Below are 114,000 nucleotides of genomic sequence, written 5' to 3'. Positions count from 1 at the left end.
AGCTTGAAATCATAGGGAGATATAGGTACAGATAATGAAAAATACGTATCGAGTTACTGTAAGATCAGCGCCACTTTTTATAAACAAAAGCCGAAGTCCTAAGTAGTTTTTATTTAATTTTGTAAAGATTGCTTATGATAAACCAAAAACTAATAAAAATAAATCTTTTCAATGTTTAATATAACCTGCATGATACTGTGTGTATCAGTATATAAAGACATATTAATAAGGAACTAAGTAAAATGAAAAGTGAACTTGCAGTAGTAGGAGTAAACTATCACTGCATTCATCTATAACTTCTCACTATGTAACTTCTTACATATGGAGCAGCAAACTCCAGGTGGTAGTGTTTAAAAATCATCTCTTCAATTTTCTATCCGTCACACAAAGTTCGGTCTTAGAACCTCTATTGTTTATTATTTATGTCAACGATTTACCTAAATTCATATCTCCGTACAAATCCGTACAATTCGCAGATGATACGACATATGTTATATCAGGAAAAAATAATGATAATTTAAAAATGTCTTACCAGGAAGTTTCTACTAAATGTAGCACATTTGTAGCACTGTGATCCAGATAACAAAGAGATTGTTAAACTATTGGGAATAACCATGGATAATCGACTGAACTGGTCGGCTCATATCTCACAACTAAAGAAAAAGCTATTAAGTTTATTATTTGTTGCGCTTCAAATTTTCAGAATGCAAAAGAAAGCTATCATGATTTTAGTAGGGGTTAGTTGTAGTTGTCTAAAACACTGCAGATCTTTCTTTATCAAATTCAAAATTATGACGTTACCTAGTCTGTTAATATTTCAAGCTCTGACTAAAATTCACAGAAAACGGTCCCATTTAATCAAGCAGTTTGATTTCCACATTCACAATATGCGAAACTGTCACTACTTACAAAACAAATCGCTGTAGATTGCGTATTTCAGATAAAAATTGCCTTGACTATAACTATTACAATATTTTACCAAACAATATTAAACAGCTAAGCTGTAGTATTTTCGAAAAAATTACAAACAATTTCTGCTGAAACCAAGGGCGGATCCAGGACCGATTTTCGGGAGGGGCCATGAACTTTTTTTAGGGGGATACCGGAGGGTCTGAGGAAAATTTAAAAAAATTAGGGTTAAAATGGTGAGTTTTAAGGCATTTTTCACAAACTTTTAAGTGCCATAAAGACATTTAAAACTTATCGTTATTAAAGTATTTTTATTTGTTTAGCAACGAAAAATCAGCAAATTTTGACCTAAAACTCCATGAAGTGCATTAAGTGCAAAGAAAGAAATATAGTTTAAGAATAAATAAAAGGCGACTAATATTGGTCAAGTTACTTTATTTGTCTAGTACAAAAATTATTCTTGTACACTAAACCTTATAAGTAAAAATTCGAGTCGTGTGGCTCGCTGATGTTCAAATCGCTTTATTACTTTTTCAGTGTCTACTTCAATGTCTCGGTGAACACGAAGGAGGCAAAGTGAGTCGAGTTTCTCCATCCTTGTCCTCAGCCAAGTCTTCACTCTTCTTAACGTAGAGAAGCTGCTGTAGCCACACTGACTAAAAAATAATAAAATGTAAATTGAACGTCTGTAATATTCTTCTCGGCCACCTGGATGATTGGCTTTCTCAGTCAGTCTACCCACAAACTAGGTAACTTCACTTTAAAGTCCAATTTGTCATAAGCGTCAATGAACTCGACAAAGTCTTCACGAATGTTGTTATTGTGTATCTTCTTCTTTTTATATAGACATGACTGTCTGTTTTTCAATGTGCCTCCAGTAAGTTGTCGTTCCATCGTAAAATTGCTGTTGTAACCATGCATTTTGTCTTTTTTGTTATTGTGTATGTATTTTAAATTTAGAGAAAGCTGTTCTACGTGGGATACGTCGGTCTTTTTGTTAAATATGACAGAGTAATAATTTGCACTTTAAACCTGATTCATTACTTGTTCAATTTTTTATTTATCACATGTTATCAATTGATTTTGACTGGTGCTACTAATGTATGTTGCTCGGAAAGATGCTCTGGATAGGTGTTATTTAACACCTCATCTCCTGATGCGATGTTAAACTTTAACAATTTCCCTCATTTCTAGGTCCAGTATCTTCGTCCGGAAGCAGAACGCTATCATCACCGTTAGAAGGATGGAAGGGGGATGGCAGACGCAGACGCTCAGTCTGTTGATTTCTCCAACAGAGCACGATTGTCTTATATAAGCATAGCTTAGATTAACTTACATTTTACGTCGTTCAGCACAACCTCTACTACACTCAAAACTAAAAACATTTTCTCGTGGCAAGCGGGATATAAGAATTTGGGGGGGGGGGGGGCAAGGCATGGCCCCCTCTCTACCGTGGTGGCTTTGCCCTAAATCATTTTCTGTTAATCTGTGTTCTTATTTGTGATGTTTTGTATTCCTTTTTATATAGTCTGTATTTCTGACTTGCTACACAAACAATATTATTTGTATTTCTAAGCAGTTAAATAAAAAAAGTCAAAATATTTTTAAAACGTAGTAAAATAGAAAATAAATATTTTGTGTTCTACGTATTTATGAATTAAAACAGGTATTGTATGAAAATCGACCTTTACCACAGTAGATTAAAATTGGTACCATCAGCGTTCGTAATATAGCAGACTTTATTTTGTTTGCGGCAAGTTTCCGTAAAAATTTATATTTTTAATTTTTACATAGTAGTGACTAAATCTTGACGTATGTCAAAATATTTTTACTAATAATTATAGTCCAAATAATGAATCCTATTTCATTTACAAAACAACTACAAAAGGTGTTTAAAGACACAAGTTACGAACTCCATAAACTGTTAGAAGATAATGAACTAATTGCCATTAAAAATGAATTTGATCAAGAAGACGATAGAAGGATGAATAAAGAACAACTAAGAGATATTCTTTTAAAAGCAGCTAATATCCTGTATGAGGAAGACAAACAATTCGATTTAATTTTCCAAAAAATGGATACTTCTTGGTAAGTATGTTAATAATAATATTGTAAACATACTCCATCCTCTTTTTTATTCGTCGAATGTTAAATTTTTAATATTAGAGAATTTTTTTTTTTTCGTAGAACATACTTTTAATACGAATAAATACGTTGACCATTATGTGTTTTGTACTATAATTCACTCCTGAGGGAAATCGTTATTTAAAAAAAAATTAGAACGCTCTCGAGTTACAACTGGTGAGCTGGTGAAGTGATAGCACAGATTACTAAGGTCTACTAAACAATCTACAGTCTACAAACTAGTTATCTCTTTAAGGTGGTAATTCTAGGAGCAATTCTAGGCGTTAATATGTCTATATGTCCTTGAATGTCTCCCAGATATGAGTCGTATCGGGAAAATAAAATACTCGGGATGAATTAGCAAATTAGCACTCAGCAGTTGGTTGTCTCTCTCTACAATGAGGCTACAACCCAAATCGAGACTTGGCCTCTTTTAAACTATGCCTCCAACCTTGCCGGTCCCGCGCCGATCATCTCCAGGTTCTCACGTCTAGCAAATTTTTCGCGTCCGCTGCCAATTCATCCTCCCACCTTTTCCGTGGCCTGTCTTTTGGTCTTGCACCCTGCATTTTACTATCTAGCGTCTTCAATCATGCTCTTTTTAGCAATCTTTTAGTCTCCATTCTCACTACATGACCAGCCCATCGAAGTCTCCGAAGTTTAACGAATTCCGACATCGGTGCCTCTTTGAATAGTTAATAAAGTTCATGGTTGTTCCTGCATCTCCATAGTCCGTTTTCATTAATAGGTCCAAATATCTTACTTAGGACTTTTCTTTTAAATATTTCCAGCTTTCGTTTTGTGTCTTCTGTCATCACCTATGTCTCGTATCCATAACATACTATTGGTCTGATAATAGTTTTGTAGACCCTCATTTTCGATCTCCAGCGTGTGTTTTTGGAGCGGAACACAGGGGCGAGTGAAAAGTAAGTTTTGTTTCCCTTTACTATTCTTCTTTGAATTTCTGGTTCTTCTGTTCCATTCGTGTTTAATATAACCTCCAGATATGTTTCAATGTCGTCCTCTAATTCAACTGTGCGTCTATTTCCCCTAGGTCTTGCCTGTGTTAGTTTTTTTATCTTTTGAATATTTATTTCTAGTCCGGTCTTTTCTGCCCCTGTTTTTAATTGTGAATATATTTTTGCCGCCTCTTCTGTTCTGCGAGACATGATGCTAATGTCATCGACATAGGCGGCAATCTGTATTTATTTATTTGTTAGGAAATTACTTCTTCCTATATTTAGCTCTCTTATTACATATTCAGCAGTCAGGTTGAATAGTGTCAGTGCCAGACTGTCTTCTGGTCTTAATCCTTTGACAATTGAAAAGTTTTCAGTGAACTCATTTTGTACTCTGACAGTTGCTGTTGACGAGTTCATTGTTGCTTTTACTAGTCGGATGTATTTCTGGGGTATGTTGAAGCTATGCAATATTTGATAAAATTTTTGTCTATTAATTGAGTCGTAGGTCTGTTTGAAATCTATGAATATGTTGTGGAAGTCAATGTCGTATTCCCACGATTTGTTTAGAATTTGTTTCACTGTGAATAGCTGGTGAGTTGTAGATCTTCCTTGTCGGGAACCGGTTTGATATTCCCCGACAATATTTTCAGTTAGCTGTTGGAGTCGTTTATTTAGTATATAAGTAAACACTTTGTATGCTGTGCACAAGAGGGTTATGCTGCGATAATTTTCGCAATTCATTTTATCCTCTTTTTATAGATTGGGCATATAATACCGGTTTTCCAGTCTATAGGGATATTTTTCTCACTCCAAATCTTATTCATAAGCATAAGCATTATTTGTCTTACTAGGTGTTCGTCACCTAGTTTATATAGTTCAGAGAGGAGGTTGTCGATACCTGGAGCTTTGTTATTCTTCTGTGCTCGTATTGCTTGTTTTACTTGTCTTTCTTCGTCGGGGGTTCTATATTTTCTGTGTCTCCCTCAATGTGATGCATGTCAATATGCTCTTCATTTTCTTGCGTCCCTAGGAGAGTTTGGAAATAAGTTTTCCAGACCGATTTTATTTCTTTTGGATCACTGGTTATTTGTCCTTCTTGATTTCTACATAGATTTGTTCAGGGTTTGTACCCTTCTCTTAAATTGCGTAGATATCTACACGCTTTCCTTATATCGTTGCTTTAGAGATTTTCTTCCATTTTCTGTATATTACCGTTCTCGTATTTTCTTTTCTGTATGGCATTTTTACACTCCTCATTGAGCCATTCTCTTTTTGTTTGTTTCTTTTTTTGCCTATATACTTTTTATAAAATGCAGGAATTTAAAATAATATCGAAATTTAGACCTTAATTTATGAATTAACATAGGTAATCAATTGTTTGTTGTTTGTTTGCTTATTTTATTATTTGTCTATCATAATAAATATATGATGTCAGGCCAATCAAATACACTGCTCAAAATGATCAAATCTTACTAAGATCATATCAGTTTTTTATCAATATCAGTTTTTTTAGGAACCAGCTGTACATTAAATTTATTAGCTTCCATATTTCTTTCAATAAATATGTTTTAGTTAGCCGAAATGGGTGTTTCGTTTGCATATTAATCTGGGTAGCATTTTAGTCATAATATTTAAGAATATTGTAGGCTACTAATAACAAAACAATGCCAAATATCTAATCACTTTCGGTAATCCGAACAATTTTGGTAATCCGACACCCCTTTGGTCCCATACCTGGTCGGATTATCAAGGGGCAACTGTCAGGGCAACACTGACCTGACCTGACAATACCTGATACACACATTTGTATTTTGTATATTTGTATTGATTTTCATAATGTCTCGTCTTTAATTGTTACATTAAATTTTTAAATTTAATTTTTTTTTATTTTCTAGAAGCCAGTTTATTAATGTTATTATTGATTATTCTAAAATATTAACATTTTAGTAATGGTTATGTTACCTGGGATGATTTTATATCCTATTTAATATTAGGATATGAACAACAAGAAGTAAGCGTTGAATACAAAACATTGGATCCCCCAATTCCAGATTCTCCAACGATGCTAAAAAGTAATCACCGCCATAATGTAAATCGTATAGCATTTTATCCCACTGTTAGACCCGACAGGTATATATATTTTTTATTATTTTCTTCATTTATATGAAATAATTAATATTAATTGTTTGTCTTCATTCGTCTAAACATCTCAAAAAAGTATAAATGTTAATTTCATCTTCTACTTAGCCCTTCAATTTATATTGTCAATATTGCAGTGTTTGATTAATTAAACAACAAGTTGGCAATAGTTCTTAGTAACTGTAGTGCCAAAATCATATACTCTATCGAAAATTCCAGCACTTATCGTTTTCTTGTATGTAATGCCCTTTATCATATTCATCATCTTTTCAAGTTTGTCTTCATCTTCTTGCTCTTTTACAGTCATAACCTTATTATAGGTACCCGGCAGAGGCCTACGTAGCTGATTCGTATTCGATGGAGGCGGACAAGATATCACGAAGATGATCACGAAGACCAACAATACATATTTGAATAGTTAACTTTTTTATCATGTCTTCGGGAGCTGTTGGACAAGCATATTGGACTAAACTAACAATATCTACCTCATATTCTTGAAGAGCCTCATCTCTCTTTTATCTTTGATTTTTAAGCTGTGACTAGTAGAGATGCTCCCAGTGTTCGTGGCCGTATCACATGTTTAGCCTCTTCTTAACTTGTTCGAAATAATCTGTCTCCTCTACGGCTATGGTCTGAAGCCCAAGGCATTTCCTTGAAGAGCAATAGTCAGGTTTACAGACTTTTCTTTTTTGGATCATCCATTCGCTCTTGAAGCTGATTCAAACTGTATCATGTAGTTGTTCCAAGATGATTTTCCGTCGAAAGTTGGGGAAAAAGTTACGAACCTCATCAGTTTGCTGTTCCTGTTCCATCCATCTTCTTTTTAATTTTTTTTTATCTTCGAAAGCAAAAATATTTACAGCAACTTGTTATTTTTTAACAAAGATATTCTATCGTCGGGGGAAGTCATGACTTTGGATATTTCAAAGATGTTAGCAGGAACTTTGCTTTCCAGAGAAGAAATCTCGTTAGAAACTTTTGATTGAGAAAGGTGATTGGCGAAATCAAGGCAGCATGCTTATCCTCAAACACGTAAGTTTCTTGATCGAAACTCTCTTCTCCTTTAGTCGTTGGAGTAAATCAACTTTTTTACCAACAGAACTCAGTGCTTTATTCTCTAGTTAACGACGTAAGTCTGTAACTTTTAATTCGTTAATCTTAGTCATCTACCGCTTCGACACCAATGTGATGTACAGATTTAAAATCTCTCACATAATTTTTTTTTTTCATTATTACTTACTATTTTCATTCGATGATGGACGGAGTGGGTGTTACCAATTCCTGTGTATTTTTTGTTGGAAATGTCCTAGCTTCTTTCTTGTTGTGTAACATTATTATTTTTATTCAAATAAATCAACTAATACAACATCTCCATTTATCTGCTATTTAAATATATTATTAATCGGTTAATTTAAAATCACGCAATTTATAAAATTTCAATCATATAAATCCAACTTGTATGAAAGTATACACTACCAATTTTAAATTTTCGCGGCACCTCTCATCTCTCCCCACCTATTGAGTTTTGATTTCCTTTCTGCGCCGGTTGTTCTACAAACAGCTTATTGAATTGCCACAATGCCGACTGGCAATTAATATCGAAGACATGCCTTAAATCATCAATTTACCGGTATGCACTTTTAAGTGCTTTCTAACAAGTAATTAATATGTGTAAATTAAACACAAATAATGACACGTGTCGGTGTCATTATTTGTGTTTAAATCTTCAAATAATTGCCAGGCAGCTTATTTCAAAGTTCCATTTAGCAATTAAGGACTATTATTATAATTCAACTATACTTATTTAAATCTGTTATACATGGATTAAGTAAGTGATTGTAATCCTACTAATACGATTACATTATGTGAATTTTTGATTTTTTGACCAATTCTTTGGACATATGGACAATAATGGACAATACATTCTAAAAATTTTTTTGGTCAGGATAGTAAAACTCAGTTTATTTCATGACATCTTTTGATAGTATGTTTTAACTCTGATACATAAAGAACAGAAAGAAAAAATAATGTGATTAAAATGTAATTAGTTGTTCTTAATATTGTATTTATTTTCAAGAAACAAGAGGCCCATCTTGGGTAGTTTTGATTTTTCGTTATTAAACCTGTCTTAATGGTATACAACGAGTTATGCATACAAGAATATGTAGAAGTTAATATTTAAAAAAAAATTTTAGAATGTACTGTCCATTATTATATCGAGGCCTTTCAGGAAAAACATCGTAACCAGCAAAAGTGCAATTTTACAGGAGGAGGTTTTTTTAGATTAATATCCGTTCCAATCAGTTTTGAAAGTTAAATATTTTATATTATATTAGTTGGTAGTGTGCTTTACAAATGACAAGAGTAATTATGTTGTATGTTTTATTTTTGTAATAGTAGTGCTACTTACGATGTTTCGTTTTTCAAATCGATTTATTTTAATTGTGTTTTATTTGGTGAGAATCAATGAAAAAAATTACAATTATGAAAATTATACGTTTATTAAACAAAAGTTATAATCAAAAATCAACGTCACTTGTATCCTCGTTATCTGTTTCCATGTTTTTTCTGGAAGGGCTCGATATTTTATATTTGTGTTATTAATGTTGAGTGTCAAAGTTTATTTTAAATAATCTCAACGACTAGTAAGTTGCACTGACGAATTGTGATATTTTGTAAATATTTACACATTTTTTTATATATTATATTACAGTGTCTTGAAAAAGGAATAAAACCATTCCGAAAGTTTAAAAATAGACAAAAAGTCAAAAGAGTGTTTTTCTAACATCTCGACCAACGTTCTGACTGCAGCCCTAATAAACTGGTGGTTTTGTTTATATATATATATATATATATATATATATATATATATATATATATATATATATAATGTTTTTACCATCCCTGTGTATACGACTGAATGGAAATTATTAAAAAAAAAATTTAAAGTTACCAGTGCATTTGGTAACATGGCGAAATATAATTCCACGTGAAGTTGCTGGTCCTGAAACGATGTGTCTACGAGGACTTGAAGCAATGCTTTCATCAAGTACTTTCACCAATCCACTGGTAACTTTAACATCATAATATTTACCACCATCTAATGTAAACTAAATTTAAAAAAACAATTTTTAACGGGGTTTTACCCACATATTTAGTGGCTAAATACATGTAAAGCCATCTAGTGCACTGATGATGGAATATGGATTCCGAAAACGTTTTGTGATATAGCCCGATTGGGTTTTTTTAAATTATATACCTTTTATAAAGGATTTTTAATAAAATTTTTTGTTATATATGGTCTACAGCCAACTTTTTTTTTTCGTCTTTAAAGAGGGGGGTCTGGAATCTTCAAAAGACATCTCAGTCCAGGACGCCGCCTGACTAACTTTATTGCAGGATTTGTTCTTCGTACTCCCGGAGATAGTTTCCGAGGTACTTTAAAATGCCCTCTCGTCGCCGAGTCTACGCCGAACGCCTACCTGCTAAACCAGACCCTCCTCTGTCATCCAGCGATTCGGAAGCGGAATGGCCGCTGTAAGGCCGGCATCACTTCCGAAGCACTACCTTTATTCATTCATTCTCCATTCATACACATCCACACTCTATTCATCAGCAAGGAGGCTCCCTGTCTCGTTCCAGGTCGCGCGTAGAAGACACAGATGGGCATTTCCTCCTTCCCAGTCATTCCCAGGCATTCATAGTCTGACTCACGCATTCTAACTCATACGTGTGACCCACTTTTCTTGCTTCACCTTTCAGCATCATTCAATCTTACCTTTAGCGTTGGTCCAGCTGTCTTTCTTCCTCTTCCTTTTTCTTGATCACTGCAAGGATATAGCTGTGTATGTTAGTCCAACCTATTTTATTTTCAATCATTCTCTCAATAATTTCTCTCACTGTAACAAAATTCACAACTGTCTCTCTCTCCATTCTGTTCCTTTCCACTATCCATCTGCTGCAATCTAACATCGTATGTGTCACGGTGTCTGAGTATCCACAGTATAGGCATTCATCTGTATCAGCCTTTCCGATCTTATAGAGGTAGGCCCTAAAACACTCGTGTCCTGTGAGCACCTGCGTCAGGAAATAATCCAGTAGCCTGTGGCCACAGTCCACCCAATCTCTTATGTTCGGGATCAGCATTTTCGTCCACTGTGCCACATTTTCCGTGTTATTCCATTCTTCTTGCCATCTTTCAACTGACCTTTCCCTTTCCTGTCTTCTCTCGGCCACAGTAAGGTTTGGGCCTCTTCTGTCATAAAGCTCTTTTCTTTCCACCGCCAAAACATGCAACGGAACACATCCAGTGATGGTCCATAAGGCTACCGCAGACATAGTCCTGTAGGCGCATGGCACTCGCAACAGACTTGTTCTGTCCACTCGTGTCATGAGATTTCTATAGGCCGTTATCTCTACCGCCTCGCTCCAGACTGGTGCCAACTTCAAGAACTTAGATTCCTTGTGGAAATTATTTCTCATCAAAACTATTTTTCATATTTATAAAATAGTTGAATTTTCTGTTATAATTAGTAAATAATTTTCTCTTAGATCTAGCACATGGAATGACGGAAGCATTGTAACATGCAGTCCAGACGGTGTTATAAACTACTGGTCACTGGATATGCAAGTGGAACGAACTGCACAATCGACTTGTCCATACCTAAAAGTTCAGGGTACTATGGTTACCGATATGGCTGTTCTGCCAGATGTGAGTGTCATCTGCACTTCTAGCAGCGAAAGGGATTTAAGGTTTTATGACACATCAGCAAGAAAATTTGAGTTAAGAGTAATGATCGTATCATTTCCTCATGCTATCACTTCTATGTACTATACGTTTGATAAAGATATATCAGTACCGTCAAAGCTCATTTGTGGAGATACCGCTGGAAGTATTCGAGTGATTTTAATCGGTAATGTCTATTTAAACTATTGTCTTTTAAAACATAATGACGGTATTAGATTTTTGTTTCGATACAGGGCAGCGGCAAGCCGCTTAAACGTATTTCGACCTCTTTAGGTCGCTTCAGAGTAACTATTTACGGATGTAACTACGCCTTCTAAAAACAAAAAGAGAAATCAAACGATTTCTACCTGGAAACCGAATTCAAATTTTTACCACTGTGCCTTCTAAAACTTGCAAAGCAAACAGTTTGATAAATTACTCGACAAGGGAATCTAAAAATTGCATTCCACCTGCCGTTCATCATGGTCAACCTCTTTAGGTCAAAAAATCAATAACTTGAGATATGCTGATGACACTTTAATAATCGCGGCAAATCAAAAAGAAATGAAAGACGTAATGAGACGTCTGGAGGAAAAAAGCAAAACATATGGACTAAAAAAGCAAAACATATGGACTACAGTTAAATAGAAGTAAGACAAAGATCATGATAGTAGACAGAACTTGGGGGCTTTGAAGTAGTAAATAGTTTCATATACCTGGGGTCCCTAATAACAAATGACGGAGGGTGTGACAGGGAGATACGTAGAAGGTTGACTATTGCTAGAACAGCAATGATGAAACTGGTAGCCATTTGGAAAAATTCTAGCATAACAATACACACAAAACTAAGGCTAGTAAGTGCGCTCATTTTCCCCATAGCAACATATGCATCCGAAACGTGGACCTTAAAGAAAGCGGATAAAAATAAACTGGACGCTTTTGAAATGTGGGTATACCGCCGCATGTTGAGAATATCCTGGATTGATCATAGCACTAACATATCGATATTAGAACAACTTAAAGTAAAGGATAGATTGCTTCACATTGCTAGAAGAACATGTACGATGGAAAAACTGATAGCCGAGGGTAGAGTTGAAGGAAAGAGACCTAGGGGAAGATCTCCAAGCCGTTGGGTAGACCAAACAAAAATATTGATTAATCAAGGGTTACATGAAGCCGAGTAACTAGCGCAGGACAGAGAAGGATGGAGAGAAATCGTGAAAAAATTGTAAAGGCCTGATGGTGTCACCACATCCCAAAAGGGATTAGGACTGAGGAGGAGGAGGTCCCTCAGAGCGGTATAGCCACTGCTCTGAATCAAAACAAAATATATTTCCCATCCTAAACCGATAATTATCAAAATAACAATTTACGGACGTAACTACGCCATCTAAAAAATCTTCTTCCATCTAGAAAACTTCCGGACGGGAAATATTTTTGTTTTGGTTCAGAGCAGTGGCTATATTGCTCTGAGGAGACCTAAAGAGGTCGAAATACGTATAAGCAGATATATATATATATATATATATATATATATATATATATATATATATATATATAAATTAAACCTAGAGCTAAGATTAAAAGCTGTTATAAAAATTAATATTAAACCACAGACACTACTGCACTGATCACTATTCACTTCACTACTACTGTGTAGTAAGTGAATAGTGATCAGTGCAGTAGGGTCTGGGGGTTCGGGAGACTGAGACCTCGGAAGCTTTGAAGAAGACATCAGAGAGGATGTCGAACGCTCGGCCCAATGGAATTAAACGCGGTTCAACCCGTAAGACTGGTGAGTTTAATATTAATTTTTATAATAGTATTAATCTTCGCTCTAGGTTTAATTGTACTAACCGCGGAAATCTTTCCGAACATACATACATATATATATATATATATATATATATATATATATATATATATATATATATATATATATATATATATATATACAGGGTGGTCCTTAAGTAATTGTACAAACAGAAACCATAGATCCTGCACTTGAAAATATTACGATTTAAGCCAACTTGCTTTAATAAAATGTTGATATTATGAAAGATATGAATAGGGTGTTAAAGTGGAAATTTAAAATTTTATTTTTTGCTATAACTTTTACGTTTGTAAATATTTATGAACAAAAATTTACAATTGGATGCTTTTGACGAGGATAAATTATAATTTTATACATAGTTTGATGTAACTTTACTTACTTTTTTGCTTTTACAAAAGAAAGATATACTACTTACAAAATTAAACCGTTTTCGAGATATTCGCATTTTATAAGTCAGCTGCATATTAATTCTTAGTTGTGCGGTAAAGCACTAAATACCTGTGAATAAGCATAATTATAGTCTATTCTTATTAAGACAACTCAAAGATGATAATGTAATCTCACAAAATGCTTTGTTATGTTTGCTAAATGCTTTATTGGAGAAAAGCTTTTATCTTCTTTTGTAGGTGTCCGTATTCAGACGTTGGCCATCATCATATTTACAATTTCCTTTTTCTATCGCTTCTTAAGTTTCTATACTGGCATTGTATTACTTTTTCTCTATTGTCAAATGTTGGGAACCCAAAATATGTGGTTTATGCAAGATGGTACATCACCACATTCTAGAGAGAGGGCAGTGAGAACATACTTAAATACAACTTTTCTGAACGTTGCATTGGCGTGGTTGTCATATTCCTTGGCAATGTGGGGAAATATTGATATAATTATTTAATTCATAGAAAATCCCAATTAGAATACTTATTATTAATTACGTAAATTGTTTACACATTTTTATTAGGACAATTAGGAAACTAGAGCACAGGTATTGAATAATACGTATGTGTCTTGTTTCTTTATACTTTTGCTACAAATATAACCTTAAAGCATTTTTACAATAACATTATCATTAGCCTAATTACCGATATTAATATAAATAAAGTAAACACACATGCAATTCAGTTCAGCATACTATTAGTTCGTTAGAAAATCATAATAGTCCATTTATTCGAGATAGTTACTTGTAAGCTGTAACGCAATCATAAAAATAAGTAATGTCATCGATAGGTTATTCGGTGTGTATATAAGTAACCAATAAGCGAGATAGATTACAGTTTAATACATTAATCAACCTCTGCGATAAATAAGATGTAGTTCCATAATATACCATAAGATTTGGATATGTATCCAAAAAAATATATTCATCTATTATATATTATAGCCACCACATAGAACAGAATTTAATCCGCTTAATTTTTGTGTATGGGGCGCATTAAAACAATGTGCCTATAATAATCCCATCACCATTCGCAACCAACTATGGGAAGAAATAAACACTACAGCAGGTTCTTTAAAACCAATAATGCTATTTAATATGATCTTTTATGGAATATATTGACAAATGAATTGAAGAAAATGGTGGACATATCGAACACTTACTTTGACAAAAAGTTATGTTATTTAGTTTAACTATTTCTTAATTTAATTAGTTAATAAAATGTGAAATCCTGTTATTTTGTCAAATCCTATTATTAATTATCCTGCTGATAGATTTATTTTTTTAATATTTCGTTAACTATTAACTTTAGTTAAAGGTATTTTATACAAAAATTCAGAAGTATTAATGTTTTATCTATTTTTCCTTCATTGCCTGGAGTAATTGCGTTAAATCAGAATTATGCAGCTGATTTGTAAAGTGTGATTATCTCGAAAACTGTTAATTTTTGATGTTATTAACAGGTATACATTTTTTTCCTTAAAACAATGTCTTTAATATTTTTTGTCACAAATGCAGGTAACTTAAGAAGCAAAAAAGTTAAGTACAAATTTATGCCACATATGTGGCATATGTGACGTTCTCTATCAGCTACATTAAAGTATGCATCAAATTATAATTTGTCATATTTAAAAGTACCCAGTTGTAAATTTTTATACATACATAATTATAAACATGAAAGTAATAGCGGAAAATAAAATTTTAAATTTGCACTTTAACACCCTGTATCATTCTTAATATCAACATTTTATTTAAGCAATTTCGCTTAAATCGTAATATTTTAAAGTGTAGATTCTAATGTTTCTTTTTGTACAATTACTTAAGAACCAACCTGTACGTATACAGGTAAAGTATTCAAAAATGAAGTTTTTTAGATACCGAAGCTAGAGGTCCTTTCAAAAGTCAACCAGGTATTCTTTTACGAGAAGCACGATACGAAAGATTTTTGAAAGGAGCTATACCTCATATGAGAATTACGGAATTTAACAACATCCATACTGATTTCATAAGGCAAGTTTGTTATTATTCCAGTTTGCATAGTGTTGTATCATGTGCGCAATGCTATAAAGGTCTTCAAATAACAGACATAACCGATGCAAGTAAATTTTACTGTTTTAAAATATTCGGTGAGTAAAGATGTTACTATAATAATGTATAATAAATACTATTTGTTTTACTTGTTTTATATGTAAACTACGCATTCACTTTCCTTTACTAAAGGGTTGATACTTTACAATTAAACCATTAATACCGAAGATACTTCTTCATATATTTGTACTAATCTACATTCAGATCTAGCTGTGCAGAGTGATTCCTTATTTTTCATCAGATCATGATCCCATTCTATTTGAATTTCCCCTTAAGAATCCATCTTATACAGCCAGATGGGGTAGGATTTTCAGCAAAAGTAATTTTGACAGGTTTATCAAATTATGTAATCAAGAAGATCTTAAATAACGAATATGTTGCTGCCGCAGTTTTCTGTGATCTATCTAAATCCTTTGACTGTGTCAATCAGCAAATACTTTTTAATAAACTGGAAATATATGGTTTTAGAGGCACTGCTCTAAAGTGGTTCAGTTCATACTTGAAGACCAGATGCCAGTCTGTATCAATCAATAAACGCTACTCTAGTAATATCTTTATTAATTGTGGAGTACCTTAAGGCTCTGTCTTGGGTCTTATCTTTTACTTGATATATTTTAACGACATAACTAACCTCGGCATTAATGGCCGGTTTACTATATTTGCAGATGACACCACAATTTTATGGCAAAACAAGGACTCTAAGGTACTGAAAAATATTATTAGTAGTGATATGCTAAAAATCTTAGAGTGATGCAAAAAACCAAATTAATTTCTTTTAAGAATGATTTAAACAACATTACTCTGGGCAATGAAGGCATTTGTTTTGACACCGTAAATAAATAAATTTTTAGGTTTCTATACTGATAAGAAACCTAAATTTGAGCAACACACTGTATGTTTAAGCAAAAAGATATCATCGGGTTGCTTTCCGGTCAAATCGGTTGCTCACCATTTAGATATCAAGATTGCAAAAAGTGTTTATGTCGCCCTGATTGAATCTAATTTGAGATACGGTATTGCCTTTTGGAGTAACTGTTCTCTTCATCATTTTAGTAGAAATTTTATGCTACAAAAGAGAACACTCAGATATTTATGCAAGGTCAAGTTTGGTACATCATGCAGTTCCGGAAACATGGTATCTTGACACTTCCTTGCATGAATATCGTTGAATTAGCGTGCTTAATTTTTAAAAAACATACAAAGGATATTCGGACAGATTCCCCTTATAACATTCGTCTAAATTATGTTATTCCACTTCCAATTCCCTCTTCTATATTAATTAAAAAATCTTCCATTGATTTGTGTCCAATGCTTTTTCCATCGCAATTCTTAATATTACTGTTTCGTAAATCTTCATAAATGCTCTCCTTTCATCTCTTTCCTGGTCTACCTTTTTGTATTTTTTGTAATGGCTTTCGTGATAATACCATTTTCGGCATTCTTCCCTTTTCCCTTCTTTCACTGTGTCCTAAATATCGTATTCTCTGTGCTTTTAATAACCGTCGATATTTTTGGTTCGTTATATAGTTCTTTAATTTCTTTATTATTCCTTCTTCTCCATTGACCACCTATTTTCACACCTCCATATATTGATCTTTGTATGTTCCTCTCCCATCTTTCTAAAAGGTCTATTTTCGATTTTTTTAAGCACCCATGTTTGGCATGCATATTATGTAGCTGTAGGCCTTATAATTGTTTTTTGGATTCCATTAATGATCGCAGTGCTTCATACTTTTTATTTCATTTTGCTATTCTTGCCTTTATATCCTCTTTCCCATGTTCCTTGTTATTTAATTTTACACCCAGGTAAGTAAATTCTAAAATTATTTTGAACATGTATGCATTTTTTCCTTCTCTCTCCAATGTCAAATTGTATTGTTTTTTTTGTCTTCTGTGTGAAATTGCCTTGTCTCATTTACTGATTATTGCTTTCAGTATCAGATTAAAAAGAGTCGTTGATAGTGGGACTTCATGTCGTAATCCTTTCCTCGCTTCAAAATTGTTGATTTAAGACCCTCTCCTGCTATTTTGTTTGTTCATACTCATTTTTACCAACCTAACAATTTTACTTGTTATATAAAATATTGTAGTCTTTTATTAGTTCGTACATCTGTTGTCTCTTTACCCCATCGTAGGCCTGCTTAAAGTCGACAAACATGACATATACTGCTGTTTAAGCATTCGAGACATTTGATTGTACCATATCTAAGGAAGTACGGGATGCTTGTTGCCATACAATTGCATAATTGAAGTCTTCCTGATTTTCAGCGGCTATAAAAGGACTCGCATCTGGTTCTAGTGCTGCTAAAGATATGGGTCTACTGGCTTCTGATTGTGCTGGGGCTGAGGAAGGGATAGTTACTGAGTGTTGGACAGCCAAAGACGCAGTGTACTGTGGCGATTGGGAAGATTATTTTTATACTCAAGCAAATCATCAGTTTTGAACATTGATGTAGGAATTGCATCTCTGTTAGGACCTTGTTTATTGGCGTCATAAATTCCTGTGACTTTATCACAGATTTCCTATTTTCAAAAGCTGTAATAAATAAATTAATAGTTTTTTTGTACAGATTTGGCGTCCAAAGTACCATTTTATTAGTTGTACTCCTTCTGTAGTTGTGTAAACAGTCGGCATATTGAATTTTTATTGTAACACCTAACTATTTCTGAAATAAATAAAAGATCTTACTTTAAAGTGTATAATTGGATCGGAAATAGTCCGGTTTATCGTTTTTTGTAACACTTTGATAAGCGTGCATCCACAATGTAAAGGGGAGACTAGGGGGAAATGTGATTATGATCTCTGTCTATTAAGTGAACACATAATGTTAGTATTTTTGTAATTTTGTAATACTAAGCATAAATTTTTTCCGTATATGTATATTATATTAGAAATCATTATTTAGGAGGAGTTTGGAGTTTTGCTGTGAGCGAGTCTAACCATCTAGTAGGAACGGGAGGGCCGGATTGCTTAGTGAGAGTGTGGAATCCGTTTGTACAAGGAAGACCTATATGTACATTTTACGGCCATCACACAGGTATAATCCAATTACAGTTTCAAGACGCTGGTTCGATACTCTACAGTCTTTCCAAAGATAAATGCATAAAAGTGTGGGATGTAGGCGCTCAAGAATTGCTGCAAACGTATTTGGAGCTACCTTCTGCTTTAGGGGATAGAACTCACTTAACTACATTATATAACCCAGAAAGTAGGCAGTGGATTATAGCTAGTATTATGATAGCAACATTACCGTTAAGTCCTAAACAGAGCTCCGAACATACAGATGGTAATACACACACAAGTGGTGTATCAGTGGTACTGTTTAATCAACTGTATAGGGTAAAATTTTTTATATGCTGTAATTAAGTGTAAAGTGCATTTACAATAATATATTTTTAATTTTTATTTATTTATATAATATGTAATCAGCTGTTGTTATGCTTGTATATCAATATCATCAGCTATTGTCCTGCTTTATTATTATCCTGCTACCACGATCTGAGGTACTCTGGTCTCCACCCAACACTCATTTATCAGATGTACCATTCTTAAGTGCAGTAAGAAGTAATTAAAGATTAAATATTTAAACTGGTACTATGTATAAGATCAAAATATTAATCGAGAAAATAAAACGAAATAACAACCAAACCATAATTAAAAGTATTATCACGTGTAGCTCAGGGATATGGCCATTAAAAGACAGAACAGTAAAACTATAAAAATCCATAGATATTAGAATAAAAAATTATAAAAGTCAAACACAAAATGGTAGAAAATAGAATAATAAAACAACTTAGATGATTTAGCTAGGATAGGTAGACGGTTTCTCTGACTCTTTCCGTACTCTCCACTTCTTCATAATACATTTTAGTAACTTTGTGGTTTAATTTCTCATGGTGTATGTATATTTACATGTTTTTTTACTGTAAATATTTTTGTGACAATAAAACACTGAAAACTTTTGTTTTCAAAACTTCCACAAAATTTATTTTAAACTCTTATCACTACAGCTGTTTCGGCTGATTTCCTTTCTCAAGTGATCTATTTTTGGCATGCGTTTACACTTTATAGTCTCTAATAAAATAGGTTGAGGAGGGAAGAACTGTTTGTCTCAAGTAAGTCATTCAGAATTATATCTGTGTTTTTAATTGGTTGATTTCCATAGATTCTAACAAATATAGCTTAAGGCCTATATTTTGAATGTGAAGAATTTTAAATTCGTCATTAAAAGAATGATTATGATCTAGAAGGTGAAGTGCGTATGTAGAATCTGTTTTTCTATTATTGAAAGCCCTTTATGATCTGCTATTAAAATTTCTACCAGTTTGACCGATGTAAGTTTTTGGGCAGTCGCACACCACTGTATAAGTGTTTTTTATTTTGGCTCTTGTTGTTTTTAATATATTTGCCTAGGTTGTTATTTGTTCTGAAAGCTGGTGTTATTCCTTTCTTTTTTATGTGTTTGGCTATTTTTGTTGATATTTTGCCTGTATATGTAATCGAGCAGAAGGTACTGGGTTTTTTCTTTGGTGGTGGAAATATTAATTTCAGGGTTTTCTTGTGTAGTTTTTGATATAACATTTTATTAATTGTCTGTTCGTTGTATCCATTGTTTACTGCTATTTGCTTAATGATATTTAATTCTGTCTCAAAATTGTATTTTGACATCGGAATTTCTGTTAATCTATGTAACATACTATGATAGGCTGCGAGTTTATGTTGTGTGGGATGGAATGATGAATTATGTATAGTCGTGTCAGTATGGGTAGGTTAGAAAACTAAAGTTTTCAGTGTTTTATTGTCACATAAAATGAATTTCCATCAAGTAACGGTCGAATTTATCAAGTACATATTTTTATATTTTCTTTTATTAAGTTTGATAGTTAAAGTTGTTCGAGTAGGAAATTATACTTATATTCGTACATTTTAAAAGCATAAACTAATTTGGTGTATACTCTATCCAAAGTCAATTGAAAACAGAAGTCTCGAGCTTATCGGTGATATCTTAGAAACTCATAGGCGTACGAAATTTAGTTTTTCTAGAATACTTAATTTGATAAATATAAGTTAACTTGTTTTTACATGTGGTTTGTAACATTAAATGATTTCGAGTAAATGAAATAAAACAAAAATAACAAATTCGTTTCCACACCACCCTAAAGTAGAGTTTCCGACGAGTTTTTTATGTGGTATCCCCTGTAGGTCTAATCCAGCAATCCACCATATACATTAAATTAACATAGTTGCTATTACAGAACAGTAAAGAAGTAAAAAATTTAAGACTTAAAGTAAAAAAGGATGTAAGTGCCAAAAATACGAAAATTTGTTAAGACCGAAAAATTGATGTACAGTTGGTTCCTAAAAAAACTGATACGACTCTTAGTAAGATTTGATCATTTTAAGCAGCGTATTTGATTGGTCTGACATTGTAGCGTTTTTAAATTTGTGTCTATATATAATATTTAATATCTATATAATAATATAAATTCTGTATAAAGTTTTGTAGCCCGCCCCTATTTGGTTTATCTCGTTAGTACGCATAAAAAATTACCAGAAAATCTGCGTTTGTCTTTTAAAAGGGAATGTAAAAACGATCGATAATATAACAAGTTTTGTATCCAGCTTTCAAGTGTTTTTTTTATTTACATTCAAAATTCCCCATTTCGTACGTGTTATTTCTAACTATAATATTTCAAATTTTTTTTGTCGCTGAACAACGATTTGTTTACATTCGAGTCCCCTAATATAATATTGCAAGTCAATTGCTACGTTTTTTCTAAGACGTAGTAAAACTGGGATATTTCAAGGTTGTCGACGAACGATTGTCGAGGGTATTATGTTTGTTTTAAGTTTGTAGGCAAAAACTAGCTGTGAGACGTAAAGGGAAATTTATTTTGGTTGAATTTGTAAAATCTAATGAAGGAGAGTCAAGCAAGATATGTTAGAGTAGAAAGATGTTTGGGTAATTAGGAATCGCGAGTCGATTCAAATTTTTTTGTGTTATGTCTTAAGACCGGTTAAAGTGGTAATACTCTTTGCATAATGGCAGTTTAAAACAGAGTAATCACCATAAGATTTGTGCACCGGCACTGAAGAAATTTTGTAAAATGAGTATATAGGATGTCCCCGTCGTCAGCTTGATTCCTCCACCAAGTTCCTGTTTCAATCGTCCCTGCGTATGGAAATGGTTTCCTTTTGTCCAAGTTGAGAGTTTTGTCCTTTGCAGCTCCAATCCCAGAGATAGTAGCAAGTTTTTTCTTTGAAGTTAAGTGAAACAAGTGAAATTAAGGTAACAATTAACATTTTAAATTTTAAAGTAAAGACAGACTTTTTTTTGATAATTATTAATAATTGCTTTCATTAAAATTTAAAGGAATTGTAATATTTAATAAATTGTAAATTTTATGGTTTAACTTAGCTGTCATTTTAATTGTTTTTTTTTTAATTTAATGTTAACATATGACAGCTAGCTTTATTTGTTTCGATATTAATTTGTTTTGTTTGTTTTAAAAAAAGGTTAATCTCTGTGCGGTAATATTTGTAAGTTTTTGTAGTATCTCCAACCCCTTTGTAAACGGAGTTTGTAAACGGACACATGTAAGTTTTTTTATTCTGTATTTGGCAACTATTTATATAGTATATTTTTTGTGCCATTTATATGTTTGATAACTGTTTGTATGAGACAAAAATAAACGTTTGATTTGTTTCTCTGATCCTTTGTTTATTTTATTTTAGAAAATCTCCTAACCCTTGTATGTATTTTTGATTTTAGGGAAGAAGAAATTTTCTTTCTTTTTCCAGCAGGAAGTTTTCTTCGAAGCGGCGTCCAAATTAAAATAGCTAGAGGTAACCTTGTCTGCCATATCTTGTTTCATTTTGTCCAGGAGATTTATGTAAGTAACCCCTTTATTTCATTTATTGTGTATATACTCCAATCCGACCCATTTGTTTCAACTTATCCACGAGCCCAGCTCTCCAGCAACCCCCTGAGTGCCGTTCGTATAGTAGCGTTGATTTTGCTTGCGCTATCTTCGCCCCCATAGTTTCTGTCCCCAATTTTCTACCCCATATTCTTACCCTGAGGTAGGCAAAATATATTCGTTACAACATTACATTATATTTATTATGACAGACAAATAATAAAATAAACAAACAACAAACAATTGATTACCTATGTTAATCCATAAATTGTAATAATTATTATTAAGGTCTAACTTTTGATATTATTTTGAATTCCTGCATTTTATAAATGATAGTTTTTACATAAAATAGGGATGTTGTTATTATTTTTATTATTATTAAGGAATAAAACAAACGACTTAACAATATAATAAAGCAAGAATTATAACCAAATTAAAAGATAACTGGAAACTATCAGAGGCAGCAAAACATTTTAACACAAGCAGAACCACATTTTGTCTATTAATAAAAAATGGAGGGAACAAGAAACTCTCGAAAGAATGCGAGGGTCTGTAAAACCAAAACAATATTAAATTTAGGTATTTAAAAATAAAATTAATATTTTGTAATATCCATCAGAATTGATAACAACTTGTAGTCTTCGGTCTATCTGCGTGAAAGGAACTATGACATTGTCTTCTTCAGAGAGCTCTTCCCAAACCTATTGTATACCGTGCCACAGCTCTTCAGCATTTTGAGGTATAAAATTACGCCGATACAACCGTTTTATAATATCCCACCACACATCTTGTTGGAGGATAAAATTATTTTCTAGATACAAGTATTCTACACTGGGAAACATGATGTTTTCTAGAGTATTCAGATAAGTCTACCCAACAAACCTGCCATCAATACACCATACCATTCCCATTCCTCTAGATGAAACCCATTCCCATACATTGGCGCTAAAATGACCAGCTACTTGTTATTTATAAACATATAGAGCATTAAATCTATTATTATCTGGTCTATACACCCCAATTTTGTCCTTTTTAGAAGACTGGAAAATTTTCTCATCTCTAAATATTACCCTGTCCCAAAAATCTTGATTTTTTAGCTGATGGTTTAAAGCCAAATATAAGTCTTGATTGCCTTTGTTGTGGTGTAAGAGCTTGTTTTTTTTTTGCTGCAGTTCGGTACCTAACATGCGATGCTTTAATTCTGTGCCAAGTTGTTGTCTTTTTTTCCGGAAACTGTGGCATAATTTGTACAGTTTTCGTCTCTTCAAAAGGATTCTCTTTTAATCTCTCCAAAAGCGTATGATCGTCATCAGCGGTAGATATTTTTGGTCTTGCAGAACCTTGCTTTATAAATAATGTGTTCTGGGAAAGGCCAGAGGAAAGAAGGTCTGTAGGGCGGCCTAGAAAAAGGTGAAAAGATGCAGTCAAAGAAGATCTAGAGAAAATGGGAGTGCGACAATGGAAATTACTGGCACAGGACCGACAAACATGGAAGGCAATAGTAAACGCGGCAAAGACTCACGAAGAATTATAGCGCCATTGATGATGATGATGAACCTTGCTTTCTTTCGAGAGTTTCTTGTTCTCTCTATCTTTTATTAATATTAAAAACTGTTGTTCTGCTTACGTTAAAATGGTTCGCTACGGCAAATAGTGACCATCCATCTTCTAATTTCGTTACAATTCTTGATTTTAGTTCTTTGCGCTAGCATGTGGAGCCATTTTTTGAGGTTGAACAGAATAAGTTATGTGACAAGTTTTAAGATTTGGCAGTGGCAGTGACAGTATGTAAATAATAAGTATTTATCTTTTAAAATACACTGCTCAATTTTCTACAAAATAAGCTTTGAGAGTCATATGCGTTTTTTTAGGAACCAGCTGTAGGGTAAACTGGTCCATAGTGGGACACGGTCCGTAGTGAGAATTTCACTCTCCTGGCTATTTTATCGTCGCGGTAGAGCTATATTTTAGTATGTGTGCTATCATAAAAGTGCCGCCTACGAATCTCTTGTTAGTTTTTCAATTAGTGCTATGCGTTTCGATATTTTGGAAATTCAGGTGAGTGATCAGCTGAAAATTTTTATTTCCATGTTTAGGTTTTTTCGAATAATTCGCCGAAATGTATCCTAATTTGGTATGTATATGTAAAACAAACATAACCTCAATATCATCTTATTCTGTTTAAACCTAGCTCTACCACTTTGATAAAATGTTTGGTCATTTGTATTTTGATGCTTCATGGTCCATAGTGGGAATAAAAAAGCGGTCCATACTGGGATATGATAACATAATGCGGTCTATGCTGAAATATACTAAAACATGTTAAAAATTTTCATTCTTTTGCAGAATTGAATATGCCGAGACATCCAAGATCCCAACTGTCAGCAGTTTTCGAAAAAAGTATAGAGAATCATGAAGTATATGCAAGGTCTGTGCATTCTGCAGTAGAAGATGTTGTAAAAAATCAAATGTCATTGATGAGTGCGTCCAAAAAGCATGGTGTAAGCAAGTCGGCTCTACAGCGCAAAGTAAAGAAGTTCAAATTAGCTAATGAAGACAACACAAATGATTTTGAATATGGACGAACCCATGGTTTCAAAATAAAATTAACAAGTAGAGAGGAACAGCTATTGTGCGGGTACATAATTCAGGCTTGTGAAATGTGCTACGGCTTAACATTAGTACAAACGAGCTGGAGTCGAATGGTTAAATAATTTTAGGAAACGACACCCTATGTTATCGCTTCGAAAACCAGAAGCAACTAGCTTTGGCAGGGCCACTAGCTTCAACAAGCATAATGTGGCTACATTTTTCACAAACCTGAAAGTGTGATAACGAAACATAATATCCAGTCGAATCAGATATACAATTCCCACCAACGTGCATAAACCCGAGAAGGTACTTGCTAGCATATAGCTGGCACAAAAAGAAATTGGAAAAGTGGCAAGCGCTGAAAGAGGCACATTAATAACAATGTGCACTGCAATATGCACTAATGGGACTTTTGTGCCTCCATTCTTTGTATTCCCGAGGAAAATATTTAAGCCTTTCATGCTTACTGGGGCTCCTCTAGGATCAGCCGGTGCAGCGTTTCCCTCTGGTTGGATAACGGGAGATAATTTTTTGAAGTACATAGAGCACTTTATCAAACACGTGCGATGCAGTAAAGAATTCCCAGTTCTATTAATTCTTGACAACAACCATGAGAGCCGTTACGATTTTTATGTGTTGAATCTGTGTAAAGATAATGGGATTATTTTATTGATAATTGATATTGCCGCCCCATTGCAGTCATAAATTAAAACCGCTCGACGTGAGCTGTTTCTTTCCATTTAAAAGATATTATAACCAATGAGTTGATGACTGGATGCTAAATCATCCTGCCATACCTATGGGCATTTATGATGTTTGTAATGTTGTTCGTACCGCCTACCCTAAATCATTCACTCCTGTCAACATTCTCAACGGATTTAAAAAAAACAGGCATAAAACCCCTGAATTCCTAAATTTTTTCAGATAGTGATTTTATGTCCTTTTATGTCACAGAGAGTCCCGAAAAAAATGAAAATGGTAACGAACATAAGGCTAACGAAAGTGTTCAGGATGTGGAAGATGTTCAGGATGTAGATGTTCAGGATGTAAAAGAACCACGACATGTCAGACCAATTAATGACCCATCCAATATAATAACCCGGTCCATAGACGTCCCTGGGACGAGTGGTCCATAGTGGGACTTGTTGAATAACATTTATTATAAATAAAGAATTACTTGAAATTATTATTAGTTTGCTTCCTTAAAGCGATACCCATGCATAGGTACCCTTACTATAATTTACAAACGCTTAATCACGGTGCTATACACTTTTGAAGAAAAAAAAACGTCCCACAATGGACCAGTTTACCCTACCTATGTGTCAATGTCTTTAACGTAAATAAAGATCAAAGTGTCTGGACTTTTATTTATAGTTCAAATATTCACTAACAGATACAGCTAGATGGAAGTGCCATGTAAATCCTTATAAATTTAATTTTCTAATTTTACAGGTCAGTCAAAGGGAACCTATTTTAATTTTATATAAAATATGCCAATATAGAAAGATACTAGTAAAAAAACATGTATTATTGTAAACAAACTCGATTTACTATAAAGTTTAAAAATAACACAAATATTTTTACTTGAAGTCTTTTTAATCGTTTAATTCTAAATTTTTTTAGATCCTTGTGGGTTTTTTTGCTTTTTTTAATTTCTTTTGGATCCTTTATAGACTAGGATATTTGTATTAGAAAAGTATTAAACATTAAAACGGTTTTTATCGGAGAAAACGTCGTGATACGTCCCGTTATCCATTACAATGACACTTTTTGGAGGCAAATTTGGCAACACTTTCTTTTCAAACCATTCCTTAAACAAGTTACTCGTCATATTTTCATGGTAATCCAGCTTTAAATCTTTAATGTTTTTTGCCGATAGTAAAAAACTTTCTCCTCCAAGCCAGCCATTTTTGGATCCAATGTTCAGAATAATTATTCGCTGACCTCTATTAATTGGATAATGGGGTGCACACTTATTGGAGTCGTCTGTCCAACCTTTTTGTGCAGTATCGTGGGTATGGAACCATGTTTTATCCAGATAAAATATCGGTCTTCCTTCATCTCTAAATTTAGATATAGTATCCAAGTATTCGTTTCTCCAGTAAATAAGTCGAGAGGAATCCATTATTGATAATCGCTTATTAATTTTCTTGTATCGAAAACCAATGTGATTCAAAAACCTTGCGATAGGTAATAGAATTGTCTTTAACAAGTTGATCGTAGATCATACTAAGCGTTGGAACTAGGTTCTTTGTATAGAAATTATAAACTGCTCTTCTAATTACCTCAGCGTCTTTTTCATTTACTGCTTTATATGTAGAAAAGTCACTCCGCTTTTTACGCGGTTGAATTCTATCTATAACAATTTTCCACATTGTTTTATGTGGCATCCTTGTCAATCCAGATAATGCCTTGATGAGAAATTTACCGTCTTCTGGATTTGGATTATCTTCTTTTACTGTTTGATAAACATTCCTAATAATTTCTTTGGCATCATCAGATAATAAGAAAATAAGAAAATAACTGCCTGAATTTGCATATGTCAAACTTAAATATGTTTGTCCCCTTTCATAATGTTTCATAAATTATGTTTTCTAGATAAATAAATGATACCTAATTATACCTAAATACCTATTAGCACGAGAATTATAATGTATAAAGCTATAGAATAATAATAAGAGGTATACTTTATATTTAACTAATATACTCGCTAATGATTTTTAAATTTTCTTTTATTTAAAGATAAAAAGCTTCATTATCGAAAGTCCATTTTATTTAAAGTGAAAACGACATAATAATATTCTAACTCCATAAAATTCAAGTAATGAGCCCGTTGAACATGAAAATTGTTTGTGATCTTTAATAATAATTGATTCCAAGAAACTTAATCAGATGAGTAAGTAAAAATGACGTTTAATACGAAGCATTGTGTAGAAATTTTAATTTTAACAATTTATTTGCACTGATAGGTAACGAGTCAGTTCTGTAAATAATATAAAGTCCGGTCCTAGTAAGCTGTTCCAAAACTATTGCTACCCGTCGCAAAGACAATTGAGGGATTAGTAACATCAATAGGTGTTGTTCATTATTATAATACTGCGGTCGACTGGGTCATCCCACCAGCCTCAGATCAAATTTCTTATATCTTGAACCAAACTATACGTAGGCGACGTTGTCGAACAGAAAAAAATTTTAACTAAAAACTAAAACTGAACTAATAATAAGCTTTCAAGTACAACTGCGGTTATATATTTTTTTATTACAACATAGTCGGGAAACAATCAGTATAAAATTAATTCTACAATCATTTTTAGGATTGTTACTTAAAGTGTTTTGTCTCAGATCTCGAAGTGAAATGAAGAAATTTAATATTTATTTAACATCTGTTCACGCTGTGCTTTGGTTTCACTTGAACAAGAGAGATGAAACATCTCAATCCGTGCAGAGATAATACGAGCATATCTTGCATAGCTTGGTTACGTTGCGTACAGCTCCAGGCACTTTGTGTAGTAAAACAGATCTTTAAAATAATATGTTTGAACATTCTCGTAAAACTTTAATTTTCAATTGACTTTGGATATACTTTAAGCTTTTTCTGTTTAAAGTTTATACTTTTTAGACTGTTATAACATGTGGTTTAGACAGCTATATAATTGTTTGGGATCCTTGGGATGGAAGACGTCTTTTAGTGATAAAAGATGCACACACTGTTATGTTACATGGAGAAATAAAGCCAGTTGAAATAACTGCGGCTACTTTCGATCCAGGCTGGCAGCGATTGTTAACAGGAGCACATGACGGCACACTGAAAATTTGGAATTTTAACACTGGTACTTGTTTGAGAAATATGAAGATCGAACAATGGTGTGAAGTCCAATCCGTCATTTGGGTGAAAGGGCGAATATTGGCTATTGGCTGGAACCGAAGAGTTACTGAGTTCGCTGATACTAATGAAGCTGACTCACCTGGTGGTGCATTTTGGTAATACATTTTATTATTCAATATATACACAACTAACATATATATACAGTGGAGCGTCGATAATCCGAACTAATTGGTACAGGGGTAGTTCGGATTATCAAATTGTTCGGATTATCGAACATATGTTCAAAATACAAAGCTCATAAACATATTACATATGTACATACGTTTTAGTTTCAAGGAATAAACATCTGCATAATAAACAAATATATTGTATGTATTTCTGCATAAACAAAACAAAATATTAAACTCTAAAAAGAATATGTACATAGATACTCGTATAGTACATAATATGTACTGTGAGAAATCAATAGATACATATGTAATAAGTTTAATTTATTATATGAATATAATCTCACGCCGAAACCAGTGGAGGGGAGGCGAGTAGAAAATATAAATATGGCCTCCGCAGTACAACGCGCCGTCAGTTTTAGCTTACAAGCGAAGCAGTTACATCTCCAGAAGATGCCGAAGTTGGCAAAAGTCGAGAACTAATCTTAGAAGACAACGGCCTAATAGCCCGAACAAACAATTTGACAAGTTAGACGATGGCCGTGACAGCCTAACGCATTTTATCACTTCATGGAGTGGTTTTCTAAGATATTTATACCTGAAGTAAAGAAACACAGGGAGACAGAATAGAAGAAAAGAAAAGCTTATTGACAATGCGCTGATTCATCCTTAATTGGACCGTTTAAATGCAGTTGACGAAGATTTTGAGGTGATGTTTTTTCCCCCCAATATAACGGCTCTTTTGCAACCAATGGATCAGGGAATCACTGTTAAATGTAAGAAATTGTACCGAAAGCAAGTGTTACAACGTTTGCTTATCGCTGAATGAGACGAAGATAGCGTGATCACTTTTTCGAAACAGTTAAATTTAAAAGACTGCTGTCATATGCTAGCTGACTCATGGGACAATTTGACTAATGAATATTTAAAAATGGATGGAATAAATTATAGAAAACACAAGATGACAAACAAATCGAAAGCCTTCAGGGCGAAAATATGACAGATATCGCTGCAATGTGTCCAAATATACCTGGGTTCGAAGAATGTGACGAACAGGATGTTAATGAATGGCCCGAATTCGATCATAATCTACAAGCAGTTACATCACCAGAAGATGCCAATCCCTAGTGTTGACGAAACGTCGAGAACTAATCTCAGAAGACAACGGCCTAACAGCCCGAACAAACAGTTTAACAAGTCACTACATGAAGATTTCCGAATCCATCCAAGCACTTTTTTGTCCTCTACATGTGACAGGAAGACATACGATGTTTTTGAAGCAACACGTATTCTTGCTTTTGCCTATTATCAGCAAATGAAGAGCATGCGTGCCACTTGCGTTTGAACATACCATGGCTGTAATTCTGTCCTTGCTCACTTTATAACCAGGAGCTTTTTTTTCTCGACGAGATGCGAAAGATTTGCTTGGGAGATCACGCCAATTTATACCTGTTTCGTCAATTATATTTTATTTTAAATACTTCTGCTGCAGTACTGTGACCCGACAGAATTTCTCCTTCAATTTGAAGTTCTTTAATGCTGTGTCGCATTTAAAAAATTTTTAACCATCCGGTACTTGCTTTGAAGTCGGTGGGCCCGTTTAGCTTTTTATTTACTTGTAGGGCTTTTTCACAGAGGAGTGGGCCAGATATTGGTTGGCCCAAACTACGCGTCTGAGTAAACCATAAATAAACGCAATCTTCCAACTGTTTTGTGAAGTTTTTAGCGTTTTCCTACATTTTAGACCATCATCCGAATCGAGTTTTGTCGTATAATGTAGTATATATTCCCGTTTGTTTTTAATATCGGAAATTGTAGCCTTCCCTACTCCATAAAACCTGACTAGGTGTGCTCCAGAATCTCCCTTTTCCAGTCGATTTAAATTCTCAATTTTTTTTTCGATCGTTAGGGTTGTATGTTTTCTTTTTCTGCTCACTGAATCAGCCATTATGTATGTAGTAGTTTTTTTTGCAATAACAAATCACATACACACACTCACACACAACAAATGAAGTTTTCACAAATTTAACACGTGAACTTGTCTAAGCAGGAATCAACAATGCACACACATTACAGCGAACAACGAGCGACTAGTAACACTGTAACACATCACATTAATACATAACACATGTTTATTGCGATATTGCGGACTCCGACGGAGTGAGAGGCATTACGCGCGGTTGCCAACTTTAAATATCGCAACGAGGTGCGTTTGCAGTCGAGAATTTTTATTTAATTTCATTTCACGATCAAATTTTTTAATGTTATAATTTTTTTGCGTTTGGATTACCAGTGTTCGGACTATCGACGCTCTAGTCTACTTTAAAACTTGTATATCCGAAAATATTATAATTCAAAATGAACTGTTCTTATCTGTTATCACATATCTAAAATTAAATTATTTTATATAGGTCTTACAGCCTTGTAACATATCGCCAAAACATATTTCGCGCTTAATGCGGCCCTAGTATATTTCGTTATTAAATAAAACAGAATACGTATCTGCATCATGCTTCTTTGTAATCCACATTTTTAAATTTACTATAAAAAAGAGTCGAAAAATAGTTCTTTAAAAGTCTCTTAATAAATCTCACAAATTGTTTTCAATATACACCTGCATCTGAGACTTATTTCTTTTCTACAGCGGGGCCTTCACGTTCCAATATTTAGTCCGACCAACCTTTGAAGTTGGATCCGATATCGTATCTGACAATTTTCGATAAGAAAATGCTTGCCCTGGCCTTCCTCATCGCTAAACATACACCTTTTTGTTAATACCTCTTCTCTGTTTGCTATTTAACATACAAACAAAAAGTACTATGTCTATAATGTAGCCCATGCATCTCCATACGATTTCTGGACTAATCGTGGTATTTTATTTAAGTTTTAAAATAATTTTTGCTTTCCGTTTAGCAAAAATTGGGATCTTAGGCATACTGAAGATATAAGCTCGGGAGTGGTGAGAATTCCAGAAACATTAGCTACAAGCTCTTATGTTGGAGAATTAATTTTTTGGAGACTTGAAACTGGCCAACCTTACAAGAAATTTAACGTTTCCAAGCCAACTATAAGAATAAAATTATATTACCAATTATCAAAATCCAAAGAAAAAGCTCAAGAAGAAATGCCTTCGAGAAGGGTATCTTCAATCCCCCAAAAAAGAAGAACATCAATAGTTTCGTCACATTTATCTATAGATTCGGCACTTGCAGGTAACAAATTTTGAGATTAAATTTATTTACTAAATTCAGTATTTTGTTTTGAATTTAACATAATAAGTACATATTTTGAATATACTACAATATATTTTAGTTTAATAGTATTAATGCATGACTTTTTAGCCAACCTTATATTATTTCATACTTACATTATTATTATTTATCATTAACCTGTAAGCGTTACTGCTGGACATAGGTCTCCCACAGCTCTTTCCATCTGTCTCTGTCTTGCGCGGCTTGCATCTACATATTGCTGACATGGTTCAGGTCATCAGTCCATCTAGTTGGTGGACATCCTCTGCTTCGTATTGTTTCTTGTCTTGGTCTCCACTCTAAAATACGTTTTGACCATCGGTTGTCTGATAATCTGGCGACGTGTCCTGCCCAATTCCATTTTAACGACGCGATTTTTTCGATAGCGTCTGTTGTTTTTGTGCTATGACGTATTTCTTCGTTTGGGATTCGGTATGTCAGAGGGACACTCAACATCTGGCGTTCCATAGCCATCACAGTCACGCGAATCTTATTCACTACCTTTTTTGTGAGTGTTAATGTTCCTTCCGCTTCATAAGTGAGTACAGGTAACACACATTGGTCAAAGATTTTCCTTTTGAGGCATATGGGTAGATCCGATTTAAATACATAGTTTAATTTACCAAACGCTACCTAGGCGTTTGCCTTAATCCTATGCGAGATGGGAGCTCACATGTCTGGTTATCTCTGCCCAACCGAATTTCATGTCCTAGGTAATATACGATGTAGTCCACACAATATCCCTTCCATCAACAGCAATATTTTGATTTAGCACCAGATTAGTCATTATTAGCGTCTTGTTCATATTAATCTTTAGTCCGACCTCCAAGGAAGCGTGATATAATTGTTCAAACATTATTATTGTATCATCCATACGATCGGCTATAAGGGTGATGTCATCTGCAATTCTCAAATGACTGAGCTTCTCTTCATTTATATTGATACCATGCTCGTTCAGATGTGCCTTCTTACAAGTATGTTCTAAAAGCCTCGTGAATAGCTTTGGAGAGACTGTGTCTCCTTGCCGTACTCCTCGCTGTATACAGAATTTATTTGTTTCTTATTCACATAGTCTTACACTAGCTGTGGCATTTTGATAGATACATTTGATTATGTTAGTGTAGCGATGGTCTATTCAGCATTTTGTCAATGCTTTTTTAACATTTTCTGATAACTTATGGTATCGAATGCTTTCTCGTAGTCGACAAATATCAGTGTCAATGGTTTGTTGTATTCTGCAGACTTTTCTATCAGGTTCTTTATTACTAGTAAGTTGTCGTTAGTATTGTATCCCGATCTAAATCCAGCTTGTTCTCTAGGCTAATAGAAGTATAATTTAGCGTCCAGTCTTCTTTTGATAATTTTCGTGAAAAGTTTATATACGTGTGAAAGCAAATTGATAGGACGGTAGTTTTTTAAATCTGTTATGTCTCCTTGCTTGTGTAATAAAGTAAGGATTATGCATTATGCATTATTCCATTGAGAATGAGTTTTTCCTTGGTAGATGCATTTGGTGAAAAGCTTGGTCAAAGCCTGGATAATTTTATTTCCACCTAGTTTGATCGCTTCGATTACTACTCCGTCATCGCCAGGGAATTTGTTATTTTTTGCTTTCCGTAGGTGCTCTCATACATTTTGCGATAAAAAGATTCGACAACCTAAAGGATCATGGTTCTATTGTCGTCTCGATGGGGTAACATGACGGTAAAACCGTCTCCCACCGTACACTCTGCTCTAGGATATCTCGTGAATTAGGTGTGCGAAACACCTTAGGCATTTATCCCTTTTTCAAGTCGGGACGTTGAATTGTTTTTCGAAGGATAAAATAAAACTAATTCGTAGAAGGCGAAGACAAAGCCTCAGAGTTTAAGGTAGGTGGAGCAGAGCCCCGCTAGTCGGCTCCCTAGAGTTTAGGGTTCTAGGAGAGACCGAGGTAGACTGTCCCTTGGTTTGGAAATCAACTAATATTTATACATAATATTTTACAAGATTCCAAACCAAAAGACCAATGAGAAAATAGGAAAAGGAAGGAATGCGGGGCGATTCGCGCCAAAAGTGCTGATTAATATACAGTTATATTTTATTTTTGAATTTTATTTATCCATGAGTGTTGCAGTTTTGCAACGATATATAAACATTTATATAACATTAACAGACTTTGTGGTAGTTTTGATTCTCCCCGTATTTCAAGATTCCATGTACAAAGATGAAGCTGTGTTAAAGGCTAATTTCCAAGACGAGCCATCTGTGAAATAACACCAGACGTGTGTGTGAGATAAGGGACGAATTCTGTCTACAAAATCATGCTCGAATTTTATCTCTCAAACCACACAGATGTGTGTGTGGGTTAAGTTTACTTGAGACACTTTGCTTCGGTCTTGTGACCGACACGTCGTTTTATGCAGTTGTGGTGGAGGCTGGTCCATTATCAACTTTTTGTGGTTCCTGTACGTCGCTGAAGACGTTTTTTTCTCGATAGCGGTTGGTGTTATCATTTCATTGAGTAAAGCTGACTTTACATTTAGGAGTACTCGGATCCGAGTAGCTCGGATTTGAGTTGCGAGTAGAACTGCGATCGTTTACATTAAATCCGAGCGATCATGAGTTGCTATCATCAAGTCCTCGTAGACACTTCGTCTCAGGACCAGTAACTTCATGTGGAGTCATACGTCGCCATGTTATCATATCCACTGGTAACTCTAACATCTTAAAATATAATACCAAATAATGTAAACCAAATTGTAACAGATAAATTCTAACGGGTTTTTACCCTGATATTTAGTGGCTCAAAACATGTACACCTAGACACTGATGATGGAACATGGTTTCCGAAAACGTTTTGTCTTCATGACATAGCCCGTTTGGGTTTTTTAATTTATATACCTTTTATAAAGGATTTTTTACTTAAATTCTTTTGATAATGTCCCGATACTCCTTCAGTTTCACATTCCATAGACATTCAAAAGAACGGTAAAGATCGATAAATTGATCCATTTGATCTGCAGAAAATCTTAGTTCCGCCATTTTTAATTTGGAATTTCTACCACTTTGACGCTCACTCGTATAGAACTCGTACTGCTACTCGGTTTGCGTGCAACTTCAATTCGAGCTCGGATCCGAGTGACAAGAGGCTCCAAGTAAACGTTTATACTTCCGAGTTGCACTCCGAGTAGAGTAACTCGGATCCGAGTACTCGTAAATGTAAAGCGGACTTAAGGTACAATACACCATTTATCTTGTTGCTGCATATATCAAGTACGTTTACTTGGTATATAGATTTCATATTTGTTTAGAACTTTATCTCAGTTATGCCGCCATCGCGATTGAACATTTTGCATTTGTTTTGTTTTATTTACTGTATCCTATATTTGTATTTTGTTAACACCGATTATATTTCACGTGTGATTTGTATTAATAATTGTATTAATTATTTGTATCCGCATTATTAATTTGTTTGCATAACGTTGACATATGTATCCGTAATTAGGTTGTTTTTTTTTGTAATATTATTAATTTGTCTTTTATTTTTTTATGTATAGTATGTTTGCGGCTATGGTAGATTTGTCTTTTAGCTGTTAAATACGTCGTAGTTGTCGTTTTGTTGTGTGTGTCGTTTCATATTAACTAATATTTAAGTTTGTATAAACTCTTGTTTAGTTATAAATGTATGTTTGGTTATGTATATTTATGTGTGATTTCACTTATTTTTAAAATAGAGTTTTATATGGTCCTCTGGCTGTCATTTTTTTTATTTTAATATATATACCCAATGCGAAAGAGAGAAACCAGCGAGTTCTAGATTAAACAAAGATCTTCTCTTCCCTTTCTGATGACCCAAATTGTTATACTGAGGACATCGTATGTGCAGAACGCAACAATGAGCTTCCTCTGAGTATTGGTTTTTGCATTTCTGTGATTGAATGACGTATATTACTTTTCCTATTTCTGATAGTAATATGGTTGTATAGCAGATTCATTTTTCCATTAAAAAAAACTTTGGTGGATTTCTTTTAGAAAACAAGCTAGTTCTGAATATTGTATATTCTTATTATAGGTCCTGCAACTCTCATTAAAGATAGCCGAACTCCAAAAGATCGAAGAGTTTCAAGCGTCAATGTACCAGAAGAAATATTTCATCTAAAGAAATTGGCAATCCATACTATGTTGTTCTTAAATGCCAGAAAAACTGATCCACGTATAGGAACGTTACTTGTAGCTTTAGAAAACGGCTTTATACAAGTTTGGAGTCACCATATCGTGGGAGGATTTATTACAAGTTTTTCAGCAATTCACAAAGCTGGGGATTACGTTATATCTATGACAACCGACGAGAAAAATGAATTTTTATTTACAGGTGAACTTTTCTTCTTTCATTACCATATCTTACCATACCATATCTACCAAAGTAGTCGTTACGTCATGTTAGGGGCGCTTGTGCGACCTGAAAACCCTAACACTAGACCTTAACCAAAATGTTACACGAATTTTACTTTTTTAATGAGTTTGAATCATTTCAACTCTTGACTTCCTGCTTATAGGGTTGATGTAGGGTATACACAAGATTTTTCAGATCGCAGTGTCGAAAGGTTTACGAGTCCAAAAGAATCCTTTGAAATCTACAACCTACTGTAATAATAAATGGGTTAATAATATGACAATGTGCCTTTTGGATTTACTTCGCAACTGACGTTATATTAAAACATTTTTTTTTTCATTATACGGTTATACCAACTAACAATTATCTTTGAAATCACGTATATTAAGCGAAACATATTTGTAAACACAATACTGACCCACGTTAACGGTTGTGAAGCAATATTGTAATTATGATTTTTACTCCTAAATTTGTACTTTGTATTTGGATTTATATATCGAATTGTCGTAAATAGCCGTGCTTTACCAATGTCAGTATTTGGTTGAATATCAACTCAGGTTATTGAGTTCGAGAGTTTATATGATAAATTATTCATATTTTTGTAAGATTTTTCTGTTTAGTAATTAGGGGTGAATTCCCTTAACACACAAGCATAATAAACTGCCTTAAGCGCCTCTTGAAGAAGCTACTGACAAGGGTAACTAAACGTTGAGATGGATCCATACAAGAATTTTCCAAATATGACCTAGTTCAAATCAGGAAGTTGTTTAGTTACGTGTTTTAATTCATTTAATTACATTTTTTTAATTCAAATGAAAGAAATATTTCTTCTAGGAAATAAAATATTTCAATTCGTTTCAGGCACTACTGTTGGATACATAAAAATCTGGTTACTAAAGAACTACTGCGTGTTAGATGAAGACAAAGAACATATTTGTATGCCTATGTACAGGCTCAAGTTTCCTTTTATGTGGGGCGATAGATTTGTTGGCAGAGCTCGAAGAATGCAAAAAAGCCAACCATTTCCTATTCTTTTAAATAGTTTTAAAGGTCACTTTATGCCAGTGTCAGGAATTTTGTACATTGAGGAGTGCAAATTAATTATAAGGTAGACCAAGTTTAAAGAAATTTTATTTAATTATAATTTAAGTGTTGCTTTTAAAACTTATAGGTATATTTATTATCACCCATCCATTAGATGGTTATATATTAGCTTGATCAAATAAAAGAGAATATAGGTTGAAACAAATTTTATACAGTGCTAATTAAAAGTCTGTTCTCCCCTTCGTATCTTTTGAACAGTTATACTTATAATAGTGAAATTTGGAAGGAGGTAATAAACAGGCATAGGCTTCTTAACTAGTCATAACAAGTGACGTATAAGTGACAGATGACGTTACAGTGCTACTGTGACAGATAATTTTAAATAGGACCTTATAGCAAGTGATACTGCGTTTGAATAATGTTAAAACCACATACCTATTCAACCATACTATTTGAGGTTTAAGCTTATTTTGACGAATCAATTAAATAAACACTAAAATGGTAGTTTCGCATTTAATTAATAAATATTAAAACCTCCGTATCTGGTTACTTGTCAAAAAGTTGACATTTTTCAATTCTCTAATTTTTTAAGTAAATCTCAACTTTTTTGACAGTTAACCAGAGGCGAATGTTAGAATATTTATTAATTAAATGCGAAACTACAATTATTTTAATATACCTATTCAATCATACTAATTTTGTTTGGATTTAAGATGGTTTTGACGAATAATTTAAATAAATACTAAAATTCTAATTTCGCATTTAATTAATAAAAATTCTAACGTCCGCCTTTGGTTATTTGTCAAAAAAGTTGACGTTTCTCAATTCTCTAGTTGTTTTTAGTTTGAAAAAGCGTTTATAGCTCAATACTAGTTTCTGTTTCTGCTTAGTTTAGTCAATTCAAGTTTAGTCAAGTTGTTTTTAGTTAGTTCTTCTTAGTTAATATTTAGTTTAATTATTGTTTAATGAGACGTTTCAATTTTTACATAGGCAGAATGGTACGTACTGTAGCCGACAAAGAAGCAATTGTGTTGATAATAATTTGTGAATGTGGAAATAATTTCCATGCAGAGGAACGTTTTTTTAATGAGAGGTACCCCCTTCGCCCTACATCGAGAGCTTATTTGAGGAAGCTTCTTCGGAAGTTTAAACAAACAGGTAGTGTTCAAGATGTCAAACAATCTATTCGACCAACAATTAGTGGTGACAAAAAAATTGACATGATTTTAGAAATGGTAGTGAACCCTGCTTCTTATACAGCCCAAGTTGCATCCATCTATGGAATCAGTCAATAGACAGTATACCGAGTGTTGGCTGAAAACAAATTTCATCCATACAAATTAAAAATTGTGCACCAACTTTTAGATGATGACCCCGACCGAAGAGTAGAATTCTCTGAAAATATGTCAATTTGTTTTAGTGACAAAAAGTACTTTTTTTCTCAATGGAAATATAACACACACAATGTGAGGTATTGGAGTGATACAAATCCTCACGTCTCACCTCAAAAACTTCAATGTCCATCGGAAGGAGAAGGAAAAAGCTGGAAAGTGCCGAAACGCAACAGCGGAAAAATAACAGATGATGAAGGCAATCTTGCCATAACCAAAGAAGATAAATAGAAAGAATACTTGGAGAAACTTTTCCACGACCTTAAAACAGTACAAGAACCCACCATTGAAGAAAATTCAGGACCTGAAATCCTACCAGACGAAATAACAGCAGCCGTGAGACAAATGAAGGATGGAAAGGCACCGAGACTTGATGAAATTCCTGCAGAACTGTTAAAGCAATTATATGCAGAACAAATAAAAATAATAACAAATATTTAATGAAATATACAAGGCAGGAAAATACCAGTCTTCTTCTTCAAGTGCCATCTCCGCGGCGGAGGTCGGCAATCATCATAGCTATTCGAACTTTTGAGACGGCTGCTCTGAAAAGTTCATTTGATGTACATCCGTACCACTCTCTCAGGTTGCGCAGCCATGACATTCTACGCCTCCCTATGCTTCTCTTTCCTTGGATCTTTCCCTGCATGATCAGTTGGAGCAAGGTGTATTTCTCTCCACGTGTAATATGTCCGAGATATTCCAATTTTTTTGTTTTTATTGAATTTAAAATTTCCATTTCTTTGTTCATCCTTCTCAGAACCTCTTTGTTTGTGACGTGTTCTGTCCATGATATTTTCAGAATTCTTCTGTACACCCACAGCTCAAATGATTCCAGTTTTTTCATTGATGTAGCATTCAAGGTCCAAGATTCCATTCCATAAAATAAGGTCGAAAAAACATAGCACCTCGCCAACCTAACTCTTAGTTCCAGTTTTAAATCCCTGGTACATAGAACTCTTCTCATTTTGTTGAAATTTGCTCTAGCCTTTTCTATTCTTATTTTTATCTCCTGATTGTAATCATTTGTGGAGTTAATCATTGTTCCCAGGTATGCATATTTGTCCACTTGTTCGACGTTGGTTTCGTTTATTAGAAGATTCTCGTTATTTCTTTGAGTTTTCGATATTCTCATAAATTTCGTCTTCTTGACATTCATTGTTAGACCATATTTTTTTCCATACTCTGCTATTGTGGTCACCAGTCTCTGAAGATCTTCAATGTTTTCGGCTAAAATCACAGTGTCGTCCGCATATCTAATGTTGTTAATGGGAACTCCATTTACCTTTATTCCAGCTGTTTCACCCTCAAGAGCTTTTTTCAGGACCTCTTCGGAGTAGGCGTTGAAAAGAATTGGCAACAATACGCATCCCTGTCTTACTCCACATCTAATTTCAATTTCTTCTGACAGCTGTTCGTTAACACGTACTTTTGCTCGCTGTTTATAGTATAAATTTGATATGATCCTGAGGTCGTTGTAATCAATCTTCTTTGATTTCAGGACATTCATTAAATGTTTATGTCGTACTTTATCGAATGCTTTATTATAGTCAATAAAACATGCGTATATATCTTGATTGACGTCCAGGCATCTTTGTATTAGTATATTAAGTGAAAAAAGAGCTTCACGTGTTCCTAGGCCTTTGCGGAAACCAAATTGTGTATTATTAACGTCTATGTCCAGTTAGAGTCCAAAATACCAGTAGAGTGGCTCAAATCGGAGTTCGTACCATTGAGCCATAATGAGCCATCTGCTAAAGCTGTTTTTAAAAGTCATCCACAAAAGAATTTACCGGAAATGAGAGCAACAAATTGCACCCAATCAGTTTGGATTTGTGAACGCCGTTGGTACGAAGGAAGCTTTGTTTAGAGTGCAGATATTGTTTCAGAAATCTAAAGATGTCAGCTGTGATGTTTTTTCATGCCTGATTGACTACAAGAAGGCTTTCGATAGAGTCAGGTACAACAAATGATGGAAGTGCTGAAGAAGACAGGGATTGACGGAAGAGACCTAAAAATAATAGCTAACCTATATTGTAATCAATCAGCGGTGCTCCGAATAGATTCAATATTTTAAAGAAGAGGAAGATGAACCTCAGGATAAATCATTTATATAGCTATCGAAAATTGCAAATGTTGTACCATGTAATACACTGATGATGGACTTTTTAGTCCCAAAACGTTCTGTGATGTAACCCGAAAGGGTCTTTTTAATTATATAACTTTTATAAAGGATTTTATAACTTTAATAAAACTTTTATTATACTTTTATTTTGCATAAGCGATTTTATTACATTGATTATAAATTAATTTTTTGTTCTAACAATAATTTATTGATCACCGTTTTCCAATCCGTGCGTATGATTACCCTCATGGATGGGGAATCGTGTGCAAATGAACTTCTTTTTTTTTAATATTATACTTTTGTACATTGTACTTATCTAAAGCGTATTTTAAATATTCAAAGTATAATAATTGGAGCTTACTCTAATGTAGGTACTGGCCGTTATAGTAGACTTCAAGAATTTACAACAGAAGACATTTTTGCTTAAGTGCGCACCATTCCCCACTTTCTCTTACTATTTACTTGCAAGAAGTTCCATTATTTATTTTATGGCAGAGAAATTTGTTTTTAATGATTTTTGAAGTTATACTTCTATACGCGCGTTCGACGTTAGAAATTTGTACGGGAGTGAATCGGCAAAACCATTACATATGTAAGATATAGGTAAGAGAGACAGAAGATATATTTTCTTTCTCTTTCTCTCTCGAGAATAAAAATGTTCCTTTTGTAAATATATTTAATATTTATTAATATTATTATTATTTTTTTATTCATATTATTATCATGGTAAATTAAATATATACGTAAGTAAGTTATGTATATTGTCATTTTTAAATACTTATGAATATTGCACTTTAATTTGTATTGTATTATTATATTGATTTATGTTGCAGTGTATTGTATTATATTTTTATATTAATAACAAAATAAACAATACATTTTAAAACAGAGTATGCGTAAAAAAAATTTTTTTTACATTCAACTCCTTTCATACATATATGAAAATAAAAATATACATTTTCATCAAAATATTGATTCAATCCTTCATTTACTATATTCCTATTACAGGTCAAATATTGTTTATATACAGCAAACGATGCACCATATACCTAATTCTGTTTCTCTTTCTGATCTCTCTTCCCTATAGCATTACATATGTAATGATTGTGCAGATTGACTACCATATAAATTTGTAACGGCGAACGCGTGTATAGAAGTATAACTTCTACTAGCAGTCCCACTGGACTGCCACACCCGTTTTTTACTTTAATGTACAAGGAGATATAAAATAAGTATAATTTTCTGTGAAAATTCCGATTAAGTGCTCAAATTAGTCATTTGCAATGCGCAATGGGTCATTAAACGCGCTTTTTACTAAAAGAGATATAGTTTCAATGGGTGAAATATACTTACAATGGTTTATAATATACCAACCAATGAAAAATGTTTTAGCTGTAGTGCAGATTTTAGCTGTCGAATGTGGACTCTTGGTGGTAGATATATACAAACAATCGGCACATTCAAACAATGGAAAATGGTCCCACCATATGAACCTGTTGATTCTGATTTTGAATTTGACATCCCACCTGATATAAAAAGAGTAGCCAGCTCTACTACATTGCGAGTAAAGTCTATCATTTACTATTTTATTATTACTTTTGTATTCAAATGGATAGATAATTTATATTAGTTATATAAACTTTTAAGGTACTAAGTGGTGGATCATTCCCAAAAAGATTGACTATAAAGCAATTAAAAAAAATGCAAGAGAAAGATCACATTCACATTGATAATGAGAAGATTTATGGACAATCCTTACAAGATCCTATTCTTGGACGCTATTTTAATATTCCAGAGAGAACAGTTAGACAAAGGGATATCGAGTTCGATACTTCATTTCCATATGTAATTATTCATTTTTATTTTTTTTTTATTATACTTTTTGCATCGTATCTTATATAGCACTGGGAATATTGACTGTGAAATAATCGTAGAAATATAATAAGCCAGGTGCAACAAAATTACCATTTGCGCCCATTTAAGTTGTTCGCCCAGCATAAAAGAAGAATGTGCTAACAATCACCACAATCTAGTATTATTGTTAATAGAAATATATCATCACAGCATTATTTCTAGTTCCAACGCTTAGTGCTCCAGGGATTAATACATTTATATCCTCTCTTGGATCGACCCACATGTGGCCACATAAAATTAGCTCCTATTATGACTCTCCTTCACTGTATTACCTCTAAGTATGTTTCCTAATTGATCGTAGAAAGCTTTTAACTTCAACTACATTATCTTTCATTCTTCTATAAGCAATTATACCAAATTCATTCCTAGTGTAACTTTTCCTCACAAACCAATACCATACCAATTTGTATCCTTCATCTAGTTCTTTCCCCCCCTTAGTTAGAACCCAGGAATGCAAATTCGAGTCTCTTTTTGCTTCAGGAACATTTTACCTAGGAGCATGTCAGCATAATTTCTGTTATGTTAAAGAGAGTATTTTTTACAAAAAACTGACGTGAAATTTAAAACATTTCAGATTCCTGTGTATCAGCACCTTATCACTCCTCCACCAGTAACTATCGAAAGAAAGAAAACTCAACATAAATATCTACCGCAAGAATAAAAAATAGATCCATTACAGATATTTATATAAATGTTTTATACATATAACATATACAATAAAATAATATTTCCTTACAGTGTATTTGTATATTATTTTTTATTTATTACTAAAACAAACATGAACACTAAAAAGAAAATAACTTAAAAATATAAGATATTATTTGAAAATCTAAGAAGTCTTGATGACAAATTAAAACAAAGAAAAAGTTTGGAGGACTAAAAATTGAATACGCATGAACAGTATCATGCTTGTTGATACAGTCTTTAGAGGGCCCCGATCTTCTGTTTCCTACGCCGTACTGTTAGGTTCTTTTTTTTGTATAACACCTGTGCGATGTTTGTATACTGCTATCTGGTCACAAATGATCAATTATCAGGTATTTTCTGACCTAACTTAATAAACAGCAAATACTTAAATCTATGCAAATATGTAATAACTAACTCAAATGGTTTTGTCCTTACGAGTCTTCTCTTTAGTTCAGTGTTGTCAAGAAGCTGGATTGCCTCGACATTCACATGACTATGCAGCCTGTATTGAACTTATATTGACGGTATGTGTTTTCATCTTCACACAGACTGTTGTAGCTTGTATGTGCTCAGTTGCATATTTTAATTCCTCATGATGCAAGATGTTATCTTTAATTATAATAGCGCTTCCTCCTTTAGCTGCATTATCTGGGTGTTCAGTAGAATATACTCTATACCCCTAAATTTTACATATGACTGTTTAGTGAAGTGTGTTTCAGAAACGAGATAGAGAACAATTTTCTCAATATTTAGTACTGCTTGCAACTCGATCTGATGTTGTAACAGTCCATTTGCGTTCCATGCCATTATTTGGAGGTCCTTAGCCATTTCTGATTTTTAGAATAGCTCCTTTAGCGCTATGCTCTAGTCGGGTAACTCTAATATCGATTTGAGTTATTTTGTCATCAATCTTGGTGATCTTTTCCAATATCATTTTTAATGTAATATCAGTTTCTTTTCCTTGTTGCGATGATGCATGTCTCCTTGCATTTTTTATTAAATAGCTGTAACTTCTATTTTCACTGACCTCTGCCGTTTTTAGTTTTTTGCTTTCAATAACTCTATGGGGCGCTTTTATAACATTGTCTTTGTTTGTTCTCTCGTTTCTCATTGTTTGTAATTTTTTATCTACATAACATCTGCTGTAGTTTACAGGATGGTTTTCTCCACAATGAACACATTTTGGTTTATCTTTCGGTGGTTTTTGGCAATCTTTAGTAAGGTGTTTACCATCATTTACACATCTTGGCTCCTGTTTACAGTATTTCTCCACGTGTGTCCTAAAGCCTGATATCTTTTATATTGTGACACTAATCTGGAACTCCTTAATGGCACGATTTCAACTCTCGTACTAAGTATGTCTGTTATGCCGTAAATTCTATTTATATCTTCATCGTGTCTAAATGTTAGGATGGACATAATGTAGTTGTTTTTTAGTTTTCCATTTGAATTTCTTGTCAGCTTGAATGGCTTTATATTGTCGTTTTTGTAGGTCTTTTACTATTTCCTCTGGTGGCCATGTGTGATGTAATTTCTTAACCACTCTAATTGGCCTCTCTTGCTTATTTTCATAAGTATGTTACGAAAGGTTAGTCGTATTTAATTTCTCTATTAAAGCTGTGTAATGATCGCTATTGGCTGTATTAATTTTTATAACTTCACTGTTTATGATTTTTATAGTAAAGGTAATACCAGCCCCAGTCAGGAGCTTGCTCAGGTCAACAGCACTTTGAAAACCTTCTACTACAACCGGAGGTGGTGGTTTTGGTTTTTTTGGTAGAGGGAGGAGATAATGAGGTAGCCATTTTACGTTCATCACTTGCAGATAACCCTGTATGTTGTTCGGCTTTTTCCAGCTGTGCTAATCTCTTTTCCATATCGGCGATTATTTCTCAACCGTAGATTATCCATATTAAGCCTCTTAACATTTTCTTCTGACTGATACCATGCATTAGAAAGCGACTGCTCATTTTGTGAACGTTGTGTATTCTCTGCGAACATCGCATTATTTTGTTGGACTAGTATTGCGTCCGTTTCGGTATGAATAGGAAACATTATAAATATTTAAATATTTCGCTTACCTAAGTCTACTTGAATTTAGCGTGATAGCTTACAGCCATGGCCATTGATATCACTTACGACTAATGATAATTACCACTGATTAGATAGCGTAGCTCTGAATACGTCTGTATACTTAGACGGTCAAATGAATAATGTGTTAGGTTCTGTGCTTGGATTTTCCAATTTTAACTACAGGTGTAACTTTAAATATTTACTCAGTGAAATTTTTACTCTAAACTACATACACAATAAAGATACAGTAGAAATAAACAAACCAATATATTATAAATGTTACGAGGAGCACTCACAAATCATGAATTTAACAGTGTATAAACTAACATACCTACCTCATAAACTATACGAACAAACACCGTAACATAAGATATCGGCGACTTTAATTCCCATTATAAACAGATATATTACAATGACCTCCACTCTCATTGTGACGTCAAGAGTAGGAGATCTGCTGACAGTGGCCTGCGCAATATCATACCTGTTATTATTTGTATCATGGTAACGGTCAATGAATAAGCAAAGGAATAAATAACTAACTGAGCAAGGAGAATTTATCTCTTACCGTAATATTTATTCACTAACGCCAGTTCGCTTAGCTTAAATTCAAAGACGCAGAACAAATTTGAGTTTGCAAGTATGATATTTGAAAAATGTTTAATTTAATTGGAGTGTGGCTCAAACTAAGACTTCGCTACACCACTTACAATATACTAATCATCTACCTCTTATCGACTTCACATAAAAAGGTAATCTTTATTTTAAACTCATCGTAGATTAAAATAAAAAATGTAAACAGAGAATATCAAAATAAAAATTGGCATATTGTATGATATAGTATTGCGATATATCGAAGAAAGTACGAATTAACTGATTCACTCTACATTTATTTTATTTTATACTCTATTACAATAAACTTAAAGAATATATAGATTGGATCCAAATTCATTTTGCACTGGGTTATACAGGTTCCAAATTCAACCAGAACCCACCCTTAACGGATGATACAAAACCCATGTCATATTTGATAGGTAGCTTGGTTTTTTTTAAGGTGATTTTGTAATTTTTCAGCACAAAACATAGGCCCACTTTTGACTGAAGCATTCCAAAGCGGAGACCTGAAAAATAAGTATTAATAAAAAAGTATATAAAGAATGTAAGCATAAAATGTCCAAGTAACCAACCGAGTGAGTTCGACATCTATAGGACGGGAGTCGACCTAGAAGCTGGAAGCTTTATCGGTAACGGTTCTGCACAGAGAGCATATCACACAGAATTCTCCACCTAGATAAACAGCCCCACTCCTAATAAAGGAAAGATTTCCAGAAAGCAATGCAGATATGACATAAAATTTTACCAACAAAAGACTTAAAGTACGTTTTTACAAAAATACACTAAAAGGAAAGGATTGTAGATGTGGAAATACGGATAAATGCACAGAAAGGGCTCTGAAAATTCCTGACCTTTTTATGCAACAGAATGATTAGGCAATTGCTGTGGATTTCTCCGTTAGTAGGGAGGAGAGGACCAGATTACTTGAATATATCCGCTAGAAATAAAAAGGCCATGTACACCGAGTCTCGATTCCTACAGACCATGCCAATCCGCTATCCAGGGAAATAAGTGTTAACAGAATTCAGAAATCCAAATAATTCCCAATTTTTAAAGATTCGACATCCGTAATTTTATCAATCAAGATAATACACTACATATTCATAGTTACTTTTTGAGATCTTCATAAGTAACTTTTTTTATTCCAAACTAATAATTGTTTTGTGATAAAGTAAATTGAATTGAATTAGATACAGTAGTACTATTCGAAATAAATAAAGTTAATATATAGTAATCGAACAGTCACGGCAGAAATGGAGTAGGTATTATTTTGTACAAGGAATGGATAGAACATCTTGTAACGGTGACCAAAAGAAGTGATAGAATAATGAGTGTCTAACTTAATACAGGCAATACCAACGTGAATATCATACAGGTAGGGTGTGAAGAACAGGAAAAAGAAGAATTTTGGTGGGCCCTTGATTGCGAGATACTCGAGATTTCTGTAGACGAAAAGTATTTTATTGGAGGTGATTTGGATGGTAGAGAAGGAGCGGGAATAGAAATAGTTTATGGCGGTTTAGGGATGAGAATAGGAAATGTAAAAAAGTCAACTAAAAGAAGCTATCAACTGTAAAGTGATAAAGGGTAAGTATGTAGGTAGTCAACACCGATCAGTGATAGTGGAGATGGAGATAAAGGTCAGGCGGAATGGCGGAAACAAAAGCAAGTAGGACAACTGAAGTTAAGTGGTGGAAGTTAAGTGATAAGGATTTGGCAATAGTTTTTAAGAGAAAAGTACTGGAAGAGCTTGAGAAAAAAGATACGGTATGTGGCTGGTGGGAAGCCAACAGTAAAATTGTGCTGCATGTGAGAGAGGAAGTGCTAGAAACATGATCTGGTAAAGGGCCCCCTAGAGACAAAGAAACTTGGTGGTGGAACGATAAAGTGCAACAGAAGGTAAGAGAGAAGAAAGAAGCTAGAAAGAGGTTTGACAGGTCTAAAAGAGAGGAAGATAAAGGAAGATAATGAGATATACAAAGTAGCAAAGAGAAAGCCAAAGTGCGCTGTAGCTACTGCTAAGGAAAGATCTTAGCAGTATTAAGATCAGGTATTAAGAGTTGGAAATACCTGAGGGGATGAAAAGGTTATACAGCATTGCTAAAGAAAGGAACATGAATGGTAAGACAATAGAACCAATGCATGGAGAGAGAATGCGATGGTATCATTGTATAAAGATAAAGGAGATATTCGTGACTGTAAAAACTATAAAGGGATAAAGTTAAGAATGAAAACTTGGGGAGAATTGTAGAGCGAAGGTTAAGAAGAGAGACATCGATAGGAGAAGAACAGTTTGGGTTTATGCCAGGAAGGAAGACAACAGATGCCTTGTTTGCTTTGAAACAGTTGAACAGAGAAATGGATTTCTAAGAAGTATGTAAGGCTCGTGAATAATGGAGCGTACACCAAAGTTAGGACTGCTGTCAGATTGACCGAAAGTTTTTCAGTGAGGTTTGATTTGCATTAAGGCTCTTCACTGAGTTCTTATCTATTTAATCTCGTGATGGATTTACTGACAGAAAAAGAGGGGCTTCTTGGTCAATGCTCTTTGCTGATGATACCGTGTTAATAGAGGAGAGCAAAGAAATGTTAGAGGAGAAGTTGGAGGGTTGAAGAAGGGCTATTGAAGATCAGGTCGGGAAAACAGGAAAAAGCAGAAAAATGCAGTATATGTTGGGAACGTGGGATATGTGATGGTAGGGGAGTGGTTCGGGGCATAGGATTGCTTGGGGAAAAACTAGGACGAGTAGGAGAATTTAAATACCGTTAGTTCTAATTAACGAAAAATGATTTAGTAGGTCTAGAAATTGCCTACAAGATACAGGCTGGTTGGTTTAACTGAAAGTAAATTAGCGGGGTAATTTGTGATCGAAAAATCGGGGAAAGGCTAAAAGGAGAGATATATGAGTGTGATGAGACCTGCGTTGGTGTACGGCGGTAAAGTGTGGTTTGTAAAAAAGATTCAGGAAAAGAAGATAAAGTATATTTAAAAACCATCGTTTTAATAGTTACTTTGTTTATCAGTGTAACATTAACTTTACTACTGATTTGAACGACTTCCTCATTACTTTTCTTAGTGTATTAAGTAGTTTAACTGTCATTCTCCCTCCGAAATTTCTGTACTATGAACATCAAAGGTACCGACAAAGCTTTCGCTTCTTGTTGTCTGGTGTATTCTGTGATATTACTTTTCTCATTAGCTTAATAATAAATACTTACCGGAAGTAATCAAATTAAGAGAGCAAAAGTTAGTCGTTCTAACAATAATTATGCTTGAAATGTATAATTCAAATAGCATACCCAAAGACTACAAGTTAAATAATTTGAAAAATAAAAAAAAAATAAATTTAATCACTAAACAGGACAAATGAGCTAATGTCACTGTCAATGAAAGTTATAAACATCAAAATTTACAGTAAACAAGGTATCAAAGACATATCATATTCTTGATCCTTGTTTAACTTATTGTGATTTCTATGGACAAGCGGCTTAATTTTGCAATACTAGTTTCTGTGAGTAAAAAAGAGACCTAGTATAAAAAGTAACTCATGAATAATTTCATGCATGGGAAAAGATAGAGTGGACATACTATAAACAACTGTTTGTATGGGGAAACAAAACTGCTTATACTATTTTCCTTACGATTTCATCATCTCGAGTTTAAGTGAAATGAAAAAAGTAAATAGACGTGAAGTTTGTTAAACGTCACTTTATGTTTAAATGAACTACTCTAGAGATACAGTCGTATAACATTTTTTGTATAAGAGTATAACGCAACTGTTTTTATGGGAAAATAAAACTGTTGCTCCTACTATTTTCCTTAAAATTTCATATTTTTTCACCTATTAGACCTTTCAAGGACTTCAACTAAATATTCCAAAACCAAAATTAGCCAAATCGCTGTAGTCGTTCTCGATTTATTATAAAAAAAAGTTATAAAAACATAAAATGACATCCACAAGGAAACTAAATTAATGTAGCTGGCTGTATACCATGTATTACAAAAAATTTATTTAAAAATTCCTTTATAAAAGGAATAGTATTAAAAGCCCTATCGGGCTACATCACAGAATGTTTTCGGAATTAATATTCCATTATCAGTGCTATAACCTGATGTACATGTTTGAAGCCATTAAATATATGGGTAAAAACCCTTTAAATGTTATTTATAATAACATGTGTTATATTTAAACGTCATTATATGATATTTTATAACTACATGGATAATATGAACTAAAACTGGAGAAGTGAAGTCATATCAAACATTTTAAATTTACAATTAAAAAAAAGAAGAGTCATTCATCGAGATAAAAAATATCCTATCTCCTAAGTCGGACCAACAAATACACTTTCAAAAAATTGTATTGGTTCAGAGGTTTTTGAATATTAGCTTGGACAAATACCGTGTGATGCGAAGCCTACTCTGTATAAATAGGCCAAAAAACTTCACTTCAATATTATATTATTCTCTATCAGGGCCATCTAATCCGAAGTGCAAATTCGCGTTAGCCTTGCGCAGCTACGTCACTCGCAGCGTAGTATTCACATTGTATACATAAGCACTCTTAACTTAGCCACCCTAAATAAGGATATTTTGCATATTATTTTACTTTCTTCATACATTTCAAATAAAAACAAATGTTTATATTGTTTTCTTAGTCAAATATATTTAATTTTTATGCGACTTAGAACTAATAAGGTATTAGTACAAACAAATAGCTACTGAGTTAGGTACCTACATACTTGCACTTTTCATAAACTTTTGAGAAGGAAAAAATTTTTTATATTATACATAATTGGTAAATATATACTTAAATTTAAATAAAACAACAGTCACTTACAGACGTACGATGCCAATTTTCAAAATAAATATTACGATCGCGTTAATTCTTGCTAAATAACTATAATATATAAAACAGTTTTTAAACAATTTACGTTTAAAAATATAAAATTATATACATTATGCGATAGTTTTTTGTATTTACTTGTATTAGTACGTGGCTAAAACAATTTTTTTATTAAAATCTTTTTAACGGAAGTACACACGCGACCGAAAAAATGTTTTCTTAGCATCTTGACGGCAATCAATATTAACACAGACTTGACATATTGCGGACTACAGACTTGAAATATATTGCTTGCCAATAAATATGGTATCTCCACTTTTTCCAAATGAGCCATAAATTCGTTAGAAGATTTATATAGTCCACCTTCTGTCAAATGACTACGTCGATCTTTGGTTAGTTAAATTTGGTAACTTGCGTTTAAGCTTGCTACAAATAAATTCTCCTTAATGTCCTAGTCCATCATATCCTAAATCAACGAGTTCTTTACAGAGGACTATGTCATCTCCATCCGTAGGATTGGTGTCAATGATTGTTTTTTTAAGCAAGCTTTTCTACCATACTACCGCTAATAGTTAATGTAGGAGTACCATCGTCTTCTACATTACATTAATTTAAAAAGGCACCTTCGTTTTTTTTTCCATTAAATAAAAACGCAGTCGGTATTTAAAATTTAAAGAAGTTGGATGATCGTTTAAACCACCTTTCGCTCTTATGACCCTAAAAAAAATTCTCCAAGGGATCTTGGTTTAAGCGCCTCGTCAAAAGGTAGTTTATATTGTATCGTTTGCCTACATCTTCGAGCAGCAACTGCAAAGCCTTATTTGATATAAGAATACCTACAACGTTTTGGAAAATGTTATAAATGTGTTTTTACTTTGATATATTGTGTTACCTTTTTGGAACGAAAGCAATGATTTCTTGCCTTTAACTCGCATTGTTGAAATCATATCAGACACTCTCTGCAAAATTTATTTTGCGCTTCTACTCCACCAGACCTCAGGTTTCATCATAGGCGATTTCTTGTTGGTAACAATATCTTTTTTCAAACCCCGATAATTTTTCGGCCGATAATTCAGCAGTTGATGTTTAAGATTTACAGAAAGTCAGTCTCTGTAAAATGTTTTGAACAAATATAAGCCGTCTTTGGGTTAAATTTATCTTTCCTACCGGTGGCATGCACACATTGTTTAATTAGATTTTCCTCTTTAGGGAAACGAAAAAGCCTCGTGTCAGGGCAACAGCCAAAAACCGCACAATGCATATCGTAAAAATTAAAAATATATCTGTGAGATATGTGAGAAAACTTCGAAACTGATAACTCCACTCTACGGATGCTAGTTTCTAACTGATTACGCTGCGGGTGACGTCACTCCCTGGCCGACGGTCATGCTGTATGCGCAATATGTTACCTTTGTCGTTTAATATACCATGATTCTCTATCTGCTTTTTCAATACTGGCAAAGGCGCAACCAATTGTGACAGCAACTGCAGTTTGTGACTTTTGTGAGTGACAGATAAAACGCAAGTGTAAATAAAGAAAGTATCTAGGTTGGAAATTATTTTTAAATGATAATTATATCTACAATAATTAGTGTCATTAGTGCAAACTAAAGAATTTTAAACATTGATTTTAAAATTATTTCGTGCATCGTCTTCCTACAAATCGGTTTTTTTAAAACAAACTTTCCAGTAAAGAGTGAAGAAGGTAAAAATGGCCGAGGATTCAAATCTACCTACATCAGAAAATTTAAATACAAAAAATGGAAATTTCATATGTGGGGTAGTGGAAGGTATGATTCCAATAATATTTTAAAAAAATAAACTAATAGTTTTCTACGTATATTTAATGAAATTTTCGGCTTACATCTGTTTCACAAACTTTTGCTGATATTATATAGGGTCATTGCTCTAGTTACTTGATATAAGGAATGATTATTTACAAATTTAGACCCCAAGCCCTTAAATTTGACATGAGGCTTCAAACAGTTATCAATGTAAAATGTTGTTAGACACACTTTGTCTAAAATAGTGTGTAAATATTATGCTGATGTATTTAGAATTTTTCATATTTGTGTTACATTATTTTTTGTTTCTTAGGATTCTATGGTAGACCATGGACAACTGAACAAAGAAAGGACCTTTTTCAAAAGTAAGTATGTTTAAATGAAATCTCAGATTTATTTCTTGGGATTGATTATTATTTATAGCCTTGGAAACAAATCAAGAGACCATGAAAACAAAATACTGCACAAACTTTTTTTTGAAAAATGAGATATTAATGTTATCTAATACTAGAGTGAATTTGTTGTATCTACTTTACAAATATTATATTTTAGGCTATAGACTTAAAGTATAATATATCTAAAGCATGCACTATATACTAAGCATTTTGGTGGTAAGTACTGAGCATCTATATTCTTTGGTACTGATAATAGGCAATAATGGTTGTATCTACATGATTTTAGACTTAAGACTGATCTTAGAGTTACAAACACAGACCACTGTGGTTACAAACACTGGAGCTGCTAAGTAAATGTCACTTATTGTCAAAATTGCTTAGTAAACATCACTTTTTGTGCTTACTAAACATCACTAAAATTGCTTAGTAATTACACTTAATGAACTGTGAGCACATTCATTTATCATATCAATCATATAAACTGGTAGCCTACTCAAAAAATAGTATTTTTTAGTTTATTGTTTATTTTTATACATTATAATATTAAATTGCATATCGTCGTTGCGCGAGCAAAATCTGCTATGTGTAGAAAACTAAATTTTACAGGGGAGACATAAAACTGTTTTGTTTGAAAATGGTACGTTGTGTAAGATAGTTGTTTATGGAAGATATATGTAGAATAATCATATGGTTAATGTAAAAGCGTATTTTACTAAGTCTGAAATAGGCACTGAGATTTATTTTTGTTTTTGTGAAAAAAAAATTACATAGCAGATTTTACTTGGGAGATTTTAGTAAATATCAGATTTTGCCTAACATGTTCAAACAAATTGTTTCTTTTATTATTGATTTAAAAATAAAACAAATGAACATCCAACTATATTTATTGAGAATTAAACAAAAACAGAAACAAAAATTAGAAATTTCTAAACGAAACATTAAATTTACTGAAACATTTTGTAGTTTAGTTTGAACTTATTTGTGTGTCAAACTGTCATAGAATGCATGACTTTCCCGGTCTATAAATCTTTTGAGATCTTGCAAATTATCATATTTTTGCTTGTCAATAGGTCGAGGACTATCATAAAGCTTAGGTATAGGGTTGAAGAGTGTGTTAGGGCGTCTTCGTGGCAGCAAAGCATAGTCCTCAGGATGTCGAAGTTTGAAGTATACACACCCATCAGGAGTGTATTTGAGTGCTCGTATGTCGACAACTCGTGCATCTCCTACAGACTTCCCCGGTCTTATGCTTTTGAAATTTGATGGGACACTTTCATAGTTTAAAAAAAACTCGTAATGTACTTGATTCACAAAATAAGGCTGGCGCGGTCGTGCTGATTTCATTAGTGTTACATAGTGAGATGGCGTCCATATTGGAGCTATGAACACAGATTCCAGTGTCGAGTGAACCGAGTCTACTTCCATCATAGTATGACCAGATTCAAGTATGATCTGCTGAATTGTGATATTCAATTCTTTAGCCAGATCACTTAGAGCACTGCACAAAACTTTGTTTCGGTTCTGATAATTGCAACCATCGGATACCAAAACGAACTCTGTATAACTACGCGGACAGTTACGAATGAAGTCCACAATACATGACGTAAATTCGTTTGATGATACCTGGCCATCGGCTACGTGACATACGTACATGAATACATCTCTTGATTTTAGGTTATATAATGTAAAATTATACAACTGAAGTTTATGCCTATAGTAAGCAAGAGATGCGAGCAGTTTTGGACTCAATAGAACACACTGCAAATCCATCGTTACTACAAGTCTTGTTTCTGAAGCAGACTCTTTTGCAGCTGCCTTGGCTTCACGTGCTTCATTCTTCATTACAATGTCAAGATCATACTCGGACTTGCTTACATTTCTAGTTTCAAACTCAACACACTTGTCGCATTGGTCTTTGCGAGGATGATGTATGGAGATTTTCTTTTTATTTAATATTTGGCACATAATCTTACGTGACACTGAATCAATATTATTTTCTACACACCAGTGTTTGTAGATTTTGTGCATATTATTGTATGATTTAAAATTACTTTCAACATACTGATATTCTGTCTGACTCCTGCAATAATGATTTGGAACTTTCAGTAAGAGTTCAATCCAACTTTCAACATTTTTACGATTAATTTCTGATTTTGATACAGAGTTGCTTTCTTCTTCTACAGCTGGCTCTGTTACATCGTTTGTGCCTGTAGTATTTGCTGGTGCCGTCCATCGTAAAAATGTATAACTACCAAGATTAAGTGTGTTTAGAAAAAACATTCGACACACAAAGATTCGATTGCCTGACGAAGGTGATTTTAAATGGCAATCACGTGAACAGGTTTTCTTCGGTTCGACGTTGTTTTGATTACCTCTTTTTCTTTGTTTCGGAGAGTGTATGTCAACATTACTTTGTACGAAAACTCTTTTTGCCTCCCAACTTGTTAAATTCCAAAACATAATGTTAATCTCTTTTCTTTCGTCGTGTGTTATTTGGGCACATAAATGAGTTCTTTTTGTTTTCTGTTGGACATCGTCATGTTTACATCTTGGCAGTACACCTCTCTCCTGTCTTTCTACTGCCTGAGTTATCTTTCCTTTTTCATTTTTCTCGAAGCCAATGTATGTTTTTCCCATCAATCGATTCTTTTTAGCTGTCCGTCTCTTATAAGCTCTTTTCCTGGATAACCTAGTAATGGATTCCTCAGTTTGGTAGACCGCAGCTATGTCCTGGGGTTGGTCGACCGTAGGTGTGTCCTGGGGTTGGTCGACCGTAGGTGTGTCCTGGGGCTGTTCGACCACAGCTGTGTCGAGAGGTTGGTTTACCGTAAGCGTGTGTTTAGGTTGATTGACAGCAGTCGTGTCCTGGGTCTGATAGACCGCAGTTGTATTCTCAGGCTTGTCGACAGCTGGTTTGTCTGAAGAAACAAGTTATTACAATATGCACACACTGCACCATAGAACAGATAAGTTGTGTTGCGTGGTAGCGACGCACGGCCGCTAGAGTTTATAAATAATGGACTGATAGACTGCAGTTGTATTCTCAGGCTTGTCGACAGCTGGTTTGTCTGAAGAAACAAGTTATTACAATATGCACACACTGCACCATAGAACAGATAAGTTGTGTTGCGTGGTAGCGACGCACGGCCGCTAGAGTTTATAAATAATAAACTATTCCAATCCAACGCCAACTGCGAACGCGGACGGCAGCGAAAAGTTTATAAATCGCCCGTATAATACTGCATTGTGTGTAAAAAGTACATACTCAGTCAAATTCATAATGAAATTAACACAAAAGAATGTATTTTTAATATAAAAGTGCCTAAAATATAGTTACAGCGGAGAATTTAATAAAGTTAAAATCTGTTAAGTGCACGTAGTCTCTCAACTTTTACAAAGAGCAATTTCGGTTATATGCAATTTTAGTACTTAGCAGATTTTACCTCACCTGAACACATAGCAGATTTTAACCAAAAGTTTATAACTTGGTTAATTCTATTCATAGCCTAGAGCAGATTATACCAATGTGTTAAGAATTAAATTTTGGGAATTTCTGTGCTCATAACTCAATTTCACCAAAAAGTGTACATAGCAGATTTTGCTCGCGCAACGACGATATGTAAACATTGAATTATGAACATAGTAAGTGATGTACTAAAAATTTAGAGCAAAGTTGTTTATTTTGCTACCATAATCTCAAATTGACCAAATTGTGTTTATAAAGAGAGAGAAACCTTCTTTATTGATCACAAGTACCAAAAGGCCATCTACTAAAGTCTTTCAGCCAATTTACATAATTATACTAAATATAATACAGTAATTAATAAAAAAAGTGGTATTTACAATACTGTCAGACTATTAAGTTATAACCATGAAAGGAAAGACACTAAAAGAAAGTTGTTTATTGTTTTGTATCTACAGTAAGTGTTTTCAGGTATCTTCAAAACGTGAAGCTCAATCAATTGCATGTTTTTTTTCTTATTAGAGAAAAATTTAAACAAATTATTGAGTCTCATTTATAGGTTCTATTCCAGTTTTATTGTAAAGTGCTCTCTTTGATGGATTATCTAGTGGGTTATCAGGATGATGTGTTTCACAAAAATAAAAACATTTACAAACATTTTGTCAATCTTCAAACTCGATGCTCTCCACAAAACCACATAAATACCATGAAACTCTACCTCATAATAAATTGGACCACATAGTAATAGAACAATATATGGAATCTTTTAACACATCAATATGTCATTATCATAGGTGATAAGCACCCAGGCAACGCTACTTACCAAGATGTGTGAACATTAAAGATATGTTTGGCAATTTTCAAAAGAGGAATCATAAAATATCTTATTCTTATGATTTTGTACTGTTCAAAAGTACAAAAGTTAAATATATCTTTTTTAACATTGGGTCACGAAGAATGTGGAATAAATGTGTATTTTAAAATCCATGCATACTCTAAAGAAAATTTACAAAAAGATTGTACCAAGTGCTGGAGTATGTCCAATTATATAAAAAGAATATGCCAACAAGAACCAGAAGAATTTTTGATGTGTCTAACAATAATATTTTGTTCCATATAAGGATTTCTAAAATTTGTTACTTCTGTTATGAACAAGATGTTGTAGTTAAGAAACTTTTTTGCTTTGTCATTTAACCAAGGATGTTTTACTCATGCCATAAGTATCACTTTTAGGTCTGCCAAATTGATAATTTAAATGCACATTAAACATCTTCTAATAAAAAGTTTATTTCGCACCAGAATCTGAGTGCTTTTTTAAAGACAGGTAGTAGATCTGGATACTACACATATCTATTTTAGCATTCAGATAGGAAATCTCTTTTTAAATCGAGCCATAAGTAAAAGCTGACTACCTTACTAGTTATTTGAAATCCTTCTGTGTCTATCTTTCGATGCGAGCATCTGAAACAAAAAGTATTATCTCTGCAAAGCAGCCTTTAACATTTTTAAGTACAAAGTTAAAAAGCACAAGCTTTTCTTACATGTATTCTATTTTTTTTTTGTTTGGCAAATTATATCTGTAATCTAGAAATTATTCTTAATCATTATATTTTACAGAATGAAGAAATGGGGAATGAATTCATATGTATATGCGCCAAAAGATGATTATAAACATCGAGCATATTGGAGAGAGCTCTATACAGTAGAAGAAGCAGAGCATTTAACAGGGCTTATACAGGCAGCCAAAGACCAAAACATAATTTTTTATTATGCTTTATCACCTGGTCTTGATATAACATACAGCAGTTCAAAGGATGTTACAGCTTTAAAACGGAAGTTAGAGCAAGTATCTCAATTTGGATGTAATGCCTTTTCATTGCTATTTGATGACATTGAACCTGAAATGTCTGAAGCTGACAAGGAAATTTTCCAATCATTTGCACAAGCACAAGTGTCAGTTACTAATGAATGTTATCAGCATTTAGGCCAACCTAAGTTTTTACTTTGCCCTACGCAGTATTGTTCAACTAGAGCTGTGCCCAACGTTACAAATTCCGAATATTTAAATACTTTAGGATCCAAATTAGCACAAGAAATTGATATTATGTGGACAGGTAGGTATTCTTTTAATATTTTTTTAACATCTGCCATTTGCCAGGTATGCATGTGTTTACTTACTCAAAATTTTTATCACCAACTGTTTGACATTACGTTGCGTTTTCAACAGTTGACTTACTGTCTTAGTGAGTATTACCTTACAGTCCTTGACATATATTTTCTTTTCTTGTCATGAAATATTCCATTTGAGAACTATTTTGTCCATGATAAGTCAACTTTCTCTCTTTAGAAAGAATGTGTTAACAATAACCATATTTAATGCTGTTGCTAATTTCAACATTACTTCAGCATCAAAGATTTACAAAGATAAAATGTAGATGCGATCATTTCAGTACAATTTTTTATTGTTATGTTGGAGAAGGCCTTTTCTTTATTATATCCTGAAAATATTTTCAAATATTTGATGCCTGACTGCCTTTTCTATCAGTATCTTGTTCAGTACTATTCGGTAACACCCTACCAATACAACCAAAGTACAGTATTACTCCACACCCGCTTACATTTTTCTGTATAGGCCAGCAGCTCTGCTGCAAGAATTGTAGAAGCAAATAAAAGTTTTGAATAAACAGTGAATATAAATTGATTGGTGTATTTTAAATCTCATTACAATATTTTTTCTATTCTGTTGACAGAATTACCCACTCTGACATATGACTGTTTTATGCTTCCAAACTTTCACAATTTATTTAAATTATATATAACCAATTATAAATCTTTGGTTAAATTTTAGGACAAAAAGTGATATCTAGGATACTAACTAAAGAAAATATCCAAGAAGTGACAGAAGTTTTACGCAGACCTCCTGTAATTTGGGACAATTTACATGCTAACGACTATGACCAAAAGAGAGTCTTTCTTGGTCCTTATTCTGGCAGGTCACCGGATCTTATTCCAAAGTTACGAGGTGTCCTTACTAATCCTAATTGTGAATATGGGGCCAATTTTGTAGCGATTCATACCTTAGCACAATGGTCTAGATGTAATGTAGATGCTCAAAGAGATCCCTCCATAAGTAAGTATATTGTATAAATCAATGTATGATGTGTACTTTATAAGATTTAATTAAGACATGGATTTATTTAGCGTATGGCATTTCAACACATTTATGAGATTACAATACAAACAAGTTAAATTAAAATTGATGCTATATAAAAATGTAGAGTTTGTTCCTTTTGACTAAGTCGTATGCCTGTTTGAAATCTACAAACAAGTCAATGTCATGTTCTCATGATTTACTCAAGATCTGTTTGACTGTAAATATTTGATCCAGTGTAGATCTTCCCCATCGGAAGCCCGTCTGATACTCTCCAATAATATTTTCTGCTAGTGGTTGGAGCCGCTGGTTTATAATATACGTGAGGACTTTTTTCTAGATCGGGCATACTATACTTTTCTTCCAGTGGTCGGGTATTTTCTCTTCTTGCCATATGTCTTTAATGATCGCGTGAATGTGACTTGCTAGGTGGTCGCCACCTACCTTATACAATTCTGCTGGTATTTCGTCAACTCCCGGGGATTTATTGTTTTTCTGGGCCTTAATAGCTTCGAGAACTTCCTCTATGGTTAGAGCTTCTACTCCATTCTCTCCTATGTAGTTCGTACCCATTTAATCTACCATGGTCATTAAAGCCACAATAGATGAAATTCAGGCATGTGTACGAATACAAAACCACCGAACAGACTTTTTCAAAATTTCGCAGGGATTAAAGCAGGGAGATGGGCTGGCCCCAACTTTGTGTAACCTGGCACTGGAGTATGCGGTTAGGCAAATGCAAACTGGACGATGAAACCTACTGATCAACCGAACGATTCAACTGGCCGCTTATGCCGATGATAATATTATGAGTAGAACATCAACAGGAGCACAGGAAACATACGCAGAGTTCAAAACGCAAACAAAAATTTTAGTTCTGGAAATTAACACAGAAAAAACAAAAATAATGATACCGACGAGAAGAAATATAGTCCCACAAAACATTATACATAAAGCATAAACGCAGACAAACTGAGCTTATTTTGCCGTCTCCCATATATTTCGGTCTAAAAATGTCCGCCAAAATACAAAGATGAGAATCTATAAAACCTTAATTCGACCAATAGCATGCTATGGCAGTGAAGCATGGGTCCTGAAAGAAATATCCAAAAGCAAACTCGACACATGCGAAAGGAAAGCACTGAGGAGAATACTAGGACCTGTGAGGGAAAACGGAATCTTCAGAAGTCGATACAACTACGAGCTTTATCAACTTTATAAGGAAGCACCACTGTCAGACTTCATTAGAATACAAAGATTGCAATGGGCCGGACATGTGATAAGAATGAGAGAGGATAGGCTACCAAAAAGAGCACTGAATGCTAGAATGCAGGGAAAGAGACCGGTTGGAAAGCCAAGAAAGTGCTGGGAAGACACAGTAAACAGCGACGCACAAGTCCTTTTATGAGCACGTGTATGGAGAAGAGCAGCCACAGACAAGCAAGGGTAAAGGCAACAAATAACGGAGTCCAAGTCTCAATTTGGCTGTAGTGCCGTAGAAGAAGAACTTTATGTAGTTAATGGGCTCGGGCGTTGCAAACAGTAAATGGGACTGCTCTCGTATGCCCGCCGTTTGCCAGCTGGTGGCACTCTTCTGTCATGCGCTTGATGGATTGGACCTACAGCTTACCCCACCTGTGCAACATATACGAATATCAACCATGTTGAGTTCTGATGCGGTTAAATGTGCACCAGGTCTTACGTGGTAGATCAAATCCAAGAGATCTCCCTGTGATGCAAGGTATAATTGTATTTGCTTGAACTTCCGACCAGTCGTGGGTCCATTTGATGATCATGTTGAACCCGATGGCTGTGGCCTTTCTGCGGTTTCTTGGGAAAAACAGGGTTTCTTAGACAAGTTTAAATAGTTGTAAATGTAAATCGATCTATGATTGTACTGTACTGTAGGCCTGTATACTTGTGTTTTAAACAGGAAATGGAAATAAATAATTGTACCAGTATAATATCCCTACACAGTGGTTGATTATAATGCATCATTGTCTAGATTATTTTTCTTCGTTATGTGCCTTGCTTAGTCTCTCTGACGTTGGTAATCATTCTGGCAAAATTTTATGGATCCTAGACAAGTTTAAAGAGTTGAGAATGTTGTTCAGACAGACTTGGCTTCTAGTAACTCTCTTTCCTAATGTCTTGTTGGCACAGGAGTATGAGCATTAACTTACTAAGCATAGACACTCAAACTTGTGTGACTTCAAATGTATTTAATAAAAGTAAAGTAAGTTAGTAAAAGTACACTACAACACACACAATGTCTTCTTCTTACTGACCCTCATCCTTTAAGGACATTGGTGATCATCACAGTCTATTTTACTCTATCTGTAGCAGTTCTGAAGAGTTCTATTATGATTTTTCAACTCCACTGCTTTAAATGTTTCAACCAGGACTATCGTCGTTTTTAGTATGTGACCAAAGTAGCTGATTCTTTTCCTTCATAGTGTTGAGTATTTCTTTTTTCATATTTCTTAAGGTTTCGTTGTTTGTTCTAAGGCTACTTACTGTCCCATTGTTCATTTAACTCATATCCCAGGTATCTGGGTACTTTCTTTAAAGCCCTTCCGTTAAAATAGATTCGTCTTCAATCATGTTCTTACTGACAATCATGATTTTTATTCTTTTTTGTGTTCAGAGCCAGAGATTAACTAGAAGTTAAAGTCACTATAATACTGTCTTGTGCGTAGTCTATCTATTTATTTGTATCTATTAATTATTTTGCTTTGGTTGATATGTGAACCCAATGCTGACTCATGAACACAAAATGTGTTCTCTAAAGTGGATTGAAATCTGCTACTCAGTTTTAATAGGGTATTTAGATGGAATTAAAATCACAATTGATTGTAATGAAAATTACATTCTACATTTACACTACTGTTGTCATCTTTAAATTCCTTCTTGTGACCATTTATTGATTACTTCTGCTGTTATGTTGTTTCAGTTTATTTACATATATTAATTAGTCATATATTTGGTAATTTTAAAGAACATTCAATTTTATCGATGATTTTAACATTTTCCTTACTATAGCAAAATTTTTTTTTAGATGACACAGTATCTGCCGATATAAAATTAGAAACTGAGACTGAAGATGGTTTATCTGGTGAAGACGTACCTTCGACACTATCTCCAAATATGTATCATCCGAGGCAAGCATTACGAAACGCAATAAAGGAATGGTTGCCAGAATTCATAAAGCACAAATCGGCCTGGGGCCCAATAGCAAAACCGCAGCCTGCAGTTGCCGGTAATATATTTACTATAATAATAAACACGGTTCCTTTAAGGTTCTATTTCCCATTCACGCTATAAATACTGATAAAATCCATAAAATTCGCATTCGAAAATAAATTGTCTAAATATTTACCATTTCATTTAACGAAATTGTTAACTTTTCTCAATGCCACCAAACTTTATACCAAACTGTGAACTTTATGTTTTTTGGACAACAAACTTTACTTACTGTTTTTTATGTCCCCTGGTAATAACTCTTTGCATTTGATGCAGATTTACTTGATTAATTAAAATGATTAAAATAATTTTTCTGATGCTTTTATACAGAGTAGAATCATAGATTCTCACCGATGCCCTCTTAAAACCACTTATCTCGCGACTGTCGATTCTTCTCTTCTAAAGGGTTTTTATTAATATCAACTAAGACTTGAACTCAACGCCATGGTACTTTTGGCGAAACTCACGTAGAGTTTTCTTGAAATATTTCAAAATAAAATAAATTTCGATTCCATAAACTTGTGGATCGGTGGCCCTAACTGGATAAATTCTCATCTGACTGGTTGTCAGACTTTCGTGGCCAATAGATTCGCCTTGATTCAAGGTTGCTCATTTTATGCGTCGTTGCGCTTAAAAAATCCCGCAGTTCTCCTACTCAGAGTAGCCTTGGCACCTCAGCTTATACACTCTAATATACGGTGGCATGGTCCAAATTTTCTTAGATAAACTTGAATTTATCTGGTTTTAATTTTGAACCCACTCTTCCTAAAACTGTCCCAGAATAAAAGTCTCCGGCTTTAAATGTACTGATTTCCGAGCTAATAACTTCACATGAATTTTGGGCACAATTGTTTAGCAAATTTTACCAAATTAATAGGTCATTTCACACTTTAGCTTACGTACTAAGATTTATTTTTAATTGGGATGACTAATTAACAAATCTACATGTCCATTGACTATCTAATAAACGTTTTCTGCCTAACCGTTAGTTAGACAAATTCAATTACAAGACTTTTCAAATGAGGTAACGAGTTCCCCAAATCCTTTCATAAATGAAGGTTTTCTTTGCCTTGGTGACGTTTACACCACACAAACGTCAGATCTAGCCAAAAGCGTCCTATATTGTTTTCTAAACACCCGATAGTTTCTTTTCTATTGAAGCAAGAACACATCCGACTAGGTCACGCGATTGTTCAATGTCTCCTTTTTCATTTCAATGGCTTCAGATGCATTAAAAGAATAACCGATGATTTCAAAATTTGCTTCCTGTTCCGAGCACAATCATGTCCAATTTTCCTAAGGACAGAGTGTCTCTGTCCTGAAAAATGAAGTTATTCTTCTGTAATGATAACTTGCAACTTCAACTTCGAAAGCGCATGGTTAAATGCTACATTTGGTCAGTCCTCTTATACGGTGTCGAAGCATGGACATTAAAAATATCCACCATTAATCGTCTGGAGGCCTTTGAAATGTGGCTGCACAGACGTATACTAAAAATTCCATGGACGGCTATGCTGACAAATGTGGCAGTCCTTGAGAGAGCAAATGCTGCTCGCGAGCTGCTTGATATCATCAAATGTAGAAAGATGGCCTATTTTGGACACGTAGTAAGGGGAGACCGATATAATATTCTTCAACTTATTATGATGGGTAAAATTTAAGGACGCAGAGGAATTGGTAGAAAGCAGGCCTCTTGGTTGAAGAATATCAGGGAGTGGACAGGAATGAGGAAAGCTGAGCAACTCTTTAGAATAGCTCAAGACAGAGACAGTTTCGCCATGTTAATTGCCAACGTCAAGGGGACTTGATAGGGCACGTTAAGAAGAAGACAGAGTGTCTATCTCCAGACCTTTTGAAAATGTGGGCCTTGATTTTGGAGGTCCATTCTTCATCAAAACTTCCATGCTCTGAAAGGTGTCGGATTGTAGATTAAAACTTCCAAACTCTGTACCTTAGCTTTATTTAATACTCAATATCAATACATACTACTTAGACATTGCATATTTCTACCACGTGCTTCAGCACCATAACCTATACATTTAACCTCTATTTCTAATCATCTGTCATTCTAGTTCACTCAATGACACAGAACATTACAAAGAGGATTAAGGGAAGTATTACACTTTACAAAACGTACCTGTCACTAAGTGTTACATGGCCATATTTGTGTGCATGGTCATCAAGGCAACGCACATTGAATTAGTATCCTTTCTGTCTAACTGAGGCCTTTCTTTTAACCTTAAATAGGTGTATATCCCACAGAGAAACACCCGCTACTATTTACAGTGATAATGGGTCCAATTTTCTTGGAGTTTGAAACAAATTGAATGAATTACGAGACTTCGAAATTTTGCAGCTTCTGACAAAATAAGGATATTTGCTTCTGAAATTAATTTCCTATGGAAACTGATACCCCCACGAATTCCTCACTGCGGCGGTATTTGGGAAGCGGCTGGTAAAAGTACCAATTACCATATGTACCGTTTGATGGGCAATGCTCAACTTTACCTTTGAGGCACTGAACACTGTTCTCGCCCGTGTCGAAGCTATACTAAATTCACGTCCCCTATATCCTCTTTCAAATGACCCTACCCAGCTTTTAATTGACCGTTAACAATCCTTTTTTAAGCGATGGAGTATTGAATACTTAAACCTTCTCCAAACCAGACAGAAATGGCAATATGCTTCCAAGAAACTATAAATTAAATAATAAAATAAACTGATTACTAATTTATGTCTTCCCTTTTTGTGATTAGTTTTCTTTACAATTAAATTTATTGTCTTGGAAATGCGAGATTGTCCACCGAGGGGAGTATATTATAGGTATAAAGCCAAAGATAATGATGTTCCAAGTGTATTTTGTTATTACCATTTATACTATATATTTAGTTTTTCTCTTTTTTTTAGTTGTTCCTGTGCCTATTATTCCTTCAATAAATACCTGTATGAGTCTAACTTCTACAAGTACTACAACATCATGTAGTAATGCTACCATTGTGAATTCAAATCAGTTACAAGCCTTAGCTGAAGTTTGCAGTACTGTAAGTAGTTCAAATAAATATTTTAATAAATTGTAAAAAAAGTTTTGAGTCACTTATTTGAAAAGATATACTAAAACTTTTGAAATCAGATACATGCAGAATTTTCCGAACAATATGACGATCGTATTTCCAGTGCTTTTCAATTTGGTGAATTTTGCAAAATTTTGTTTTTTTATTTCTCACCCAAATATTTTGCTTCAAATTTGAAAGTAGTAGACAAAGCCAACAAAAAAGTGAATTTCTGAAATAACTACCGCATAACCATTTATAGTTTTCATACCATATTGTTTTAAATGATCTCGAAAATGGTCGTTCATCCTGAACACATTTCCAAATTGCACATTGCTGGCTATTCTGCCACAACATTAACTTTTTAAAAAGTGCCTTGCTGTTCTGTCAAAATTTTTTGACCTCAAGGTTACTGTCTTTTCTCGTTCGGCGTGGTACCTAGATTCCTGTCGCATTTCACCGACAGCGACTGAGAAGCTTAAGAGTGGTAACTTCATTATATATATATATATATATATATATATATATATATATATATATATATATATATATATATATATATATATATATATATATATATATTTTAAATATCTATAATTCAATTTTTAATGTTACCTAAAGTTAAGATCAAATTTAAATAATTATATACTGTTGGAAGTGCATCATATATGATCTTTTTGGTTCTCTATAAATTAATGTTGTTTACTTAAATTTTTTCACATTTTTTTATATACATGTACTATTACCACATGTCTTCTGCTGTGCTAAGTTGAGTTAATTTGTAAACTGTATTCAGTTCAATTAATTGTCTATACAACATAATTTTTAATGTTCAGTATCATAAGCTTCTTTACACATTTTATATCTTTGACTGCTACATATCTTTTTGAGGTAACCAACTTAAAATAACTTTTCCATGGATGTTTGGTTTTTCATATTGTTCTTTTTAGATGTACTGATGATGCTTCTTGATTAAGAAGCGAAACGTCTTCAATAAATAGATGAAGTAGCCACCTTCTTTGTCTTTTATTTCTCCACTTTGACCAAAAAACCCACCACTCTTTGAGTGTTCCTTAGTTTAGTTCCTGTAGTAGTTTCCTTAGTAGTTATATATATATATATATATATATATATATATATATATATATATATATATATATATATATATATATATATATATATGAATTTGTTTCGAAACTATCTTACCGATTTTTCTATCAGATGTCGCCATTGCGTCCATAACGAAGCCATTTTATTGTTGCTTCTTAAAAGTCAGAAAAGATTTATTTTTCACGTTGAGAACGCCTATGAATAACTGTTCTGATGAGACTTATTAAGTCGAAATACGTATCAACAGATACATAGACGCTTTGTACGTGAAATCAAATCTTTGCTGTCTTTTTCATAATATATATATATATATATATATATATATATATATATATATATATATATATATATATATATATATATAAAGTATTGTATTTTTGAACGTTAATATTTTGATTTGAGTGATTGATAATTAAAATAAATGATGTATGCAAAGTTGCAAAGGATCTGATATTGACTCTAATCTAAGAGTCTTTTAAGTGTATATAATAATACAGTTCTACATTTTAGGTTTCTTGTACTGATAGTCTAGTAAGCCCTGCTCCAGGACCAGTAATGAATTCTCTAGTATCGGAAACCAAAGTAATTTGTAATGAGTCGATACCTAATCCTATAACCCCCGTTCCAATTCCAATTCCCATCGATCCCGCGGTGTCCAAAACTGTTACCATACTTAGTGGAGCCATAATCAAACCAGAGAAGCCTAAAATTGAACATCAAGAAGCAGAGCATCAAACACAAGGTCAGTAAATTAAACAATATTTTTATAATATTACTAATACTACGATCTTATTGTTCATCTTTTTATACCAATAACAATACGAATACACATGTTATCCTTCAAATATGTTACTTTGAATGTGGTATACTCGATCCGTTGGTTCTTGTACATGGCGTCATCATTTAATTTACAAGAATTATAATTACCGGTTAGTTTAGAAGACCAGTTTTCATTGTGATTGCACCCGTAAAGTAGCGGTGTAGAATTATATTAAAATTTCGAAGTCCCTCGTATTTTTAAGGCACTAACTGTCACAACGCCTTCTGTAAATGTTCATTACTTTCGACACCTTCTAACAGTCAGTCTAATAAAGTCTTTCGAACATGAATCGTTTGTTTTCATCTCAATATTTGTCCATGCAACTCAACAGTGAAGAAACTTAAGTTTGAATTCAAGAAGAATCTTTAAGCTTCATAATCCATTTCTGGACCTTCAAACCTGGATACCCTATAGGATCAATTAGTTTTATTAATATCACAGATTATTTGCCACATCTTTTCAGCATTTCAACGTCTTTATAAGTGCATCTCTGTCGAGTGGTGGAATATTGACCTATTCCATATTCATCATCGTTGTTTTACGTTGCTCAAACTTGATTGTCATCCACTTGGTCAACTGGACCCAACTAATTATTTGCACAAAGGCATTGAGTTTAAGCTTGTTTACCTTTCTAACCTTTTTTTGCTTATTTATTTGATAACATAGAAAATATTATTATGTTAGGGATTAGCCATAATTATTTATTGTAATGAAAATTACATTTTTGACGTTTGACTGCCCAAAAACTTACATTGGCCAAACGGATAGAACCTTGAACAAACGTATAGCAGAATACAAAACGGCTTTCAATAATAGAAAAACAGATTAGACGTACACACTTCGCCTTCTAGATCATAATCATTCTTTTAATAACTAGTTTCAAATTCTTCACATTCAAAATAAAGGCCTGAAGGTATCTTTATTAGAATCTATGGAAATTAACAAATTAAAAAATTAAGATATAATTCTGAATGACCAACTTGAGACAAACAGTCCTCCTCAACTTATTCAGTCAAAGATTATTAAGTGTAGGCGCATAAAAAAAATAAACTCTGAGAAAGGCACTCTGCCGAAACAGCTGTAGTGGTAATATATTATAATAGATGTTGTGGAAGTACTGAAAACAAAAGTTTTCAGTGTTTTACTGTTAGATTTGAAAATATATTCCTTAAAACAATGAATTTTATAACTAACAGACAATATTCGATACCCGATTACCAGTTTGGTTTCAACCAAGAACACGGAACAATAGAACAAGTACATAGGGTTGCCAAAGTAGCAAACCCCAAAAAGGAAGCTTATATCGAAGATGAGACTCGAACAATGAGAAATATGCCATTTTTGCAGATGAGTGACACAGATCTTATTGCAGCAAGCTGAGGATAGTTTCTTACTTCAGGAATTAGTGTGCAAGAACCATTTACAATTACTATCGCTAAGAATACCTAGTAAATATTACAGAATTAACGATATTTATTTGGCTGTCATTCAAATACAGGGACTGAGTGGCTCCTTGGCTACTATCTTATCCACGTTAAAGTAAGGTAAGTGTTGGAGTCAGACCAAACCTATATAAACAAATTTTCACCTATAGGTATATACAGTAACTTTTAAATTTTTAGAAATTTTAACACTACTTAATATCTTTGGACCAATGTCATATGAGTCACTACATTCTTGAATGTTTAAAAAATAAAAATATACACTGTCATTCGTCACTTTTCGATTCCACTCATTTAAAGTAATCTTCATGCTGCATTTGTTAATAAAGTTATCAAACGAATCTATTAAATCTTGTTTGAGAAAGTCTTTTTCCAGTTGTTCCAATTTATGGTTCTCTCTATCAAAGTGATGTTGTCGTCTTTCACATGGATCACTTCTGTCTATAGGTTTAGGAATAGACGTATATGCCGGAAGATTTTGGAAAATCCTAGGAATAGCATTTAATTCCAATTTTGGATATTATAATTTTTCAGACACAGCACTCTTTGTCTTTCCAGGTATGATGAAGTACCATATCTTCAGAATGAAAATGCTTAGTACATAGAACAGAAGATTTTGTTGGGGTATAATTGTCTCGTTTGATAGCTTTGAATCACTTATTACATAATTGTTTATGTGCTTACAGCTTCAACTTCAGAATGCTTGTGTAATTACTTTTGCATCGAGGTACAACAATGTCTTGGAATCTGTAAATGAAAAAAAAGAACAATATATTTAAGCTTTTGTGGCATTTCAACTATTACGATATTAACCGGAGAATAAACCCACAGTTGTCGCAAAAACTGTGATTTCATTGCCCAAAGGGTTAATATAACAAAAGAATTAAAAATTACCTAATAAATACTGAGAATAATGAAATTCCACACCTAACCTAACAACGTTTATACTTACATTTGAGTTTATTTCAACCTGTAGTACAATATCAATAATTAGTCGAATAAACAACTAACTTTAATAACTGACTAGACACATAAAATCGCTTAATATTAATTAAAAAAATAGAATATACAAATAGTTATCGATTCATTATAATCAGCTGTTTACATTCAAACAGGACTACCCTTAGATGTTGCTAAATTTCTACTTCATGGCTTGTAACTTTAGGTGGCTGTGAATGTGCACTAATTGTTTTTATCTGATTTTTAGTAACGAATATAATAAAGGATGCGAAAGAGGAGAGTACTATGAATACTGACACGAGTTTAAGTAACGAATCTAGTTTAAGTCCTTCAGAACCGATGGATTGCAATAGTACACCGAACATATCACCAGCTCATGGTAACAAATGTACGAATGGATCCAACGAAGATGTCGCCATGAGTGAAAATTCGGTAAATTAGATTTACACAATTTTAAAAAGAAATTTACCTTAATTACAATTTTTCTTCTTTTAGACATCTAGTGGAAGTATGCAAGTAGATCCTAATCAAATGATAATAGAAAATAATGCGGATAATGAAAGGTAAACAACAGTTGTACATACTTATCTTATGTTAGTAAAAATAAACGTTCGATCAGGGCACCATTTAACTCATAGATGATGTGAATTTTGGGAAATTTTCTTTACCATTTTGTAGAATTATCTTTGACGATCAATATCATTCAATATCCACGAAAGAGGAGCATTTCGTGTAATTTTTGTAAACAATGCACCGACAGTAAAATGTAGATATATTCCCGGTTTTTTTTTTTTCACTTGAATGTTTTTCTGTTGTCTTCCACAAAACTAAAAAAACATTTTATGTGGATCTGAGATTTTGTAAGATATATTTGTACGCTAGCGATGATTTTTATTAATTTTCAGCAAAGAAATATCTTTAACTTGCGACGACTTAGCCTTGTTATGTGACTTATTCTATTTACCTTTTGAACACGGAGGACAAGGATTGCAATTATTGCAGGAATTTAACTGGTTAAAATCAAATGCCCATTTAGTGATAATCGCCAATCAAAGGGAGGATAAATCTAGTCCAGAGGTAAGTTGGTATATATTTTATATGTTTCCTTTTTGTTTTCTAGAATTGGCGATTGACAATAAAGTTTTATTTTATTTAACTCTACTGTTACTATTACTACCAACTTCTTGCGAAGGTGAAGGTTGAATGGAGGCGTGTGTTATTTCCGCTCCTTTAGAAGATGACTTTTCTAGTAGTTAAGTATTAATTATTATTAAGTTTATATCAGATTGAAGAAAACAGGCCATGATGTATGTATAGTTGTATTAATTAACCATAAAAGTTGCATCTATTATACAGTGGGTGATCAAATTATCATGATCACTTTAAAAAACTTTTTATTTTGCTGTTTAATAAAGAATAAAACCGCATATAAGCGTCTAATGATGTGAATATAATATAAAAATAGATCATAAACACGTTCTTTTACAAAATTTTAAAATAAATTTTTCTTTGACCTTAAATAACATTTTATTTAATATTTTGTGTGACTTCCTTTAGCTTCGATGACAGCTTTGATCCTCCTTGGCATGCTTTGAATTTTAACTTGAGAATATCCGTCAGAAAAGATCATTGCTTTGAATGTAGTAATGAGTCTCTCAATTAACCGCTGCTTATTTGTGACAGTTTCCTGGGCAATCCCCCTCTTCATAAGCTGCCATAGATTTTCGATCGGATTGAGGTCTGGGGAATTACCTGGCCACTTCAGTACAGTTCAGTTTTCTTTTTTTTTCAGGTACGATGTTACTGTTTTTGCCTTATGGCACGGTGCTGAATCGTGCATACAGGTAAAATCCTCCGATTTGCCAAACCAGTCTTTCATTTGTGGCACGAGCTTTCTTTCCAGAACTTAAATAAACTGATGTTGATTCATCATTCCATTCACAATGTATAGCCTCCCTGTGCCCTTACTGCTGATCACAAACCATACCATGATCTTGAGAGGATGCTTTACTCGCTCCACTATGTAATCCTTGTGATATTTTTCACCCACTCTCCTTCGGACGAAAGCCGATTTATCCATGAGTATCTCCACTGTATTCTCCGTACTCATCGGAGAAACAAACCTGTGAATAAAAAAAAATTCTTTTTTTAGGATAAAAACAGTGGCTATAGGGATTTAAACTTTAGTAGTGACGTAATTTACCTTATGCCAATCCTCAATTGTGCAATTTTGGTGTTTTTTGACAAATTTCAGTCTCTTTTTCATCATTGCGATGGTCAACTTTGGTTTTTTGGCAGGGCGACATGATATGAAACCTTGCTCAGCAAGCCTTCTGCGGACTGTCATGTCAGAAACTGGCATCCCAGCTTCACGAATAAGTCCCGTGAGGATTCTTCTTGGCTTCATTCTATTGTTTACGAAGATATCCCTCATTTTTCTTTCGTCTCTGGGTATAGTGACATGCTTTCGACCACATTTTTGGGCACTCTGGTGTGTTGGTATCAATTTTTTTCTTGATATTGCTTGCGCTAGTTGGCATTGTTGAGCTATCTGACGTTGGGAAAGCTTTGTATTTAATAAAAGTGTCTTTATCTCCACAATTTTACACACAGGGACGTCTTTAGCTTACCCATTACCATTTTCTTCTCAAAAATCGAAATGTTTTGAAAATGTCTTTAAAATTAAAACTGATAGTTTTTTTTCACACACAATCACCACTAATACATTAATAAAACATACTACAAAGATAAAACGATACTGATCTTTCAAAAACAATACAAAACATACAAATTCAGTTGTAAACTTCAATCGCAAATTCACCACAATGTGTATGTTGTCACGTAATTTGACACACATGACAGTTCTAGAACTGTAAACGTCAAAAAAGTAAGGTTATTAGTGACTTATAAAGTAAATGCTTGAAGGTTATGGGTATGTGGATTTTTCGACTATTGTTTAAGCTGATTATATAATAATAATAATAATTACATACATTATGGTTATACAATATACGTTAATACATTATGGATAATATAATGAATATATATTAACACAATTTATTTGGTGCTTTCCTTATCTTTTGGTACCACTTCTGTACTGCCATCAGCCCTACGTCGTATGTCTAATTTGACGATTTACAAAGATTTATTGATTCTAAAATATATTTTCGTTCCAGGTTCAAGAATGGTTTACAAGAGCCGAAAAAATGAATGAGATATCTCAGGCGATGAACAGATTATTTGAACATATGTCCACTTGTAATAATAGAGAGCTCCTTTATGATCTTTATTCATATATTTGGGATATGAGAGCTGTGGTATCATTGCTCAATTCGTACGTCAAATGGCTTGGTAAGTGATCCAAAGAAATAATTCAAATGGTACTCTTCCTTCCATTAAATATTAGAAAAAATGTAATGTAATAGTGGTGGCTAGGTAAATGTACAGCTATGATTTTACATTAAAACGAAGCAAGTTATATATAGTAATATAGTAAAGAATAAAAATAGAGACCTTTAACAAATACCAATTTAAAAACAATTTTTCTTGTTCTTTAATCTGGCTCTCGGTTATATAATTAATAGGGATAAATGTGGATTCGGATTGAACAAATCTCGATATGATTGACGTGTCACAATTTTTGATTGTACTGTTCCAATCCCTTTCTGATTAATACCGCTATATATTGTCATGTATCATTTGGCCATAAAGATAACTCCATTATCATCATTATCACTAAACCAGCCACATTCTATGTGCAACAATTTTTGCAAGAAAAATTAAAAACAGCAGAAACTCAAGCATGCATTATCTTCCAATGTCTCAAAAATTATATATATATATATATATATATATATATATATATATATATATATATATATATATATATATATATATATGTATATATATGTATATATATATATATATATATATATATATATATATATATATATATAATATGCAAACGATTGGGACTTTCAGCAAAAGCTTGCTATTGCTTTGATGAATCAAATATTAGGCGTTGGAGCCTAATATGGGTGTCTGAATCGGAGTAAATAGAACGATATAGGTAACTGTTATTTCGGTATCTCTACCTCGTCAGCCGTTCGAGCTAATTCTGATTAAAACCGAAAAGTTCAACTAATGTCTCCAAAATCTTCCCACTTTTAGTGCGGACCATGACATCACTATTATTATTGTTAGCTATGGTTTAGGTTTGTTTTGGATTGGTATTGGAATTAGATTGATTTCTGATAATGCAACTTCTTTTTTTTTTTTTTAATTAGATGGTTGTAACATGCTGGTGGATAATTATTTTTTTCTAAGATATCCATCCATCCATCCAATGGCGCTACAGCCCAAATCGGGCCTTGGCCTCCTTCAACAGGCTTCTCCAACCATCTCTATTTACGGCTGTTCTTTTCCATGAACGCGTTCCCAGGCAGTTCCTGGCATCCTCATCGACTTCATCTTCCCATCTCTTTTTAGGTCTTCCAACAGGTCTTTTTCCCTGCATTCTTGCATTTAATAATTTTCTGGGGATTCTATTCTCATGCATGCGGACCACGTGCCCTGCCCATCGTAATCTCTGCAGTTTAGTATGTTGTGCTAGAGTTGGTTCGCTATATTGCTCGTATATTTCTCTATTGTACCTAATTCGCCAGTTGTTGTTTTCACTTATTGGGCCCAGGATCCTACGTAATATTTTTCTTTCAAACACATCTAATGCATTGGCAGATTTCTGTGTCACCACCCATGTTTCGCAACCATAACTTACTATGGGCCTGATTATTGTTTTATAGACCCGGAGTTTTGTTTTCCGGTGTACGTCTCGCGATTTGAATATGTGGCCCATCGCGAAATAGGCTTTATTTGCCAGCACAAGCCTTCTATTTATTATTTGCCAGCACAAGCCTTCTATTTATTTCCGGTTCTTCTTCATTGCTTGCGACCAGATCCATTCCTAGGTATGTGAATCTATTTACATGTTCTATATCGTCAATAGAGTGTTGTTGCACCGGTCTATTTGATCTGGTTTGTATGAGTAGTTTTGTTTTATTTGTATTTATTGCTAGCCCTACTGCTTCTGCACTCTGTTTCAACTCAACGTAGGTTTCTTCCGCTGCATTCATTGTTCTGCTCATTATGTTTATGTCATCTGCGTATGCTGCTAATTGGGTAGACTTGTTTGTAAGTATAATATTTCCGCTCACCGTCAACCGTCTAATTACATATTCCAGAACAAGATTAAAGAGCGTTGGAGCTAGTCCGTCGCCTTGTTTCAGTCCTTGCGTTATCGTAAACGCATCAGTGATCTGTCCCTGAATACATACCTGTGCTTCTGTTTCTGTCATTGTCATTTGCACTAGTCGTATTAATTTTGATGGTATGCCAAATTCTTTCAGTATATTAGGTAGAATTGTTCTATCTATTGAATCATAGGCTTGTTTAAAATCTACAAAGAGATTGTAAACGTCCATGTCATATTCCCATGCTTTGGCTAGTATTTGTTTAACTGTAAATAGTTGGTCAATGGTAGATCTATTTTGCCTAAACCCTGCTTGATATTCCCCGATGATTTTTTCCGTGAGAGGTTGTAGTCTTCGATTAATGATGTTTGTGAGTATTTTGTATCCCGAACAAAGTAAAGAGATGCCTCTATAATTCTGACACAACAGTTTGTCTCCTTTTTTATGAATAGGGCAGATTATACTTTTCTTCCATTGTTGGGGAATTTCTTCTTCTATCCATATCTCTCGTATTAGCTGGTACATCTGTTGTGTCAAATTCCTTCCTCCTTGCTTGAGTAGTTCTGCCGGTATTTTATCTATTCCCGGTGCTTTATGGCTTTTTTGTATGTGGATTGCCGTTTGGACCTCCTCTAGCGTTGGGGGTCTAGTTAATTCATTTTCTTCTCCATCTTTCCCCAGTTCTTGTTGTTGTACCTCCTGTCGTGCCTGCTGCTGCCACTGTTGTTGTAATGGTAGTTGTGTCCCTTTGTTTAGTAATTCCTTAAAATATGTCATCCAGGTTCTCTTAATTTCGTCCATATCGCTAATGATTTCACCTTTCTTATTTTTGCAGAGGCTAGTCCTCGGTTTGTATCCTTGTCTTAGATGTTTGATAAATTGGTATGCGCTACGTGTTTCGTTTTCCTTAAACTCTCTCTCTATGTTTAGTCTTAGTTTTCTAAGATATCCTTAACTTTTTTCAGATTTTCGGAATGATATTGTGGGATAAATAGCTTAATGCCAGAGCTTACTGACAGAGCAGTTAAGCTAAATTGGGGCCCAAACAGAATCTTTTACAGAACTTAAAAATGTGTGGTGGTATTATAAAAAAATATTTACAATTCACTAATCAACAGACATAAAATTTCAATAACCCATATATAGTAATAACGCACTATACAACTTTTTTCAGATTTTCGGAATGATATTGTGGGATAGATAGCTTAATGCCAGAGCTTACTGACAGAGCAGTTAAGCTAAACTGGGGCCCAAACAGAATCTTTTACAGAACTTAAAAATGTGTGGTGGTATTATAAAAAAATATTTACAATTCACTAATCAACAGACATAAAATTTCAATAACCCATATATAGTAATAACGCACTATAAAAAGTAGTCAATTCTGTTAGCGCTCCTTAAGTGCCACGCGCGGTTTTTAAAGCGAAGCTTCTGGACCAGCGTGGTATTACATTTTTTCTCTACAGTAAAATTCTGAAGCCAGAGTCACGGAACTACCACCACAAGATGGCGTCGTCACTTGTAGCGTCATACAACAGCGGTTCTTGACATCGATTCAATACTATTGATCAATTCGTTTCTAGTCATTATATATTTACTCTAAGCAGGTTTAAATAAAAAAAACTGCATGAGAAACAACTAACAAAATATAGAGAATAAATGATAAGTAAAAAATAAAATCATGAATGTGTTGCTTGTGTGAGTCCATTTCAAAAGGTAAAAGAAATAATAAATTAGACTTACTCACAATCAATTTAATTTAACTAATCAGACGACCGGTTTCGCTTTCTACAATATGCAAAGCATCTTCAGGTCACGATACAAAGTTAAATAAATGCTGAAAATAATAAACCCATATTAGGGTGTTGTCTAATAAAGATAAAACACAGATAGATGATATAAATTACAGTAATTATGCCAATATTACATGTCTGTGGTTTTTCAAAATGAATAAGATGTTTAAGCAGACAAGGTAAGACCCACAAATTGGTAAAATAGTCTATTAAACTGTAATGAATTAATAAATAAACAAATAAATAAAATATTACTTACATGCCGGTACTGTATTAATTGATGGTTGAAAGAACATGGTTCAAACTATCTTGTATTGTTGATTGGAGAACTCAAGTCAACTATTGTAATTGTTTAACAGTAAACGGGAAAGTTCTTGAGGAGACAGATTTTATCCAATAAAGTAGAGATAGGTGAAGTGTAATTGTTTGTTTGATGAAAGTAATGTTCTATACCATTAAGTTCTTTAAAAGTTATTTATATTTATTCTGAAATAAATCTTTAAATATATCTCCAGAATAAATATAAATAACTTTTAAAGAACTTAATGGTATAGAACATTACTTTCATCAAACAAACAATTACACTTCACCTATCTCTACTTTATTGGATAAAATCTGTCTCCTTAAGAACTTCCCTGTTTACTGTTAAACAATTACAATAGTTGACTTGAGTTCTCCAATCAACAATACAAGATAGTTTGAACCATGTTCTTTCAACCATCAATTAATAGAGTACCGGCATGTAAGTAATGTTTTATTTATTTGTTTATTTATTAATTCATTATAGTTTAATAGACTATTTTACCAATTTGTGGGTCTTACCTTGTCTGCTTAAACATCTTATTTATTTTGAAAAACCACAGACATGTAATATTGGCATAATTACTGTAATTTATATAATTTATATCATCTATCTTTGTTTTATCTTTATTAGACAACACCCTAATATGGGTTTATTATTTTCAGCATTTATTTAACTTTGTATCGTGACCTGAAGATGCTTTGCATATTGTAGAAAGCGAAACCGGTCGTCTGATTAATTAAATTAAATTGATTGTGAGTAAGTCTAATTTATTATTATCTGTCACCATAAGATTCGATTCGTAGCGATAATCAAAATTTAATAAAAGTCATAAATGTCATCCGATTAATAACAACATTGAATCAACTCTTAAAATTTTTATAATAGGTAATTCTCGACATTATTTAGTTTATATAATTATTAAATTTACTATTACAGTACCGCCTACTGTTACACTTTTTTAATTTTGTTTGTATTTGTTAATTTCAAATAAATTTGGTAAATTTCGAACGGTGAGATATTTAAATTTTTTCTAATATAAAGTGGTGGAAGAGCGTATCGATGATGTCATAAACAGTATTTATATTGTTAGTATTGTTTTCGTTTGAAATTCATAATTTTTACTAGTTTTTGTACGTTGTAAAGAATAAAATAAATAGTGGAATAATAAACCTATTCTAGTTCGGGTTCTTACAGTATGCAGGGATCAATAATTTCATCATTTAGTTTTTAATATAGGGGTGTTATTTTCGACCTGTCATTTAAATTCTCCTGACATGTGCTGATAATATGGAGATATTAACTATCCGACGAAAACCAAAAGGAACAAGAGATCCAAAACGTTATTTTATGATATTTTATATGTATTTATAAAATATCATAAAGCGACGGTTCAAATGAACTAAAACTGTAGAGGTGAAGCCGTATAAAATATTTTGAATTTACAATTAAAAAAAAATAAGGGTCATTCATCGACGTAAAAAATCTCCTAAGCTTAACCAATAAATACACTTTTAACAAAATTTTATTGCAATCTGTCCAGTGGTTTTTGAATATTTTCTGCTTTGTCTTGTATTTCTCTGCAAAAAAATTTCTATCTATGCTTTCCTTGCATTCATCATCAAACCATTCCCCATTCCTTTCTTTCTTTTTTAGTTATATTAGCTTCCTTGCAGTTACTTCCATTATCGTTTTGCTTTTCGTTCATCTTTCACCCACAAGAATGAAACTTGACTCACGCAAGTTCCACCTGCAAATTTTCAGCTAGTTTTTCTTAGTATGTCGCTGCACACTTTTGGTCTTTTAGCTTCTCTATCTTCCATTTATTATTCTTACGTTCTTTATCATTATTTACCGTAGCTCATATAGTGATCCGAATCGATATTTGAACGTTCATTACACTTGGAAAATGAGTTGTAGGTAATAAGACGTGCTAGATCTACTTACAATACTAATTCCGGGTTCTACAACCCAGGTTTCTTTATAAATATTTTTATGCTTGCAATACCTCCTTTTTGTCACGAACTTGTTACTCTCGGAGGTTGTCCCAGAAGACATCAGTGGTCACGTGCGGAGAGTATTGTTCAACTAATGATATTAGGAATCGCTAAAATGATGTGCTGTAGGGAGTCATTATTTGTACAAATGTTAAGAATGGTTTATGATGTATACTTCTGGTAGTCTGTCGGACGACATAATATCTCCAGTTAAGGCCTAATAACCTTAGGAGATCTCAAAACCGCTAATCTTTGTAATATTTTCAATATTGCAATATACGATTATAACTTTCGTCTTCTTTGTGGTTATCTTGAAATATCACAACGATTAGCATTTCAATTTTTTCTTCAACAGTGTGTAAAAGCATTATTTATAATGTTGCTAGTAAAAATTAATTAACAGTGATAATAATTTACTTTACAACTTACAATGCAAATCTATTCACTTTATACCGGTACACATATGACATCATTGATAAAATAAAAACGTATTTTATATTCAACTCATGATTTGGCCACAACTTTCTAATATTTTAATTATCATTTTACCGAACTGTCCATTTTTAGTTGTAGTTATCTAGGGCGTAATTTGTTTTGTCCAATTTGTAAAATTTCAGTTCTGGCAGTTCCACAGATGGTATATTTAATATTAAGTAGGTTTGCATATGGCGTCTTCAATTGCAGGTATGCGCGATAGAACAGCGATGCGGCTTTGCGCAAGCGTTTTGTTTTTGTTTATTATAGCGATAACGCAAAAATGGACAGTCATGTTAACTAAATTCATGAAATATTGAAACCTATAAAATACGTTTTTTAAATGGGTATTAACAAAGTTTTTTTTAGCTCAATTCTTTGGTCAAATTTTCTTAATTGCTACTTTTATGAAAATATCAATTGTTATTTGAAAAGTATTTGTAGATAATTTTGCCTCTATTCCGTACAGTATCAAGATCATACTTAGGATAGCTGTTAAACTAGCGCTGTTTTTCTTTTGTCTTATTTTATCCTGAGTACATTACATTGTGTGGACTCATTAGTATTATTATTATACAATAACTTCAAGCCAAAACAAAGTTTATGTGGCTAAGAATACAAAATCAATACTTAGTACTAAATAAATAAATGAAAATAAACCTCAAGTGAAATTTCCCAAATATATATTTTTCCTAGATTTCTAATCTACTACATTATTATTTTATTACAGTCCTGGTACATTAATTGAAAGTTTTTTTTCAATCTAACGCTATCAAATCTTTAAATGAGTAATAACAATTGACGTTAATTAAAAAATATTTATTTGAGCATTTTGCAAGTTTGTACCAAAAGAAATTTTAAAAGTGGAAAATATTTCTGTAACCTTGGAATACTGTATTACTGCAGATATGATCTTGATCTATGTGTATTAATATAATATTTTTTTCTCAAGCTGGCGGTCATTTTCCACCATCGATGCCATCGTATACTCAAGGGACTTACACATGTACGCATCTTCCAAGAAATGTAGTATAATATAAGGATATAGGTGCCGCTTTTTGCGTAATTTAAATTTTCTAGTCCATGATGTCGCTGAATTGGCGCTGTTTGCGTATACTTTGTAAATTTTTTATATCGCTCCATCCTTGTTTCTCTTAATCACACTATTTCATATCACTAGCATAATAAGATATCCACAGAATTGTAAACGAAAACTAAATCGTGAGCACAATAAATTAAACAAAAAAACTTTGAGTATCTAGAGACATGGTAAGTACCGCCCATTCTAATGGATTATTCAGTGAAAAATAGACAGCAAGCGGTGGCCAGGCAGCGGAAGTCTCGTGGCTCCACAATCTGCGGAAATGGTTGGTGCTCACATCGGTCGAACTATTCAGAAGTGTTGTAAGCAAGATCCGAATTGCCATGTTGATAGCCAACATTTGCAGCGGACTGGGCACAACTGCAACAAATGCCTAATCTCTGGAATGAAGAAAAAAGATTTTATGTTTATAAATAAAAAAAGAATAGGCCAGGAATTTGACCGGTTGTCTTATTCCTATTTAATATGCGAAAAGTATCGAAAAAAAATGTTTCATAATATCAGATATCTTGATGAATTAAATTATTCGTCGGCGACTTCAGGATGCTGGAAAACACAGATGCTTGTAAAACTTTAATTCATCGATTAAGATCTTGACAACTTAAGAACATTTAGTTTGTTACACTACAATTAAAATATTAAAACATCTGAAAAAATTATCACAAGAATGCAATGATTATATATATTAAAAAGTAACCTAAGACGTTTCTATCTACTACATTGAACATAAATAATAAAACAAGGAACTCAAGTTTCGCTATTTTGCAAAAATACAGAATCGCCAAATTACAATTTATTAATGACCTGTGTATTTCGATGATATGATATCATAAATACACTCACCGGCAAAATTAACGGAACACCTTAACAATGGGTCATGTTAGATGTCTCGAATTTCCTAAACCTGTTGTCCGATTTGAGTGATTTTTTTAGTATGTTATAGTTATATTATTTAAGAATATCGATATAATAATATTGTTGCTAGACAGGTCAGTGTCATTTTATACTGGGTGTAACAATCATACTATGTTTTTTCCTTAAAGTTCGGAACACCCTGTGGAATACTCTAGCATATATAAAATATTGAAATTAAAACTCAATTATAGCCTTAGGCATTCTTAAGATTTTCTTTTTTGATTCATTTGCTTGTGTTGGATAATAAAAAAGTTAGGTACTGTAACAACTACATAGCTATGTTTTTCATCAGTAAATGCTCATTTTCTGCTTAGTGTCACCAGCATATGTAAAGGAACAACCATAAAATCTGGGTATTTTCTCTCTGGTTATTATGGTTAATATTGTTAATATTGTTTAGATAATATCATAATACGATTGTTGGTGAAGTATTTTGAATTTATATTACAATGGTAGTACAATATGCAACCTGTTTAAGAAGAAATAAAACACAAAGATGTCAGACTCAAACAAAATGCGGATTTTAAACACATTAACTTTATTGTACAGTTTGAACTTAAATTGATTTTTTTATTTATTTTTTGCTTTAATAACGTGTGTTTCCCCCACGAGCCCTTACAACTGCATTTATTCGTCTTCTCATACTTCTGATAACGCTATCGATCAGTTGTTGAGGCAGTCTCTCCCATTCCTCAATCAAAGCAATTCTGACTTCCTCTCTGTTTTGAATAGCAGGAACCCGTGCCCTAAGTTTTCTGCCTAGCATGTCCCACACATGCTCTATCGGGTTCAGCTCTGGGGAACAAGCTGGCCAATTCATCGTTGTTATACTCACTTGTAATAAGAAATCTCTTACACCGCCTGCGACGTGTGGGCGCGCATTATCCTGCATTAAAATAAAATTTTCGCCAATATATGGTGCAAAAGGTACCACATGATCTTGGAGAATATCTCTGATATACCTATCTGCTGTTAATGCTCCATCATCAATCACCACTAACTCTGTTTTTGCTCCCAAACATATACCGCGCCACACCATAATTGAACCTCCACCAAAAAGTACGGTCGTAGTAAAATTGAAAGGGGCATTTCGTTCTCCTTGGCGTCGATACAATCTTTCTCTACCGTCGATGTAATTTACACTGAAACGGCTCTCGTCCGTAAAGAGAATTACACTCCAGTGGTTATCATTCCAATTTTGATGTACTCGACCAAATTGTAAGTCGTGCTAAAAGATGGTGTCTCTGGAGTCTGGGAGCTTTTATTGGCACATATGACTTGAGACCGGCTTCTTTAAGTTTCCTTACTGTGCGCTCACTTATGGTAGTTCCACGAACATTTTGCAACAGGTTTTTGGTTTGAACTGCTGTTTGACGTCTACTACGTAATGTTTGCAAAGTTATAAATTGATCATCTACAACCGTTGTTAAACGTTTTCTACCTTGTCCCCTTCTTCTTACATACTCCCCGGTTTGTCTCCAACGACTTACACAACGATGGACGGTTGATGGTGATTTACCAAATATTCCAGCAACGACCATTGTTACGGCGCTAGCAATATCAGTCGGTATTAAATCACCCCTTTTTACTTACTCTTTGCAATAAGAACACCACTGATTAGAACAAATTAAAAGAAAAATCACATCCAACAAACTCAAACAAATTAACTTATCAATTAAATACAAGTTTGTACTTGTTATCAACAGACAGAACGACTGTAAAATGTAAAACGCAATACAAATAAACAAATTAATTTGACATTTAAGACTTTCTTTTGACAAGGAGCATTCAAAGCTATGTAGATATAGTCTATAAAATACAAATATAAAGAAATATTGCATTAATAACTTGTTCCTGTAAATTTGCCGGTGTGTATATTAAATTGTAAAAAGTGTGTGTGTAAAAAATAAACTTCTCATAGCCTACTTTAGGCTTGTTTATTAAACTAAGCCGAAAATGAGGATTTATTGATGAAGAACATGGCTAGTTGTTAACGTACCTAACTTTGTTATTATCAAACACAAGCAAATGAATCAAAAAAGAAAATGTTAAGAAAGCCTGAGGCTATAATTGAGTTTTAATTTCAATATTTTATATATGCTAGAATATTTCATAGGGTGTTCCGAACTTTAAGAAAAACACAGTATGATTGTTACACCCGGTATAAAATGACATTGACCTGTCTAGCAAAAATATTATTACATCGATATTCTTAAATAATATAACTATAACATACTAAAAAAATCACTAAAATCAGACAACAGGTTTAGGAAATTCGAGACATCTAACATGTCCCATTTTTAAGGTGTTCCGTTAATTTTGCCGGTGTGTGTATATCTTGTATTGAATAAAATTCAGATGGATTAGAGATCAAATTAGAAAAACTGACCTCGCATTTGTTGCTCTTCTCATATTTTTACCAAAATGCACACTCGATACATTTTGTACTTATGCATAGCTGTATAAGCTGCTTAAATTTTTATTTAAGCTTCAAGTATGGGTAAGTACAGCGTATTTCCAAGCGTAATAAATTGATGATGGCGTAAATGTATATATACTTAGTTAGATGCGCTGCGCCGCGTATTTATGTGTGTTCACAAATATTAAAGTACTTTTTGGTGTAGGGTTTTCAAAAGGATGGAAGGAAACGTTTATGAGCGGTGAACAAGAACCGTGGGTGTTCAGAGGAGGTTTAACTGCAGATTTACAGGTAAGTGTTCAATTCAAATAGTGAGAAAACTGTTATATTCATATTTTTCGACATTTTGCGTTGATTTACAATAGTGATTGTTTTTCCCTTCTCTCGCTTGTAGGTGATTTGTTTTAACATAATATAATTATCGTATTAGGTTAGGTTAGGTATTCTGGGATTCGTTGCCATAAATTTGTTTAATAAGTACTGGGGCAGGCTCAATGTCTAAATCTCCTACCAGCCCAGGATTAAAATTATTAATTTAATTTTTATGGTTTAGAAAATATATTTGTCGGAGATGTATTGACTTTCGCCTGTTTACAATGTGCAATTCAGTAGCAAGTTTACAGCTAGAATCATCAGCTATATTTGTGCAACAAATTTATCTGAAGCAAAAAGTTTCAATGCTCAGTTTTCTTGTATATAATTATTCTTTTTATTCCAGCGTCTGATACCCGTAGACTCCGGAAACGATCTCTTCTTGTACAAAGTCCCCGAAGTTCCCACCAGTAGAGTGTTCACAATACGTCCTTACCTACCAACTGACGAAGAAGTCATTTACAATGTCTGCACCAGGACATGCAAAGACGGTCTTGAAGACCCGATACCATATCCAGACAATCTTAAGGATCTACATGCCGATAAGATAGTAGGGCCTTACTTGACACTTCATCCGGAATTCTGTTTCGTAATAGAAGATGACACTGGTGTAGTTGGGTACGCATGTGCCGCTCCAGATTATAAAAAATTTAGGGTAAAGCAAGACCTGGCGTGGATACCAGAAATGTGTGAGAAATATCCGCTGGATTGTGCTAAGAATCTTCATAAATTTGCTCAAGTATGTAAACATTAATTTTGAATCGTTTTAGTTTTATTAGAATTAACGACTTAAGCTAGTATACTCCAGTCGTCAGAGACGAAAATGCCACTGAACCTCTAAAAATCATACAAACAAGCTGAATTTTGCCGAGAATGTCAATTTTAGAACGCCAAAAAAGATGCAAAAAAGTTTACCAATTTTACCCCTGGGCACCCCCCTAAAACCCCTCTAGTGGTAAAAGTGCAAAATAATCGATTTACCAAGAATCTGTATGCCGAAGAAAAAAATTTTTTAAATAAATCATTCAAATCATTCAAATTCAAAAATTTGAACAGCACTTTTTGTGTGGAATGAACCGTTCTCTCAGAAACAACGCTTGAAGCGACCGTCGATTTTGAATGTCAGTTACGTGCGCGACATCAATGTTCAATCAAATTTGTATCAGCTCGACGGTAAAAATTCGATATCTTTTGATCCAAGTGTCCTATCGACAAACATTGTGTGTTTTAAAGGTAGAGTGCAGCTTTCGTATACAGTTTTTGTATTTTGCCGCGAATAAACTCAGTTTTTATAAAGCTGTGAAATAAATAAACGTGGCTCAATGTGGAAAAATTTACAGCTCACATCGTACTATCCATTAATCCATTCACTGTCAGTCCACTGACATACCGATTTTAACTGACGCGCTGGAAATTAGAATTGCTGACTGCTTACCGAATTCGAACCGTAAATCTAATAAACCATAGACATTGAACTGCTAAAATGAAGCCATGTTTCTTGAAATAATGTGCCATAATCTAAAGAAAGTGGTTGTCAGCATATGATATAAATCCTGATAACTACTTTGTATTTCTTCTGGATCTTGTTGAAAAATATTGACGATGTATCTCTCCATCTTAACCTGCAAAGCCATATATCAATAAAATAATCTTTTTGATATATCTGTTTGATATCATATAACAGAAATAAATAGGTGTCATAAATTTTTAATGAAGTAACGGGTGCTACTATAGACTGATTTTAAAGAATTTATTAATTTATTAAAAGAAAATATACGACGGCGATTTGATAGGCATTTCAGCCGAATCGTACTCGTAGTTTTGTTTTGACCGCTTGTGGAATCGGGCGTGTTCGCGGATTTTACAAAAATGGATAAAGCAATATCAGTCTGTGATTCTATTCTTGTTTTTGGAAATAAAATCTGGCAGCGAATTCGAAGATCGATAGAGTAACTCTTTTTCTTCGATAGCGATTGTCAAAAATTAGTTTAACGAGTTTCAACTTGTTCTCACTTCGGTTTTTAATGAGCCACGCCAAGGTGACCCACCGAAAACGGCTACCACAGAGGTTAACGTGATAAAAATTCACGATCTCGTATTGGCAGACCGTCCATTTAAGTTAAGTTTAGATGATCGCGCGTGAACGCGTGTACAACAAACCGCGCGACTAAAGATGCAGACTAGTCATATAGAAATGTTTATATGGTCGCGCGTAAACTTGCGATCGCGCACGATTGTCTTTGCTCGTCGCCAGTATCTTGATTTGCACGTAATTTGCGCGACTTCGCGCGTATTGAAGTACAACAATCAGGCATAGACGTGTTCAGTTGATTAGCGCGATTAGAGCCGGTTAGACGTACGAAGTGTGTCAAGATGGATGATGATTTGCTGCGTTCTCGCAAACTCTGAATAAAAAAAAACGCTCTACCATCTGATACATTATCGCGTGTTAACGAGCTACAAACGTGCGTTGTCATGCGACCATGTCAACTTAGCCTTAAGGTGCGCGAAATAGCTGAGACAATACGCATTTCAAAAGACCGCGTCTGTCATATTATGCATGACATTTATGGCATGAGAAGCTATCGACACGATGGGTGCCGTGTTTTCTCACTCCGGACAACAAGCGCAACCTAGACCACTTCGGGCAGTATTTGACGCTGTTTAAGCGCAATCCGAAGAGTTTGGATCCGCCGGTACACATCAGAGATCAAGAACAGTCTAAACAGCGGATTTCACCAGGCTAACGTGCACCGAAGAAGGCGAAGAATCGCTCTTATCGGCCAGAAAGGTTGGACCAACCTCATAAAGGTTTCGCCCAAAAATATTTAATGGTGAAGATGATTTAGAAGTAGAATAGAGTGTTTTTATTTTCTTGTGAAATAATTTAAATAAGTATCGATTAGCATGAGTCAAAATTGTTCACAGTTTGTTCAAACTATTTTGTTAAATACCTTTTTAAATTTCAGGAAGCCGCTTCACATTTTCATACTTTCAAAGATGAAATATTTGTTAGCAGTCCCACACATCCTTCTAGTATGATATGTAGCCTACTGCCTTCTGTTTTAGATCAGTCTGTTAGTAAACGATTAGTTACGTGTCTTCTAGCATCTTTAAGGGCGAATGGTAAGTATAGACTTTAAAATATAATATTAAAAAGTACAAAAATTAACAATTCACTAATGTTTGTATTTTGAGAACGATTTTCGAAGAGGACATTGAAACGTCAATAAACGTACTTTAACCTTTAATTGTGGCGTATTCCCATTTAAATAGTAATTACTTTTAATGCCACAAGCAAATAGCTTCAAAACAATATTAAAAAGTACGTTTAGAGAAAACCAACATTTTAGTATAGTAGACACGTAATTTCGTTGGAAAATGTACGGGAACAAGAGCGAGTAAGACACTAACAAATTGGCAACAGTGTTAGAGTGACCATTATGATATTCTACTGAACAGTAGCGTCGATATGTAATTTTAAATTAAATAAAAGTTATTATTTTGCAAACATTTGATTTTAAGTGTAAATGGAACAGTCACATGTCTTCAAATTATGTGGGTATCAGTAAATATTTTATTTTATCAAAAAGTTTTATTTTCTATAAAGTTTAAATAAAAAATATGGGTGGTATCAACTTCTTATATACCTAGGTAGTAATAACACTAATCGATTCGACTGAACAAAAAAAATTGTTAATAACAGTACCTAATTATCCCATAAAATTAAACAGTACGATCAAATATTTACAATTTATAAACAAAAATGCTCATAAATATTTTGACACCGTGTTAGAGAAGACTTAGTACCTCCATAATTTTAAAATGGGTAAGAGGTCTAAAACTTTTATTTTTTTATATATATACCTAGCAGGTATTTTATAATAACGTAACCAGTACTTTCAATATTTTAAATTAAATACTTCGTAGCTTTTTATTCTATCAAGAAATATGTTTTTACTCTATTTTCAAAGATATATAAGAACGTCAGTTCTATAAGTTATTCGATTGAACAGGTATGGTGGAACTTTCTCTTGAATGATTTTATGGTAAAAACATAAAGCATGAAGTTTCCGACGATTTTTCATATTTAGCCACTTGGCTAGGGTGAAGACATGGCTTATCCTTTGGAATTTCCTGATGCCAAAAATCAAACACAAACAAGAATTTTGCAATTTCTTTATTCTCCATGAATCAAATTTCATGCATTGTAAAGCACGTCACAATAATTTAATTTTGATAAAACCAGAGCATTACATTATAATGACTTGGTGGCCCTACGTAATAAATTACTGTTTTGATACAGTAATTTTAAAACGGCGTAAGCTCTTTGTAAACAAACACTTACGTGATATGTAAACCTTAAATCTTCGTCGAACCAATCCCCTAGGCTTTTAATCTTTTTGCCAAAAATTAAATTTTCATTTCCTAAGATAATTCGATTGGCATAATTATCCAAAACTATTTTCCTATGGAGATTCCTCCCAAATATGATACCCTGAGTTTTTGATGTATTTAATTTTAAACAATGATTTTGAGAAAAAATCTGCAGATGAAGGTCATGATTTATTACATTTACCGCTTGATCATACTCATTTGGATAAAATGACAAAATGATAGAGTTGGGTATCGTCTGCGTAATAATGCTGTGAACAGGACAAAAACACTGTGTATCGGTGCTGCTCGACATTTTTGTCATTCTATTTATTTTCAATAACTTAATGAAAACAATTAAAAATATAATTGTTCAACCTCTAACAACTTTAATAAACCAATCAATATCTTGTAATACTCATCCTCAAGTTTTCAAAACTGCAAAGGTAGTACCTCTGTTTAAGAATAAAGGCTCTATTGATGATTATAACAATTGAGCCGTTGAAAGCCAGAGTGGTACAAGTCACAAAATTCCATTTTTGCCCAAATATCGGCAAAAGATTCATTTTACAGGAATCTATATTCACACAAAATATGAAATAATTATGTTTGTTAATGCACCCAGAGATGGCACAACTAGTTTACCTAGTTAACGAAATACTAATAGCATTGAAAGGCAGAGTGGTACATGTCCGTAGACACGTGACTTATACCACTGTGGCATTTAAGAGATTTTAGTAGCACGTTTTAAATTAGTTTATTTTGAGATCTGAAACATGAGTTCCAGTGAATCTGAAATAGAATCTTTTCCTGGTAGTGAATATGAACCGGACAGATTGGATAATTCGATATCATCATTATCTTCAGGTACAAATAGTTATTGTTTAAATGTACCAAAATAAATAACCTCTAAATTATTTTAGATGAGAATGAAAATGTTTTATCTAATGAGGCATCAGGTTCTCAAAGTAAGCATGAAAGTGGCAATCAAAGGAAACGAGTTGGAAAAAAACGCTTTAGAGAACCCGAAAAACATAACAAGGTAATACGTAAGAGAAATAGGAATACAGGAAATGAATATTACAGTACATCTGGCAAAAGGTACCACAAAAAGCATTTTCTAATACTAATTGTAATTGTAGAAAAAAATGTTTTAACCGAATTGATGAGCAGGAGAGAAAAATAGTGTTTGAAAACTTTTGGAAAATGGGCGATTTTCTGCACAAAATGCATTTCTTTCTGGTTTAGTTAAACAAAGTGCCATTAAACGTCGACGTCCTCGTGATCAAAGTAGAACTAATATTAGAAGTAACACAAATATGTATTTTGTTAATACTTTAAATATTTCACAAAATGTTTGTAAACAGTACTTTTTGCAAACTTTTCAAATTTCGAATGGCCGACTTGAAAGAGCAGTTCAACGTTCACGTGTTTCATCGCCTGGAGAAGATTTGCGAGGTAGGCATAAACCAACAAATAAAACTCCTGAAGAACGTGTAGAATATGTACGTGAACACATTGGCAGTTTCCCCATGTACCAGTCCCATTATACCCGAAGTCATAATACGAATAGAAAATACCTCGATACCAGTCTGAACATAAGAATTATGTACAATCTTTATAAAGAAAAATGCTCAACAGAGAATATAAGTCCAGTATCGGAAGCAATGTACCGAAATATATTCCATCGTGATTTTAATCTACACTTTCATAGTCCATCTAAAGACACGTGTGTGAAGTGTGATACATTTAAGGCAAAACTAGCGTGTATCACCAATGAGCAGGAAAAGACTGATCTAAAAACACAGCATGCGTTGCATTTGTTGAAGGCTGAAAAGGCAAGAACAAGTCAAGCTAATGACAAGGAATTGTCTATTGTAAATACAGGAAAAATGTACTGTTTTACGTTTGACCTAGAAAAGGCTTTGCCTTTTCCAACATTAACCTGTTCCATTGCGTATTATAAAAGAAACATGTACGTATACAATTTAGGGATACACGAGTTGGCCGAAAAAAAAAAAAGACTTTTATGTATGTTTGGGATGAAATCACTGCTTCCAGGGGATCACAAGAAATCGGATCATGCATACGAAAGCATATTATGACAAATGCAAATGCAGCAAAGCATATTATTGCTTACAGCGACGCTTGCGGCGGCCAGAACCACAACTTCAAGCAGTGTTTGTTCTGGTTAAAATTAATGGCAGATACAGATATTGAAGTAATAGATCATAAGTTTATGGTGTCGGGCCATTCATTTTTACCAAATGATCGAGATTTCGGTCAAATTGAACAGTATGCCAAAAATCGTTTAAAATATACGCCTGAAGACTGGTATACAACAATAAGAAAATGTAGGACAAAAAATCCTTTTTCGGTGTACGAAATGAAAAAGGAAGACATTCTCTCCATAGCAGCAGTGGAAAACTCCGTAACTCGCCGCAAGAAAAATGAAAATGATTGTACAGTATCTTGGTTGAACATCCAGTGGCTGCATTTTGAAAAAGATCAACCATACAAAATATTTTATAAAACCACTTTGAATGAAGACTTTAGTTTTGAAACAATTAACATTTTTCCACAAAACAACAAAAAAGGTGCCCCTACACTAATGAAAAATATGAAACTTACACCACTGTACTCCGCTCCAATTAGAATTAGCGCCAATAAAAAAAAGATATGGTGGATCTACTCCAGTTCATACCACCCTATCAACAGGAATATTTTAAGAATATTTTGGAAGACCCGTCCATTGAAGATATTGGACCTTTGGGAGAGGAAGAACTTACATGATTTTATGATTTTTTGCTAATAGAATATTAGTTTAAGCTGTAATTATTTTTATTACTTTTATTAGTGTTGAGAAGCAAAGGGGTCTATCACAAATTATTAAATAACCAAAAGTAAAATTAATATTATCATTCTAATTTTACACCAAAATTTAAGTTAACATGTTTGTAAACTATATTGAATAAAAAAATTATAATAACACGTCTCAGGATTTTTCAGTAGCATCTAAACTTTAAGGCTTTGTATCTCACAATATGCTTGGAGTGACTTGTACCACTCTGGCTTTCAACGGCTCAATTATCGACCCATTTCTTTGTTGCCCATCTTATCAAAAGTTTATGAACGAATTTTAAAAAATCAAATTAATCTACATTTTGAATCTAATAAACTGTTTGCCATAAACCAGTACGGATTTATTTTTTGTATTCATTTATTACCAATAAACCATCTATCTATCTAAGTACACCATTTTTTTAACTTTTTTATAAGCTATATTTTTGCTAAGAATATGTTTTTCGATAAAATAAGTACTTACTTTTTGAGCTATTTGCGGAAAACCGTCTAAAAACGTGTTTTTTTTTTATTGAAAAATGATCATATTCACTCGCAAATAACTCGATAAGTATTGACTTTAAAACTGTATAAAATAAAAGTTGGTTAGAATTTTATATTTAATAGTCTCTTGACGAATGAGAGGGCGAGTAATAACCCGTGCGTTTGCTTACAGTTGAGAATTTGCTGAACTAATGTACTTAGCTTGAGTATGAATATTTTCAATTACCTAATATATATATATACCCAGTATTTAGGCGTTGCACTTAGCTTGAGTATGAATATTTTCAATTAACTAATATATATATATATATATATATATATATATATATATATATATATATATATATATATATACCCGGTATTTAGGCGTTCCACGCCCTTCCGGTAGGGATCTATGGAGGAGTATCACCTAGCCGCAAGCCCTTATCTCTTGCCGTACTGCTCCACCATAGGCCGATCAGATACCAGCATATGCTAGACTAAGCCGCAGATTCATTTTAGAATTTTAAACTACTGCGTTAGCCTTTTTGTTTTCTGTTCACCGAGCCGGGGATTTGAACTGACATCTCTCGCATTGAAGCGAAGGAGAAGCCAGCCGCCCAGCCCGCTTGGCTATCCGATCGACTTCAATTAACTAATAAAAGTGTAAAATTCAAGTGGATTGACAAATATTTTTAGACGAAAATTAAAAAATATTCTTTTACTATAAAGTAAAGATGCATAAATGAATGTTGTTTTTCGCAGTTTGAATTAAAATTTTAGTTGAAGGTGGCAAAAATTTCTGTGTTTTGTCTATAATGTTGATTATTGAAAAATGTATGTTTTTTAATTATGTTTGACTCTATATATGTTTTTTGATAAAATCCACAAAACACTAAAAATGCAGTCTAAATTTTTCTGATAATATATTTATTTTAGGTTCATTTGGCGTTCATGTTATAATGAACACATCCGACAGCTATACACATGCATTTTATGGAAAACTGGGATTCGTGGAGAATACCCATGAGGCTATTAAAGGAAAGATTGTGATGGGCAGAACTTTTTAATATTAAAAACGTTTTATTCTCAAAACGTTGCTGGACTGACGCTGCAGTGAGATAATTCTTCACAATTGTTGTTTTATTTATATATAAGGTTATTAAATAATTATATAAAACTATGATTTTTGTGATTTTTAGTATTATACTTCGGTTAAATTTTGTATCACTTTTTTGTCTGAAAAATTTATTGTACAATAATAATTTGTGTTAAAAGGAAGAAATATACAGTTTTAAGATGGGTTTTATTTAACCACTAGCTCTAAGATCCATTCCAGGACTGGATGAATGGCAAAATTAAGCATTAACGAAACAAAACGAATTTATAAAATCGAACTACAAGCATTAACTTAAGAATAAGTGTTGGTCAAAAAAGAGGTTGGGGTATTTTTATTTAATTTATTAATAAAATCATTTCAATATAGCTGCTTCTTTTGATTAAAAAGCAATTGAGGAGTTTGCTGTAAGAAGGATGCAGCTCCATATTTAGACCATTTTGGGTGGAGCCATATGCCATAATTTAAAAAAATTGGCGGATTGACTGGTATAAGAACGATGCAGATCGGGTAATATCATCAGTAGCTCGACAACCCTTTCTGAGTCCTGGCTTGTTCTAGGATTTTCCGTCATTCTGTTCTGTTCCTTGCTTTGTTTTTCCAGTTGGTAATCTTAAGTGTTTTCAGATCTTGTTCCATGTATCTAAGTTTGGTTTGGGTCTTCCCTTTGACCTTCTCCCTGCTGGTGTTTGCCTCATTATATGTTTTGGTGTTTCAGTCTCCAACATCCGTTCAGCATGGCCCATCCAGCGCAGACGTCCGATCTTTATGGATGTTATGACCTCGGGTTCATTGTATGCTGTGTACAGTTCAAAATTATATCTTCTACGCCATATGTCATTTTCTTTCACCCCCTTATATATGTGTCTAAAGATTTTTCATTTAAACGTACCTAACAGGTTCTCATCGCTTTTCGACCGTGCCATGTCTCTGATCCATATACAAAGAGCGGTTTTATCAGATATCTAGATCTTAGATGTTTTAATTAGTCCATTATGTTTTAATAGCGATATGTATTCTTCTCTTAACTTCTTCACTGACATTACACTGCGGTAACTAGTAAACCTAGATATGTAAAATTTTTCACGCTTTCGATGTTATAGTCTCCTATTGTCAGATTCGGTAGGTTTCTTTGGCCTGTCGATTTGCTGGCCTTCATGTATTTGGTTTTTATTTCATTAATGTTTAGGCCACTGTTTTGTGCCGCTCTGTCTATCGCATTAAATGCTTCTATCGTCTTTTTTTAGGTTCTAGCTATGATATCAAGATCATCTGCAAATGTCAATATTTGTACACTTTTGTTATTATTGTTTCTCTGGTGTTGACTTTTGACTCTCTAATAATTTTCTCTAATGTGATATTGAATAGAATACAGGCTAGGGCATCTCCTTGTCGTAGGCCTGATCTCACATGGATTATATTTTAATGCGTTTTGAATTCGAATTTTGCTTTGTACTTTAAGTGTTTCTTTTACTATATCAATGAGTTGAGTTAGAATATTAAACTCTTTCAGTGCATGGATCAGAAATTCTCGATGGATGCTATCATAGGCACTCTCAAAATCAAGGAAAAGATGAGTGTGTGTCTATATTAAATTCAGTAGTCTTTTCCAAGATTTGCCTCAAGACGAAGATCTGATCTATTGTGGACTTCTGCCTGCAGAAACCACATTGATATCCCCCCAACTATTTGTTCCGCATTGGTCTCAATCGGTCATACACAATATTTGACAGTATTTTATATGCCACAGTTAGTAGTGTTATTGTCCGGTAGTTTTTACATTGAAGCTAATCTCCCTTTTTATGTAGTGGGATAATTACTCAGGTCTTCCAGTCTTGTGGCAGTTGCTTATTATTCCATATGTTCACTATTAGTTCGTGTATCGCATTCAATAGGGAGTCCCCGCCTTCCTTTATTAATTCTGCGCTAATGTTGTCTAATCCAGGTGACTTGTTGTTTTTCAGTCTGGTAACTGCTTCTTGCATTTCAGCTACTGAAGGGAGGGTTGTTTCTCTGGTATCCGTTTGATCCAGTATAATTCCATCATATAGTGGATCTTCGTTTTTTTTTTTAAACTTTTCTTTGAAGAATTCTGTCCATCTTTGTAGTATTTCACTCTGTTGAGTTACTATATCTCCTTCTTTGTCTCTGCACATCATTGTTCCTGGTTTAAATTATTGTCTACTTTTGTTAAGTTTTTGGTAGAATTTTCTGTTTTCTGATGGTTTATTTAGTTCTTTTTCTATGTGTACTCTTTTCTTTCTGCCATGTATTTTCTTCTCTTCCCTCCTTAGCATTATATATTCCTCCTCTGCATTTCTTGTTGTAGTCGTCGATATGCATTATTTTTCCTCTCTGTTATGTTACGACACTCTTCATCGAAGCACTGTCCTTCAGTTGATTTGAGCTTTTTTTGTAGACCTACGGTCTTTTTGGCCGCGTCTTGTATGATTTTTTACACGCTTCCCATTCTCTGTTTATATTCTTGTGCTTTTGTCTGTTGTCTAGCCTTCCTTTTATATATTCTTTATATTTTGCCTGCTAAGTTTTTTATTTCATATTTTCCAATTTTGGATCCCTTTTCTTTTTTAGTGTTTGAGATTCTGGCTCTTATTCTACTTTCCACTAGGTAGTGATCCGAGTCTGCATTTGCCCCTCGTCTGCTGCATACGTTTGTTACATCTGAGTGATGTCTTGAGTCAATAATAACATGATCGATCATGTATATTGTAACCCCATCTGGAGATTTCCACATTCCCTTATGAATATTTTTTCGCTGGAAGCATGTGCTGGCAATGACCATGTTAAGGGAAGTTGCTAGATTTATTAGTCTGATGCCATTGTCATTGGATGCCTCATGAAGGCTGTGCTTACCTATATAGTTGGTAGGTGTTGTTGCTCTTTTCCTATTTTTGCGTTATCACCATAAATAATTTTGATGTCATTCTTTGGGCATGAATGGTATGCAGCTTCTAGTTCTTCATAGAATTTTTCTTTGGCGTCGTCTTCTTTTTCCTCTGTAGGGGCATATGTACATTTAAGATGCTATAATTAAAAAATGTTCCCCTTAGTCTCAGGATGCACATTCTATTTACAATGAAGCCAGTACCTAGTGCGTGGTCTTTAGCGTCGCAACTATAGAATATAATGTGTCTTTTGTCAATGGTGCCATCCCAGTCCATTTCATTTCCTGCAGAGCTGTTATATCCATGTCATATCTATTTAGTTCACCGAGCAGATTCTGGAGGGTTATCACAGTAGCACAATATTGTTCAACTAATATACAATGTTACAATTATATAAATATATAATTCCATATATCTTCAGATTAAGAATGATTCCAATCATTTTCTGGAATTCATCTTATTTACTCATTATCTCAAAACTTAATTAGATGGACATACTACCATTTACCTCTACGATACAGCGATGTTTCGCCAGATACCATACTTAGTCTAACGTTGTTTTTATTAATTGTTCCAACAGTTTGTACGGCTCTACATGTTTCTGAACTCATTGTATCTCCTAGATGGCTGTCTTCTTCTCTTCGATTTCTTGGTCCCACTAATAAGGTTTGTTTGTTCTTAGATCTTGTTTTCCTTAAGTTTCTTCTGCTGCCGCTTTTACAGCCTTTTTATATGGTCATATTCAACCGTCGTAGATTTCTGGGCCCATTCATTTTTTGGATGTCTCCAGGAGTAGAGTAGACGTGTTCTTTCGTTGTTTAAGCTATCTGAAAAATGTTTTATTCCATTTTTCCCGTTTATGTTTCAACGTTATGTCCTTTCACAAAAGATATGTATATCTTGCACTTTGAAAAGATTTATGTTGAACAACGTACGTAGATTTTTCAGCCAGGAAATTCTTCGCCTTCCAGGTTCTAGTTTTCCTAAGAATTAATTGCAGCAACCCATATCTTTCGCTGTTCCTCATGATGTGACCGAGGTATTCAATTTTGGCTGTTGGTTAACAATTTTTTTCCTTTTTGCATTCTTAATAAAACGTCCTGGTTAGTAACGTGGTCGGTATAGGACATCTTCAGCATTCTAGGATAAAGCCTCAATTTTCTTACAGGTAGCGTCTGTGAGAGTCCACGACTCACTCCGTACAACAGTATAGGAACGATACAACATCGTAGTAACCTGATTTTTATGGGTACTGATAAATCGTGGCATTTGAATAGCTTAGCCATTTTTTAAAATGCAGCTCTTGCTTTCTCTGCCCTAGATTTTATTTCCAGGGAATGGTCCCAGTTTTCATTGACGTTCATACCAAGGTAGGTGTATGTTTTTACTTTTTCTATTGGTTGACCATTCACATTGAATCTTTCAATTTGCTGTTCCTTCTTAGAGATCATCGCACATTTTATTTTCTTAATGTTCAATGAAAGTCCGTATCTCTGACTCACTTCTGTAATTCTATTCATTAACACCTGGAGGGCTTCATAACTGTCAGCGAATACCACCGTGTCATTGCGTATCTGATGTTATTGATACATTCTCCGTTAATTCGAATTCCGGCTTCAACATCTTCTACTGCTTCTTGAAAGATTTTCTCAGAGTATACAGGGTGAGTCATGAGGAACTTTACATACTTTTACCATATGTAGAGTCCCTCAGGGAGCATATCATGTGGCCACTAAAAAATGTCAACTCCTCTTCTTTATTAATTAACAGGGTGATTTGTGTAATTGACCATTTATTTCATTTTATTGTAGTGTTTATACGGCTCATTTGATTTTTTTTAATTTTTGCATGATACAGTACACTACTATCAAGCATTCGACTGGTATTAGCTAAACTAAAAAATTCCAGGACTGGCTTGGGAAAAATTAATTTAGGGATTCGTATTAAATATTACACCCTGTATAATTTTTTTTTAAATGCAATAAGTGATTTTTAAACTACATAAATAGTCAATGAAAACGACATATGCGACAATGTTGTCGCACTTTTATTAAATCTATAGTGAACGATCAAATCTTACCAAAAATAGAACAACTATAATGAAGTATCAAATTATTAAGTATTAATTTAAAGGTATTAATTTAAACAAATGTTATAAATTTCAAACATTTTAATTAAAATGAGTTCCTACAACATAATCTAATACGTAGAAAATTAACATTTTTACTGTCACTTTGTATTATCTCTACGATAGAATCAATTGTTTTTCAATTTTAAATTTTTACTCATAGATCGTATTGGGACATTATTTTCGATAAATAATAAATTAAATTGATTAAAAAGTCAAACCTCTTGTATGTGTTAGTTTTTGTTGATTGTAAATGATTAAAATTTTATGTCAAATAATAATACATTGCATCAACTCTACTAAATAAAAATAAATCTAAAAAAGTTTAAAATGAAGGTTGGCGTTGACCGTTTGACGTTTCTTGATATTTTATACCCATTGTCATTATCAATTGTTATTTATGTGTACAAGAATACATATTTCTTCTGTCATATCTACGTTAAGTACATTGTGTTAGTTTTGGTAGAGCTTTTATTACTTTCGTTCAAAATGCCACATCAGTTTTCGACCACAGAATATGCAGACATAATATTTGTTTATGGATTCTGTAATGGGAATGGTAGGGCTGCTAGTAGAGAATATCGCAGGAGATTTCCTAATCGTCGAACTCCCAGTCATCCAACATTTGGGTCAGTTTTTAATTATTTGCGAGAAAATGGCACTTTTCCTAGTGGAACAACAGAGCGACATGTAGATGAAGCGCAGGAAGATGACATTATGGACGCCGTTACTATGAACCCTACAATAAGCACTAGACAAGTAAGTCGAGAACTCATGTTACTCAATCAAAAGTAAGTAGAGTCTTACAAAAAAATTATCTATACCCATATCACATTCGAATGGTTCAGCGACTACATGCTGGAGATAGATCGATAGGTTGGAATTTTGTAGATGGATTAACAATAATCGACCAACGCTATACAGGACACTATTTACAGATTAAGCTCAATTTACCAGAGACGGGATAAATAATTCACGAAATTCACATGTGTGGGCAGAAAAAAATCCCCATGCTATTCGAGAACGTCGTTCTCAGTTAAGGTTTTCGGTTAACGTGTGGATTGGTGTCATAAATAACCAATTAGTAGGTCCTCACTTTTTTGACGGTCCTTTAACAGGGCAGGTCTATTTGAACTTTCTACAAAATATTTTGCCGAATTTGCTTGCCAACGCGAACGTTGCTATCCGAGGGATGTATTTTCAGCATGATGGGGCACCCCCACACTTTTTACTGGCAGAGAGACAACATCTCAATAATGTTTATGGCAACAGGTGGATAGGACGTGCAGGTCCTATTTCGTGGCCTTCAAGATCCCCTGATTTCAATCCCGTTGATTACCATATTTGGGGACGATTGAAGCAACTAGTTTACGCAGTGAATATTAATAACCGACAACAACTAATTGATAGAATTATACATTGTTGTAATACTATTAGAAACGATCCCCAGAGTATCCGTAATTCAATACGTCAATTAACAATCCGGCAACAAAAATGTGTACAGGCTGCAGGGTTCCATTTCGAAAATCTATTTTGAATTATTTTTATTTTGTTACCATTATTGTATCTTTTCCAGTTCTAATTTATGGGTTTATCATAACTATGTACATATTTCTAGTTTTTTTTTTAAATTGTTCTTCGTTATTGTTAGTAGTTACTGTTTTTTGTTGTGCAGTGACTCAGTTTATCATTTCAATTAAAATGTTTGAAATTTATAACATTTGTTTAAATTAATTACCTTATAATTTGATACTTCATTATGGTTGTTCTATTTTTGGTAAGATTTGATCGTTCACTAAAAATTTAATAAAAGTGCGACAACATTGTCGCATATGTCGTTTTCATTGACTATTTATGTAGTTTGAAAATCACTTATTGCATTTTAAAAAATATATATACAGGGTGTAATATTTAATACGAATCCCTAAATTAATTTTTCCAAAGCCAGTCCTGGAATTTTTTAGTTTAGCTAATACCAGTCGAATGCTTGATAGTAGTGTACTGTATCATGCAAAAATTAAAAAAATCAAATGAGCCGTATAAACACTACAGTAAAATGAAATAAATGGTCAATTACACAAATCACCCTGTTATCGGATTCTCCTGCCTCTGTACGGATAGACGATGTTTGATTCGAGTAAAGATTGCTAATCATTCTTAGATCAAAGGTGTTTATTCCAATATTCGTTGATATCTCCATCAGCTTGTATTTTACTGTATCAAATGCTTTATGGTAAGTTTGAAGCATGCATAAATATCGTAATTCACATCTCTACATCGTTGAACTTGTATGCTAAAGAAAGAACCTCTCTCGTACCCACTGCATTCTGAAAACCAAACTGTACGGCTGATTTTTTCTTCGCATAGCATATATATCATTTGATGTATGATTTTTAGAAATAACTTTAAAATGTGGCTCATTAAGCTGATGGTCAGGAAATCATTGCAGGATACGGATTTTGTTTTCTTTTGTAGAGCAATAAACGTTGACTTCAGCCATGATCTTGATATTACTCCGTTTATATATGTGTCATTGAATATTTTTGTTAGTCCTTGAGTACCGTCGGTGTTAAATAGCTGTATGAGTTCAGCATATGCATTGTCAGGTCCAGGAGCTTTGCCATCTTTATGTTATGATATTGCTTTTTCCACTTCATCTGATGTGATTGGTAAGTGGTCATTACATATATAGACGGAGGTTGTTCGGACCTATTATCATCAAAGAGTTCTTGTATGTGTTTGGTCTATATGCATATTTCTTGAATTTTATCTGTGATGATGTTTTCCTGTTGATCTTGCAATTTGCTAGCTGTGTTGGATTTTTAGACCAGCTGCTTGATTTACCTTTTTATGCATAAGTGTATCGTGTTTTTGTTCCAACAAATCTATCCCTTCACACTATATTTTTAACAAATTTTCTTTGGCCTTTCGTATTTCGGTTATTTGTCTCTGACAACTATATATTGGGACAAACTAAAATACATGCATAATTCAGTTATTTATTACCTACTAATACAGGTTCAATCAGCAATACAAAAGAAAATATACTTAATCTAACTGAACTTATTAATAATAAGTAATGTTTATTTTGTTGACAACTAAATATTGGAACATACAACGAATAATTTATAAAGCGCAGGAGCATCGCCCTTAGATTTTTTACCGCTCGAATTCAGTTGAGCATTAACTCGACTAAGGATCTGCACTGTTCACGAGTAAATTCATTCCTAATCTGCCCTTTTAATTTCGGCTAAGTTCGTGTAATATTTGTTGTGGGTTATTTCTTAGTCTGATTCATTCTATGGCATACTGATTCTGACGTTTAAGTCAGAAATGTTCGATCAACAGAGGATGTTTATACTATAGTTCTTGCCGTATGGCAAACCGCTCCTCCCTGCTGAAAAATAATTTTCTCACCAACATTTACTTTCATAACGTTTGATAGTAGGCCGTTTTTGAAGTATTTGTTAATATTTCACAGCATTTACGGAACCCTCAATAAATTCATAATATCCTAACCCTGAAACTGTCATACAACCCTAAATCATCAATCGTATAGGAAATTTGATAGTCCGTTTCAAAGAATACTTATGAAAAGCCTCATGCTCAGTGGGAATAACAGGCAATTAACCTGAACACATGAGCCTGACTTGCTTTTTTTTTGCTGTTAACAGTGGCTTTTCCTTTGCCTATAAGAAAATTTCATTTTTTAAAGTACGAGTAAACTTTTAAATTGTTACTTGTAATTCAACCTTATAAAAATTTAATCCACATTTATGTATCCACTTGCAACAACATTTATTTGACAAACTTAATCCAGTTTCATGATTCCATTGTCCAGTCCAGCTGTAGCTTGACTTAATTCTCCTATTCCAATCAGAAACTAGTTTTGGGCGACCCGGCTTTTATCTTTGTTATCTAAGATACTTCCTGTTTCCCGATAATGCTTAATTATATTCTACACTCTAGTTTGAGGAATATTATGTTTATCCATGAGGTGGCATCATGGATTGTTTTATTGCGGTAATATTACCAACCCACGAATTTTTTAATTTATAGATATATTTAATATTATTAGTCATATTATAAAGTCAGTTGAAACATTTCACTCCGGCGCGATTTATAAGGGCAGTTCAATATAACATTTACCGGTAATCAAGTTAAAGTATACCTAAATAAGACGCGTCAATGTTTCAAGCATATTTAAACAATCCCCGTACTTCGTAGGAGAGGGATGGAAGAAACAGAGAATGAAATATATATATATATATATATATATATATATATATATATATATATATATATATATATATATATATATATATATATATATATAATGAATCAGAAGTAGTAACAAATATTTGTTACTAGTAGATAAATGCAATAATAACACAAACAATAATTTATCAATTGACATTTAAAAGAATTTTGTCAGAATAATGTCATTTATGTATTTAGAATAATTAAGTGTTTTTGGATGTACAGTAATTTTTTAAATTTTTAAACATAAAAATAGGTTTTGTATATTAAAAAAAGATAAGAGACTGTGATAAATTTTATCAACATTATAATACATCTTCGTTGATACAACCTCATTAAGTTTGTAAGTAGTGAATTTTTAATTAATTATACCAACGCCAACAATTTATTCATCAAATTTGTAGCTCCCTGATGAAGGACATAAACAATGTCCGAAAGCTTGGAATAAAGATTTAAAAGAGTACACGTTTCATTTTTTATTGCTGCAAACCCAATATTTAACGTTTACTTATAATATATATATATATATATATATATATATATATATATATATATATATATATATATATATATATATATATATATATACCATCAAATAAATATTGGGCATTGATATGTTATTCAAAATCACAAATACTTTACATGGACGTTCGCTTCCAGCCGACGAGGATGTATATATAAAAAACGCTGCTGACTCATTCCAGTGCTGTACAGCTAAAATGTTTATTATTTTATGAAAGTGTGATAACTATTTTAAATCATTGCCTATATGGCCTATTGCCATTATATATGAATTATTTTGGTTCCTAAATATGACATGTTGAAACCTTTTTTATACACTTATGTACTTTGCGACCGTTTCAAGTAAATTAAGATTGCCCTTCTTCTGTTCCTCATTAATCTCTATTTGAATATAAAAATAAATGATGCGCCATGACTAGTAATATGATATATTCTTTTAATGTTTGTCGGCAACTAGTTTGTTTGGGTGTTTCAACTGACTTTCTAAATACTATACCACAAACCATTTTATTGAAATAATACATCGATTCACTCAATTTGACAAGAAATTAACTGGAGAGTATAGTATTAGGGTTTCAGCAGTTACATGATACTGTTCCATTATTTAGTTGTCACTAATTTTTAAATATTTTGATCATTCTTATGACATTAATAGCTTACACGGGCTGTATAAAAAATATTAATTACGTTTTGTGATTGTTGAGATTTTTCCTGACACTCTCAAATGTTTTTTCAAACTACTAGCTGTAGTAAACTACTTAAAACAAATTTAACAATTGTGAGACTTTTCTCCGCGGTGCACTCTCAAATGTGTTTTTAAATTAGTTGCTGAAGTAAACTGCTTAATACAAATTTCACACTTGTAAGGTTTTTCTCCAGTGTGCACTCTCAAATGTGTTTTCAAATCACTTGCTTGAATAAATTGCTTAAAACAAATTTCACACTTGTGAGGTTTTTCTCCACTGTGCACTCTCAAATGTGCTTTTAAATTACTTGCTGAAGTAAACTGCTTAAAACAAATTTCACATTTGTAAGGTTTTTCTCCAGTGTGCACTCTCAAATGTGTTTTCAAATCACTTGCTTGAACAAATTGCTTAAAACAAATTTCACACTTGTAAGGTTTTTCCCCAGTATGCACTCTCAAATGTTTTTTCAAAGTACTTTTTAGAGAAAACTGCTTAAGGCAAATTTCACACTTGTGAGGTTTTTCTCCGGTGTGCACTCTCAAATGATTTTTCAAAGAATTTGCTGTAGTAACTTGCTTAAAACAAATTTTACACGTGTAAGTTTTTTCCTCACTATGCATTCTTAAATGATCATTCAAAATATTTATTCGAGAAAATTTTTTAAAACAAATTTCACATTTTCCAGTTATCACATTCATATTTTCTGTTAATGTTTTTCCTTCAGGATTTATATTCATATAATATCCTTCGTGAGATGAATTTTCAGTTAGTGCCTCCGAAATTTCCATTTTTTTGTCTTGGAGATAATCTAAAAATCAAACTGATTATAATATAACGATTTAAGTACATTGGAAAATGAATGTAAAAATAAAGAAATGATCAAATTAAAAGTTAATAAAATGCAAGACAGCTGGAGTGTACTGTACGATACAAATGTTTGAGGAACCTCAAACCTACGTTTCTGTCTTCCATATGTGTAATAGTCAGCCCTCTTGTATTTTAATTCAATATAAGCTTAATTATGCTTGAATAAATATGAAAAACAATAATATTGTGACGCAAAGGCGGTGGTGCACACGAAGGTTCCACTAACTGTGAAACTTCTATAAGTCAGCTTTTTAAACCGGACTTTGAGAAGGGCATATTTCCGAATTTGTAGACTGTACCAGAATAATTCTCGTTTATGAAATAATATACTCCTTAAAAGAACAGCCAAGACGTTCAATCCGGTCTTTCTTCTTCTAAATGTGCCTATCTTCTAGAGATGTTGGCGACCACATTGACCCATCTTTTCTATTCACAGCAGCTCGAAATAGATCAGTTGACGTTAGACCAGTCCTCTTCCTAAGATTGACCAGCCAGGATATACGTCTACGTCCAGGACCTCTCTTACCCTCAACCTTGCCTTGTAGAATCAACTGTAGAAGTCGGTGTTTATTATATGCATAATGTGGCTGAAGTAAACCAATTTTCTGTTCTTTACGGTGTTAATAATGTCATTGTCTTTTCTTAGCCTCTGCAGAATAGTTGTTACTTGTGTGGTGTATATATGAGACCCTCAACATATGTTGGTAACACCACATTTCAAATGCCTCTAATCGTTTTATGGCATCTTCTGTAAGGCTCCAACTTTCTACTCCATAGAGGAGGACACTAAATACTTAACATCTAAGAATTCTTATGCGTATATTGAGACTTGAAGATAAGTTGCAGATAATCTTCCTAAGGCAAAACCAAAAGATTCGTCGCTGAGATTATAAAATCGGCCGGGCGATAGACGTGTCAAAACCTGACTGCTGGGAAACTGTTCGCAACTGATGAATGTGAATGCCGGCGGCATATTTCTAATAAAGAATATTTTGTATGACGGATTGTTCGGTTCGGCGCCGGGACTGTGACGAGATGTGATTGATGTGTTTGAATCGACCTTTAATCTCTGGAACGGCAAATTTTACCAAAAAAATTGAAAATTCTTAATAAAAAAAAATAAAATGGCGGATATTTGAAAAAATTGAACTTGACTTCTTTCAGTCAAAAAGTTTACGATTTTTTTTTTGGTCAAATTGTGGTAAACTCTCATAAAGAAGACCAAAACAAATAAAATGCATCAAGGTTTATTAAAATCAACCGACAAGATCCAAAGATTGAAAATATAAAGAAAAACTACGTTTTTCAAACTGGCGGAAGTTAATCCCCGGATCTAGTCGATCGATTTTAAAAAACCTTGATGCATGTTGTTTGTTTTGGTTTTCTATATGGTTTACGACAATTTGACCAAAAAAATAATAAAATTTTTGTGACTGAAAAAATTTAGTCAATCAATTTTTGAACAATTTTTTCAAATGTTCGCCATTTTGTTTTTTTTTTAATTGTCAATTTTTCTGGTAAACTATCACGTAAGGGCACTTCTTTTTTAAAAACCCTTCTCGAATTTTATTTAGATTTGCTATTCCATAGATTAACTGCCCACCATGGAGCAATAATGTTTTACCAATCTAGATTATATACCCAAATTTTTTACACGATTTTCTGCTTAACAGGATGTGCCATTTGGAATTTTGCAATTCTAATATATAATTCCTAATAAGCTACCCAAAAAAACTATCGGAACATAGTTTTGTGGGTTTTTGTATACGTCCATGCTTCAGTATGAGTTAGTCCACTGTGCGACGCGTTCAATTCCGCTACTGTTATTTGTTTATCAACACTGATTACTATACACACTAGGATTTTTCTCTATGGTGAAATTTTTTGTGTTCCTCCAAAGAACTTTTACGAATAAACAGCTTAAGATAAATTTCGCACTTGTAAGGTTTTTCTCCAGTGTGCAATCTCAAATGAGTTTTCAAATTATATGTCTGAGAAAACTGTTTAAAACAAATTTCGCACTTGCAAGGTTTTTCTCAGTATGCACTCTCACATGTGTTTTCAAATTACCTGAATCAGTAAACTGTTTAAAATAAGTTTCACACTTTTAACGTTTTTCTTCAGGGTGAGCTCTCAAATGTATTTTCAAAGAACCTGCTTGGCTAAACTGTTTAAATCAAATTTCACATTTGTAAGAATTTTCCCCAGTGTGTGATATTAAATGTCTTTTCAAATCACATTGCTGAGAAAACTGCTTAAAACAAATTTCACACTTGCAAGGATTTTGTTCTATGTGAATTTGCATATGATTATTTAATTCGCTTTTTCTGGCCCACTGCTTAAAACAAATTGCACACTTGTAAGGTTTTTCACCAGTGTGCGTTTTTATATGATCTTTCAAATGATGCGCTACACTAAACTGCTTAAAACAAATTTCGCACTTGTAAGGTTTTTCACCAGTGTGCAATCGCATATGTCGTTTCAAACCAGATACTGTAGTAAACTGCTTCAAACAAATTTCGCACTTATAAGGTTTTTCTCCTGTGTGTAATCTCAAATGTGTTTTTAAATTACTTGCTTTGGTAAACTGTTTAATACAAATCCCGCACTTATAAGGTTTTTCTCCTGTGTGAACTATCATGTGTTTTTTTAATGACCTTCTATGGGCAAGTTGCTTCAAACAAATTTCACAGTTTAATGTTTTTGTTTTAACAGGTTGACCCGTACGTTGTTCTTTATTACACGAACGTACCGGTATTGTTTTCATATTTCCTGATGTATTCTCCGCTGCGAAAAAGCCTGAAATAAAAATAAAATATATGTTTTTTTACTTCAAGGACAAATTTAACGCGATATTAACTAACTAACGCGATAACTAGTGGCACATAATTGGCTATTAGTTGATATGTCAAAGACATGATATGATAATCAAAGGCCATTAAACGTTCTAATATTCTCATATTCTAATTACTTATTTACTTTATTTAACAGTTTACAGTATATTATTTTTCGGTTGAGTTTACCGAAAGTACAAGCTGATTATAGCCGTAAATGTGAAACATGGAACAAAAAATTTGGGTATAGCAGTGTTGGCATGTTTTTATGATGTATATGCTGTATACTTCAAATATAAAAAGATAAAGCGTTAGAAAAGTATAGTTGTAAAGTGTAGTTGTAAAAGTATAGTATTGTTTATATTATGTTATGAATTCTGCAATTTTTGGTTTATATAAAACAACAATGAGTAAATATTTATTTCTTTGGAGATTAATTGCAGTTAATTATTAGAAATTTTTTTAGCAATTACCCTTTGATAGATTAGGGGATAGATTTGGCAATCGTCAAATCAGCAGTTGCCAGATTACAAAAGTTGTTTGAAATTAATCTCGAAAGAGACAAATATCTACTCGTTATTGCTTGATATAAATTAAAAATTGCAGAATTCATAAAATAGTATAATCAAAATGTACTTTTTAAAAGCTTTATCTCTTTATATTTGAAGCATACAACTTATGCATTACAAAAACATGCCAACACTGCCAAACCAAATATTTTTGACATTTGCGGCTATATTCAGCTTGTACTTTCGGTAAACTCAACCTATTTTTCTTCTATTCATTAAATTCTCATTGTCAAACTTGCTAGCACATAGTAATCTGTTTTCAAGTTCAAAGGAATACACTTGACCTTAATTTTCTCGAAAGCACAGAAAACGCTACAAAATATCAAATTTTTGTGAACCATTTATTTAAATTATCGTTTTTCAAAAAAGCAATACAACAGCGATCATTTTAGGGATGCACTTGCCCTAATAACCTACGGACTACCTACGAAGAGTGGTCAGAGGGTTTGTGCCCATACCAAGGGAACACAGATCGAAACGAGACATCGAACTGTAAACATCTCCAGTTTATCTCAGATGCGGACTGTTCTTTCGCGCTGCGGCGCTCCAGCATCGATTTTTTAGACACCATGGGGTTGAGCCACTATTTTTCAACCATAGCTACAATTAATACACCATACTCAAATGGTAAGTGCTTTTCTTTGTACAGAATAACATTAATGAGTTACATCAGGTATTTTTGTAATTTTTCAATTAATTGCTAATTTATTCACAATCAAAATATTGCATTTTTCGTTATTATTCTAATCATTTAACCAGCGACTTCAGTAAGTTTTACACAAAACAATAGCTTTCTTATCGCAGTCTTGAGGTGTGAAAAAAATAAAACCGACCGGAAGAACTGTAACGACACATCGCACGACGACACACTTCGCGTGAGCACAGTCTACAGGGAGTAATAAGCACAGTGCCATACGTGTTTATTAATAAACTAAAATAAAATTTACTATTTTTGATAGGAATAAGCCACAAGTTAAATTTAAAATAAGTTTATTTTTATGAAAAATAAAATAAAATGCAATCGATTGGAATAAAATTGAATAAAATGTCGAACCGATTATCGAATTGAATCGATTATCGAATCAAATCAATTATCAAATCGAATCAATTATCGAATTAAATCGAATCGATTATAAAATCAAATCAAATCGAATATCGGTCATCGATTTGATTCGATAATAGACTTCATCGATTACCGAATTGATTATCGAATCGATTATTGAATCGGTTACAAGCTGGCGTCGTCTAGTAACCAGACGACCGATGACGCTCTTGAAAAATTGACTTTTAAATGTTGTAGAAAAAGTTTTCAAGTGTTATTATATCTGTAAACTTTGGTACTCTCTTCCATAACTCTTGTTCTAAAAGAGACTGGAGCGAAAACATACATTTCATTAATAAAACCCGAATTGTTTGTTGTTGTGATGATACAAACGAGATTGAGGTTAGCAGAGTAAATTCAAACAAAGCAGAGGTCACAAGCAAAAGTTTCAACTTTCTAAAAAGGTTAGTAACTGAGTTAACTGATAAGAACAAGATCCTACAGGAGAACGCCAACAAGTGGAAAGAAAAGTATTTTGAAACAACTAAAAAAACTTCAAACTTCGGCCAAAAAGACGATAAACACAACCCCTCTTCTTCCGTCCAAACTTTGGAATTTGGTATTGGTAGTGTTTCCAATCATGCTGACGTTCCCGTAGCGACTGCCGTAATCGATGAAGCAGTAGGAATGGACCAAAAACCGCAAACAGATATGATTGCTTAATCGACAAACTTAAAAGACAGGACACATCCAAAGTTCTTGACCGTTAGGGGGAAACCAGACACCTCGATTCAAAAAAGAAGAAAACGTCGATAACAATAATGACAACCAAGCAAATGTCACTGCAAATGTAAATAATAACAATGTTCTTATTTCTATTCAAAAAGAAAATAAGGACAAATGCATGATGATTGTAAAGAAAAGGTAGAGAACCTCTTGAGAAAATCAAGAAGGACACTGCCACTGTTTGGAATTAATAAAAATCATGGCAATCTACAACTTGCACAGAGAAAGCATTGGATTTTTGTATCCTAAAGGATGTCTCAAAGTTTTTAGAGGACAATTAGGAAGAAATGCGAAACAATGATTACAAAAACCAAGCACGTGGGTTCCTTTAAACTCAGTGTTGCCACAGAGAAAATTAACCAAATCATGGAAGCTGAGCTGTAGCCTGAGGGAGTAAGATTGATTTTTTTTTTTGGAATTTGCAACACTGACTGAACAATGGGATTCCACCTTCAAAGTGAACTCCCCAGAAGATGTATTCTCAAGAACTGCAAAAAAAGTGGATCTGTTTTCCACTTAAACATATACTCACTCAGAAGCAAAATAGGCATATTAGAATTGAAGACTGTAGACATAAATGTGGACATCCTTTGTATTACTGAACACTGGCTAACAGGGGAGGAAATCCAAATCAGTATCATCAATTTTACTGTGGTTAGAAGCCTGTAAACAACCACCAAGCAAATGTGTTTTTTTATTCCTATTATAACCAGAATCCTAGAGGCAAGTACTATAAAATAATTAATTTTTAGGAACACACATAAGAGCATTCTAATTAATTAAATTAATTATTTTTTGAATTCCCATAGTGTTAAATGATAGAAATTAAATTAAAGGAGTAGTGTTTAGTGTACACGAAATTTAAAATGATCAATAATATTGCATAAATACAATTGAAATAAAAGAAAACATACAGAAATGTAGTTTCAAATACTTCAGATGAAGTTTACTTGTTAACTGAAAAATTACTAACAAAGAAGTTACATTTGTGTGACTCTAAACCCCTGTATACTAGTACCCAATAACCTACAACATAAACTAATGAAATCATTATACTAGACAGAAATTACCCAAGATATAAAACTGCAGTGACTGAATAACAAAAAAAAATTAAAGATGAAATAATTGAATGTATTTAAAATCAACTATAGAATAAATGAAAGTTATAAGTTGATTCTATGTTTATTATTATTTATCTCACCTGAGTTATACTCGTCAGCTTCATTCTTTATGTCCCCTAGATCGAGGGATGTAGATAACTGTCTCTCTATATATATTGGGTCACCTTCAAAAAACTCTTCTTTAATTTCAGCTTTTACTGCCATAACTAATAAAAAATATGAATTACACCAAATTGTTTACTACTATAATAATTATTACTTATCTTACCTGAGTTATCTTCTGGTTCATTACTCCCAGATCTCTCTTGGTTTCCCAGATCAAGGGATATAGATAGCTGACTTTTTTTATAGCTTGGGTCGTCCTCAATAAACTCATCCTTAATTTCAGACTTTTCTGTCATAGCTAATAAAAAATAGGAATTACCAAAACAATATCATAGATACCTACACAAACTTAATTCATACTAGTCTAGGGATCTATAGGGATATGTAATTTATATCAATGAATTCTGCCTCACTTACTGATGATTGTACAATGATTTTTATTATCTGGAAAACGTTCTTTTCATGTAATTTTCATTTAAAATATGCCAAAATGGCAAAAGTATAGAGAAAGTGCCGATGAAGTTAGCTACAAATGAGTGGAGGGAGGGACAGATTTGTATTTGGCAGAGTTGCCATTCTTTTTAAGTTTTTAAAAGAAGTTTAATTAATTTAAATTTAATTTATTATAATTTAAATTAACTTTAATTTTTTACTCAGGTACTATTTCATCCCAAAATCATATGAAAACAGTCATAAAATTGAAATCTGCTGAACATCTGTTGCAATCTGGCAACTAATGTTTTCAAAGTTTCCAGGCCAATTATAAATTTTTTTCTCGCCAGTGAAGATAGCCTCAAATTAGTTGTCAATTAAGTTTCACAGAACGAAATATTGCGGTGGCAGTGTTGCCATGTCCTCATAATGTATATTATGTTATATGCTTCACATACAAAGAGATAAAGCTTTAATGTACATTTTTATTATATTAGTTTAAGGATTTTGTAATTTTATACCTTATAGAAAACATTGATGAATTCATATTTGTTTCGTGTGATATTAATTGCAATTAATTAATAGAACATTTTTTTGGAAAAATTGTCCTTTGATAGGTTTTTTTTTAATTGCCGTATTGCCAGATTCCAGTAAGAGCCTAAGAAGGTATCCATTGAATTCTGACAGGCAACGGTGGGGGAAATCTTTTTTGGACATCTACGTCACGGAACAAGACCCCCTGGCATCTTTCGGCCGAGTAGGATACTAGGCCAGAAGACCCCAGTGGTAGTGCCGGATTAACCGTGTTCCGGCTAAAACCTTAACCACCGTTCCAGAGAGGTGGTCTTGCCGCTCAATGAACAACTAAAATAACAAACTAAAAATTTATAAATAACCATACCTATTACCGTAAATCAGAAAATGTTTCAGACGTTAGGCCGTAAACTAATATGAATAATATTAACCATAAATTTCAGATCCCTGGCTCAATTTCCTCCTCTGTCCTCCTGCTCCTTTTTCTTCATCACCCCAGAAATGAGACAGTGTACTTCTCTCCATTCTTTCTCTCTCAACATGTTTACAACGTTTCTTTCATCCAGCCCGAAACCCATTCGCCTTTCGAAATCTCCCCTCTCATTCGCCCATCTCTGGTAGTTAAAAATGTGGGCGAGAGCGTCCGGTACCCCACAAACAGTACAGTCTGCCGAGGCAGATTTGCCTATTCTATTTGTGAAGGTGCCAAAACTACCATGTCCGGTCAGAAACTGCGTCAAGAAGTAGTCCAGTTTCCTGAACTTAAATTCCCACCACGGCCTCAGATCGGGAATAAGCTCCTTCGTCCTTTGATAGGTTAGCGGATAGATTTGGCAATAGAGTCAGAACCCTCAAACCACCAGTTGCCAGATGTCTTTTAACTTTATTATTTATGCTGACATTTTACTATTTACTTTTAGAAACTGTTTTAAAACTATTTACTTTTTATTTTTTTGGCAATAATTAGGTATTAGTTTTTAAATATCTTATTGCTTTTGATTGCGTATGTTTCATTTGTAATGTAAATTTCAACACTGCCAAACACCAATATTTCATTCTGTCAAACCCATTTGAGGCTATCTTCACTGTGACCAAATGTGAAAAAGGTCCCGAGGAAGCATAGCTTTCTTATCGTCTAAGCAAGGAGCGATGGTTTTAATTTACTTTATTTTATTTTATTTCTGTTCGATTCGATAATCGATTGGATTCGATAATTGATTCGATTTAGGTCGATTCGATGACTATTGGATAGTCGATTCAATTCGATAATCGATTTAATTCGATAATCGGTTTAATTCGAAAATCGATTTGAT

General features: G+C 33.4%; 3 protein-coding genes across 8 annotated transcripts; 2 read left to right on the top strand and 1 right to left on the bottom strand.

Moving 5' to 3' along the window:
- Positions 1 to 2,642: 2,642 nt before the first annotated feature.
- LOC140441695 (WD repeat-containing protein on Y chromosome-like) lies at positions 2,643 to 43,555 on the top strand. Of its 2 annotated transcripts, XM_072532578.1 has the most exons (12): positions 2,644 to 2,997; positions 5,943 to 6,125; positions 10,686 to 11,047; positions 15,002 to 15,253; positions 18,122 to 18,555; positions 28,348 to 28,709; positions 31,635 to 31,933; positions 36,027 to 36,326; positions 37,209 to 37,455; positions 42,300 to 42,471; positions 42,555 to 42,752; positions 43,396 to 43,555. In XM_072532578.1, the coding sequence occupies exons 1-12, from the start codon at positions 2,762 to 2,764 to the stop codon at positions 43,480 to 43,482; spliced, it is 3,132 nt and encodes a 1,043-aa protein (XP_072388679.1). In that variant the 5' UTR covers positions 2,644 to 2,761; the 3' UTR covers positions 43,483 to 43,555. The 2 variants fall into 2 exon arrangements, with proteins under 2 accessions (XP_072388680.1, XP_072388679.1); XM_072532579.1 differs by lacking the exon at positions 10,686 to 11,047 and having other exon boundaries at positions 2,643 to 2,997; positions 14,994 to 15,253.
- Positions 43,556 to 52,528: 8,973 nt separating this feature from the next.
- On the top strand, positions 52,529 to 94,076 carry Oga (O-GlcNAcase). 2 transcript variants are annotated; one of them, XM_072532574.1, is made up of 16 exons: positions 52,529 to 52,830; positions 53,138 to 53,189; positions 58,300 to 58,796; positions 59,531 to 59,812; positions 62,892 to 63,092; positions 65,984 to 66,117; positions 67,747 to 67,978; positions 70,706 to 70,890; positions 70,954 to 71,021; positions 71,364 to 71,535; positions 73,635 to 73,809; positions 81,225 to 81,278; positions 84,914 to 84,999; positions 85,427 to 85,819; positions 88,050 to 88,206; positions 93,718 to 94,076. In XM_072532574.1, the coding sequence occupies exons 1-16, from the start codon at positions 52,752 to 52,754 to the stop codon at positions 93,846 to 93,848; spliced, it is 2,898 nt and encodes a 965-aa protein (XP_072388675.1). In that variant the 5' UTR covers positions 52,529 to 52,751; the 3' UTR covers positions 93,849 to 94,076. The 2 variants fall into 2 exon arrangements, with proteins under 2 accessions (XP_072388675.1, XP_072388676.1); XM_072532575.1 differs by lacking the exon at positions 81,225 to 81,278.
- Positions 94,077 to 103,784: 9,708 nt separating this feature from the next.
- Positions 103,785 to 112,247, bottom strand: LOC140441694 (uncharacterized). 4 transcript variants are annotated; one of them, XR_011951026.1, is made up of 5 exons: positions 112,139 to 112,247; positions 111,885 to 112,019; positions 111,697 to 111,822; positions 106,906 to 108,063; positions 103,785 to 105,205 (listed from the first exon to the last, which is right to left on the bottom strand). XR_011951026.1 is itself a non-coding variant. In XM_072532577.1 (5 exons), the coding sequence occupies exons 2-5, from the start codon at positions 112,015 to 112,017 to the stop codon at positions 105,164 to 105,166; spliced, it is 348 nt and encodes a 115-aa protein (XP_072388678.1). In that variant the 5' UTR covers positions 112,018 to 112,019; positions 112,139 to 112,247; the 3' UTR covers positions 103,785 to 105,163. The 4 variants fall into 4 exon arrangements, 2 of the variants coding, with proteins under 2 accessions (XP_072388678.1, XP_072388677.1); XR_011951027.1 differs by having other exon boundaries at positions 107,335 to 108,063; XM_072532577.1 differs by having other exon boundaries at positions 108,017 to 108,063.
- Between the last annotated feature and the right edge of the window lie 1,753 nt (positions 112,248 to 114,000).

This window comes from Diabrotica undecimpunctata, chromosome 5 (assembly GCF_040954645.1).
Source record: "Diabrotica undecimpunctata isolate CICGRU chromosome 5, icDiaUnde3, whole genome shotgun sequence".
In the NCBI taxonomy this organism is placed as follows: Eukaryota; Metazoa; Arthropoda; class Insecta; order Coleoptera; family Chrysomelidae; genus Diabrotica; species Diabrotica undecimpunctata.
The sequence above is the reverse complement of the archived record's forward strand: the minus strand, read 5'-3'. Positions and strand labels throughout refer to the sequence as shown.

What these genes read in the sequence shown, in the direction of transcription:
- LOC140441695 (XM_072532578.1), top strand. Translation starts at nt 2,762, where the DNA reads ATGAATCCTATTTCATTTACAAAACAACTACAAAAGGTGTTTAAAGAC. An exon ending in CCCACTGTTAGACCCGACAG is followed by an intron (nt 6,126 to 10,685) that starts GTATATATATTT and finishes ATTTTCTCTTAG; the next exon opens with ATCTAGCACATGGAATGACG. An exon ending in AAATGAATTTTTATTTACAG is followed by an intron (nt 36,327 to 37,208) that starts GTGAACTTTTCT and finishes AATTCGTTTCAG; the next exon opens with GCACTACTGTTGGATACATA.
- LOC140441694 (XM_072532576.1), bottom strand. Translation starts at nt 112,017, where the DNA reads ATGACAGAAAAGTCTGAAATTAAGGATGAGTTTATTGAGGACGACCCA. An exon ending in TGAACCAGAAGATAACTCAG is followed by an intron (nt 111,823 to 111,884) that starts GTAAGATAAGTA and finishes ATTTTTTATTAG; the next exon opens with TTATGGCAGTAAAAGCTGAA. An exon ending in AGCTGACGAGTATAACTCAG is followed by an intron (nt 105,206 to 111,696) that starts GTGAGATAAATA and finishes TTTGATTTTTAG; the next exon opens with ATTATCTCCAAGACAAAAAA.
- Oga (XM_072532574.1), top strand. Translation starts at nt 52,752, where the DNA reads ATGGCCGAGGATTCAAATCTACCTACATCAGAAAATTTAAATACAAAA. An exon ending in TCGCCATGAGTGAAAATTCG is followed by an intron (nt 70,891 to 70,953) that starts GTAAATTAGATT and finishes TTCTTCTTTTAG; the next exon opens with ACATCTAGTGGAAGTATGCA. An exon ending in AGCATCTTTAAGGGCGAATG is followed by an intron (nt 88,207 to 93,717) that starts GTAAGTATAGAC and finishes TATTTATTTTAG; the next exon opens with GTTCATTTGGCGTTCATGTT.